General features: G+C 40.5%; 9 protein-coding genes, 1 long non-coding RNA gene and 1 pseudogene across 12 annotated transcripts in view; 4 read left to right on the top strand and 7 right to left on the bottom strand.

Moving 5' to 3' along the window:
* The window catches only part of LOC146623129 (metalloreductase STEAP4-like), an 8,030-nt gene extending 3,089 nt beyond the window's left edge, over nt 1-4,941 (bottom strand). Inside the window, exons 1-9 of the mRNA XM_085366594.1 lie at nt 4,474-4,941; nt 3,989-4,096; nt 3,825-3,895; nt 3,613-3,700; nt 2,616-2,894; nt 2,365-2,459; nt 2,154-2,264; nt 1,696-1,738; nt 1,449-1,613 (exon numbers count right to left, since the gene is read on the bottom strand). Of these exons, the coding sequence (XP_085222720.1) occupies nt 1,449-1,613; nt 1,696-1,738; nt 2,154-2,264; nt 2,365-2,459; nt 2,616-2,894; nt 3,613-3,700; nt 3,825-3,895; nt 3,989-4,096; nt 4,474-4,674 (1,161 nt within the window). The 5' untranslated portion in view covers nt 4,675-4,941. The remainder of the gene's footprint in view (nt 1-1,448; nt 1,614-1,695; nt 1,739-2,153; nt 2,265-2,364; nt 2,460-2,615; nt 2,895-3,612; nt 3,701-3,824; nt 3,896-3,988; nt 4,097-4,473) is intronic.
* A 6,450-nt stretch (nt 4,942-11,391) lies between these two features.
* On the top strand, nt 11,392-13,287 carry LOC146623128 (uncharacterized). Its single transcript, XR_014906572.1, has 4 exons — nt 11,392-11,478; nt 12,176-12,241; nt 12,586-12,741; nt 13,194-13,287. It is a non-coding gene; the product is annotated as an uncharacterized LOC146623128 (long non-coding RNA).
* Nucleotides 13,288-29,621: 16,334 nt separating this feature from the next.
* On the top strand, nt 29,622-34,448 carry glipr2l (GLI pathogenesis-related 2, like). Its single transcript, XM_085365701.1, has 5 exons — nt 29,622-29,950; nt 30,523-30,631; nt 32,309-32,412; nt 32,826-32,903; nt 33,541-34,448. Exons 1-5 carry the CDS (start codon nt 29,938-29,940, stop codon nt 33,705-33,707), a joined length of 471 nt encoding a protein of 156 aa, XP_085221827.1. The 5' UTR covers nt 29,622-29,937; the 3' UTR covers nt 33,708-34,448.
* Nucleotides 34,449-36,654: 2,206 nt separating this feature from the next.
* nacad (NAC alpha domain containing) lies at nt 36,655-48,578 on the bottom strand. The gene is made up of 11 exons (XM_085364925.1): nt 48,494-48,578; nt 45,128-45,414; nt 39,500-45,011; nt 39,124-39,357; nt 38,422-38,513; nt 37,929-37,997; nt 37,661-37,807; nt 37,445-37,579; nt 37,216-37,338; nt 36,964-37,030; nt 36,655-36,722 (listed from the first exon to the last, which is right to left on the bottom strand). The coding sequence occupies exons 1-11, from the start codon at nt 48,576-48,578 to the stop codon at nt 36,655-36,657; spliced, it is 6,819 nt and encodes a 2,272-aa protein (XP_085221051.1).
* Nucleotides 48,579-55,042: 6,464 nt separating this feature from the next.
* Nucleotides 55,043-62,371, bottom strand: tbrg4 (transforming growth factor beta regulator 4). Its single transcript, XM_085365700.1, has 11 exons — nt 62,315-62,371; nt 61,339-61,848; nt 60,904-61,224; nt 60,070-60,244; nt 59,751-59,908; nt 59,551-59,661; nt 59,313-59,457; nt 57,669-57,911; nt 57,471-57,582; nt 56,101-56,215; nt 55,043-55,513 (listed from the first exon to the last, which is right to left on the bottom strand). Exons 2-11 carry the CDS (start codon nt 61,759-61,761, stop codon nt 55,412-55,414), a joined length of 1,905 nt encoding a protein of 634 aa, XP_085221826.1. The 5' UTR covers nt 61,762-61,848; nt 62,315-62,371; the 3' UTR covers nt 55,043-55,411.
* Nucleotides 62,372-66,190: 3,819 nt separating this feature from the next.
* Nucleotides 66,191-73,794, top strand: LOC146623124 (potassium-transporting ATPase alpha chain 1-like). Its single transcript, XM_085366593.1, has 23 exons — nt 66,191-66,292; nt 66,521-66,580; nt 66,721-66,924; nt 67,117-67,230; nt 67,371-67,505; nt 67,817-67,934; nt 68,095-68,363; nt 68,555-68,633; nt 69,096-69,215; nt 69,305-69,414; nt 69,667-69,801; nt 69,922-70,114; nt 70,314-70,489; nt 70,595-70,731; nt 70,890-71,040; nt 71,311-71,479; nt 71,688-71,842; nt 72,076-72,199; nt 72,434-72,579; nt 72,698-72,831; nt 73,250-73,351; nt 73,584-73,675; nt 73,766-73,794. The coding sequence occupies exons 1-23, from the start codon at nt 66,200-66,202 to the stop codon at nt 73,792-73,794; spliced, it is 3,045 nt and encodes a 1,014-aa protein (XP_085222719.1). The 5' UTR covers nt 66,191-66,199.
* Nucleotides 73,795-75,506: 1,712 nt separating this feature from the next.
* Nucleotides 75,507-90,189, bottom strand: LOC146623123 (DENN domain-containing protein 3-like). 3 transcript variants are annotated; one of them, XM_085365697.1, is made up of 27 exons: nt 90,106-90,189; nt 89,715-89,904; nt 89,445-89,537; nt 87,991-88,106; nt 87,717-87,841; nt 87,420-87,531; nt 87,168-87,287; nt 86,963-87,061; nt 86,348-86,467; nt 86,080-86,195; nt 84,705-84,860; nt 84,512-84,608; nt 84,287-84,390; nt 83,779-83,966; nt 83,491-83,650; nt 83,112-83,307; nt 82,857-83,025; nt 81,598-81,884; nt 81,339-81,509; nt 80,590-80,719; nt 80,332-80,439; nt 79,886-80,025; nt 77,783-77,943; nt 77,506-77,642; nt 76,413-76,531; nt 75,909-76,046; nt 75,507-75,716 (listed from the first exon to the last, which is right to left on the bottom strand). In XM_085365697.1, exons 1-27 carry the CDS (start codon nt 90,187-90,189, stop codon nt 75,507-75,509), a joined length of 3,846 nt encoding a protein of 1,281 aa, XP_085221823.1. The 3 variants fall into 3 exon arrangements, with proteins under 3 accessions (XP_085221823.1, XP_085221824.1, XP_085221825.1); XM_085365698.1 differs by having other exon boundaries at nt 81,598-81,857; XM_085365699.1 differs by having other exon boundaries at nt 81,598-81,857; nt 83,779-83,959; nt 84,283-84,390; nt 89,445-89,522; nt 89,721-89,904.
* A 2,705-nt stretch (nt 90,190-92,894) lies between these two features.
* Nucleotides 92,895-94,199, top strand: LOC146623122 (E3 SUMO-protein ligase ZBED1-like; annotated as a pseudogene).
* Nucleotides 94,200-97,005: 2,806 nt separating this feature from the next.
* On the bottom strand, nt 97,006-104,012 carry LOC146623121 (polyamine-transporter SLC45A4-like). The gene is made up of 12 exons (XM_085365696.1): nt 103,757-104,012; nt 100,690-100,878; nt 100,412-100,591; nt 99,374-100,038; nt 99,142-99,255; nt 98,800-99,048; nt 98,580-98,699; nt 98,265-98,364; nt 98,106-98,186; nt 97,883-98,013; nt 97,453-97,521; nt 97,006-97,317 (listed from the first exon to the last, which is right to left on the bottom strand). Exons 1-12 carry the CDS (start codon nt 104,010-104,012, stop codon nt 97,006-97,008), a joined length of 2,466 nt encoding a protein of 821 aa, XP_085221822.1.
* A 13,196-nt stretch (nt 104,013-117,208) lies between these two features.
* LOC146623120 (G protein-coupled receptor 20-like) lies at nt 117,209-120,592 on the bottom strand. Its single transcript, XM_085365695.1, has 6 exons — nt 120,395-120,592; nt 120,016-120,282; nt 119,682-119,926; nt 119,043-119,127; nt 117,561-117,686; nt 117,209-117,394 (listed from the first exon to the last, which is right to left on the bottom strand). The coding sequence occupies exons 1-6, from the start codon at nt 120,590-120,592 to the stop codon at nt 117,209-117,211; spliced, it is 1,107 nt and encodes a 368-aa protein (XP_085221821.1).
* A 9,981-nt stretch (nt 120,593-130,573) lies between these two features.
* LOC146623119 (diacylglycerol O-acyltransferase 1-like) overlaps nt 130,574-141,957 on the bottom strand; it is a 19,357-nt gene continuing 7,973 nt past the window's right edge. The window contains exons 5-17 of the mRNA XM_085365694.1: nt 140,420-140,472; nt 139,813-139,918; nt 135,668-135,796; nt 135,345-135,413; nt 135,108-135,211; nt 134,744-134,782; nt 134,607-134,648; nt 134,062-134,106; nt 133,604-133,716; nt 133,147-133,212; nt 132,661-132,748; nt 131,787-131,849; nt 130,574-131,320 (exon numbers count right to left, since the gene is read on the bottom strand). Coding sequence (XP_085221820.1) covers nt 131,171-131,320; nt 131,787-131,849; nt 132,661-132,748; nt 133,147-133,212; nt 133,604-133,716; nt 134,062-134,106; nt 134,607-134,648; nt 134,744-134,782; nt 135,108-135,211; nt 135,345-135,413; nt 135,668-135,796; nt 139,813-139,918; nt 140,420-140,472 — 1,067 coding nt within the window. The 3' untranslated portion in view covers nt 130,574-131,170. The remainder of the gene's footprint in view (nt 131,321-131,786; nt 131,850-132,660; nt 132,749-133,146; nt 133,213-133,603; nt 133,717-134,061; nt 134,107-134,606; nt 134,649-134,743; nt 134,783-135,107; nt 135,212-135,344; nt 135,414-135,667; nt 135,797-139,812; nt 139,919-140,419; nt 140,473-141,957) is intronic.

Here is a 141,957-nt window from a genome sequence, read left to right as displayed (position 1 = left end):
TGCAATACTCAGAGACATGGCCAAGGTAAGAAAGGCTGAAAGACGACCACCACTGAACAAGACACACAAGCTGAAACGTCAAGACTGGGCCAAGAAATATCTCAAGACTGATTTTTCTAAGGTTTTATGGACTGATGTAATGAGAGTGAGTCTTGATGGGCCAGATGGATGGGCCCGTGGCTGGATTGGTAAAGGGCAGAGAGCTCCAGTCCGACTCAGACGCCAGCAAGGTGGAGGTGGAGTACTGGTTTGGGCTGGTATCATACAAAGATGAGCTTGTGGGGCCTTTTCGGGTTGAGGATGGAGTCAAGCTCAACTCCCAGTCCTACTGCCAGTTTCTGGAAGACACCTTCTTCAAGCAGTGGTACAGGAAGAAGTCTGCATCCTTCAAGAAAAACATGATTTTCATGCAGGACAATGCTCCATCACACGCGTCCAAGTACTCCACAGCGTGGCTGGCAAGAAAGGGTATAAAAGAAGAAAAACTAATGACATGGCCACCTTGTTCACCTGATCTGAACCCCATTGAGAACCTGTGGTTCATCATCAAATGTGAGATTTACAAGGAGGGAAAACAGTACACCTCTCTGAACAGTGTCTGACTGGGAGGCTGTGGTTGCTGCTGCACGCAATGTTGATGGTGAACAGATCAAAACACTGACAGAATCCATGGATGGCAGGCTTTTGAGTGTCCTTGCAAAGAAAGGTGGCTATATTGGTCGCTGATTTGTTTTTGTTTTGTTTTTGAATGTCAGAAATGTATATTTGTGAATGTGGAGATGTTATATTGGTGTCACTGGTAAAAATAAATAATTGAAATGGGTATATATTTGTTTTTTGTTAAGTTGCCTAATAATTATGCACAGTAATAGTCACCTGCACACACAGATATCCCCCTAAAATAGCTAAAACTAAAAACAAACTAAAAACTACTTCCAAAAACATTCAGCTTTGATATTAATGAGTTTTTTGGGTTCATTGAGAACATGGTTGTTGTTCAATAATAAAATTATTCCTCAAAAATACAACTCACCTAATAATTCTGCACTCCCTGTAGATGTCTTTGAATCACAACTTAAGTTAGCAGGGTACAGTATATAATTCTGGCCTCTTTTATTCAATAAGAACATTTTAAGTCAGCTATATTTTCTAAATAAGTGGATGAGCAGGTCAATTCTATTAACTTGTTAGGACAGGTTTACAAGGCAACGTTGGGTCTAAGCTTTCTCCAGTTAACGTTTTTATTACTTTCTTTTCTTTACTGTCTAGCAGGTCTTGCTAAAGTGCTCCATGCTTTCATCTCATGATGTTTGGGCTGCTATAAATCCCTCCTCTTCTGCTTCCAGCTCATTGAAAACTTGGCTGCCAGACTTCTAACAAATTCAAAGATCAATCCCCTTCTGCTAGAGATACATCACTTTAGATATTACATTTTATATCCGTCTTACCTGTATAAAGCTGAACTCTCTCCAGCTGAGCACATTGCTGACAGAAGGGAGGGAAGTTATTCCCAAAAGGAGATACAGGCCAAATCCCAGAATCCCAATAACGTAGTACGAGTCAGTACGCCAGGCCGTGGTGGTGTCAAACGGTGACGTTTTGTTCTCCTTGATCTTAAAATCACAGTAAACATTTTTACCAGCTGTTTACGGAGTGGTGGAACTAGGTATGATTAATAATGTTTCCAAGTCTTACCTGTGAGATAGTATGTGCTGCCAGTCTGTATCTCACATAATATCTGAGGGCAAAAATGATTATTTAGAGAAAAATCATGTGGACAATTCAGATGGGCATAACTCTTTAAGATCTGAAATAAAACCTAGATGAAGACTTCACAAGAATTGCTGAATTAACATTATTCACAAGTTTATTAAAGCATGATTTAGCCTTATCATTATAGCTGTATATATGTGAAAGGGTTACCTAGGCAACCAGACCCTGACATGTCATCTATGGGTAGTCTAAAACTAGTGCTTAAAGTTGAATCCACACATGAAGCATTTGTCAACGATGTGGCGACCAGAGACCAAAAGAAAGTCAATGATATTTGGGACCATGTACATCTTCCCAAACAATGTTATTCTAGTGAGCAGTTATAAATAGTCCCAGATATGTTTAATGAAGAGGCATGAAGATGCGCAGCTCTTACACACCTGATAGGGATGATAAGAGTGTAGAGCACATGCAGAGAAGCCAAAGCAAGAGCTACGAGTCCCAGCTGTTTCCTGCACAACATCCAACGATCCAACCAGTCGGGGAAACGCCTGAAACATGGGTTTGAGTAGTATGGCACAAAAATGATTAGAAAATTGCACACCTCTCTGCTGGGATTAAATATAATTGCATCCTATTTTGATTACTGACTTGTATTTAGTTCCTCTGTAGAGCTGAAGGAAGGCAGCTATGACTCCAGGCAAGTAACACAAAGACAGCATAATGAGCGACACGATGGGGAACACCTGAAAGAAGGAGACAGGAAGTTGTTTTGAGGATAAAAACCATGAGTTTTAAGTGAAAACTTTTTATTTGTTCAGTCATTTTTTATGGGATACATTTGGCGGTGACTTTTCAAAGTGTACCATGTGCTAATTTGTAAGGTAATAAACAGGATTTACCTTGTTGGCCAAGGATGCCATGATTCTAAAGGAGATGTCTTTATCATTCACCACATACGAATAGATGACATCTCTGATGAGTAGATAGAAGAAGAAGAAGGCAGTGAGGCCAGTGGCCAATTGCAAGGGCAGCCTCCACTCTGGGAAGAGCTGCAGAGGGAAATCCTCCAGCTCTCTGGCGGCAGTCAGAGACCCCCTGTCCAGAACAGTGAAGCCTAATTTGGTAGCCACCTCTATTACTGCCTGCTTTGCCTCAAGACTGTTCCCACACACGTACACCTGGAGAGGTAAGAAAAACAATCTATATTTTTTAACGCTCAAGAAGCGCCCCATGTGAGAAGTGCAGGTTTTCATCATTCTACATTTACACATTTATGTTTATGAATCTCACACACATGATGATCAACCAACAGAGACACACTGACAGTCAATGTGGTCATAGGAATGCTCAACACCTATGCAATGTTGCTGATGGTGCTCAAAATTAAACATAGTCCAGTGCATAAACATGTACTCCCCACAACACACGCGTTCTCCTGTGGTTTTTATTTTTTATTTAGTGTCCACTGGGACTCCGAAACTGGATCAAAATGAGCAGAAAAATACACACATGCTGCAGTGAGAGAGCAAAACACATGATGGGATGCTTAGATCTAAGAGAGAGTGTGGAGTTAATTGATTCAAGGATACCACAGAGACAGCATTCTCAGGAAAGACATGAGGCTGACTCCTCTCCTCTTTCGCTTGGCTTTGGTTTGATCAAAACTTCAAAATGAGTTAATAATATAATTTGGTTGGAAATATTTTCCTTTAGGAAAGAGATTATTATTTTTAACTTCTTGGTCAGCAGTTGCTGTGTGAACATATCAGAGACTGTCAAATGCATGTGGTTCTGCATGCAAATACGTAATAGTTTTTACTATAAGGCCTTTTACATGACCCCTAGTATTCATGCAAGCAAGGAGATTGTAACACAACAAGCAGATGTAGCTTTTACCTGTCTGTTGGCATCTGAAGGTCCATTCTGAAGGGCCCATGCAGACAAGGTGTTAAATCCCTTCACCACCTGAGCTCCAGGGATTAGCCTGGTTATTAAACAACAATCATTTGCCTCATGTTCTTACATTTTTTTAGGTGATTCAACCCACATGGTCCATGAGATATCCCAATATTTCATATTATTACATTACTGCCCTAGTTTCCTCTTACCTCTGCAGATATTCAGCATTGGCCTCGGGGTACATATTCTTCTTGAGGTTGTTGCTGACATCCACCAGAACCTTCCAATCAATTAAATAAATACAGTGGATGAAAAGTTAGAAATGATCCAAGTGCTTTGTCACACAAAGTCATCTCACTGTGCAACAAGGTACCTTCCCCTTGAGCTGAGGCGCAAGCGTCTCCAGGAAGTTGTAGTTTTCTCTGTGAATACAAACAAAAACCAGCCTGGCTGATTGGGCTGCAGCCACATGACTCATCGCCTGCACAAGACATAAACACAGGAGAACTGTCACGCACGGCCATGACACATAGTAACACGACCGCTGACAAATGGTTTCATTTACTTTGACATTCTAGTTCAGTCGGGACAAGAAACAAACCAATGCACAATGTAGGGCACAAACAAAAACAGCAACATCTGGAGAGATGCTTGCATGTCCACAAATTATCAGCAAACATGTTTAGCTAAACAAGGTCAAGTCTGATTAGAAGAGCTGCTTTTCTCACAGCATTAACTATGCACTTTGAATACGGGGTATTTGTTTTGGTTAAGGACTATCCTTCAGTTCACATGTTGTGATATCAGCTGTCAAATAAGAACAAGAACAACAAAAACAACAGACATCATGCTCTGTACCTGAGTTCCCGGAGGCAATGGGCCACAGCTGTGGGGTCTGCGGCTGCCGTACACCACCTTGTAGCCAGTCTGGAACAAACGTTGGCCCAGAGAGCGCCCTAAGTCCCCCGTCCCAAAGATACATAGCATCTCCTGCTCAGTGGCTGCTGGTGTGCTCAAAGGACACAGCGATACGCTCTCTGAATTCACCTCCTTTGACATGCTGCTCAGTCTGTCACACAATACGGCCACAGTCTGACACAAAAAGGGAGAATACCTCCTGTGGTTCTGAAAGAACAAAACGCTCTACCAGGTCTTCTGCAAGCCCAGTGACAGCTGGGTAATGTGTCCAAGTTCAAGACAGTTGTAACTAAATTACTGTTACTTCAAATAAGGAAATCTTCTGGAAAAAGTGCCAGTGGACCATCTGACTGCCTCTCAAGTTCATGTGTCTGTTCTGTCATTTTCTAGACTGACAGATTTTTCAGTCCTGAGTCAGTTTTTGTATTGGTCTATCCCCTCCCATTTTAGGATTGGCTCAGACTGAAGTCTGTTTAATCTGGGAAACTCCATGGCAAAAGGTTGGAGGCAGGTTTCAGAGAGCCCTAGTTTTCTATCTGAGCCTCTCTGTCTCTCTGTGCTTTGCTTTGCCAGGAAAACTGTGGCAAAGTAAAGAATTATGGCAGGCTTCTGGGAAACCACACATATTATGCAACACTGGAAAACAAGACTTCAATGTACTATAGCTGGAAAAAAATATTTTCCCCAATTTATCACATAAAGTCACAGCACAAGAAACCCAGATTATGCAGTAGATGAAAGTTGTTGATATGAGGACATGAAGGAAATGCGCAGTTAAGAATCAACGTGTGGAATGTTTCTGCTCAGACAAGCTCACCATAACAGGTTCATACATGTAGATGGAAACCTTGCCTCAAATTAAACACACACAAAAAACTTCATAGACAAAATCACAGTCACCTCATATTACATGTAAAATTCCCACGTCCTGTACCTACATAATTGCTTGGTCTTGAGTGCAAAACAAATAACACTTATTTTAATATCATAAGGATAATTGTGGTTCACTGGGAGTCAAAGAATACAATCCTCATAATCAGTCAGGGATACAGTGGTCAGAAGAGGTGCACCCTGATTCATGGAGTTTGTAGGCAAACCCACCAATTACAGTCTAAGCTGCACTCATGTGTTGTCCCAGTGAGTAATTAATGTTCTTAGCCTCATAACTTAAGCTGGCCTCTGAGTGCAGCCCTTCCTATTTTCCCAGAGGTCCAAAATAGCTCCACCGTTCAGGGCTGAGGTGAACCTCAGGCCTAGTGACCTGTCCTAATCTGTAATTACTCCCTCTGCTGTGCTGCATCACTAAGTGGTTGGCGTGTGGATGTATTGTGCACAAATATAACTATACTTTACTAATGCAAACAGACACACACACACACACACACACACACACACACACACACACACACACACACACACACACACACACACACACACACACGAGTATATATGCATATATGCACAAAGAAACAAAAAAAGTAATGAAATTTGTTGCTGATCTGGGTTCTTGGCCCATAATTAGCCAGAGACCTTAACTGCAATTAATCTCCTACTTGGTAAACAATTACTCACTTGCTCTTCCTCCCACAAGATACCAAGGTCAGAGGAAAAGCAGTGTTCAAGAGAAAGCATCTGGCTTGATCAGATCAGTAAATACAGTAAGAAGAAAAGTAAACAAATGAATGTCTGCTGGGTGAAAAAAATAGTTAAAGTTTATGTAAATCTAGCAGGTCAGTGTTATTTATATGATACAGTGTTTGTTTTTTCCCATATCAAGCGGTCAGTTATAACTAACCAGGAGTCCCTTAGCCTCTTAGACAAAAGTTCAGAGTTCAATCAGTAAAAGCCCAGGCACAAAAGCGCAGAGCTAGACCTCAGTGAGCACAAGAGCTGCACTTAAGTACTTCTGAGCTCTATGCACCAAACAATCTAGCTTAAAACAGTGTGGGTGGATTTCTGATGATCAAAACAAAACTGAATGGAAGCGGCAATCACATATCAAATGTCAAGTCTGAAAAAAGGCACTCTCAGGCTGATGATTGGGCCTTCCAGTATTCCCAGGCTAAAGCCATTACCATGATTGGCTTTACACTCTGCAATATATGAGTGTCTAAGCAAAAGCCAGACTGCATTACAGCCCCATAGTATGTCAATAGATTTTTCTGCGTGAAATGAGGCTTATAGAGAGAGTAACATCCAGCTTTCTTTGGTGTTATAGTGAAAAAGAGAGACTTTTAGTCACGCTGTTCAAGGTTTCGGTGCATACATACATGAAGAACGTTGATCGCAGAAGAACTTAGACCGTGATCATGTGTTACTGGATGAGATGGACACCAGGTTATAGATTATCTGAGTGTGATGGTCGGTTGTAGTGATAGTGACACACAGCAGAAAAATTTCCTGTAGATTGTGATTGGATGTCTAAAATCAAGGTCGATAATACAAAGAGGTGGTTGGTTTGTTAGAAGTCATTCTAGATAATGGTTCCACAATATTGTAGAGGTTTGACGGGTAGAGGTCATTGGATCTGAGGTGTGACCAAGCAAACAAGCTCCTGTGCCACTGGGCAAAAGAGAAGGGCAAAAAAACATCCTGGTCTGAGGCTAGAGTTTAGTACAGTGACTTTTCCCTCTTCTCGCTTCACCTCCTCTACATGACACATCTGCTGTTTGTGTTTACCTTAAGGTGCTGAATGTCCTCATGTGAACCTCCTTAGCTATCTTTTTGAAGTAATGTTTTGGATTGCAGGCTATGACCCAACACAGCCAGAGACCACATCTAAAAACACCCTAGGACCTGGCGTCCACATATGTGGACATCACATTTTGGGTTATTTAGACCAAAATACTCAATTTTGCTCTACACAAGGGCCTGATATCCACTTGAGGACATTATACTGCCACTGTTCTAATGAAATTTTAAACAAATATCCTCATATGTGGCTCTCGTTTTTCTTAGAAACAAAAATAAGGCTAAAAAAAAAAAATCGGGTAATTCTTTGTTTTTATAATTCATCGGGTGCCAATATGCCCAAATATCAAAGAGGAATTAAAAAAGCATGCTTTGGAAGAGTTCGGGTCTTAGGAGGTTAAGGCAGAAATATGAGAGACCCAGAAGGAAAAATAACCCAGGGCTAGTTGCAAGAAAATGTTTTTGAACATTCACCAGGATTTGTGCATTGATTGTACATAAAATCTGATTCAAAATTACAGACAAACAGAGTTTGAAAAAACTAATAAGACAAAGTTTGTGTTTGTGTGACAAACTTTGAAAAAATAATCACTGTGCTCTGTACTAATGACTTCATCAAAACTTTAAAAATAAGATTTGATTTGTGGGCTCCAGATCAGTACCGGCTTAAAACAATATGGTGTATTTAAGCTGATTAGGAACAAAATCAGCTCTCGTAAAAGGTTGGATCACAGTGATAGTAATAGTATAGTAATAAGCTACAAAACCTTTATGAAATTTTGGGGGTTCACCAGTCCTCAATAAGGGAAACTTTCAATACATGGAGAAAATTCAGAACTGCTGCTGCAGCGGGCTCCCTACAAAAATTCCATCTGCAGCACAATGTGGAGTGCCGAAAATAGGTGAAAATAACCTGTGTGCAGCAGAAAAACACCAGCAGCCAACACCTATCAAAGACCATCCAGAAACCATTTGTGGACAGATGGGACAAAAGTTGAAGTTTTTGGCAAAAAAAAGCAAAAAAAAAAAAAAAAGCACAATATGTGTGAAGGAAAAGCGCAACTCTGAAATATGATGAGGAATATGTCACTGGCTGAGGGATGTTTTTCTGCCTGACCCAGTATTTGTTTGTGAGAAAACCCAACTCAGAACCCAACCTTAACCCACCCATGATGATTTAATATGAACTGCAGAGAACTGTTGATCAAGATGTCCTGGAAATGTTGAGAACCAGACACAGTTACATAAGTGTCCAAAATCCCTCCTCCTCTTCCTCCTCAACATCCAAATCTCACAAACAAAAACATGTGAGGAATGTCGCTGCCGCAATAAGCTGTTTTTTTAGACACAACCCAACACAGTTTGCAGTTACTTGATTAAATGTGCTCAATAAACAGACGAGAAGTACAACTGTTTGTGCATTACTAGTTTAGTCTGATTAGGTTTGCCTAATCCTCATAATTCAGGAGGGTTTATGAACTCTTTTATTTTTTTGCCAAAGGTACTTTTTCACCATTTACACTGAAAATAGCAAAGCTGTCAAAACCTCCCTTTTGCAAATTGTTTACACGAGTAACAGAGGAAAATAAAGTCCAGCTGGCTGTTTTGGACGCAGATGACATCCATAGTGAAACTTATCTTGGCTTTGGACAGAGTCAGAAACACTGCTGCAAGCTGTGCTTGCTCGTTGCTCTGCTACTCTCCCTCTCTTTCTCCCTCCCTCCCTCTCGCTGTCCCTCAGCTCTCTGGTCTATCATTTTGATCGTTTTAGAGATTTACAGTGAAATCTCCCTCCTGACCCCTAGTGCTCTGGAGCTCAATGAGTGATCTGTAAAGTTAATGGGTCAGATCCAATCTTTCCTTGTAACACACTTCACTCCACACGCACATCCGCACACACACGTGCTCCCTCGCCTCCGCTCATATATCCGTCTCTCTATCTCTTACAATGCAGAACAACATCAGGCTATGGTCTCAGCTTTATGAGCCCTAATCACAGTGGTTATAAAACCTGACTAAAAGATTGAACGGTTGTCTTGGTAACACTGATGTATGCAATACTGGAGGGGACCTGAGACTCTGGATATTGGGTCTACTTAGTGTGTGCTGTTGACTCGGCCCATTCTGCCCCCTCAAAATAACACTAAAATTATGTGGAGACGTTGGGCCCCTAAAGCTTCTACAAACACTCACAGGTATCTGCTTGCCTGGTTAGACCTTTACTCGGGACTGCTTGTCCAAACTGGTTTGGGTTGGAGGCAGTGCAGTTCCTTCTGTTATCATTCATCATGTAGTATCCTGCATAAAACCACCAAAGTGAAGCTTACTATACCAAAAATCCAGAGTAATTGAAAACATGTTGGTGGGGAACATTTCCTCGTGGCCTGCCGTGAACAGTCAGCTTGATCAGTGATAACATAGCAAGCAAGAACGTGATGGACTGTCCCAGCGCAGTGTCTGCAAAACAAGGGTACATGTGCTTCAAACGTCTGCTGCTCTTTTACGGGTATTATGTAGATTAGTCATCCTATAATAAGGGAAAAGTGAAAGGTTTAAAAGTAAATACAACTATAGAACCGCAGATGGAGCCACCACAGATGTAGCTACAACCTACTTTGGTGTAACCTCTGTTTTATTTCAATTAATGTGTGTGCAAAGTTATTTAATAACTTTAATATCCTTGAATACAAAGGTTAGAGAGCCAAAGTTAGAGAGACACAAATATGGGGAGCAGCAGAGAGCTCACACAATCAATGAAGTATTTATGCCCCAAATTCTGACATTAAGCAATTTGACAACTTGTAAAACCTTTACATATGATCTATTTACATATAAAATGATAACCTTAATGGAATCTGGTCATTCTGGAACATTCTGTTTAAACCAAGCTCATTTTCCTTCATGATTAATTATCTGAATAAATAAACCTTTGATTTTGTATGTTTCAGTTGCATTTTACTCAAAATTATTACTCCATGTTTACTGGAGTAAACTATTTTTTGAGTGCACACTACCAAGTACACTTTAGTGCACACCATTTGACCTAACTAAATCTATTTCTTTCTGTTTAGGACTAATTGTATGTCTGTTGTGGTACTACACCTGTACGTTTGTATGTGCGGGGATTAGTGTATTACGTTTTTGCACTTTTGTAACTCAGTTTTCAGTCTTTTCCATTAGTTCCTTTTTGTGTGTTTTGTAATACGGACTTTCCCGGCAGAAGAACACAGTGACCAAATTAATTTGTAATCTGGTACTTTCTATATCAACACATATCCAGTGTGTGTTTTGTAATACGGACTTTCCCGGCAGAAGAACACAGTGACCAAATTAATTTGTAATCTGGTACTTTCTATATCAACACATAGCCAGTATTATCTCTCTGGTGCTTTGCACAAATAGGTGGACTTGCATGGAATCGGATTTTGGGATTGATTTATTATTTTGGTCCAGGCATGACAACACTAACCACATACTTAACTCACAAGTGAAAATGAAATATGAAATGTTTTAGCTTCTGTCTTTGCTCTTGTAAAGTAAATGACTTCTAAGAGGATTTGTTTGTTTGTTTTTTGCCAATTCTCTTAGCTGGCTCCTTCATCGCTCTGCTCAAAGATATTTTAGGCATTGAATTTCTATTTTTTTTTTATGAGCAATGGAGCCCAGTTAAATGATCTGATGTTTCAAATGTTTATGTACAGAATCTGACAACAGCCACTGGGTTTTAGTCAGCTGGATTAAATCACATTTTGGAGTTAAGATCTTAATAAATAATGCCTGCATTTGAAAGCCTCATATGTGATAATAAATATTACAATAGCAAGGTTTTTAGGCATGCAGTTTGAATGATGCGGTGTATAAATCCGGGAGCAACATCAGAGGCAGACACGTCTGTCATACACTCAAAAAAATGAATGAGGTGGATTGTTCAGTGTATATTAATTATTTATTTTCATTTTACTTAAAATATATGTTTTTGTTAAGTTAACATATGTTTTTCTAATCAAGTCTACGTAATTGTGTCTATTATTCAACGTACATAATACTAATGTGTTACTTGATCGCATAACATTTAAGTTAAGTCAATTAGGATCGATATACCTTGTATATCCACAAGGTGGCAGTAATGCAAAAACAGTTGTAATGAAACCGCGCAGAACAAGAAGGTTTCACGGCTTGTGCCTGCTCATGCACAAGACTTCAAATTTAACTGAAAAAGGCTGTTTTGGCGCCAAGCTGCTGTTTCTTTGAGAGGTAAGACCACTTTTTTCTTTGACTATGTTGTGTAGTATCTATATGTCCAGCATGGTTATATTTTGCGTTTGTCTTACAAGACATGTTATATCGTTTGCGTGTGCTTGTTTTACATTAGTTTTACTGGGTCCTGGACATGCTTATTTTGTGGACTGTGTAAGAAACATTTTTATTGTTTTTTGTTTTATTAAGGGATTAGCTACAGGGGTTCATGGGGTTATTCTTTCAAGGGGTTATTTTTCCATTTGCTTTCTTGGGATTCCTTTTCTGTAATCCGAGAGTCGGAAATATCGAATAGGATAGCAAGGATAGCATAAAGTGACATTTAAAATCCAAAAAGTCAAGGGCGAAAGCCACTGTGACACCATTGTTCTGCTCTATCAGTAATCTGTATTATGTAAAAATGGTCTGTAAATACAGCATGTTTCCTAGCGGAGTTATACATATCAATGTAGTTATAAATTACAGTTTGTGAAAGTACACACTTAATTTTTTTAATAAAATTATTCAAGACATATGAGTGGACAGACAATGGAGGTCGACAGACCTGGTGATAATTGCTTCTATAGAAAGTTAGCACATGGCAGTGTCAATCTCTTGCTTTTCTTCTGAGTAGTATTTTATTTAGTTGTAATTCAAACAATAATTTGCTTCTTGAAATTAAGGAATTAATTTTTTTTTTCTTTATAAATCTCAGATCCTGCCTTTACCTGCTCCCTCCTATACTGATGTGGTGTATGTGGTATTGCTGAGCTTGTATGTGGTATGTGAACTGTTATACTTTTAAAAACAAAACTGTTTTATAAGTTAAGTTTTCTTTTGTGACCCATCCCATGCCCCTGTTATTTCTTCTCCACATCTGAACCATGGTTGCAGTTCAAGGGCCTGAGGCATGAAATTCTTTTCAGATCAGCTGTGATCAATATTTTTTGGAACTTGATAAATAACAATAAAAGCTGTAATGGCTCCATTAGCATTTTGTGTAAATGTTTGTGTTAAAATTATAGCTTTAATGAGGTCTTACTACATTAGTTTTAGTTTGTATATGTGTACATATAGTATGTATATTTACAGTACAGTATGTTGTGTTTGTTGACATATTTTCAGGTGGAAGCAGAATATGTGAGGATTACTACTGCTGCACATGTTCCAAGGCTTTTTACACAACTTGACCAATACACTGACCAGCTCATAAAAGTCTTCAAGAAAAAAGGAGGCGTTGCAGGGAAGAAAATTAGACAAACTTTGGCCCCAGCCACACAGGTGCGTTATTCTGTTGGTAGCAAAATATTATGGCTAATAAGATCATTTTCAAATTTAAACAGCTAGTGTATGGTAGCTGCACAGTGCACTTACATTTATATTAAGCAAGACAAAGTTTGGTACTCAAAACGTTGGAAAATTTAAATTACCTAAAAATATGTAAAATCTGATCCCTTGATTTAGGTTAAACCAGAAGTGAATGTTTTTATGTTATGTTTTGAATGCAAAAAAGATGATGTATTAGTTTGTCTTTACCTCCATTATGGACATATATAATGTGGTGGAAACCCTGCCCAACAGGTTAACTATTCATGTCCATGTGATGATTAGTTGGTCTTGTGTACATGTCTATCTGTGCAGTGGATATGTCATTCATTTTGCGTATAATGTGAGTTTCTGTCATCCTAAAGTATATCTGTTTTCTCTTCCTGTATCTCTGCCACTCTCTACAGAAGGAAACCATTGAAAAGGGGAGGGAGTGTGTCCTCAGGGCACTACCTTTTTACCTGAATGAAGACCCAAGCATCCTCTTCAAAGAATAATTGGTTGGTAATTTTAGTTTAGTTTTTTATCTGTATTAAACCAAATTTTGAATAACTAATGTTGTTGCATGTTGTAATGTTGTTGTTGTTGTAATTTGCATGGAACCTGTTTAAATGTTTTGGGAAATCTTCTTGTATACCCAAACTATTTATATTTATCGTTGAATCTGTAGTCTAAAATAGTGGCGCACTGGGGTGCATGTTCCTAATATTGTGTTTACGTCATTAAAGGGTAGCTTTGGCCCTTTTTCTTTCTTTTTTTAAAACTGGATGCCATTTTTCTATGTTTTTGTGTCTAAGCTACAGCTGTTCAGAGGGAGCTGGAACAAATTACCCTTGCTATCTTTACCATCGAAAGAGCTGATGCCAGCACTCCTCCAGCCGATGTGGGTATAACCATCTAGTGTGTCCTGCATGACCTGGAAGACCTGGCCTCTGCATGTGCACTCTTAATGGGTGGGATATATGCACTGAATCTCAGTTAACCTCAAGACTGAAAGCTAAGAGACAATCAAAAGTATTGAGATTTAAAGGATTTAATTGAGAGATGATACTGCACCAGAAATGTTGAAGGGTGGTGTGTATATTAGCGTTCAAGGCATATTGTTATGAGGTAGAAATATGTTCATATTCAGTTTGTGTTACATTGTGTGCATTGTAAAGGTAATTGCAATACATACTAAAAATAAGGGTAAGTTAGGAGGTTGATCTGATATCCTCGTGTTGGTGTTGTTCCCAGATCATCATACTAAATGTTGTTCCAGGATCAACATTGCAAGTGACCAATCAGAATGTTGTGACGTCATACTTTTGCGACTTCGGGAAAAACCGGCGTAAAACAAAAAACTGTACTTAAGCTGCGTGAAACCGCCTCTGTCCGCCGATCAACTGACCCTAACCCTAACCGTAACCCTTTAATAAACAGTAAGCAGAATTGATATTGTCCTTGCAACATTGGAATTTCATAAATGCACGAATGGCTTGGAATAGAATAACGTCACAACAATGTGATTGGTCACTTGCAATGTTGAACCTGGAACAACATTTTCATGATGGTCTGGGAACAACACCAACACGAGGATATCAGATCATCCAAGTTGGGAATGCAGGATGAATGTATATTTTGTGGACTTTTAAAGACGAACAATTGTTTCCATGTTAAAATGTTTACATCTGAAGTTTTTTGCCCAAACACTGGTAAAATAAATGTTGACAGTGGCGAGTGTTAAATGGTTACTGCTGTGCTGTTGCAAAAAAACTGAACGCTGACAAGTTGTTTTATTGTTAGACCATAATGTTGGCATGTTTTGTTAAAGTTTTATTTGGGATGGTGATGTAATTTTCTTTGATTGCTAATATCAGTGGACTATTTATTATTATTATTATTATTATTATTATTATTGTTGTTGTTGTTGTTGTTGTTACATTTTTTTTTTTTAAATTGTGGCTGTTGAGGTGGACACTTCACTTTGCATTGTTAAAGGAAAGCACTTCATTGGCATTGTGTTACTGGACTGACCCTAAGCAATCATTGCAAATAGCAACTTTGCTATCCATTTTAGACACTAAAAGAAAAAAACACTCACAGACCTTACTAGCATCACATGTGCATAACTCAAGTGTCATCTTATCAATGTGTTATGTGATCTTCAATGCGTTTTTTTTCTCTTCTATTTCTGGTAGATACAGACATTTAATTTAAAGTCTTGATGTTGCATCTGTCTACATACTGTTAATTACTAACCCTAATGAGCTGTTGTGTTTTATTTTGGACTGGGTTTACACAAATGCTCACTGAATGTGTTGGCAATAAAATAAATTTTAAAAAATAAGTTGGATGTACTTAATTCATTTGTGTGGAACCTGTTGACAAAATAGATTTATGTAAAACTAATTAATAAAGCACAAGGTGGCTGAAAATATAATATTTGAATTAATCTAACTTAAATTTAACATTTTAATGCCACAAATAAGAAATGTGTTGAAGTAACTAATCTAAACTATCTAACCTGAAAATATATCATCTATGTTCATACAACATAACTTGATTTAGTTAGTCTTAAATATGTCTTGTTAATCTTAAGTAGTTTTTTTAAATTAGATGAACTAAAGATTTTTGCTTTAAACTAACATAATTCAATTTCGTGGAACCTGTTGACAAAATAATTTTAATTAAAGTCAACGTTTCATTTTTTTGAGTGTATGTGCTGTATTATGCGGGACTTTTTCCGTCATCTTTGACTATTTTACGACCTTGAGCAACCATCTCCCAAGATAAACTTCTATCTTATGAGCCCTGTGTGTGGGTCAGGTACCAGCTGTTGATGAAATTTAGCAGCAGCAGAAGCAGCGGTAACCGTGGCAGCACGAGTTGCAAAGTGAGCCATAAAAGCAGCTACACTGGCAGAGCAGGAGTGTAACCGGGGCTTTTGACAGCTTAAATACACCACCTTATTACAAAGACTCAGTTGGATGTTGCAGCAAATACTGTGTCACATGAGAGTCTGGAAGTGCTGTGCAAATTGTCTGCCTGAACTAGCTTTGTAGGCTTTGCTCCATTTATGCCATTTAGGATTTATTCTTTGTGTATTCTGACAAACATGCTATAGGGAGTGAAAAGCAACCTATTCTAAAATTTTACTGCTATTGCAATAAGTTTTATGATTTGCCAAAAACACCTCTTTCCCAACACACTAAAAACAAGAAGTGAAACGGTATAAAGTGGAAGCAGAATGAACCGCTCATCACTTTTGTAAATATGTATGTATTATGCTTCAGTGAATTATCTCTAACTACAAATGACCAGAAGGACGTTTACTCAGTGTTTAAACTGCAAGTTTGTGAACAGCATATGTTAGAGTGAAAACAACAATAAAAAAAAAAACTGTGTAAGGCTCTAAGTTGCTTGTGCCTGGCATACATGTTTCATGCACCTAGAGTATTGCAGAGATCTGCGAGCTGTTGAGTAAAACTTCACTTCCTCCACATCTGACCGAATGTGGCCACCCTTCATGTCTTTTAATCACACCGCTCACTCCGTTTCTGTGTTTTTCCCCTCCATTTGACTCCAGAAGCCATTCCTTCTCAGCACCTACAACATCAAATCCCACTCTGGAACAGAAGTCCTCACAGTAGTGAATATATAATTCATCCCCATGACCACACGCTGCTGAATATTTCACTCTGACAGTCATGTATAATTATGACTCTGTGTCAAGCTGTCACTCTACTGCCCCCTCTCTGGTAGTTTCTCCACACAGCCCTTCAGGCCTCAAAAAAAAAAAACCAAAAAACTGTTTCCTTGGCCGTGTGGGCTGCCTTCTCGTCTTTGGGAGGAAGTGGATTGCTCAATTACTGTCAATCGCAGGCTTACAAACCACCATTCATACCTGGTCCTACCGCCAATGAAACACATAAGGAGTCGCAGTTACTTGCAAAAATTATGTGGCACTGAGCAGAAATCCACAGAATGCATACTGTGGTGTTTAGGTAATGAGATAAAGGAAGCTGTAACGACCCTCACGAGGGAAGTAATGAGACTTAATGGGAGTTAATGGGGTTACACTGATCAGGAGAGCAGAGAGACCCCAGGTTAATACCGCTACTAACAGGACAGAGACTGAGTGAGGGGGGTATACACACACACACACACACACACACACCCACCCACCCACCCAATATAAAGGCCTATCTCAGCATTCGCACCTCAGCCTGAAATCATTAGATTGTTATAACACTTCTCAGTTTAAGAATTATACATGAGCCCTCTGGAAGGTTCCAGCTTTGATTTTCTTGTCCTATGCAACTGTTAGGGTTATACAAGCTGTGTGTGTGTGTGTGTCTGTGCACATGTATGTGTGTTTGTGTGCACGTGTGTGTGTTTGAAACAGTGTGCTCTTTCAAGTCTTGCGCGCTTAGCAGCAGTTAATGAGATCAGGGTGAGTGTTACCTGTGTGCAGGGCCTTTGATGAAATATGTTCAGCAAGAGAGAGAGAGGGGGGGTCTCAGAGAATGAGATGGGAAGAGAGAGCTACGAGGAGCAAGGAGGGAAGAAAGTGTCACTGTGTGTGTGCACGCATGTGTGCGCGGAGTGATATATAGAGATAGCTTGAAGAAAATAGAGAGGATATAGAGGGGATAATAGTGAAAAAGAGAGGGAGTGGGTGCAGAAGCAGGGAAAAGTGACAGAGAGCAGAAGGGGAGGCATTCATTTTTAATCGAGAAGAAAAGTCACCGCAAAAAAGAAGAAGAAAGGCAGACGGATGAGACCCATTCACTTATAGCCACTCACAAAGAGACACACTTTATCCACACACCTACAAACACTCAAACATTTTCATGCACACCCAGAGAAAACATGCACAAACCCGCTGACAGCTTTACTTAAAAGCAAATCATGTTTGGTCTGTTTAGCTCTGTTCACTTGAAAGGTGGTATTGCACTGAATTTTTTTTTCTTTTCAATAAGGGAGAGTTTGGATTATTTTTTCCTTCATCATAATCAGACTGAAATCCTCCTTTTTAACTCTAATACTTTAATTCTAATTACTAAACACACGCACAACGAGCTCTAGGCTGGGAGGGTCTTTATCCCTTGGGACAGAAAGAAGGAGAGACTGTAGGAAACAAAGCCAGACGGAGCCAGAAAATGAGAGCGAAAAAAGAAACAGACAGTTGAAAGTGAAAAAATGGGGAGAACTAAACAAGTGGGGATAAGAGTACTACTTTGCGCTCCACTATTTCATTGAAGGCTGGCTTAAAACCACTTCAATTTATAAATGGCAGGGCCAGCCCACAGCACTCCAACAACGACTTAAAGGTATATTTTATTTGATGAGGTAAATGGCAGCAAAAATACAAATGTGCCATTTAAGAACGAGTAGGTGAGCCCAAAGAAAGGTTCTGTAATATTGAAGAAGTTTTTAATCCGAACCTACCTGGAGACAGTATATATTCAAATGCATTAAAAAAATGATTTCTTGCTGATTTGCAAAGGAGCGCCTAAAGCCAGGTTTTGCCACTGCTTCTGCAGAATTTTTTCTCCTGCTTCACTGATAGTGTTTTTGGTGCGTATGTTCCCGAGAGGGCGTCGTTATATCTGCCAAAGAGCACTTATTTAATAACACAAAAGTCAGTCATGGTCCAAAATGTGGCAGAAAGATGAGAAAAAGCTTCATTTTGGTCAATTGCCTGATTAAAAATGTATTCACCAGCAACTTTATTTAGACTCCCTTTTGCCTTCAGAATTGCCTCAATTCTTCACGTCATAAACATTATCGTTCATGATAACATGAAACATTGTTGCGGATTTCTCGGCAGTGCATCATTGATGTGATTTACCTGTTCCACCACATCCCAAAGGTCCTCTATCAGATTGCAATCTGGTGACCATGGAGGCCATTTGATTACTGTCAATTCATTGTCATGGTCAAGAAACTAGTTTAAGATGATTTGACCTTTTTGACATGGCATATTATCCTACTGGAAACAGCAATCAGAAGATGGATACGCTGTACAGTGTGGTCATAAAGGTAGGCTGAGTGTCTTACTCTCCTTACCCCCAGCTGGTCACAGCAGATGGCTGCCTCTCCCTAAGCCTGGTTCTCCCAGAGGTTTCTTCCTGTTAAAACTCAGTTTTTCTGTCCCACTTTCGCCAACAGATTGCTCATTCTGTCTGGTTATTGAAGTTTCCTCTGTATTATTGTAGGGTCTTTACCTTACAGTATAAAGTGGCTTGAGGCAAATGTTGGCATCTGTTTATTGCCATAATAAAGAAATTTGAATGGAATTGAATTGATGTGTAAATGCCTAAATGCATTGTATTTCTGCCATTTGATTGGCTGATTAGATATTTGTGTTAATGAGACGTTTAGACATTATATCTACCAAATTAGTCAGTGATTGGTGAATTTAAATGCTGTGCATAATTAAGTCACTGTTCTTTTGGCACTGTTAAAAAACGAGCAGCAGAAGGTTAAAGTGTTCTTATCTGCCAGGCTAACCATTAGGATTGTTTTCTCGCTCTTTTATAAATACAAATGCCTTTCGATTGACCCAAACCTGTCCCAGAATGCACTAAATACCTACCACATTTACAACTATGTCCTTTGTACCTTAAAGCAACAACATTTAAAGGATTATCTGCTGTATTGCCAATCCAAAAGACAGATTCTCTGTGGGATCTAATAACACTTTACTGACCACTGGCCCGATGGGATTTCCGTTCAAACCAGATCTGAACATAAAAACGAAACAGTAAGGATGTTTCATCTTCCCCCAGGGGGCTATCTCCCTCTTTTAGCTCATTCCCTACTGTTATCTCTCCTCACATTGGCTGCTTTCATCCTGTTTCCAGAACTGAGATGATACACAACACAGGGAGACACACAAAATTAAAATAAATAAATAAAAAACCATACACACAGCAAGAGGAGGAAGCATATAGAAAAGAGAGATGCTCACACACAAACATACACAGACACACACGGTCACTTATATACAGACACAGCGGGCCCTATTTCAGGATGCTGTCAGCAGGGGGACAGAGGCTAGAGGAAACACAGGATGAATTCTCCTTTGCCTCATTCCATCACACTGCCATGACACCCCTATTTACCTCTTCCATCTATCTCCACACTGGCTGTCTACTACCTTGGCTTGTTTGTGTGTGTGTGTGTGTGTGTGTGTGTGTGTGTGTGTGTGTGTGTGTGTGTGTGTGTGGGTGCTTGTTGTGTGGGTATAGCTGTACATGTGCCACCCTAAGCACATTCACAGTGATAGAGTGAGTGAGTTGAGTTGAGCTGGATACTGTATATTGTGCACTGCGGTGTTAAAACATGCTGTACGGCCCATCAGCGTTTGTTTCTCAGGCTGAAACACTGACGCTCGCTCTCGCAGGAAGTTTCCTTATCAGCGTTTGCATTGGTACAATTCTGGATGTTTCCCAAGCAATTTCTCCAAATGATGAGCTCTTAATTCTGCTGCAGTACTTTTTTTTTCTTATCAAGTCTTCGAGATGCTTGGGAACCCGGTCGTGATCCAATGCCTTTGCTTCACACCTCATACGTCCTCCTGCGATATGAGAAAGCCCCTTTCATTGGAGGGGTGGAGGAGCGTTCTATCCAATTCCCCAATCTCATTTTTGCTCTGAGAGAAATGTTCCTTTTCTTGATGCCTCTCGCACATGCACGTATACAGACACATTCTCACAAATGGTCTCTACCCTGCTGTCCTTCTATTCCCCAAGGCTACGGTCATGCATTTTCACTTCATATTAATTTTTTTTATTTGTACTTCCTGGCCTTCTGTGATTCATGACCACAAGAAGAGAGAATGAGCAGTGAGGGCAAACAAAATGAATATTAGCGGTACAGACATGCAGGATTGAGCTGTCCAGTGGCCTTATCGCTCACTGAAATATTTGCTTGCACTTCTCAAGGCAAACAAAAATGCTTTCTGAACTTTTGAGTTTTCTCCGTATCGACAGTAACTTACATTTATACTCACATATTTGCACTATAAGATTAGCCGATTTTGAGCGGTAGAAGTAGATTCTTGCACTTGTCACAAGAATTTCTGACTTCAGCATCCTTAGGCTAAATTAGTTTCCGAAGATGCATGTAGTTGAAGTTGACTATTTATTGGTAAATCCCACAGATACAGATACCTGAGAAGAGGTATGCAAATAAATTAGAATTACACTAGTGAAAGCTGGACAGTGCGTGCAAAAGCTCCTGTTACAGGCTTCTTCTTCTTCTTTCAGCTGCTCCTTTCAGGGCACAGCCTCAGGTATCTCTATCTCACTCCATCTCTTGCATCCTTTGCTGTCACGCCAACTGTCTGCATGTCCTCCTTACATCCATGAATCTTTTCTGTGGCCTTCCTCTTTTCCTCCAGCTTTGGCAGCGCCATCTTCAACATCCGATTCGTAGTAAATCCACCATCTCAACCTTGCCTCTTTTATTTAGTCTCCAACTCGCTCAACCTGAGCGGTCACTGATGGGTTTGTCTGGCACAGACCCACCGCTGGAACGAGACAATTCTACTACAATGGCAAAAGCAAGACGCAAGTCACCAAAGTTCTTTGGTAATCACGTGCACGAGGGACAGAACTGTGACGAGTGCTGTTCCTGATGCTCGAACCCCAGTCACTCTCAGTCAGCCCCCCCGTAGCACTGTTGTTTATTGAGGTTACATGAATATGCATAGTCTCATTATGATATGACATCTTACATAGGTGTACATGTGAACAAAGAGTACCATCTGTGTGTATGTGTAAGTATGCGTGTGTGTGTATGTGGGGTGGGGGGGGTGACCCCATGACCCCATGACCGAGTCACCTGCTAAACAAAAGGCACTTATACCTAAACGGACATAGATGTGATTCCAGAGCACTCTGGAATGCATACAGTCTTTGCAGACCACTAAGGATCACACATCCTATCACTACACAATCGATTATACACCTCTAAGAATATATGGTTATATATTTCTAAGCATAAATGACAATCCACAATATAAACCTAACAGTCACTCTGATGTACTCTTTTCTAATCACAAAGCAAGCCATACTATTTGTCAGATAATTGTTCAGGTTTAGTGAGTGGAATTAGCAGAGGTGAAGACCAGCATACAGCTACTGGCCACATGTGTTACAAGTGTCAGTCCAGGCTGTCAGACTCTTAATTATACAGCCTTTAAGTAATATAATTTAAACATCTTATAAAAGCTGGGAAACTTGGACACATCATCTCTACCACATTATAACCATGTTTATTTCTGCTGTAAAGTTGCACATTTTAATATGGGAGTCTAATCAAATTCTCATTTGGAGCCAGCTTCAAGTGGCCACTCATGTTAGTGCGGTTTTTGCCACTTTGAGGCTGTTTTAATTTTCCAGACATGGAGGCTGTTGCTTGTACGCACTGCATCTCTATCGAACATGACCTTCGTAAAAGTTAATGAAATTAGACTGCAATGGGCTGGATGCATTAATTCCAATCATGACTTACAGCCATGTGTGACAGTCAGGAAGACTATGCTTATATTTGTATTTGAGAGGGGCACAATGGTGCCAAATATCTTATTCTATGTGTAGTAATGCAACAATGCTCATTCACATTCAACTCTTCAGTGCAGTGAGGAGGCAATCAGTTCACAGCACTGGAGGAGCAGCAGATTGAAGCACAGATACAGTTCTGCATGTACTGATTAATATCATAATTTCCTATCTGCTAACACACTGAGAAAGTTCCTTAAATCTGCTCTAAAGCATGTTTGAAAATCTAGTCCGCTCAGGAGTTACTATTTTTATCATGAAATATTCATTAACATGTGATAGTCAAATACCCCAAGGACGTATGTATGAATATTTGAAGAGTGCTTACTTGCTGTAATGTGGTTTAAGATGTAATTCCTGCTGGGTTTGCAGCAGTTGGTTTGATTAAATTCCATGCACGAACTCAGTTCATAATACTCACACTCTGTTCATTGTGTCAGCTTAAACACAGCAGGGTGACAAATTGTTGCTCATATGAAAAGGCCTGCATATCCATATGCATAAGCAGTTCTTGGATATGCATGCCTACTGGTGGATGCAACAGACTGCAGGTGACCACTGGCAAAAAATATCCTTCCTATCGTTCAAGAGTTGATGGCTGAATATTATTCATGTCTCTCTCCCTCTCTCTCTTTCTTTCTATGTTTTTCTATGTGTGTGTGTGTGTGTGTGTGGGGGGGGGGGGGGTGTGGTTGACAGTCTGCTGATGGACTAACACCTTTTTTCCCTCTCACTAGAGCTTTGGAGACCCATTCAGCATAATAAATGTCCCTCAGATCCATCTATCTCTATATTCACAAGCATGCAATTAAGTCTGTAAGTATTCGGACAATCCAAAAATTGTCCTAGTAGTTTTCGTCCTCTGTCCATCACAATGATCAACATGTGATTGAAGTGCAAATTTTCAGCTTAATTCAAGCGGTTTTAACAACATTTTGGGATTAACTGTTTGGGAATTACATACATTTTATACACAGGACCAAATTTTAAATATGAAGATAAATGATGAAAATCATTTTCCCTCGATGCCTGCATAGCCATGAGCCAGTGGACATCACTAAATGCCATGTCCCCTTTGCTGAAATGATTTGGTAGGCTTTTACTGCAGCCGGCTTAAGGTGTTATTTGTTTGTGGGTGTCTCATGCTTTTGTTTTGTCCTTCATAACTGAAAATCATTCTCTGTTGGGTTGACACAAGGTGACTGACTTTTTCATTAAAAATATGCCAATTCTTTGGTTTGACAAACTCTTTGGTTGCTTTTGTAGTATGCTTTGGGTCATTATCCACTTGTCAGTTTTTCAGCATTTGGCTGAATCTGAGCAGAGAGCATAGCCCTGTACGCTTCAGATCCTGCTACTTCCATCTCCACTCACATTATCAATAAAAGCTAGTGACCTGGTTCCACTGGCATCCATACATGCCCATGCGTAACACTGACAATCTTTCCTTCTTGTTCTTAAATGTAACCAGGGGTTTGCATCTTGTTGTAAACCAAAGATGTCAAACTCGTTTCACATCAGGGGGCACACACAGCCCTCTTTGATGGTAAGTGAGTCATTCCAGTGAAACTTTGCTTTCTACAAGTGTGAAGAAGTGTAATTACACATTTGATGTCTGTGATATTTAATATAAGAAGAAGAAAAACAAAGCACACAATTTCAACAGCAAATCTCAATTTTCTTTCAGTGTGATTAAAAAAAATGCTGTCAGTGTGACTCCTGGGGCTTAAAATGCAAGAAATAAAACATAAATGTGAAAAATTACAAAAAAGACTGTCCTTTAACTATAATGCAGGCTGTTAATTTTAATTCACAGGTATTATCATTAATTTTTATTATTATTTTAAATTGTGGGCTCATTGTAAAAACAAATGATATTTTTAGAGAAACGATGAAAGAATTTTAATTTCACTGTTTGTCTATTGCTTGTTTATTTTAGTGTAGCGTAATTGCTAATAGGGGAGGACTTTGTCAGCAGGAAAAGCTGTTAAAATGATCCAAATATAGCTCAAGGTCAACAAATTTTCCAACACTGTCCAGTGGACTAGATTGGAGTCTTTGTCGGGCCCCGGGGCCTCGTTTTTGACACCCCTGTTGTAAACGTTCTGTATTCCATTCAGCAAGAAATCACTTGACAAGCTCTAGACTTTGACAATAATACACTTACCTCCCCCAGATTTTGACAATGATACACCTACCTCCCCCAGAGTGTTCTTGAGTTGGCTAGACATTTAGAGGCTAGAACAGGGGTGGGCAATCTCAGTCCACAAGGGCCGGTGTCCCTGCAGGTTTTAGATCTCACCTTGGGTCAACACACCTGAATCACATGATTAGTTCATTACCAGGCCTCTGGAGAACTTCAGGACATGTTGAGGAGCTAATTTAGCCATTTAAATCAGCTGTGTTGGTTCGAGGACACATCTAAAACCTGCAGAGACACCAGCCCTCGTGGACTGAGATTGCCCACCCCTGGGCTAGAAGATTTTCTTCTTCTTCACCAAGGAAAGAATTTCACGATCATCCACTTTAGTCATATTCTGTGGACCTTAAGGGTTTTTTTTTTTGGTGTTGCTGACCTGGTAAGTGCATTCATTCTTTTTTAAAATGTACCGGATTTTCAATTTGGCCACTTCAAGTTTTTTGCTAGTTCTCTGATTGGTTCATACATGTATCCGTTCTCTTTGACTTATTCTTATCCGGGATGGGGCGTCTAGAGCCTGTCACAGCTACCATAGCGCAAAGGCAGGTTACACCACGGTCCAGGCCTTCATATTAAGAGTTCCAGTGACCAGCTACCAAATGAAAGTTTAATATGCATTTTTTTTATCTGCTTAATTTGTCATAAAATAGAGAAAAAGACTCATCTTTCTGCGAAACTGCTTGTCAGTCAATTGTCTAATTAACTTTGAGATTCTGAAAATGAGGGGATATGTATGAAAATGATTTTAACTCCTAAACAGCTGAGGTGATGCTTTTGTTTACCCCTTGTATTAAAGATGAAATCATGCACTGCAGTGCTGTACTGAGGCAAAACTACAACAATTGTGTCGCTGTGCAAATACGTGCAAACCTAATTGTGGCGTTTAAGGGAACTTTATTTAACGCTAACCTGAAGAAACACCTTAGCATTCCCAAAGCAAGGTCATGAAAAAGTACTTAATGATACAAGCACAGCCCAAAATAAACCAAAGAGGCACCATCTAGAAATACAAAATTAGCAAGCCGCCAAGCCCAGCCACAAAAGCTGTCCTAGATGCTGAGAAAAGCGCCTTCGGGAGCCCATGCAGAATGCTTAAGGCTGGGTTGTTATTTTCAGAGGCAATAATTAGGGTCTGTAGTGTCAAGAATTCTCCCTGGCTCTGCAAATATTATTTTGTATGACAACTATTAAATGGCATTAAATCAGCCCAAGAAGCGTATTAGCTATGTTACTTGGGCATAACTATTTAAACTTGAATATGCATAATGCCGGGTGAAAAGAAGCAGAGCAGAAGGAACGGGCAGCAGATCCAAATGCTAAAAAGAGTTAGAAAGCCTCTTTAAACACTAAGAGCTAGAAGGAAATTGAAATTATGTACAAACAGATGGACGAGTGGGAAAAAGTTGATTGAATTCACTTTCTTCCTTGATATCAATTAGTCATGACCCCCTTAGACTTAATACTAAATTATAAATACCTTTGCTGGAACCTGTCAATTATTACACACATCACTTTTAAATGGAACTAAAGGGCCCTTGAAATAAGTAATTACTGAAGATTATTATATGCTGTCGGAGACATCACCGACCCGTCGACTGACAATTGATGCGTGAGAGCCTGCAGTTTTCTGAGAGACTGGCAGTCTCCTTGTTTTAATCAAAACATGACACATCAATCAATGTCAAGGTCAAATAATACTTGTTAGTGCTGCTCCCATAGATCCACATCATAATCAGCCTGTTACTTTCTCCTCTTTTCACAGTTCAAGGTATCAGCTGACACACAGTTCTCCACAAACTTCCTGTGAACATGCATAAATGAATGCACGCTTGCTGAAGTGTGTGGTTTGAGTGCGTGCATGTGTGTCTGTATGAGAATGAGGATGTGAGGATAATTTAATTATGGTCCAGATAGAGTGGGTTACTGGGGTTAATATCCTGCATGCACTCTGTTCCTCTCCGGACACAGTAATTGCTTTAAGCACATTAGGAACTTTATTGACTGTGATGGCCTTTTAAGACATTACATTTCTGCTGCTTAGTGTCAGACAAGCGTCGTCCAGCTCTTACTGTCTCCCACTATCTCGTTTTCTTTCTTTCCCACTCCAAGCCTTCCCTCTCCTACCCCTGTCACTCTCTTCTTTATGCATGTGTCTCCTTGCCTGTATCGGCTTAATTGAGGCTCCATAAATATGATGAGATTTGTATAGCGCCTCATCCGTAGAGGCGGCTTGATGAGGTTTGACTGGCAGGTGATTAACTCCTCTTAACCCACAGAATCATTTGTCCTCCATGGAACAGTTGCACTAATGACACCATAAAAGACTTCTTCATGTGTCAAATTCTGGAGCGGAGCTCTGGAGAGAGAGAATCCAACAACTGCCTGGAAAAAAAAAGTGCAGCCCCCTCACTTTCTTTTTTTTTTTTTTCTCAGCCGAGATCAATCCTCTCAACACCCCCTCAGTAGATGTCTCCATTTTCACTCAACTAGACCCCTTAATAAGGATGGAGGTGAATGGAAGGAGTTATTAAAAAGTCCTCACCTTCCTCCTGGGACCGCTAAAGAGGAATTATATGAAACTAAGTGCACTTACAGCCCCAGTATGAGTTATTTCATATTTCTGTTCTCATAAATCCACATCCACTGCAGTCATGACAGGAGTGGAAAACCTGTTCTGTTCAAGAAAGAATTTGGTTTTCTCTTCTCTTTAGGACAAGACCTGCGGGAAGATTCCTCGGAGGTTTCAAGTGGAAAAAAAAAAATGAAAATTACAGGTTGACGGTGTGGTGGTCCGGGATACGAGACCTGGAGAAAGAGATAGGGATGGGGAGAGAAGTTAAGGAACGATGTCACAGCTGACAGGGAGGAGAGCCAAGCAATATCTACAGCAGATAAGGACAGTGTGCAGAGATAAATGATCTAATATCTGCATGGATCAATGTCTGTACTGTCCCTCTAAAAGGGGCTCTCCTTATAAATTGTGCTATCCCTGTTACCACATGCATACAAACACACACTTTCGCACTGCGTATACTCTTTGATATTACACACTCAACAACTATCTCAATTAGTACGAATTAAGATATATTGCTGTAAAGTTCCGGCGTGTCGAGAGCACTACGTAAATGTCTTCTTCCAGCTGTCCAGTCCCATCACTCTGCAGATGGTAGCAGGGAGGAAATCTATTTGTTAAGATAGCACTATCCAGCTAATAAGAAATCAAGTGGCTTGACTTTTCACATGAATCCCATCATGTCCACTCGTATTATGAAACCAGGATGCCATTAGTTGCACTTAGTGTGACTAATGGCCACACTGAGTACCTTTGCTAACAGACCCACCTTGTGGCAAATGAAATAATTACAATTCAAAGCATCACAGAGTTTGTCAGTAAAGTCTTATTTTCATTTATTAAAGATGAGTGGATGATTGCCTCAGTAGGATATATAACTAACTTTAGCTATGTCTCACACTTATTTAACCACCATTTCTGGATTTGTTCTTGAATTTTTGGCCCAGAGAACAGCACATACGTCGTCTGACAAAACAAGGACCCATTTTCCCCACTTTTCCAAATTTCACATTTTTAAATGCTGAATCATTTCGTTTTCATTGCATCTCATTAGAGACCAACACCTGAAGCCTATACTGCAAATTAACATTCAGCTGACTCATTTACGAAGTTGTCTTTGGGATTACCATGTATTGTATTCACGGCATGAACTGCTGCATCAGTTGCCAGAACAGCAAAAATTACAAACCGTTGCAGAGAGCATAGCCTCAGTACAGAGCTACTTTCATCTACCCCCTTATTCACAAGGGGTCGCCTCTGCAGGTAGTTCAACATATTTGATTTAGCAGATTTTTACACCAGATGTCCTTCCTGACACAACCCCAAAGGGATTTGTGTATCCGTCTGGGATCAAAACAGGGATCTTTCACTTGTTAGGCAAGTGTGTAAACCGCTGCCCTACGTAGTCAAATATAAATCCTTTTAAGTCTGAGAGGTTTTACAGCGGTCCTCTAAACTACACGATAACACTAGCACAGCAGTAGGCTCACGAAATATACAACTGTTTATTCTGTTCAGTTGTTGAGCATGTCAGCATTACTGCCAAATGCAAAATACAGCTGAAGACATGATTAGTTTTGTATTTATGTCATTATAAATAGACTGTCAAGATTTTATGGCGTGCATCCATCAGTCTTTAAAATATCTGCATATTTGCAAGACGTTTAAATATCTTGATCCTACGTGCATTCATATTCCGTGCTGCGTGTCCTCATTGGCCTTGATTTATTCAAGCCCAGCAAACTGTGGCTGAACAACTGGGAAATTAGCCAGTAAAGACTCTGCATCATCTGCTTTTAAACATTAAGCAGTTTCCTCAGAGCACTTTGGTGCTGACACAATGAAATCCTATTGATGGCAGTAAGAAAGCTGTAAGAGTGTTTTGTTTTCTAAAGTATTCTTTACACAAGCTGTAACATGAAGAAAATACTCCAGACACGATTTCCAAAGCAGAGTCAGACAGATGTGTGATAAAATATGAGGTCATTCTATGTGAGGTTTTGCTGCAAGCCAGCCCTGCTTTTATTATTTATTTTGAAATGACAAATATCTTTGGTAGAAGACATGGATAAAGTGTGGTGGGTAACATAGCAAAAGCTCTGCAGCTTTTCTGTAGCATGATGAATATTGAATCACTTTGTTTCAAGGGGAAATTTGTCAGTTACTAATTTCAATCCAGGGAGGGAATTAAGGAATCGCTCATTTTCATTTGGGTGCACTGGGAATAACAATGGAACATATTGATCCTCGGGGTATTAAACGAGTTCCCAGTAGTGAAAGTGAAAGACATTTATTGTCCTTAGTGCACACTATTTAGCTTAATTCTTCATCATGAACATGTAGATTGTGAGAAAAGAAGTACAGGGCTACCAGGGGCAATGTTTTCCTGAATATTAGGAGTTCAGAGCCATATATGGGCATGTGTCTCACAGAGATGATGTCACCAGTGACTGCAGGGGCTCCCCTGCTTGGGTGTGTGCTTCTCTAGGCCAGAAAGGAAGAAGTAGGGCATGCAGATAGTATGGTGTGTGGCCAAAGGAGGGACAAATGAAAAAGAGGAATAGTTGAGCAATAATTGTTACATCCCGATAGAGCTAAAGGGGAAGACTGCAAAAGTTTATGTGAGTTCACGGTAGAATGAGACAGGAAAAACCAAGAAATAAATGCATTAGAAGCACTGTCAGAGTGCCAGCATTACACTGCACTTAAGAAAGAGAAAGTAACAGTGAGAGAGTTGAGTCTGAAAACAGCACAGAGGAGAGGCTGCTTCTAGTTTGCTCTAAGCTTGTTCCTGATCTTACTTGAAGGCTTCCTGTGTCAGCAACATGGGAAAATCAGGTAAGCAGATATTACACCCTGAAGCTTTTGATGTTTATTGTTGGCTGAACTTTGTCCCCATGTAGCTGTACAAGAGCCATGTTTGTTTACTGTCTGCATTTGTGGGCAATGCTCTTTTAAAATTAGAACAGACCACATACAGAAGTCTAAATCTAATTTCTGTCCGATGTCCTTTTCCGTTATTAATTTACTGTCCTCTTTGATGGCACTAAATTGTAAGGTAAGATTAATAGTGGTGCTGCATGCTTTCTCTCAGCCTTGTTGTTTCTGCGGGGCTGTTTCAATGTGCCTATTGTGTGAGTGCTCAAGAGACTGTGAGACTCATGAAAAGCCCCATGAGTGATAGGCACCAGTGGTGGTGGTGGTGGTATGGGGGAGGGGGCTGATCCAGATGATGTTTTCTACTTCATCACCTGTCACCAAGTTGGTACTCGCTATCTGAGGTCACTCAGGCTGTAGGTTTCAGCTTGAGTTTGTATTCTACAACCTTCCCCGAGTCTTCATGTTGCATCATTACGTCTGTTTTGTCAGAGGCTGACTTAGTCTTCCTGTCTGTCCTGTTTGTCTCCCAGCCTCAAAGCAGTTTGCTGAGGAGGTGCTGCGGTGCCACAACGACTACAGGATGAAGCACCAGGCTCCTCCGCTAAAGTTGAGCAGCAAGTTGAGCAAAGAGGCTGCCCGGTGGGTTAATGCACAAACAGATCAAATTAGAAACCTAATTAGCAAGGACTGCACATACTAGTCACTGTCAAACTGCTCCAGATAACAGTGACAGTTCCAGCGTAGCCTGTCAGATGCAATAACCACAAATTATAAAAAATATATCTTGGGTGTTTGGTTTGTTTTCATTGTGATTACAGGTTTTGTTGACAATTTGTTGTCACTAATTGCAGCTGCATTAGCATTTTATTCAAATGAAGTTTGAATAAAGCTTCATTTCCACTAGACTCTTAGAGAAGCTCCACAAGAGAGTTAAATCTCTCGAGTATGTCAGCTTGTCCACCGCTGTCAGGAAGGACCGAGGCAGCTGTCATAAAAGTCTTTCTCCATTTTCTTGAACATGTGTGATGGTGCAAAGCAACAATAACATGGCGCTAAAAACCTCTTCAGTTGTGTGATCCCTCACAGGAACATTTGAAGCACAATTAAAATGACAGTATTATTTTAAAAGCCATGTATGAACTTAACTGTAATATCTATCAGTATTCCAATATCAGTATTGGAATTTTGAGATAATCTGATGCTTGCATGGAAAACTCAGTTCACTGGAACTCGACGAATGGGGTCTGTCTCACTCTTTGTGTAAACTGACTGGGCACACAGCTCTTACAACTGTGCTTTAAACTAAGTTTAAAGCACAGTTCAGCCAAAATGGATAACAGATCTCACTGCTTCCACAACATATGTTTTTCTTTTCATCCAAAAACCCCAAATGACCTCGACAAGGAAGAATTTAACATGTATTCTGGATCCACAGCACATTGTGTGGGTCAATCAGGCCACTGCACACCTATATGAACAGCTATGCTAACATGTGAAAACTGTAGAAACTACCTTGGAATTGATTATAAATTAGAATAATCTGGACACTACTCCTGAATTATATCACTACAAAGTTCATAGGACAGCAGTTACTCCTATATGTTTGTAGTGAGTTAACTTTATGACTTTACAACATCAAATTAGTCTATGAAAATTTATTTTGACCCCTTGAAATGATCCAAGGGTTGGGCTAACCCAGATTGTTTACAGAGGAAATGGTTTCTGTTTCTGCCCCACAGGTTTAAGGTTGTTGTTCTGTTTCTTGTAGAAGTGGAGAGCAGGATATTGCAGCAAGCTTTAAAAATGTGAAAGCTCTTGAAATTATTCTTGATGAAATATGTCTGTATAAGTTCCCAATCATCCAGGTAGTCCTTTGAGCTTTTCAAAAAGAAAGAAACTAGACTTATTTAAGAAGAAAACATCTCGTCTAAGACCTTTCATCCAACAGGCTCCTTCAGTTTTTAAAGCAAAAGCTGGAGTATTGCAGATATTTTGAGTGGGGGGGGGGTCGAAGCACCTAGGAAGAGACTGATAGTCCAGTCTTGAGATCCCTTACCAGGTGCTTCAACCCCCACTCACACCTTGCCTGACAACAGCCATCTCCAAAATATCTGGAGACTGTTCACTGTTTGTTTTTAGAACTGAAGAAGTCTCTGACATGACAAGCGAAATTTCTTTCCTTTTTTCCTAGCTCTTCAATTTACTGATGAAGACTTGGACTTTTTAAAGTGTGCATCCACACATGCATCACCCAAAGTATAAATGGGAATTAACTCAAGCAGTACACTGTACAATTTTCTTTGTCTCTCTTTACAGTTATGCTGAAAGTCTGGCCAGCACACGGATCCTAAAACACAGCGTGGAGTCCAGTAGAGGGAGCTGTGGCGAAAACCTGGCTTGGGCCTCGTATGATCAGACAGGTTATTTTCTGCATTTGAATTTGTCTAAACTTTACAGTAATTCAGATGTCCTGTACATGTAGGTTTCTGTGAGAATGTGGCAGGAAAATCTAATAAGACACCTTCTTCCACAGATGCATTATTTTAGCCTGTGAAGCCTAAATTAGATCCTCTGTGGTGTCTGCCAAACCCTGCAAGTGAACAGCTGGGATCCATTTCCCTTCCACTTCAGATACTATGACTCAGTGCAGAAATATGTCAGCACAGACCGGTGTATTTCACAAGATACACACACAGTGAGGCACAGCGTGACAAAAAGTGCAGCACTGTAAGCAGGAGCTTAAGGAGGATTTGTAGAGTGCTTTCTGCTTACTGTGTGACACAAGGCTAATTTGATTTTCCTTTAAGTTCAAGCCAGTTGTTTGCATGTGCAGGTAAGGATGTGGCAGACCGCTGGTATGATGAAGTGAAACAGTACAACTTCAACCGTCCCGGTTTCTCCTCTGGCACCGGTGAGATTCATGCACATCTATCTCTGTCTTTTTTCATCTTCTTTTTTTCCAGTTTGTTGTTTTCTCTGTTTCTTTGTCGTTTTTTTGTTTACTCGATGTCAGTTTCTCCCTCTCAGTGTCACATTTATTCAGGCATGGAGAAGGTTGTTGTTATTCTTGTGCTGATGTCACACCTCAGACAACGTGCAACTGCTTGACTGTGACCAGCCAAGGAGAAACTGAGGGGAAATTACAATCCTATGCATCACTTCTAACCCTGCATGTCACATCCACTGTGCCTTAATTCCTCCAGATGGTTTCCCATAGCCTCAGACACCAGTGTACATGAGCTGGTGTAACTTAATCACACATGAAGCAGATCACTAGTAGGCCATCGCAGTGATTCACACTGAGTCATGCAAAGTTCCCTTAAGAAAGGACTAAAGCGGTCGAGGCAAGAGGAGAGATTTCGAAGCGATGAATGAGAGAGGAATTAAAATTCCTGTGTCTGCAAATATTTGGATAAACTGAAGAGCGTGTGAACTTAGCCTCAACTGTTCACTACAGTAAAAGCACGTTTCTCTCTCTCTTACGTGGTCCAGATTTTGCCTTTCTAATTTCTTTCTATTCATCATTTCTCCTTTTATATGTCGCCTAGGCCATTTCACAGCAATGGTGTGGAAGAGCACTAAACAGCTGGGTGTCGGTAAAGCCATTGCATCAGATGGTTCTTCCTTTGTGGTGGCCAGATACTACCCAGCAGGGAACATCACCAACCAGGGACACTTTGAGAATAATGTCCTCCCAGCCAAAAGCAGCTCTTAAAGAGATATTGATCTCCTGGCCTGACTCGGGCCAGAAAAGGTATTTATTCAGTTTTCCAGAAGAGAAGTTGCTGCTCGAACTGCTGTGGAGCACATTGAGGTGATAACCACTTTTTGCTGTACTACAATTTTGGATGAATTTTGATGATACAAAGCAGGCTTTAAGTCCTATGTTTATATTTTGGAAGGAACTGTGTGTGTTCATAATGAAAGATTTACCACTGTTTGATGTTTGCTAACAGTACATTTCCACTGACCATGGTGACTAATCTTATTTTATAGTTGTTGGGGTTTTTCCCCCCCTATGGCATCATTTTCCTTTTAATACGATCACAGACTGAAACAGACATACTGTCCTTCACATCTGCGTTTGATGCTGCTTTTACATGTGGGAGTTAATTCAGTCAAAGGAACAGGCAATACTCATTAACAGTGGTCATTGCTTGTAATTTGATGATTCATCTGGATCAGTGTGCAGGCTTTTTTTTTTTTAACAAAGCACCCAGTAAATGTCAAATGTAGGTAGATCACCCACACTAGCAAGTAGATATTTGTACCAAAAATGTTATGCAACAGAACACTGCACTTTAGTGTCAGTGACACATATACATAGTACGTATTATTTTCCCTTATTTTTTTTATAGTTGTGTTTAAGTTTAAATGATTAACCAGTGATCAGTCATTGTGCTCTTGCCTCTACTTGTCAAAACAGACCCAGCATTTCCTCATCTATGCCTTGTATTTTAACCACTTTTGTACAATAAAAAAAATCATTTGGCATCTCTCTGTGATTGTTTGTTTTTTTTTTTTTTTTTTTCTTTTTTGTGGCATTGTTATATGTAAGTTGTGAGGGTGAATTTTCAGTTTAGGTCACATACACTTAAGATTGCCTTCCAAAAACATTAAAACAATTACTTGTAATGTTTGTTTAAGATACAACCTGCGGCCAGTTAAATAAAGGTCATCGATATACAATATATTGTGCCAAGCATATTTTATACAGTCTTCATTTATCTCACACATTTAGGCCACAAGACAAGACAGTTTTTTGCAGTTTTGCCTTTGTACATGACCACAGTGCATTGGAAATTGACTGATCATAAATATGTATGCGTGCAGACTTTCAGCTGTAATTCAAGGGGTTTTAGAAAAAAACTGCATTAACTATTTTGGAATTACTGACATTTTTATACATCCACCTCACTCATTTTCATAGGCTCAAATCAATTAACATTAACATGGTTTTTAATATTTGCACAGTTCATCCTGCTGCTTCTATCAGCAGTCACATCATCATTCTCTTCTGTTTTTTTTCTCCATACAGGTGATCCAGGTGTTTTGTTTGTTTTTCTTTTTTTTTTCTTTCTCCCGCCCCCCCCCCCCCCCCCCCCTTCTCACCATCTCTTCTCCCCTTTGGTTTTCTTTCTCTCCCTCTCTTTCTTTCATTCTTTCTCCCTGTCCTATCCCCCAGTCATGTCTGTCCCGTTTGTAGCAACTGAAAATAAAATAAATTCATAATTATAATAAAGGTCAATCAAATGGACCAATATGGCAAGGCCATGATGATCCACTTGGTAAAATAAATCGCTTGGCATCTTTCTTGGCCTCAAGACAACAATTCTGATGGCTAAAGATCCAAACGGGACACAAAAAGTAAAAAAAAAAAAAAAAAAAAGCAGTCACATCATCAATAAACAGGCATTATATCCATATTTGACAGATGATGTGGTATGCTTTGGATCATGAGCTGTTTCTTTCCTTCTTCATACTTATTTCTTCCACCATTCTAGTACTATATATTGGAGATAAAATATCTGAATTCCAGGAGCAGGACCACGACTCCAAACATGCCCCTTCTGGGTCTTATCTATATATGACACCCCCAGTTCTAAGGGCTGTTCGTTCTTATTTCCGTGCCCCACCCTCCTTGCCCTTTTTTCAATTCCTTCACTTCTTCACTTTTCATTAGTTCATGTGCCTTTATTCACCTTTATCTACTAAATAACGCTGCAAAACCTAAACTGAGGATGTGGGCCCAGCTAATGAATCCTCTTTCATCTGTTTTCTGGAAAAGTCTAATTTGGATTTCTTGTTCTTGCTTGTAACTGGTCTTTTGCACCTTGTTGTAAAATGTCTGTATTCATATTTTCTGCATTTGTGACGGCATCTCTTGATTATAGACTTTGGCAATAAACCTTTTCAATATAATTCTTGCCTTAGTTAAATTCTGTGAAGTGGTTTTTCTTAACCATGGAAATAATTCTGCAATCATTTACTTGTCGTCTGTGATCTGTCAGACTCTTTGCTGTTGCTTAGCTGGTCAGCGCATTCTTTCTTTTTAATAATCTAACAAATTGTTGATTTAGTCACTTGGTGGATTTGGTTTTTCAGCCAACTGACGACCTTCCTCACTTGCACTGATATCGTTTAACTTCATATTTTTAAATTACAGTAAAATGCTATAAAACACTGCTTCATTCCTGCTTCATTTGTAATGAAATTACAAGAGACTGAGCCTCAACTGGCTATGAAACTGTTTTCCACTCGATTTTTCTCATTATTTTTGAGCTTTTCAAACATGGGATTTAAAATTGTTTGATTTAAAATCCCCTGTGGTGGTGTACAGATGCAAAACTGCAAGAATGATGTTTTTGTCCAATAAATTAAGGACGTAACTCTAGCATGGAATCGAATAGCACAGATTTTGCTTCCGATAACCAATCAGAAACATTTCGCCTCTTCTTTCATTTAAATATTTTCAACTTCTCCTGAAGTGAAAGTTGGCGTAAAGGATCAATATAGCATGTTTGATTTAATGAATGTGAAAGACTAATCTTTTCAGTAAGATCAGTTTCAGGGTCCAGTCAGAGCCCACGTTGGAACAGACTTTATTTAGCAGATATTGGGGATGCAACATATAGTAGCAGCGATATAGAAGAGTCAGGTGTTTAGGCTTTATAGGCTGGAATAAAGGGGTCAGGAGTTGAATCGTCTTCACCGCTCACATGGTCAGCTCCTGTGGAAATGCAGGGGAGAAAAGTGAAGGTGAGAAAGAGAAAAGGTGGAAAATTGAATTCAAGATAAATGAAAACAACAAAAATACTATCTTCACTTCTACCCAATGAAAAAGATGTGCCACTGTGGAACATATCTCTCTTTGTATATAATTAAAAGGGATACTCATTATGTGAGGCTTCATTTCCCAGTTATCTTAATAGTATTTTATCCTGCATCAAGAAACAAAACATCTGCGTCACTTGAACAGCTCCAGTTCTTATGAGAGCACTTGCTGCCATCTAGTGGCCATGAGACTGTACTGATGACCTACAGAACAGTGGAGGTTATTCAGTTACTGGGGAGAAATTCTACTTGTCATTTGTCCTCTGCTCTTTCATCTCACCCCCTCCCTGCTCACTGGCTGTGACTCATTATTTTATTCACCATCTGCCCTCCCTCCACACTCTCTGTCTTCCCCTCTCTTTCCCGCCTTCAGCCTCATCGTTTCTCACCATGATAGCATTCACAATGTCATTCTTGTTGTGTTTCAGCGCACGGACGGCTTTGGCTCGTGACACATTGGCCTGAGCCATCACCAGCTCAATGTCTCTCTGCTCAAGGCCTCCCTCATCCACCTGATGTATAGAAAGAAAGAAAGAAGCAAGGATAAAGAGAGATTTCAGAACATACGTTTTAACGGTTGTTGAAATAGGTATTCAGAAACAATAGTTCAGAAAATACCTCTTCTTCTTCCTCTTCACTCTCCTCCTTGATGGTGAGGCTGGGTGGGACAGGTGGGGCTAAGGGAGAAGAGGTCACAGGCACCTTGAATTTCTCTGCGGCTGCTTTGTGAGCCTGCTGAGACAGGTCCTCAATCTGAGGAGAGAAAAGGACCGGATAAGTAAGCTAAAACTGAAAGCTGAAACTTGAGTAACCAAATAGACAAACAGTACTCACCTTTGCCTCTCCGAACACAATATAAATGTCTGATACGGGGCTTTTGAATACATCTGGTCTGCTGATGACAAACAAGATGCTCTTGGACTTCCTAATAGTGATTCTGGTCACACCGTGGACTGGCTTCAAACCCAGCTTAGACATGGCCTAAATGCACAATAGAGAAAACAAGAATTAGGGATTGAAATGAAAGAAAAAGAATCGTATCACTTTTAATATTATATTTGACCACTTATTAAGTTTATGTAGTAGCATATAGTAGTCCAACCTTGCGGGCCTTCTTTTCACTACGGCTCTGCTTTGGCCTGTTTAACCCTTCATCCGCAGAGGAGATAGACTAGAGAAAAAACAGTTAAGTTTATGAAATAATCCATTATGCTTTTAATATGCAAATGTTGCTAATATGTTTATGCTAATATACCTAAATATAACTCATGATGCTTCTGTTTTGTTTTGTTTTTTTGCTTTTTGCAATAGCAGCAACATTTTGATTAAAGTTTGCCTTAAAGAGTAGCTGGAAATCAGGGCTGCCACTGCTACTGGCTAAATAGCAAAAAGGCTAACATCTGATGAATATTAGATTTTATGAGTTTAAAATGCAATGCTAGTTGAACAACATGTTAAACAACATGCTTGGCAAGAAGTACATTGTGTAAAATATATATACTATATATATATGTATATATACTATATACTATATACTATACATATACATATATATGGAAAGATGGTCACCTTTAAAATCCCATAGACAAACTCACCTGTGGCTCTGATGGTCTCAGTGGTTCCAGTTCTTCCAGCTCAGGAACTGAACCCTCACTCTCAGACTCATTACATGAAGCCAGCACTGAACCTTCACAAAAACAAATTCAAAGCACACATATATAAAATAAGTCCATAGGAAAACTAGAGTAAAAATAATTTGTCTATCTATCGAATGATCTTCCTAATTAGTACATAATTAGCCTATTTTAATGATAGATAGATTAATTATGTACCAATTATGTACATGAATAATCTATATCTGATATCTAATCAGTACCAGAGACTTTAATTAGCTTATTTTGATTAAAAATATAATAAAAAATCACTATGTGATATTCACGTCTTTTGCAATGTGGCTTCACAATAGTATGTAACACAACGTAGCAGTGTGCTCAACTCCAGCCTGAATAAACATGAAAATGACAGAATGCTGGCACACATTGATAAGTGCACTTTCCTTGCTGGGTAATAACACTTCATCCATAATTTAGGTTACAAACTTTGAAACAGTTTAAAATATCCTCTCTGTCAGTAAACTTATAAATGTAAGATGGAGAGAGCGTTATCACGTTGCATAACCTCAAAGAGAGAATCAAAGAGAAAGAGAAAGAGAAAGAGAGAAGGGTGGGTTGTATAACACATAGCTAAAGAAATTTTGGGGGATTTCAGTGCCCCAGAGGAGGTATGAAACCACTTACAATTGCTCTGGAATGATAGGTCAGTCTCTTCACAAATGTTGTGGCTGTGTTTCATAGGACAGCTGGGCCGCCTGCCTGTAAGTTGGTGGGTAGAGAAGGGCTGAATTTCCCTTTGATTGGCTGAACCAGAGTTTTTCTGTAGTGATCCATTTCTGCTTCCTTGAACTCCTTTGGGCTGGGATGTTTTACCTCCATCGCCCTCACTGTCTGTCTCTTCCTCAGCCAAACTAGGACCTTACAAAACACACAATGATTATCACAGCTTTTATGATAACAGTGTTAGGAAGTGTTTACCTTTTCTTTGACAAACTCGCTAACTCAAATGTTTGGATTAGAGAGGGAATGTTTGGTTTGAGGTAATCATGACTTTACTCACCTTTGCACCTGTCTTGTGTGCTCCATGTGTGACCTTGACTGACTTGTTTGTGAGACTGTACTCTTGCGTTAGCATGAGACTGGGAGTATGACTGAGACTGGGGATGGGAACTAGAGTCTGGAATACAGACTGCATCTAAATTCCCCAGCTCGGGTAAAGATGACTCCTGGGCAGACTGAAACAGACTTAATGGCATGGCAGTGGAGAATAAGGGTGAAGAGACAGTTGTGGCAGACACAGTTGATGTACTGAGGACATCAGTAATCTCTTGGAGGTTAGTGGTAGGAAGGAACTGGGAATTAGGGGTGTTCTGTGTTGTAGGGGAGGTTGACAAACGGACAGGGGTGGTGTGGCACGTGAACAGTGAAGGTTCTTGCCGTTGTTGGGCTGAGAGGTCAGGTTGGGATTCCTGCACTGGTGTGGAAAGATCATGCTCTGGGTCTGTTGAGGCACAAGGTAGAGAGCAGGAGGAAGAGGAAGAGGAAACAGGAGATGCTGAGAAGCAAAGTGGATTCAGAGAGTATGGTATGGTATTGTGGGTAATATCTATGTTGTTATCATTAATGTCCACTGTAAGTCCTCTCTGATTATCAGGTAGCGGTCTATTATCAAGAACTTCCTGCTGTACGTCTTGGTTCATCGCCACAACAATATTTAGGTTGTCTGTTGTGTGTGTGGTAGAGACATCAGGACTCGGATTGTTTTCTACCTGGAGCTGTGAACCAGATTCAACCTTGTCTGTCCCAGGCGTCTTCTGTTGACAATCCAGTGATGAAAACTTGTTGCTTGCATTATGTCCTGTCTTAGATTTGGATGTTTCTGCATTCCCCTTTGACCGTACCCCTGGTGTGTTATTTAAAGGAACAGCAGGTTTCTCTGGATCAACAACAGATTCGGGGCTAGAGGCACCTTGACTGTCTGTCAGAGGTGCCCTCTGTTTCTGCCTTCCTCTCCTTCCTTTCTTTGCATCAAATGATGTATCTGTGCAATGTCCCTCCTTGGGGCTGTCACAGGGAAAGTGCTCTGAGTCATTTTGTGCAGAACGGGATTTCCTTTCCTGTTTCTTCTTCTTATCTTTTTTTGCACCTCTCTCTTTTGCTTTCTCTTCCACTTTGTCTTCTTCATTGTCTTCCCCTGAGTTATAAACAACATGCTGTTGTTCTCTAAAGGCATCTTTAGTCTTTGGTTCATCGACAACTTTGTCCATGAGGGGACTGCCATCACATTTTCTTTGGCTTTCTGTCTGAGACTCCATTATCTCTGTTTCTGACAAAGAACCAGTATTGACCTTTTCTTGACAAGCTTTACTTGGTTTGGAATCATCGGATTTGCATTTAGGAGTGAATGATCCAAAGGAGCCCTGTACCAAAGAAAATGATGTGTCACTCTCTGGAGTGATTGTCTGACACTCTGGGCCTGTATGACTTCTTAAGTTGGTTTCATTTTTTAAATCAAAGTGTTTGTTTGTTGCAGCTGCATCTGAGTGAGTTTCAGTTAATGGCACAGAGATGCTGGAGCCACCTTTCTCGGGGAATGGTGTCTGTGTTGTTTCTGGTGTCTGGTTTATCAAACTATCTGTTGATTTCCTGTCTCCATCAGGAATCATGTCCGAAACCTGAGGTGGCATCTCCTCAAGTGGAATATTAGAGACAGAGTCTCTAATACTGACACTCACACTCTGGTGTCTGACTTCCTCTGACAGAGCATTGAGACTCCCATGAGCAGAGCCAAATGCAGACTCACTGTTATTGTTACAATTCTTCCAAGTGTTTTGTATTTGTGTTTCTGTGTTATCGCCGTCATTGTGTGGATTTAGATTACTGATATCATCCTCCAGGAAGCTGGCGTTCCCGTCTTCTCCCCCTCCTTCTACTGAAATCTCCTCAGTGGACTTACAGCGTGCCAAGTTGGACTCAGAAACTCCCTCTCCAACCAGTTCTTCGGTATCTGTTTGGTGCTTCTCTCCATGCAAACTGTTGTTATCGTCTTCATCTAGCATAGACCCGAGAACATTATCATAATTTCTGCATTCTTCACTGTTCATGTTAGAAACCATGGCCGTCTGCTTGCTTTGGCCTTCTGCATCACACATGAGCAAACTTTCCGCCTCTAACTCATACCTCTTCCCCAGAGACAATGATAGAGATTCCCCTGCTCCCCAGACACCAAACTCAGCCTCTGCTCCTAATCCAAGACTGAACCCCATTCCCACCCTGGTGTCACACCATGCCCCTGCTACAGAACCCATCTCTCTGCTTGTGTCCATTTCTGAATTTTCCCTTTTCGGAGAGATGGCAAAAGGTGAGTGTGGGGAACCAACAGCTCCCAGTACTCCCTCATCAGTACTGAGGGTGTTTTCCCTTAGGTTCTCCTGGGAAGAGTCACCAGGGCAGTGTTCAGGTGTTAGGGCCAGATTGTCAGCTAGTTCTGAGATGACTTCTGGAGAGGCCGAAACAGGGATATTACTGGGATTGGGACTAGGGTCTTTAGGACAAGATAGAAGAGGAACACCTTTATTCAAGTCATTAGTAGCAATGACATTGTTCAGAGACGGACCAGAATCACTGATTCTACACTCCACACTCACTGACTCTGCTGAAGCATTCCCATTCTTCTGGTCAAGGTCAATATCAGACTCACTGTGAATACTGGTTCTGCACATGGCCTCTGCCCCTACAGGCACATCATATTTACTGCAGAAAGACTTTGACAACACACGTCTACTTGCTCCCACAGTCCTTTGGCTTTCAGAGTGATAGTGGCGAGGCTTGATGAGCAATTTGAAAGAATCTCTTTCTGGCCCATTTATGGGCTCAGTTACTGAGTTATCACTGTGTAATTTCAAAGAGTCTCTTTCTGGTTCTTTTTCCACTGTGCCACTATTACTGGGCAATTTGAAATCAACATCTTTGCCCTGGTGATCTTCTTCTGGAAAAACTGAAATGTTCTGGTCTGTTGTTTCCTGCACAGAAGTAGCAGAGGGAGGAATGTGGGACATGTGGGACTCTGTTGCAAAAGAAGGTGACACATGGCTGGTATCAGGAGTGGAGGAAGGGTTAAAAAAGGGACTGGGCTTAGGCCCCTCAAGAGGATTGGAGAAAAAATCAAGATAAGTCATTTCACTCTCATTTGCACTCTTATTCGGGTCGTCGGAGTCTGACAGAGAAGAATTCGCTTCTGCAGGACAGGATAGTTTCTGGTGATCCAGTGGTTTGTCTGTGCTTGCTTGTAGAGGGAAATGTTTTGCCTGACCTGTTTCGCTGGTAGATTCTAGTTCAGGGTCTGATTGGGTCTCAGGGATTTTACATGCATCCACAGGACTGGGATCTACATTGTTTCCTTTAGGGTGGGCAGTGGCTTCAGACAGACAGGTGGTTTTGCAGCGATCCGCTAGTTCATCCATGCTCTGCTGTGAGGGCAAAGGTTCATTTTGTACTGTGTCACTGACAGTTGCCCGTTCAGGTTCTGATTGTATTTGACCTGGATCAGGTCCATCTGCTGATGTGGGCTCTAATGATTGTGCATGCCTCTCAGTGCTGTACAGACGTTCGTCTTTCTCCCCGTTGTAGGAGGCAGAATCTGATGACTCCTCTGTATCGTCTTGGAAACAAAAAGACTCATCCAACCCCTCATTAAGAGAAGTTTCTGAAAGCGAATGAAGGAAGGATGCTGAGCTATCCTCATCTGTGGGATCCTCCACTGCTCTGCTATGACATTCATCATCGTCGTCCTCATCTTCTTCTTCTTCCTCCTCCTCCTCTTCGTCCTCTTCTACCACTTTCACTTCCACCTTAGCTTCCTCGCCTGACTCTTTACGGTCATCACTGCCATCATCTTTATTAGTTTTCTCATATTCATCACAGCTGACAGCACCATTAGCATTACCATCAAAATCATCATCATAATCATAATCGTCATCCTCTTCGTCTTCATCGTCATCTTCTACATCTGCCTCCTCTTCTCCCGCTGCATAGGCATCAACGTCCTTTTCTTCGTTTCTGTCATTAACTTCTATTTCATTCTCTTCTTCAGTGGGGAAGAGAGTGATTTCCATTGAATCAGCCTTAAAGATAAGGCTGGTGTGAAGGGGAAAGGAGATGAGGGAGGCAGGGATCATCCTCTCCTCCTCTGGTATATCATCAGCACAGGCTGCCTGGGATAGTATGAAGGAACTGGGACCAAGCCTATCAAACGCTCCAGGAAAGAAGGCATCCAGGGAGAGGACAGGTGAGTCAGGGCTAAGGCTTGATGAGGCCATGGTCATGTTCTCTGTGTCAGGAGTCAAGGCGGTTGAAGGAGGCTCTTGGTGGACATCCATCTGTCCATAATGTTCCTCTGATACGCATGCCTCAAGTTGCAGTCTCAGTCCCGACTGGATAGGTCTAGACGACTCAGCTCTTTCTATACTGTCCTCATCTAGAGGGCAGAGTGAACTTTCATAACCCCCTCCATCCTCCTGGGAGTCACTACTGCTACTGCTCCTCAGAGGGGATGTGTCCTCAGTTACCCAGCAGGGGCGACAGCTTTCTCTAGAAACACTGACCTCGTCCCCTTTTAAAATTTCTTCCTCCTCAACTATGACTGTGTCTGTTATACCTGTTGGGGAATTCAAAACAAAATCCCCCTCATGGTACAGACAGAAGTCCCCTGCCCTTTCTTCCTCGCGTTCTGGAACTATTCTTCCCTTTTCCTCCCCAACTTCATCTCCAATTTCAGACAAGGACCCCACAAAACAAGCAGGAGCCTCCTGTGTTTCTTCTGTGAGGAGTGGATTTGGAGATGTGGAGGGGGAGGTGGAAGATGTGTAAGAGGAGGTCCAGCTGCCTCCCTCTGCTGTGATGTAAGAGCCAGAAGGAGAAGTGAGAGGGGAACAGAGGTCCTCACTGTCAGAGGGAGAACCAGGGGACAGTGGAGAGACAGGGGAGCCAGGATATGAATGATGTTTCAGGTGTGAAGAGCGAGATGCCATTTTAATTGGGGTAGAAGGAGCAGTGTAGTAAAGGTCAGGGTCAAGACATGAGGGGACACCCACTCGTAGTGGGTCAACAGCACAGACTGGCTCAGAAAAGGACAAAGCAACTGGACAGGAAGGCTCAGAAAAAGAGTGGGAAGGCACTTCATCTTGAGAGAGGCTTTGACACTCTTCTTTTTTCTCCATCAAGCTGTCATCTGTCGTGAGTGACCCTGGGGAGGTAGAGGGAGGGAGCAGGGGGTTGTGAAAAGGCATAGGGAGAGTCGCTGAGGGGTCTGCACGGTCTTTTTGCTGAGCCTCCTGTTTTGGGGATTGATTTTCCTCTTTTCTTGTTTCCAACTGAGTCTCTTTTGCCTGTGCCTGAGGATCTGAAAAGCTTTGAATATCTGGTAAAGGTACAGCCTGATCACTTGGGGCAGTAAAGGGATTCCCTTTCTTGATCTCTGTTGTTTTCAGCAGTGTTTCTTCACCCATCACCACCCTTGTATCAATAGTTTGTGGCTCCTGGTAGTCACTCTCCACCTCAGAACCAGTTAAGACCTGGGAATAAAACATTTTACATACACAATTACAAATGTTCATAATGGTATCCTAAGTGCTATGAAGCTACAACATGATCAAACACACATACATGCACGCACACACAAGACACGCACCTTGATTCGCTCCATCTTAACAGGGACATGGCGGCCACATGGTCCATGGCCACCTAATTTTCCAGACAGTCTGGGTGTGCTGTTGTTGCGATGATCGGAGCCTTCAGGTTGAGGTCTTGGGGTACCAGAAGAGCTAGGGGACACATGAAATAGTCGTGGTCCAAATGGAGAAGTGCATGCTGGGAGCAGCTTTTGTGGAGTACTGGGAGAGGGACTAGAACCACTGTCACTCGGGGATGAACCACTGTCACTTGGTGTGGAGTCAGTAGATGGGTGTCTGGTCATGTCTGAAAAAGAGAAATGAAAATAAATCAACTTCATAAGTAAAAGAAAAAAAGATCAAAACAAATATTAACCTCCTATGACCCGAACTCTTCCACGACATGCATTTTTGATTTCTCTTTGATATTTGGGCTGACTGGGGCCAGATGAATGTAAAAACAAAGAATTATCAGATTTTTTTTTACCTGATTTTTGTTTCTAAAAAAAATGAGAGACGCATATACGGATATTTGTTTAAAATTTCAATAGCACAGTAGAAGTATAATGTCCTCATAAGTGGATATCAGACCCTTGTTGAGCAAAATTGAATATTTTGGTCTAAATAACCCAAAATGTGATGTCCACATATGTGGACACCAGGTCCTAGGAGGTTAAGAGTTCGGATATTAATACATTTGAACTCTGAGGAATTAACAAAAATATCATATAAGCAAGCTGACTAAATCACCTTAGTACCACGGCACTAGACGTGATGTGGAAAGTCATGCCTCTTTTATTGTATAATATTAGACTTTAGATTTCTGTGTTTGAGTTTCACTTATCTTAGCCCACACATTAGTTCAGAAAGAGCAAAAGAAAATTACACCAAAATGCCAGTCAGTAAACAAATACCCCTCAGCTCTCATGACACAGCAAATGGCTTTCAGTAGAAAAAAAAGAGTACTGAGACTTAAAACAAGACTGTTTTAATGTATTTATTATTATTATTTTTGTAATGCGTGCGGCAATCCTCCAAAAGCTTGGTCTCTATAGATGGAAGTCAGAAACAATGTTTCTTCACATACACAAGAATCTTTACCTCTGCACGTCTCTTTCACAATTAGCACAATTAGCCAGAGGCAAAATAAGCTGTTATTCTATTACAGCGTTCTCTGTCCTCTTGTCCTTCTGGACCTTGTTATCATTTTGTATCCTCACCTGTCATTGGGAATGGAGAAATCACTGAGATGAAATGTCAGGCTGAATGAAGGAAATGAATCAAGAGGGAGTAGAGGAAGTCTTGGGTATGAGTAAGAAAGTAAAAAGCAAGAAGATAAAAAAAATTTAAAATTCTATTTGTCATCTTAAATCAGTTCTTTGATGCTCTTTGATTACTACAATGCAAAATTGTACTTTTTTCAAAATATCCCTCAGAAGATATGCTCTAAGCTCTTTGTCATCCACACACCGAGAACAGAAACCTCATTTAACTGGGCCATTTGTAGGGTGACCTCAATTCACATGCTGATTGGTCATTACAACACACAAGTGGCTCAGCTCAGTGCCAGCCACATATACACCCTCACTGACACATGCACGTGTTTTGTTCTCCATGGAGCATAGATATCACATTCACTTACTGTTATGTAGCTCATTCTTTCTATCACTCCCTTATATTACCCCTTAGCCTTTTCCTAGCTGATCCTCGCTTTGGCTCTGCTTTGTACGCAGATGTATCTAGCAGGGCGTAGTAGTAACTAAGCACATGCTCTTTTCTTCTCCTCCCTCGCTACTGTCCTGCCCTCCCTGGGGAGGTGGCAGATGCAAGCATCAGCACTTAGAAGCTCTTCCCGATCACTGCTCCAATATTAAGATGAAGGTGTGTTTGTGTGTGTGCTGAGTCACGCCACATAGACTAAAAGCTGCTGTTAGGTCAGAGAGATGCACAATACATAATACACAAAAGACAACTCTTCTGCTACAGCACAGCCTAGTCTCAACGGAACATAAACAGGCTGATTCTGATTGTCTTCTCCTGCAGGAGCTCAACAAAACCTCACTATGCTACGGTGACAAAGGCTAATATAGCACTGGTTTTCAACAGCATATCTGAGTTCAAGAAAATCAAGCAATATATACCTTGAAAACACATCTAGAAATGCTCTATCGTGCTTTAGTGACAATCATAGGAAGTACATAAAAACTGTTTGGCTAGGCTGCTAAATAAGTCAGTGACATAATACGACTGCCTGGCCTTGGAGCCTGGTCTCAGGGAATGCAGTTAATCTGAGCACCTAGCTTGCTGTATGAAGAACAGGCCGCAGTTGAGCAGACTAAAGCTGCGTCACAGTGGATGCAGTGCTGGATTTGCCACCCCCAAGAGCGAGTCTCTGATCTATCTATCTATCTATCTATCTATCTATCTATCTATCTATCTATCTATCTATCTATCTATCTATCTATACTCTAATAAGATCAAAGTAATTTATAATTATAATATATAACAATATAATGTATAATATAATACAATAGAATGATTATAAAGTTTAAGGTAAAACTTTCACTATAACCTATAACCATATTTAATGATCTTATATAGTAAACAATAAACAACAAAAATAATGAAAGCTCTTGTACCTGTGAGGTTGTGTTTTTGTGTTAAACTGTGCTCTGCCATGCTGCTGTGTCATGTTCCTGTTGAAGCTGGGGGGTAGGGAGGAGCTACGCCACACTGCTCTGCACTTACAGCTTGCATAAAACTGATGTAGAGATGGGGATGCGGATGTGGCATGAACATGGGGCAGTGGGAGGAGTGATAGAGACTACGGGGGCCAGATTTAGGGTGGGGGTAAGAGCACTGGGAATCCGATGAGGACTGAGGCTGGATGCTGGGGGGGGGGCAGTTACACAATGAAATTAGTCGGTACATACAATACTGTGGTAGCTGAAAGGAACAGATTGCTAATTTGGATTCTGTAATGGGGAGTAAAAGGAGATGAGGTAAGAGTTGATGTCTAGGGGTGGAATCTCTTGGGAGGCTGCTAATAGCTGCAAGGGGGAAGGAGAGGCAACATGCAGTTTACCGAGGAAGCAAACATGCAACTGAATCACAGCTTACTCAGCCTGCACATGTCAGACACACAGAAATCACCCAGGTCTAAAGTGAGATCTCCCAGGTACTTTTGAGCAGTTAGTGCTTGTCAAATAATCCTTTACCTTTGCTTTTCTTCCTGCTAATACTTCAGTCCTTCCTATCCTATCTGTTAAATACTACTTGCTCAACACAGTCTTGAGCCTTTCTTCTCGATTACGCCCTGGTCTCTGTCTCAATTAGTATCAATGGAAACCCTCTCCTTTCCCAGTGCTCAAGCCCAGTGGTCCTACCTGGTCCAGGGAGCCCTGTTTCCTCAGGTTCCTGCCCTGGATGCTTGTCGCTGGGCACGGATCTGTGAGTGCTCTCCCCCGGCATGCTTCTCGCTGGCTGTCTTTGACTCTGACGCAACGATAAACCATACAGCCAGAACAGACAAGGTGAACGAGGAGAGAGAGTGAGAGTGAGAAAGAAGAAGAAGGGGAGGGGGATATGAATGCTCAGCGACCCAACACTCAGATCTTCCCTGCAGCACGTGTCTGCCTCTATGTGTGTGTGTGTGTGTGTTTGTGTGTGAAAGAGAATGAGGCAAACAGAGAATGAAAGAGGGAGAGTCAGAGATGGGAGTATAGGCTGGTCTCTCTCTGTGGTGCAGCACAGTGATGCTGCTGTTGTGGGCGTGTGCTTCAGAGCCTCATGATCCAGTTCATCGGTGTGTGCGTGGTGTGTGTGTGTGTGTGTGTGTGTAGAATCTGAGAGGGAGCTGCAGTATTCTCTCTTGATGCCCAGTTCCTGCTTTCCTCCCTCCTCCTCTTCCTCGCATCTTCCATCCTCCGTGTATCTCTCTCCCTCCTCTCCTCCCTGGTCCCCCACCCTTCCCTTCACGCCCATCCAAGCTATGACTGGATCTTTGGAGATGATGTCAGCACATTTCTGCTGATCTCTCAGTGCTGCCCCCAACCTTAAAGGAAAGAAGCGGTACTGCAAAAACAAGAGTGAAATGGATAAATCAAATGGAAAACAAAACAGACAGTGGAAAGAGAAACCTGGAACACAGAGAATCGAATGCGCAGAAATGAATCCTGAAAGTATACTGCTGATTACACCCTCTGCCTCCTGCTCTGATTTGATCCAACAGGAATCAGGAAGGAGATATTTGCCCCAAGGGCCACTAAAACATCTGCTTCTGCCCTCCATCTTCATCTCTCATTAAGACAGCATCATTTAAAAAGCCAATTCAAAGTGCCTTACAAAGACTAAGTGGGTAATAGATGGTGTTAATCTTTGAGCAAAGGATTTTGGGACCTCAAGCTATGCTTATAGCGGCTCACTCTGATAGTTAGATGAGGAACATGCACATGAGTATTCTGTTGGGGTCATTTTGTAGGGCTCTAGGAGCACTCCTCCTGTTCCTCCTCCTACAAAGGCGCAGATACAAGTCCTGCTGCCAGGCTGATTCCCTCCTAAGGCCCTATCCTTGTGTAACAGCCATTCTCCTGGTATCTCTCTTCAGACTCTGCTGGGAGATACAGAAAACCTTCTTGCAAGGAGTTGGTTTAGCTGTAACTTGAATGGGCTGCAGGTACAATATCATACGACATGCAGTGGACACTTGCAACAAGCAAAACTGGAGTAAAATCAGTCAGGGGGGATAAGGAGATAGCAATGACCCGTAGCCACCACCTGCAAAACCATCAATTTTCAGGAGGGTCGTCTTGTTCACCTGGCTTACAGTGGTTTATGCCTCCATTCTGAATGGACTGATATTGCTTAAGTTGAGGTGACTTTGTGTTATACTGTGATGATCAAGTATCACACTCTTTTGAGCTTTTGTACTTTATAATGCTCAAGTAATCTAGTTCTAAGATACCTGATAGACCAAAGTCTGTTGTTGATATGGTTGATGGGCTAATTCTTTTGTATATTTAAGTGATATGCCAAATATTTCTCATCTAAAGGGGAAAAATAAAATAACAGCAGGCCAGAAACTGTCATGGTCCTGGGCCATGTGGGCCCAGTATTCTTAGTTTTCATGTATTTTTGTATTTTGTTCTTTATTTAGGCCATGCTTCCTGGGTTGATCTGTTACGTTGTTCCTTATGTGTTTTCCCTTCGTGACTCTTACCCCCTGTGTGCCCCTCTGTGTATTTATGAGCCCTCGTCTCTCTTTGTGCTTTATTCTATGTTTTCCCCAGCCCGTTATGTCTGCGTTCTCCCCGTGCTCTCTCTCCTCCTGTTTGAACCTCTGTGTACTTCCTGCTTTACTTTGCCCATCTCCCATCAGTGTTACGTTCACTCCTGCCGTGTCTTGTTATGATTATCAGTGTCACCTGTGTTCCCCGTGTGCATCCACTTCCCCTGATCATCCCTCATGTGTATTTAGTCTCTGTGTTTCGTACAGTCTGTGTCGCGTCGTCTGTGTTCCCACCCTCCGTGTTTCCATGCCCGGTCTATTATATTCCAAGTCATAGCCTTACCTTAGTTTATTCCCAGTTTAGGTTTCTGTTTAGTTATTGCTCTTGTGCTGCCCTTATTCTGGTTTGCTTCTGTTGTATTCATCAGCCACAATAAAAGGCTCGCTTTTGTTTAAGTCCACTTCCTTATCACTCGTGTCTGCACCTGAGTCCTCCACGCACTTTCCACTCGGTCCGTCACAGCGGACCGTGACAGAAACAGAGTGGCAATACTGTTTCAGTGAAGCTATAATTGATAATAACAGCCTCAAATTGCAACAAGAAACAAAGTAACAGTAGAACAAAGAAACTCATCAATCAAAACCACAGAAGAAGAATAAAGATTTTCATTGGGACTGAAGCTGCTATAATTAGATCAGATGTGAATAATCATGGAGGTGATTTCATGTGTGTGCAGTTAAAAAAGCTTCTGTTTGTTTGCTTCAGACTCCATAATGACCTAAGAGCTCTCGATACTAGGTTTATTCTTCATGAGAAATGTGTTTAGAGCCAAGACTGCTTAAATGGTAAATGGACTGATTCTTATATAGCGCTTTTCTACTCTCCCAGAGTACTCAAAGCACTGTATACAACATGCCTCATTCACACCCAGTTCTAAACACAAGTGCAAACTAATCTACATTCACACTCTGATGAACACATCAGAGAGCAACTTGGGGTTAGTATCTCGCTCAAGGATACTTGACATGCAGACTGGGGAAGCAAAGGATCGAACCACCAACCTTCCAATCAGTAGCTGATCTACCACCTGAGCCACAGCCACCCCTGCTTATTAACATTACATTAATATACAGCAGCACTTTAGCATAAGCTAATGCTGTGTTACACTCTTGGGGTATTAAAGTATTAAAATAGTTACTCCTGAAAATGAAACCACGAATGAGCTCCTCTTGGCAGGATACGTGACCTTTAATGTCTTTCTTCGAGATAATAGAGCTTGAGCGTGTCATGCAAAGCTGTGATTAAAATTATTCTCAGATAAGATTTTTACCAATGAAAGCATTAAAACCTGGAAAACTCCAAAATGTTGTAGTAGTCTGCTTAGATTTCAGGACTGTGAAAGATAATATCTGTCAGTTTTCCAGTCTGCCCAGAAGTTTTTCTCACCTAAATGGTAGGGATTATACCCATCCCCAGCTCCATGGTCATGTTATCTCCCTTTACCCTGCCTTTAGGCCAACTTTGTTACTTGATTGGCTGCTCCTTACAAACAGCAGGACCAAAAAGAAGATAAGTTTATGGCTAGAACCTCTCACATATGCATCTGCACTTTCCTCATTTCATTCAACATGAATATGATCCAACGGTATGCGCAAAGACGATATTAGGACCAATCAGTACCATAAAAGATGTTTTATGTCAATATTTTTTTTAAACAGCCAAACAGCATTCTCAGTGTCATTTTCAATCACTCTGGCTGAAATGTGACCAAAAGGGCATTTGCATTTTCCTTTAGGAAAACATGTTGAGAAAGCTATTTTGAATAACTTGCCTCCAGAAATGCAAATGCCCTTTTGGTCACATTTCAGCCAGAGGATTTAATAATGGGTCTGTATTAAATTAATAATTCAAGAAACAATGGCGTCAAGGTCAGAACAGCAGGTGGATGAATTAAAATGCTCCATTATGTCCTCCAGAGTTTCGACTTTGTTGGCTGTACAGTGTAGCCAGTTCATTTTCTGCACACCTAGAGCAGGAACCCTTGTTCCATTGTTCAACATGGAGCAATTTATGGCCACTGTCATGTTTTCAATTAAAAAATGGTGCAAACTCATTACATTTACTGAGAGATAAGAAGTCAAGGGTAACTGTGTTGGGGATTAGTCAGAGCCCAAGCAGTGATAAACAATAATTTATTCCTGCTGACCGTGTCAAAAAAACTCTTGTTTTTCCTCATTTATGTCAAACTAATGTCTTCTTGTGTCATACTCAATCTGAATGCGTTTTCCTCTTCAGTGGAGCTGCTTCCTGATTTTCAAAAATGTTCTTTTACCTTTTCTCATAAAATTGCAAGAGTAAAAATTTGGTGTCTCATTGATGTAAATGCCACAGAAAGAACTCTAGCATAACCATTATAACAGCAGAAAACAGCAAACTACTGAAAACACTGAAGCTGTCAGAAAGGCGTTAACAACATTGCTTAAAATATCTTCTTTTTTCCCCAAAAAGAAAACCACCCTGTGGCCTTGAGTGCATGTGTGGGTTCCAACAGCTCGGCTTACCTCAGAAGTCCTCAGCAGTTTTCTCTTTATTGTTGTGAATAAATAAATAAATAAATAAAAATGTGAGACAAGAGATGAAAGCCTCTCAGTGATTTTTGTCAATCATTTGTCTCAGATTATGACTCTTTAAATAATCAACTGCCTATCAATCACTGGGTTTTTTCCCTCCTCTTTTATAGACAACTAGCGAAGGAAATCTAGCCAGAAATAGAAAGCACGAGAGGGGGTGGCAGCAGTGAGCAAAATAAACAGCAGTGGTAGTTTCCATGGCAACCCAAAACTTCCCATGATGGAGTGCCAGCTCAGCACAAGTAATTAATGCTTCACTGGTCCGATAAAGTCTGATAGACTCTGTGCAAAACAGTTTACCTCAACCTTCAAAGCTTAAAAAACTGAAAGAAAAATGTATTTCTGGGTTTTCAGCTCCCAGATTGTCCTCTCAGATTGTGAGTTTCATGTGAAAGTGCTGCTGTGCCCATTAAATCTGCACCTGAAGCCATGTGCTAGGAGCAAAGGGGATTTAAAAAACAAAAGCAAAAAACATATATAACAAATAATATGGCTTGCTTTGTGGTTCAATACACTAACAGCTGGAGCGGGAGAAGCTGACAACAGACAGAATATTTTGGATGAATTTTTCACCAAGCATGTAACGGTTTTTCTTGTCTCTGTGCTGTGCCTGATATCATACTATATAATACTAAATTAATGACTTCTCTTAATCTGCATTTGGACATTGCATCATATATTATGACGTGCTTTGAGGGATGGTGGAAACTCAGCTTTCCCTCATCAGTGACGTGAGGCCAACAGATCTAATCTCATTTTACGTCAGTGCTTGTGTGAAGCTCTGTTAACTTCCTGGTCTTGAAGGTTAAAGAGTGGAGCTGAGCAAAATAGAAATGTAGCAGATTTCCAGAGTACATGCTGTCAGCATAGCCATCACCAGTGTTCCCATTACACTTCTTCTGTTCTGTTATTACTCCTTGATTCAGGTACAGAGCTTGAAAATGCCTGCAGTCCTGCCCAAGTCACTGATTGACCATCAGAGAAAGTGTTCTTTAATATCAAGATGCCACACTTTTCCTTATTTGATTTCACTTACTTTAACATCAGCAATCCCACTAAGCAGTCACAGGAAGGTGTTATCAGCTAATTTTGTCAAATCTGCCAATATTTGTGATTAATAACATGCAGAAAGTGGGAGTCAAAAGCGTGGACCATAAACACACGTTTAATTTTGTGTATTGTCACAGTGCCACCATAGCTTGTTCATGTGAGACACGCAACACAAAAAGTTACACATTTCATGTTTTTGTTTTTTACCAGAAATACTGTTCAGGTCATGATTTAACTTTAACCCTATCTTACTTTTATCATGAAATTTAGCTTAACACCACTAAGCTGCAACTTTTAAACAGCAGGAAACAAAGGAGAGAAGAAGCAGCAATCTCAAATCGATTTCTTTGGAAAGTGCATTCGAGTTAAGTAATATTTTCTTTCTTGCTGCCTCATTCTTGGCTCTGGTTTTATCCACGCAGTGCTTTAACCATCGTTAAGTTCTCTCCTCCGCCCTGGTTTGCAGTTGTCAGTCTTCCTTTATACGCCACAACTGAGAGCTGCTGCAGCTGTCCATGATGATGTGTAAGCAGTTTCAAGTGAGCAACGTGTTTTATCAGTGAAGTTTACCCTAGCATGTTTCATCGTGGCAGTACTGCTGGGCTTCAGTAAACATGCACATTAATGCACATGCATATGAAGTTTGGAAAAATTACTTCAAATGCGGTGGAGTTATTTAAGAGATAACGCATTCACAAAATTCATGTTGCCGCTCAATACAGAAAATCTGGGCATCAAATGACTCGTCATTTTATCTGACATAGCAGTGAGAAGATCCACACACACACACACACACACACACACACACACACACACACACACACACACACACACACACACACACGATGTGCAAACCAGTTGCGAAACACAGAATTGAGCATCTTGTATCTGAGTGCCACTCAAAGCAAACGAATGCAACAGCATTAAAACACAAAGGGAGGTAAAAGAAAATTAAATAAAACAATTTATTCCATCACAAGATGACACACATTCAGAGATAAGTTATTTCAGTATATTCACACCCTGACGCTGAGCACATTAGGAACAAATTGAAACACAGCCGTGCTGCTTCGGTTTTGCCTTGTCACCACTGATGACTTAGTCCTCGATCATAAAATTTCTGCAGAAGCCTTGTGTTCATTTCAGCCTCTCTCTGGCTCCAAAACTCTATCACTGTCACCATGGAAACAGGGAAAGCCCCACACGTTTCCAAGGGAACCAGATGGAAATTATATGCTTTTTTTTTTTCCTTTTCTTTTTTTCGTGCCAGTATATGAGAGCTTCTCTGCAATGCTGCTCTGTTCTGAGTGTGTGAACGTGGGTGTGTGTATTCCCGGTGGTCCCACATTTGATTGGGAAAGCTCCGATTTAGCTGAGCCTGCAAATGTTGCCCAGTTCACTTGGCCATGTCCTCGGCCACAGCCTTCCCCATTTTATCTTTGAGGTAGGCTAATTTCTGCCACTCTGTCTTGAGCTCCAGCCACTCGTAATACGGCACCTGAAAGAAAATAAAACAGACAAAGCATGTGTTTACAGAGCTGATGACCATCTGTCACCATTAAAGATGTATATTTAAAATAAAATGTTGGTTTTCACTCTTAGATTCATATAGTTGGTCAGTTAATACAGTCTGAAACACTGCAACCCGACAAGCAAGTGAGTATACAGTTGGCTAAGGAGATTGTCCTAGATGAGAGAAGAGACAGAGCTTGGATTGGCCTAGATGAGGCAGAGCTGCGGCTGGAGCTCTATTTATACCACAGACTGCAGCGGGGCCCACCTGACTCTCAGCTCTACAAGTATTAGCTCCATTGTTTGCACACAATCAGCCTGACAGAAACAGCAGCAGCGGCGGTGCTGGTTCTCTGCTTCTTTTCTTTGAAATATTGCTCACGAGCAGAGAACAAAAACAGAAGATCTCTATTTCAGTTGGCTTTAGTGTGTGTTTGAGTTTGGGCAATAAAAAAAACTAATCTAAAGAACAAACAGAGCTGTTCAGCCTATATAGAGAAAATTATTCAGTCACTGTGGGGGGGGGGAAACACCACCATCTCAGGCACTGCTACAACGCTGGCTTCTACTCACCTCTACTGTGATGAAGCCAGCCAACTGAAGATGTCGCTTCATCATGACAAAACGTCCCAGAAGGTCTTTACTCTTTGAGCCAAAGTTGGGAAATTCCCAAGATAGGAAAGCTACCCTAAAAAAAAAAAAAAAAAACATATGTGGGGAAATTTATTGGAGGATATGACTAATGAAATAAGTAAAGTGAAGTTCTGGCTTGATAAAAACAAATTATCATTAAATTTGAATAAATCTAAACTGATGTTATTTGGAAATAGTAGTTTAAATACAAATGCAAAGATTCAAATAAATGGTGTTGATATTGAAAGAGTCAGTGAAAATAAATTTCTGGGGATAATAGATGAAAAACTTAACTGGAGAGCTCACGTAAGATATATTCATTCCAAAGTATCATGAAGCATTGCAGTACTAAACAAGGCAAAACAGGTATTCGACAGAACATCACTTCATATTCTCTACTGTTCACTGGTTTCACCATACTTAAGCTATTGTGCAGAGGTCTGGGGCAATAACTATAAAACCACATTACATTCACTTTTTACTCTTCAAAAGAAAGCAATTTGAATCATCCACAATGCAGGTTATAGGGAACATACAAACTCACTATTTTTGCAGTCTGAAATATTGAAAATTGACGATATAGTGAAATTCCAAACAGCACAAATTCTATTCAAAGCAAAAAATAAAGAACTGCCAGGTAATATTCAGAGTATGTTTTTTTTGAAAGAAGGAAGTTATAATTTAAGGGGTTTTTGTAACTTCAAAACAATGAAGGTACGTACTACAAGAAAAGGCTTTTGTGTTTCTGTTCAAGGAGTGAAACTATGGAACAAACTGAATATGGAATTAAAGCAATGTCCAAACATAAAACTGTTCAAAAAGAGTTATAAAAATATGATCTTCTCGATCTATAAAGAAAAGGAAAATATTTAAATTAAGTGAATGTCTCTATTTAAAAACAAACAAACAAACAAAAAATTCATGATGTGATATTATAGTATATAGTATATCAGAAATCTGTTCACTATTTTTATTACAAATTATATCAGTAAGGAAGCTGACTAAATATTCACTGATAATTTATGGGACAGGGGTGGGATTAAATAAGTGTATACTTCTTCCCACTCCCTTTCAACATGTAAATTAATCAGAATGTTTTTTTGTATGTAATTTGTATAGTATTTTTTTTTTCTCTCATTTCTTTTCTAAATGTACTTGTATATTGTTCACATGTTGAAATAAATTACCAATCAATCAAAACAGGAGGACAAATATATTTAGATTCCTGGAGCAAAAGATGCTGCAACATTAAAAAGCTCAAAATAAATCTTTAAGTACCCAAACCCACATGACTCTTCCCTATGACTCACCGTCGTGCTCCTGTGGGTAAAGCCTGATCTCCTCCTCCGCTTGGTAGATGAGGGGCTTTTATTGTTACCATGTCAACTGGTTTGTTGTCAGCATCCACGACGAGCTCACCATCTGAGAACATAAAAAACAAAACCGCTCTAGTAGTGATGAAGCATGTAATCTCATATTATATCTCCAGGCTTATTATATCTCCTTACCAATAGTCCATCCATACACTGTGTCAGCACCAATGCGAAGGGCTTCTGACCTCCCGCCCACAAACTTCAGTAATGTTTCTCTCAGGGTTCTCTGCAGAGGGGACAGGGGGGAGCTGCTGGCCGGGAAAGACGGGACACTCTGAGAGGACAGAGTATCCAAAGAACCAGGATGCTCCAAGCTGAGAGTAGCAGCGATATGCAAGAGCTTCAGTTTGTAGTTCTCTGCTCGAGCTGGACTTCCTTCTATAGTGAGGGAAAAAAAAAAAAAACAACACAAAGGAAAGAGAAGGAGTGACGACAACTCACTGGCAACAGGGCTTCCAAAACCCTTACAAGAAGGTTTGAGGAAACAAAGCAATTTTTTGTCTCTACAGGAAAATGGGACTGATGATCAATCTTGTCCAGTCAGAAGTATAGTGGTGTGGTACTGCCATCTGCTGAGCAGGAATGGTATTTAGGTAGTTAACCATAAATGCCCAGAAAGACACTACAACACAACGTTAAAAAAAGAGAAAAAAAGATGGGAATCAGAGAAATCTGAGGTCTTTTATATATATATTTTTTTTCTTTTTTTCCTTAAAAGTTTCCTTCCTGTCTTGCCTATATAGCCCAGACAGTTTCGTGGTTAGCATCCCTGCATTGCAGTTACATTGATTCAGTCACTCAGCTCTACTTCACCAGCTACTGTGAGTGGTAAGAGGTCTATACAATTGTCTTTGTTTGTGCACACCAACCACAGTTAGGGCTAAAACCTGTGATTAAGAAAACTACGGGGCCAATTTATTTTCATTTATCTATTCCCTTTATTTAACAAGGAAGTGCCACTGAGATCAAATCTGGTTTTACACGGGAGACCTTGCAAAGGTAGCAACCGAACAAACTCAAAATCTCTCAAAAACTGAACAAATACAACATAAAATGCAAGAGACACTCAGAGAACGCAGACCACCACCAAGGCAGCTCAGTATTTATTTTAAAGGGAACAGTATCATATTTTGTATCTAAATTCCATTTTCTTTTAAATATACTTTAAGAAGTTTGCACTAAAGGTAAAACAAGCATTAGATTATTGTAATGCACATAAAGTCAGAATAAAATGAATCAACTGCACTAAAAAAGTATCCCATGCCAACATGTTCCTGTCAGCTCTTTATTCTGGTATGACTATTTAGTTTACAATCTTTGAGCTGCTTTATGTATCGGTCTCCATGACAACTGTGGTGAACATTTCCTCCATGTTTCAGCTTGTAAAACTTTCAGCCTGTGGTATCACATAGGTGCTGTGTGGGGATTCAGCTCTGAATTGTGGGAGGGATGTTTTTCCAAGTCTTTTATTTTATTTGGCAAAACAATCTTTGTGCTGGTTTTCTGGGTCTGATTGGATGTCCTGCTGTTATCATCTGTTGTTTCTGCCTCAACGCATACCAGGAATTTTGGTAATGTGCTAGGGGCTTCCTTATCAGTTACCTGAAGCACATTCACCAGCCTCTCCTACTTTAAAGGAGCAGGCCGTGTATTTCACCCTGAACGTCTGACAATTTAGAGGAAACCTGATTTACTTGTGTGAGCCTGCTGTGTCACATAAAGCGCATATCTGCAGAACTGAGAATTGAGGATAAACGCACACACAGTACCGATTCTTACCTGAAAGTTTGGAAACATGATTTTGCTGTATGAGGGGAATGAGATAGTGGGGTTTGGCCTGCTGTAGCACACACAGAGACCAAACCACATCCGTTTTCAGAAAGGGTTCCAGGCCTGAGACAGCCTTCTCCAACACAGAGTGCACCTTTAATCAAAACAGCACAGAGAGCAATCGTTTCAGTTAGGAAGAAGAACGAAATGTGCACAATCAACAAAAAGCCTTTAATGACATTAGCACCTTGTTAAAGAACTCTTCTCCTTTGCTGGGCTGAAAGCCCAGTCTGGCAAAAGTCATGAGCAGATTACACAGCTGAGAAGTAGTATACTTGTCGCTGTTTGCTGTGTAGTGCTGATAAAACAAAATGTATAGAGAGAGAATTTGAAATCACAGATGCACAATGTTTTGAAAATGACTTTTATCAGGGGCTGATTACTCACCTCAGCAAAGGCTTCAAATAGAGGCATATGGAGCCATTTGAGAAAACCAAGTGACTTAGCACAGCGTGTGATGTCAGCAGAACTGAGCTCAGGGACTCTGGGTAATAACTCCGAGGCCATTCGCTGAAATACCTGAGAATGGTGGAAACTCAGCTTCCCTAAAAGCAATGATAAAGGTTCTGTTGTTAGCAGCGCAGAGCGTGTGAGCAGACAGTCATATACAAAACACAACAAAACCTCATTCATCAGGTTTATCAAACCTAATATAAAGACTTGTGATGATAACACATACATAGCCTATTATTTATGGTGTTATTACCGTATGCAAAGGCCATGTCCATTATCAAAGGTGTGGTGAACTCTGCCGAGGGTTTCTGGAGAAGGTGGTAGGACAGAGCCCTGAGAAGTGGGACGCTTCTGCGACTCTGAGCTGCCAAAGATACACAGACTTTGCGAATATCTTCTCCTGAAAAGCCCTCTGCAAGCTCCAAAGCCTAAAAGTGGAGAAAGAGGATCCTTCATATGATTTCAATATATGTCAAGTCAAATCAGTGTATTCATATAGCACATTAAACACAACTGATCTTGCCCAGCTGCATAAGCAATTAAAATTAACAAAGAAACAACACAAGTAATTAAAGAAGAATAAAAACAATAATAATAATAATAATTAGGGAATGGAGTAATAATATAAAAATGATAATAGTGAGTTACGGTAGATGAAAACAGTAAAATGATATTAGAATAAATGCACAGAGGAAAATGACAGTAAGCTTAGGTTATATTTATACTCCAAAAGAAGAAGATGACTGTATCGCTGCCTTAAATACTAGGTAAAATCTCTGTACAGAGTTTTATGTATATGGACACAGTGTCTAACTCTAAGTTACTTTCACTGTGCTGCCACTACAGACACAATCATTTTTATCATTTCTAATCAACACATTAGACACATAATATATATATAAAATTTCACACGTGCTTTCTCCATTTAGCAATCTCAAGGGATTGCATGTAAATGACTTTAACCCAGTGAGAAGGGCCAAACTTTTAAACACAGAAATCTGCCTAAAACACTGACATTAAAACTTTAAACTTCAAAACTGGAACTTTAACCGTGTTTTAAAGGTGACCGTTGTTTGAAGTCTGATACCTTGTCCTCCAGTCTGTCCATCAAGCTTGGCGACATGCGTTCTCCTTTGGATATCAGCGCACTGACAGTTTTCGTATCATCAATCTCAGTCCAGCGCAGTTCAAGTTGTTTAAGCGTAGCGTTCACTAGTTCCACATCCTGCTGAGCTTTCCTGCCTGCTCCCCAGTCTACCAAGTAGCCCAGCTGTCTGTACGTCAGCCTTCGAATTCTCCACAGGACTTCTGTCTGGACAGAACTGAGCACCGGATCACCGGGGGAAACACCCATAATCCAGAGAGTTCGCAAGACAGACACTAGACTGCTGTTCCACACAGAGGCCACCTTGAATACACAACGATAAATGAGATATTTATCTCAACAGACAAGCTTAAAATTCTTTTGAATGTTGATAACTTTAATAGATGAGGGCAGAGCTAGTGCACTTCACTCATGTACCTGCCGAGATAAAGTATTCATCATATCCAGGAGCCTTGAATCCATCATCAGTTCTGGTTGTTGTTCCTTAAACTTTCCCTTGGTTTTTAGTACCAGCTGGGCCCACTTCATGAGGGCGGTGGCAGCTTGATTACCATTACCTCCATACTTTTCCCAAGCAGACAGGATGTCCTCTGGCACTGTTGCCTTGTCCACCGATTCGTCCAGCTGTGTGCGAGTAGGGCTCACTGAATAGTGGTCTTCTTTGGTAACTGCTGTTCTTTCACACATTGACCTCTCTGTGAGCCATGGCCAGCCCTTGGCTCTTTGATACTCTGCAGGCCCAGCAGCAGATAGAGGTAGGCGAGCAGCAGCAGCAGCTGAGGCCTGAGAGGAGGACCTGCAGAGCAGACGGGCACATCTGCCCAGGAGGCGGCCAGCCATGGAGTCTGAGAGACAGAGAGTGGCTAAAGACAGGAAAGAAGGGCTTTCTCACGGCTCAGCAGCTGGTGTCACCATCCCACTTTAAACCTGAGGGGGCAGTAAAGAATTCAACATTAAGTGTGGCTATAAGAAAAGGGTCGCCTTTTAAATCTCACTACAAGTTAACACATTTTCAAGTCCGCCAAATGCTTTAGCCATGTTTCATCTTCTACTTGTGATACAGATTTCCTGAACAGCGTCGCTAATGGTGATAAAAGTGGTTGTGTAACCAGTGGTACGCAGTTTTTCTTCGTCAATAATGCATCTAAGCGTAGCTCTGCAGTACATGCCACTGTAACGCTGATTAAAACCCATCTTCTTTACACGGAACCCGGCAGCAAGAGAGAACACGCTGGTCTTGTCATGTAACGTTGAATCCTGACCTTGTAGAGAGGAAGAGGCGCAGTGAAACGCCGGTCTGCCATCTACCTCCCCTCATAATACTCGTGTCTGTGCGTCGGAAAGCAGACTCACTGCACGGTTTCACCGGCTACCCAAATAACCAAAGGCTTACCTTTAATTTACGATCATTTTGGCGAAAGTTGTTCACATGGAAAGTGTCTAGGAGAGGTGGTCGCAGAAAATTGACGTCGTCGGACGCTGTCACGTGATCAGCGGATGTCGCTGTCATTGGCTGGAGTCGCCCGACAAGAATCGAGAGTCCAGGTCGCGTTCAATAGTGTGTGTTTGAATCTATTTTATAATGTAATGCATTTCTATATAAACCAAATCCAAACGTTCGCCAGTTCATGAATGAAATGAAGCTCACATTCAGGGCAAATCTGTCTTATTTGCAAGCTACTTAGTTTACTGTCACAGTTGGTGTGAACGCTCTCATCACACTTGACAGGAGAAAGCACTGTGCAAAACTCTTGAACCACCCATTGCATTACTTTGTTATATTTTGCTTACATTTTTTTTTCTTCTTGAGCAATAGTTCTACAGATTTTCTGAGGGTCAGTCAATCTTTCGACATTGGCTGCTTTTTCATTCGTCAGCACTGTCCTTGTACCTGGCCATTTTCACAGGAATTGGGCTTTCTCTTTTTCTTCTTCTTCTTTTTTTTGTTTTTGATCAGCCACTTAACATTGACCAAAGAATCATTAAAAAGGGGCGAACCAGTGCTGTGTCTACACATAACAGACAACTTAGCAAAGAACTAATTTTAAATTCTATCTTTAGGCACAAAAACCCATCACTAGTTCCCATTTTATTTTCCATATTATTGTAGGTTACCATTTTGACAGGCAAAGTGATTTCCAAAGAGCTACAGCAAAAACAAAAACTTGGGGAAACCAGAGCGGTGGAGGCAGGGCTGGACTGTCTGAATGTGGCATACCTGGATTTAATGGGCCAATGGAAAGTCTAATGAAAGTGGTGAAAAGGTAGAGCTGAAAAGCTGAGAGAGAGAGAAAAACAAACAAACAAACACACACACACACACACACACACACACACACACACACACACACACACACACACACACACACACACACACACACACAGTACCAGCAAAATCAAACAAAATACAAACCTTTTATGGTGACTTTCTCACAGTCACAGGAGGCTGCTGTTGTTAGCATTAGTCATGGAGAAGTGCAGGAGGCGGGACAGCAGCCCCAACAACAGAGTGAGGAAGAGACAAAGGAGGGGTTAAATTAACTCGGTAAGAAAATAGATGGAGGGACATAATAAGGAAGGGAGAAGTTCAAGGGTTCAGGCAAAATGAATGGCTACTTGACCAGTGAATGGCCACTGCTTATAGTACCAACTGACTAAAACTTGTGTCAGTTTCAATAACAAATATATACTGAGTAATCATGGTGAGCCACCTCGACTAAGAGTTCAGCCCTGGATGGAGGACAAAAGAATAAGTAGCAGCCCAAAACACTATTTACAACAGATGAATAGTATCTGAAAGTCATGTTTTCATGAAATTGGAAACAATTAAGCAAAGTCCTGATACAGAACATGAGATATGCATCTGGACCTTTATTCTACCCATCTACTGTTTGCTTGAGCCTCATCAGAAATGGTCTCTGTGCAAGGTTGGCTGTAATGAAGACATGCTTAAGGAAGAGAAACGGGGAGAAAAGGCTGATATATGTCAAATTACATAAACTGAACAAAAATCAGTGGCGAGAGGTCTGATGGAGCAATATTTAAAAATTTGAAATTTTGCGTTCAAGCCATTGTCAGTATGTATAAATGAGGAAGGGAGAGTGGTTACAACAATGAGTGTCTGCAGACATCTGTAAAAACACGGCAGAGGCTCTGTCATGTTTGGGCCCTGCAGACGACAATCTGAGCAGAGAGTTTCCCCTCACCTATCCACCCTCCAGCACTGCGTTCTTAGAGCTGATAAAAGTACTTTGATTATCTAACCACTGTACAGACTATTATACAGTGTGGTATAATATTGACTCTCACAGCTTATCGTACCTGCTATTTATCTTTTTATTTACACAGCATGCAAAGAGTTCTACGTAGGAACAGGTAAGGGACAGTATGACCTTAACTCCGTTTGGTACATAACCACAGGCTATTATAGTTAAAGTATATGTTGATACATAAATCAACTCTGAACTGTCCATTTATTATTTTTAAATGTATTTCTAAAAATTACATATTTTTTCTTCTTTGCGTCTTTCCAATCTAATATCTGATAAGCAAAGTCCAAACTGAGTCAAAACTACTAAACGTTTTGTCCCTCAACACGACGGTCTCTATACAAGCTAAATCTTTTTTTGTACTTATTAACCAAATAGCCTATTCATCATTACAGTTTTTTGATTTGGATTAAATCGATTGATTTGCAATTGCTAATGTTTAAAAATCAAATAGCCAGTAAAGGTGGAGATTCAGAATAAGGTAGAAGGAACTGGTAAAATTAATTTGTAGTTTGGGGTTAATGCTGTAAACGGAGGAGGATATGGGCTTAGACCGAACGAGTATGAGCTGTCACAGTGCCAGTCTCTGCGACACTCAGCTTGCAGCGGGAGGCAAGCGACATCAGTGAACACGCTGACACCATTAACCTTCCTCTGTGGTCGAGGTAACCTGCTCCAGCACCGCGGATAAGCTGAGATTGGCAGCAGGTGTGACAGCTGATTAACACAAGCTGCAGGCAATTTCCCCTCTGATGTTTTTGTTTGTATTTTGCTTTGTGGAGCTGCAGGCCGTCATTGGCTGTCTGGTCCTGTGGCACAGCTGTTAGGGTGTGAATTTTAGTTATGTCTGTTTTTTCACATCTTTTCCATCAGAACTACATTTTATTATATACTTATATAATTAGTAATAATCAGTGAATTATTTTCAATAATTCAGTCAATTAGATGTCTGAATTTATCAGAATCTATCAATGTAAAGTAGATTGTTGTTCAATATTGAGAGGTAGTGGGTGCACTGCAATGTTAAGATTATGTGGTTGGAATGACATTGGTCTCTATTAACCTTCACTGTTCCTTGCTTTTAATTTCATTCAGTTTATCAGGAAAAACATGCTAAGGTTAGATAAGAGATACACAATACAGTTTCACTCGTATCATAAGCTTGTGTGTGTGTGTGTGTGTGTGTGTGTGTGTGTGTGTGTGTGTGTGTGTGTGTGTGTGTGTGTGTGTGTGTTCCGTGTAACCTGACTAGAGGTGACATTTTACGCAGGCTGCTTGATAAACACGAGTCTGTTTCCAGCAGTGGGAGTGCGCATGTGCAAATTAAAAGGACTTTTTGAGGTATAAAAACCTTTCCCAGAAAATTTGTTGTGTCTCAGACCATTGTGTGTGTGTGTGTAAGATCGCGTGTGTGTGAGAGAGAGAGTGAGAAACAGGGCGCGTGTTCGGGACTGTACCTTAAGTGACAAAATTTCGGGGGCAAAGAAGGACAGAGTGGTGTGGACCTCCATTGATTTGGGAGAACCTTCCCGTGTCACACCTGCAACCATGAAAGTAGGTGACACAGAATATTATGAATTAAGCGTGAAAAAGAGCAGCAGGTCGATCTAATATAAAAATAAAATGGACCTGTTTTGTAGTTTCTGGTATATTTGGGAATGGGTTCAAAAAAGCGTATATGTTTATAGATGTCTATAAATAACTGTGCAGTATACAGAAATGCCTCAGTTGAAATAGCAATACATAATTTCAGATATATACATAAATACATAAGTATTATTTATCTAACTGTACAGTTCATCTGTGGGTTTTGTAATGAAGTGGTAAAAAAATAATTTAACAAAAAACTCATTTAAGAAGCATTTAATGTTAGCAATACAAAGGTCACATTGAAGGGTGCTGTGTATACCAAATGTATGAAATTATTTTTGTTTTGGTCTCTTCACCATCAAAAATATATGGACTTAAGTATTGTTTCCATATCTACCTGCATTCAGGACTCATACGACATGTTCGAAATGAATGGCGACATGGACAAGAAGAAGAAGAAAAAGATGAAGAAGAAGGAAAAGCTGGAGGGCATGAAAAAAGAAATGGATATAGTGAGTGATTTTAAGAAAGCTCTGTTCTTTTATCACCTTTAATCATGTAGAAAGGATTGGGCATTAGTTGAATAAAGGCTCTATCACTTTCCACGTTACTTTTATGACTTATTCCAGCTGCTGTTGAGATCTGACCAAATGCATCAATTTAGATATGAGTACATAACCTTAGCTCACTCCCCTTTGGAAGATTTCTGAATCTGTAATTTTGTCTGTCTCCTTCTGCAGGATGACCATGAAATAACAATTGAAGAGCTTGAAATGAGGTACACCACCAGTGTCGATAAAGTAAGACATTTCTCATCTTTTATTTCAGTCTTGTTTATTTATTCTTTATTATGCAACATTAAACAAGACAAAGGCAGTGCCTCTGTCCTTTTTTAAAGTTCACTTTTTTTCATGTGTCTTGCTCTGTACTCCATCCACAGGGCTTGACCTCCTCATTCGCCCGAGAGGTCTTGGAGAGAGATGGTCTTAATGAGCTGAAGCCTCCTAAAGGAACTCCTGAGTATGTGAAGTTTGCCAGGCAGCTGGCTGGAGGCCTTCAGTGTCTCATGTGGGTTGCCGCTGTTATCTGCTTCATCGCCTTTGGAATTGAACTTGGAAGAGGGAACCTCACAAGCTTTGATGATGTGAGTCAGCACTCTTCCCTTTCTCTTGCTTCTCCTTTAGTGTACAACTGAACCGAATGCATTATGGCTCATGTAAATTGATTTGAGCAGGAAGTATCGGAGAGAACTGGGAGGCAAATGAAGAGAGACTGTGGGAAGGAGGGCAACGACGTCCTATTTTAACATCCTCTGTCTCTCTCTCTCTCACTCCAGCTGTACTTGGCCATTGTCCTTATTGCTGTTGTCGTGGTAACCGGTTGTTTTGGTTACTACCAAGAATTCAAGAGTACTAACATCATTGCCAGCTTCAAAAACCTAGTTCCACAAGTAAGTTGCACAAATGCAGGTGTCAAAATGTTACCAAATGTTGGCCTATATTATTAATGACGTCTGTTATATCTCTCTGGCCTTCATGTTTTAATCCTCTTTCATCTTGTCTAATCTGGCAACCCACTCTCCAACATTAGCAAGCCCTAGTAATCCGTGATGGTCAGAAGAACCAGATCAATGCTAACGAACTAGTGGTGGGGGATCTGGTGGAGATCAAAGGAGGAGACAGAGTCCCTGCTGATATTCGCATCATCACTAGTCAGGGCTGCAAGGTAAAATACACACATACTGCAGTGCACTGTGGACAGGATACTGTCCTATAGCATTGGATACTTTATTAGAAATGTTATAATGCTATGTTATAATGCAGGCCTATGGTCAAAGTTTAAAAAGTAAAATTTCTTTAAATAACACGAGTTGATGATTTGAATAATGGAGGGACACTAAAAGGTTCACATTTACTTGGCTAATGGAATTAAAAACATGAAAGAGCTCGGTCCATTATCGCACACCTCTGTTTCTTATCTCGATTTCAACATGCAGATATGTAGGAAATCTTTTGTAAATATACTTTGTGTGCCAGGTTGACAACTCGTCCTTGACTGGGGAGTCTGAACCACAAACCAGGAGCCCCGAATGTACTCACGAGAATCCCCTGGAGACCAGGAACATTGCTTTCTTCTCCACAACCTGTCTGGAAGGTACATTAGATAACAGGGTTGGCTTTTGTACTCTTTAACACATTATCTTTGCCTAAAATAGGTCTATGATGGCTTCTGCTAATATTTTTCAGTTTGTTGTGAAGCAGAAGCAGTAACTAAACACGGTAAACAAACATACAGTATCTCCTCTCCCCTCCAGGTGTGGCCACTGGCGTGATCATTAACACAGGCGATCGTACTATCATCGGTCGGATTGCCAGCTTAGCAAGTGGTGTAGGAAACGAGAAGACGCCTATCGCTATCGAGATTGAGCATTTTGTGGACATCATTGCTGGTCTTGCGATCTTTTTTGGGTTTACCTTCTTTGTGGTTGCCATGTTTATTGGATATGCCTTCCTGGAAGCCATGATCTTCTTCATGGCTATTGTGGTGGCTTATGTGCCAGAAGGGCTACTTGCTACAGTAACCGTAAGTTTCACATCTACTATAACATCTGTGTGTGTCAAATACCTGTCTGTCTTATAATAAGAGAACCCAGCTTTACAAGTGCTCATTTTGAAGAATCACGTGTTGTGTATTAGTACACAGTTACTCGTTTTCTCTGTGGTTCTTCTTTGTAGTAACACACCAGCCCATAACAAACTGTTTCTTTTGGACAGGTTTGTCTGTCTCTCACTGCTAAGCGACTTGCCAGGAAGAACTGTGTTGTGAAGAACCTGGAGGCCGTGGAGACATTAGGTCAGCATATCAGACTGTTACTCAGCGGAGACAGCTTATTATAAAATCACTTCATGATGAAAGGGATCATTTTATTTATAATTAGATTATTTAAAGTCTCACTGAGTTCAATTGTGGTGATAAAATCATTGCAAGTTTGGCAATATTTAGATATTAGTTAATAATAATGTGCTGAGTGGTTTTCCACAGGCTTGACAGTTTATATCTGTCTGTGTGTTAAATTGTTTTGGTTTTTTTTGGCTGTTTTATTGTCTCAAGTTATAATAAACCTACATTTTTTATGTTTTCTCTTTCATATGAAGCTTATGTAATGAAATGTCTTATGAATAAAAACTGTCATTGCCATTCATCAAAAAGTTTATCACGTATGCAATTCATAACATCGTAAAAATGTCCTCATAAAATCCAGTCTCTCGTACGTTTAGAAGACGCGTGTGTAACCTTTGACCCTTGTGTGCTTAGGCTCCACTTCAGTGATCTGTTCGGATAAGACGGGCACACTGACCCAGAACAGGATGACTGTAGCTCACCTTTGGTTTGACAACCACGTTCACGCTGCTGATACCACAGAAGATCAGTCTGGTAAATAAGCACATTTAAAGCAGTGCCTTTTGAAATCACCCAGTTGTATTGCTGTAAACAGTTCTATAACAATAATCAAATATGCATAGGTCAAAGTTTCGATCAGTCATCAGAGACATGGCGTTCCCTGGCGAGAGTTGCAGCCCTCTGCAACAGAGCTATATTCAAACCGGACCAGGAAGGAATACCCATTCCTAAGGTACAGGATGATCTCTGGTGTTACTGTCTCATATGTACGTAATTACGTGAACTCTGTGCTATTTAATTAAACTTGGTTTGACTTGATTTGGAGTCAGCTTGCATATAGTGCAACTCTGGCCCTGCAAAATGTTGCATTTAGTCTTGCTTTATTATAAACATTATATAAAGTTATAGTAGCTCGGTGGCCCATTATCTAACTCTTTCATGAAAAGATTTGTTCTCATCACATTGCTTTTACCGCCTCTCATAGCGGATTGTGGTTGGAGATGCATCTGAGACCGCTCTGCTCAAGTTCACTGAGCTCACTGTAGGAAACACCATGGACTACCGAAACCGCTTTAAGAAAATTGTGGAAGTGCCTTTCAACTCTACCAACAAGTTTCAGGTAGCAACAGAGATATTTTGTCATGCTTGATGAATCCCTGCATTCTTAATGATAAAAAAAAAGATCATTTTGTGGTCACCTGGAGCTTTACATTACTTAATTGTCTTGTCTGATCCTTAGCTGTCTATCCATGAACTAGAGGATCCGCTGGACCTGCGTTATCTGCTGGTGATGAAGGGAGCACCAGAACGTATTTTGGAACGCTGCTCCACCATTTTGGTAAAAGGCCAGGAGCTGCCGCTGGACGAGCAGTGGAGCGAATCCTTTCAGACGGCTTACATGGACCTGGGAGGGCTGGGAGAAAGAGTACTGGGTTAGAGTGCTTCTCATTAAAATGTTGCTAGAGTTGTTTGTTTTTCCCGCCACACACTGTTGGAGGTTTGAGCAAATCTTTCAAAACATTTTCACTGTAATCAGCTTTGTTTTATGGCCCGTAATAATTGATAGTACATAATTAATTTTGGTGGCGCTTTGGGTTTTGTGTTTTTAACCATCCTTCCCTGCGCTCCCAGGTTTCTGTCACCTTTATCTAAATGAGAAAGAGTTTCCTCGTGGCTATCAATTTGAAACGGATGACATGAATTTCCCCACATCTGGATTGTGCTTTGCTGGCCTCATCTCAATGATTGACCCACCAAGAGCCACTGTACCCGATGCAGTGATGAAATGCCGTACTGCTGGTATCAGGGTGCGTTACTATGGCCACACTTAAACGGCTTGTTTTTTTAGATGGTTTGAGTTCTAAAAAATAGTTTTTACTCACGTAATGCAATTTTTTTTCTCATAACTTTAGGTTATCATGGTAACTGGAGACCATCCAATTACTGCAAAGGCAATAGCAGCTAATGTTGGCATCATCTCAGAAGGCAGTGAAACAGTTGAGGATATTGCCCAGAGGAAGCGCATACCTGTGGAACAAGTCAACAAGAGGTGACTGCATCGCTTCAGACCACAGTTTAAACAATTCCCATTTCAGTGGCTTATACATTTGACTGTCTGTACATTTGAGTCTAATGTTTATTTCTCACAATCATTCAGCATATGTTGTGACAAATAAATAAACGATGTATATGTATGTGTCTGCACAGTGAAGCTCGTGCTTGTGTGATCAGCGGTGGCCAGCTGAAAGACATGAGCAGCGACGAATTGGACGAGGCGCTGCGCAACCATCCTGAGATGGTGTTTGCAAGAACATCCCCTCAGCAGAAACTGATTATTGTGGAGAGCTGTCAGCGTTTGGTAAATACAAATACACTGTGATCTCTCACTACCCTGCCTCCACCTCATAACTCGCGGCCTGACTTTTAAACTTGTTGTGCACATGTTTCATAAAAGCATATGCTAATATCTTACGGTCCCCTTACAGTAAGATATTAGATATTAGACCTTACTATGGCCCCCCTGTGAGGACAGTGAATGAAGAAGCAGCAGGGGAAGAGATTGGTTTGCTCATATCATTTTACCCAGTGTGTTCAGGTTAATGACTGTTTTCATCTTTCACCACCCCAGGGCTCCATTGTGGCTGTGACAGGTGATGGCGTGAACGACTCTCCCGCTCTTAAGAAGGCCGATATTGGCGTCGCCATGGGGATCGCTGGCTCAGATGCTGCGAAGAACGCAGCAGACATGATCTTACTGGACGACAACTTTGCTTCTATTGTCACCGGAGTGGAGCAGGGTGAGACTTGAGAAGAAACTCTGCTGTGTATTAAAAGTGGTCGTATGTAGAGTGAATTTATATTTTCCTACTTAAAGTACTATTGATTTTGAGGTAAAACCTGTGGTAATTATAAACATCCTGCAGTTGCTTGTACTAAGCAATGAACAGTTAAAGCTAAAGCACATTGAGTCCTTTTGTTGTCACACCTGTGTATGTGTGTCTGTAGGCCGTCTTATCTTTGACAACCTGAAGAAGTCTATTGCCTACACGCTAACAAAGAACATTCCTGAGCTGACTCCATATCTGGTCTACATCACCGTCAGCGTGCCTCTTCCTCTCGGCTGCATCACCATCCTGTTCATTGAACTGGCCACTGACATTGTGAGTAACTATGTCATTAGTACCAGTTCCTTAAGGAAGAAAATTGCTTAATTACAGTCATTACGCTGATAATTTGGTTTAACTAGTGATGATTGCTGTTATCCTATATTTGCTTGCACCACTCACACACAGTTTAGCCCTTAACAGTGGGTGATTTAGTGATATTAATATATTCTTCACTCTCATATGTGCTTTGGACTGATATCTCGTATGTTTATTTCTCTCTGGTGTAGTTCCCCTCGGTTTCTCTGGCATACGAGAAAGCAGAGAGTGACATCATGCACCTTAAACCTAGGAACCCCCGGCGTGATCGCCTAGTGAACGAAGCCCTGGCTGTGTATTCGTACTTCCAGATAGGTGTGGCTATAAGTGTTTGTGTCATTAAAATATACATGCAGTACAGTTTTACTATTGGAATTGCTTATCCCAGTTACCCTTAACTGAATGACAAACACAAAACTATCTCAGTCCATCCTGTAAAGTGCAGCAGATGAGATGGTACTGCTAATACTTAGAATATCTATTTTTGTCTCTCTGCATCTACATACTGTTTAGAAACTTCTGACCCTTTTTATTCTATGTATGTTTTAGGAGCCATTCAGTCTTACGCAGGTTTTACTGATTATTTCACCGCCATGGCTCAGGAGGGTTGGTTTCCACTCTTATGCGTTGGCCTGCGGGGTCAGTGGGAAGACGTCAAACTTCAAGACTTACAAGACAGCTATGGACAAGAATGGGTTAGCTTAGACCTTCTGTTTTACTTTCAGTGTTACTATAAGTGTTTTTGGTAATAGGGATATTTGTAATTTCTTTATGGAAGGACTTACTCGCTCATTTCCTCTTCTCTGTGTGCAGACCTACAGTCAGAGGCTGTATCAAGAATATACGTGCTACACCGTGTTTTTCGTCAGTATAGAGATTTGCCAGATCTCAGATGTGCTCATCAGGAAAACACGACGTCTCTCTGCATTCCAGCAAGGCTTCTTCAGGTCAGCAAAGACCCGTCTATACCATGACTTGCTACTAGCTAAATGTGAAGCGGAAACATTTCTAGTTTGTCAATAACTGTGAAACCAGGATAAAGTAGAAAACCAGCATAATTCCTGTCTGAGTGTTTAACTGTTATCCAAGATGGCTAACCCTGCTGATTGTCTTGAAATTAAGCAAAAAGAGCTTAAAGTGCAACACATGAAACTAGAGTCAGTAAAGTGGCAACATTAGATGCTTGTATAGCCACTTTTCTTAAGAGCTACAGCTGACTACAGAGTCTTTGTTAAACACTAATTTTGCAATTCCTAAACACAAAACACAAGTTTGATACATTTATCTGGGAAATTTCCCATGTGTTTGGTCTAATAAGTGACTGTAACAAGATCCAACTGGGAGATTTTATGTTTTCGTGTGCAGGAACCGAGTCCTGGTGTCCGCCATAGTCTTCCAGCTCTGCCTGGGTAATCTGCTTTGCTACTGCCCTGGAATGCCCAACATCTTCAATTTTATGCCCATCAGGTAAAAACACAGGTCCTCATTTACATGGTCACCATCTTAAAATCATAGTTCAGACTGGATTGGAAAACAAATTGTCAGTAATCTACAGAACACATTTTTTATTAAAACATAATATTGAGACAATAGGTAGAAAATGTTTAATATTATACTTACTAACTTACACAATCATTTTTGCTTGTTAAAAACCAAAAGGTTCTTTAAATGTTAACACATTGGGTAATTTTCTCTTCAGGGTTCAGTGGTGGTTTGTTCCAGTTCCATTTGGTATTTTAATCTTTGTCTATGATGAGATCAGGAAGTTGGGAGTGAGAAGACACCCAGGAAGTAAGTTTAAAAATCTTCTTCTTCTTCAATCATCATTAAATTAACCATTCTCATTCCATGACGATGAATCTATCTCTTGCTATTTCACAGGTTGGTGGGATCAGGAATTATACTACTGAGATCATAGAAGAAATTTCAGCCTTTTGTCCAGTGACATGCATGAAAGCATCCTTTATTCACAGAACATGACAAACCAGGAGAATGTCACCCAATTCAACAATTATCTACATTTCACTGAGATTTATGTATTTAATTTAATTTCAGAAATTTATGAATTTTCAAAACTTCCTAAATGCTTTTGACAAAATAAAAAAGGGTTAATCGCTATTTCAAAACTTCACAGATGTGTGTTTTTGCAAATCTTTGACTGATTGCATTGTATTTATATTAATAATGAATTTTATGACTGTCAAATCAATTACGTGTCTTTTTAATAAAATATGCTTCATGTGTGCTGACCTTTTCCAACCTACAATGTGTTTCACAAATGTTAACACTGCACATGTGATTCAGATTTTGGGTTATCAGTTTTAATGGTTAAGGATAACCTTTTTAAATTAATTTGGCAGAGGTCTTTATAGCTAATATGCAGTGCAACTGTCATAAATACAAACACACACAGATATTTTAGAAATTTGTCAAAAAATTATTTAAACTAAAATTATATCGTTTATTAAACAAATAATAAACAATTTGGATTTTTACACCCAAATTTGAGCTGGCACATTGGACTTCTATTCAAATTAAAATAATTTTTTGATTTAGGATCTTAATCAAAAAACAAAATTAATGATTTTTTGCAAAACAGTACATTTGCAAATTTTTGACTAACAATGATATTTTGGCATTACAAATATAACTTTGATTAAAGACCTTGCACACATTGGTGTATTGACGATTAAAAACATAAAAAAATGATTTTGATAACTACGAATACTGTTAATTTGCAGCAGCTGTGACATAAACCTTACACTGGGAGGTGGTCTAATACATTTGTTAAGCACTGTGTGCAAAAGAATTTCTCCAAGAGAAATTTGATTTCAGTTGTTTTTGAAAAACACCAATAAACTGACAACAATTCCATGTAGAACTGATATTTAAAGGATGGGAAGCATATGAATTAAAGTTTAAAATCACACAATCATGTGGCAGATTGAATCTTTTTACATGTTGTGAATATGCAAAAATTAAAATCTCAAAATGCCATGTTTAAGGGCTTTTTGAGATTAGGGGTTTTTTGTTCTTAGATATCATTTACATTTGAAATATTGGTACAAATGTTTTCCCCTTTTTTAGTCTTCAGCCTTTTCAACTTTGTTGTATTACTATCACAAATGATCTGTGTACAGTAACAGATAATGTGTCTTCAAACATGAGATATGAATTCATTTCCTGTGATATTTTGCTGTTTCATTAAAAAAGAAAAGTGTTGCAGCTCTTTTGAGGACTCCTTTTAGGAGTTTCCACTTTTTCCTTTCACAGAGGTAAACTTTGCATTAAAGTCTATTTTGCCATTATTTAGTGAACGTCACGCTTAAATACGACTTGAGTAACGACTTAAACCATAAATATTTTAGACAAGTGTTTACTGATGGTGTGAATAAATGAGACGTAGGGTCATTTTTCTTCCACACATTCTTTTTTCAGCCAGATGAGTTGCACCCTGCTTTTTCGTTTTCTTTTTTTTTTTACAAAAACAAATGTAATAATAATGCTGGTTTAAGACATGCATTGGCTTTCAGACTAACAAAACTGTTCAAAAATAGTAATTCTAGTAGTTCTTTTTTCTCTTCTTCTTCCATCTCTTTGGATCCTTCTTCTTTTTTGGACTCTATTCGACCTTCCAGATGGCGATCTTGCCGTCACGACACGCAGAGCCACTGAGGACATATCGATCCTCGGCAGAGCAGAGCGTCTGAATGCTGTCTGAATGGGCCTGCAGCTCCTTTGCTACCGTGTGGCTCTCTATGTCCACTACCAACACTTGGCTACTCAGCTGACCATTACACTGACCCCCAGCATCACTCCTTCCAACCCAGATCTAAGAATACAAAAGGACATCAATGAAAGGTTTCATTGGATAAATGAAAATGTTTTGAATGATTAAAACAACTGAATGGTTGACATGTTTGTGTAAACCTCACAAGACATGCTGACAACAATAGTAAAAATATCAATACAAAGCAGCAAACATGAGATCATTTCGTGACCTGACATGCTAATCACAGCTCACCTGGTCTTTGACACGAATCATACATGTGACCCCTGAACTTCCAGGCAGGGAGATTATTTTAAACGGATGCCTGTGATTGTTTGTGTGCCAGAGACACAACTCTACTGAGTCTGCACAGCCTGTCCACAGCTGTCCTCGCTGAAACAAACACACAAAACACATGAACAATCCTGTAACTGTAGGAGTTCAGAGTTAAGAGGTCAAGAGTTAATGTTTCCATTGTAACCCCTCCAGATTTGACAGAGAAACACTCATTTTTAACACTCGGTTTTAACTACTATCATTTTACACCTCAGAGTTACATTAAAAGAATGTGACTCTGCTTAGAGTAAAATTAACTCTACTTTTGCAAGAAGACTATTAACACCAAAACATTTAACACTTTTGAATTTGCTGTGTACACTGTGACTGCATGCCACCTACTGACTGAGACATGGATTGACACAATGAATCACCACTAGCGTTCTTAATTAACAGACATATAAGCAAGGATTGTAAAGTCACCTCTGGTATATAAATGAAGCTGCTGAAACTACTGGGCATGCTCTGTAGGTCCTTATGAAGTGTTATCTTTCTTTGTGGTGTCCCACTCTTTTTCACTTCCACAATGCCGTCACCACAACCTGCACGAACACACATCCTCAAATCATCATCCAAACACATTTGGCTTAAGGTGGCTTAATGTGTAGACATAATTGATCTACTTAGACCACCAAGAAAAAAATGTTAGGCATTGTCCCAGATACCTCTGGGCAATGTATGTAAGCAATGAGAACAAGTGGACTGTCATGCTCCTGGGCCTCCAGCCCAGTGTTTTGTTTTGTTTTTTCTGCACTTATTATAAACTTCCTTGGATTTAAGAAATATGCAAATTCAAGCTCTGTATTACTGAGTCTGGAGTTCAGTATTCCCTAGTACCACTGCACTTTTGTTATTTATATAGTTAATTCTTGGTTCTTGTTTATGTTAGTTCCCTTTTGTGTCCACTTCACCCTAGTCTCGTCTCCGTGTCTTGTCTCTGTGTTTTGTTACCCTTTTTTCTCCCCGGTCTGGTCTCCCTGTGTCCTGTCTCTGTGGCTGTATGGTTTCCCTGTCTTGCCAAGTTGTTACATCTTAAGCCCTGATCCCCGTGTTTGTCCCATCCTGTCCCTGTAGTCATCTCTCTGTGTTTCATCCTGTGTTCATCCTTTTTGTGTCCCCTTAAAGTCTGTTAAGTCTCTGTTTTTATAAGCCTTTCGTCTTGATCAAGCAGGTATGTCTTAGTCTCTGCCTCAGTGCTTATGCTTCCTGTTTTATTTTGACACTCCGTCGTCTCTTGTGCAATATGTTTGGTTTAACTTGCCATGTCTTTGATTGGCAGCTGTGCTCCCACCTGTTTCCTCTTCACCTGTATGTATTGTCAGCATCGCCCTCATTGTGTGTAAGCTTTTCTCAGTCTGCTTTTGCGTTTGTAAATTACCATCAACTCTGCTCTGTTATTGCCTGTCTCACGCCCGCTCTGTGACATGAAGCTCTTGAGAGAGAACTCATTACTCCGAAACACATAATCAGAAACATTGATTAAATGAGGGAGAAAGAGGAGAGAGCGTGTACTCACAGCACCACAGAGCACTGTTGTGGATCTGTATGGAGGAGAGATAATCACAGCTGAGTAAAAACTGCCGCTTCACTTTAAGACTGGATGAGTCCCATTGCAGGATCATCCCATCGCGGCTGCAGGAGTATGTCAGCAGGCTGGGAAAGAAGGCTCATTTAATACAGCATCACAACATGTTCATTAACACATTGAGACTCACTGTAATAAGACTGCTCTCATTTTTGCGCGTGTGTTGGTTTTTGTGCTTTGTACGAACTACAGATTAACACGTCTCTACCTGTTGGCTTGGTTGCTGGAGTCCACTGTGAGGCCAGTCACTTCATGTCTGTGTTCGGTCAGCTGTTTGTTGCTGGACATGCTGTGAGTGTCGATAATGTAGATTACAGAGTCCTGAGAACCAATCCACACCTGCTCCTGGACCAGTCCTATCATACAGTTCTACACAAAGGATAAGATAAGATGTATTTTATTCATCACAAAGCTGCCAAATTTCTATTTTTTACAACAGTTAAGCAGAACAAACAAATAACAAATAGTTTAAATAAGAAGATGAGTATGTAGCTCAATCAAATACACTACATATGTCTAAAGGTAAAAACTAATAAGAAATTAGAGAAGAAACAAATGTTCAAATTAAGTATGAATTTAAATTAGAATCTTAAATAATAATAGATAAAAGTAAAAATGTGATGGGAACTTGATGTATGTAGCTTAATGAAAATCACTATATCTTAGAACACAAAGGCAATACAATGTTGAAATATTGGTATCTGTTTTACTTCTATTACTATAAACTAGGGCTGCCACAAACGATTATTTTGATAGTCGACTAGTCACCGATTATTTATGCGATTAGTCGACTAATCAGATCATCATCCACTGGACGTAAAACTACAGCTTATTGCACCAGCAGCATATGCTCTTATATAACTATCATTAGCTTACAGCTTTAAGCTTTTAAGGTGCTAACTAAAAATAAAGACAAGATGATAGTTTATTCAATTTTAATGAAATTTGCAGATTGTTTCGGTAAAGTTTAATAAACTCCTTGCTATCTAAAATATAACAGGACACCGGAGTATATTCTCCAGCATCTCACACTTCTGATAATCAGCTGTCTGCTTGACGTTTATTCAGCTGTGTAAAAACTATAACTTTAATCTCAGCCAAACCGATTTACTCAGGAACAAATAAAATACTAAAAAAAAGCCAAACAATAACATTTTTAATTTATCTAAGTGACTCATATATATTTAACCTGAGTCGCGAAAGACAGCGGTGGGTTTGAAAACAATTTGCCGGGAGTCCGGTGTTCTCACGGCGCTAGTTAGCCTTGCCCCCGGCTAGCTATCGAGCTAGTGGGTAACAGACGTCTCCGAAAACGTCAGAGCGCTTTTGAAAATATGTGGTGTCCTGATAAACTGAGCAGATATTTGAGGTTTACACAGCTACATTCTCGCCTGAAAATATGTTAAACGTTTATTTTGTGACCCAGAAAGAATAATAAGAGTAATATTAAAACTAACTAGCTACCGCCATTGTTGGAAACTAAGCTGGGCCGCGCTATGAATTCTGGGACACAGCTGCTTCTTCTTCTTCGGGGTTTAACGGCAGCTGGCATCCTTGTACATGCTGTGCTGCCATCTTCTGTTTCAGTCCGTTATTACACTCTTAAATCCTGCTATTATTCCTGCGTCTTTTGCGATCTTACAAAGCTTCAAACGACACGTCGACTATTAAATCAGTCGTCGACGATTTTGATAGTCGACGTAATCGTGACTAGTCGACAAATCGTGGCAGCCCTACTATAAACCTGCTCTTTTTGAATAATAAATACAGAGAACAACACAGAGAACAACAATACTGAAAACAACTGAATGTTGCACGAAAGCCCTCGACCAAAACAAATGTGTCCATCGACCACGCTTCCTGTGTCCCTTCACATCCTCTGCATGGTGTGGTAAACATAGACTGTGGATAAACAATTGGATGTAGCCTCTGGGTCTGAAAAGTGAAACTAATGTGGAAATGTCCCAGACCCCCTCTCAGCAGAAGGGACAGACATGACCCAGCTTTACACTTGCCATGTATTTGTAACTCAGCATGATATTTCTGGCTACACCTGTGGTCTAAAAACTGGCAGCTTGTGCGATAATATTGCAAGATGGTCTAAAGTTTGAATCACTGAGTACTGTAACAATCTAGCAATGCAAAAACTTATTGCATTTTCAGTATACGAATAACTAAGTCAAACAGCCATGACACTTTATACACATGTTGTTTGAGATCTATAAGCATGTTTCATTTTCATGGACAAAATCAGTGGAGAGATACATTAAATAGCTCATAGCTCAAATAGTAAAAGCACGCTTCCTCTCACCAGCTGCGACTGTCCAAGCTGGATACAGTCCTGCAGCATTGACCAACTCGCCGCATCAAATACAACCACCTTACCCCCACTGAGAGCCACCCACAGCTTTGGGTTCATATCACCCACTTTGCCAGTACCAGTCAGCTGACCTGAAATGAGAAAGAAACGTGCAAAAAATAAGAAAAAGTGTTCTAAATACATAAAAAAAAGGATAACAGCAGTCAGTTAACACTGATTTTAAATTCATTAATTAACGCTTATTTCACATTTTCCATACATAGTTTTTTTACATAACTATATCACGTGGTAATAGCTGTTTTATATAGTTGTACAAATATCAGATCCTCTTCAAAATAGTGTGTATGGATAACCAATGTTGATATTGACAAAATATAAATAGGTTTAGTGATATTCTGTTGTAAAGGTAAGTAGCCTCCCCCTCATTTCAATGATACCTGGAGTGTAAAGCAGCACATGTACGGTCTGTGGCTCAGCCAGGTCCAATGATGGGTTGATCTTGTGTTTGAGAGTCTCTGAGGTAGTTTTAGGCACTATCATAGGCACTGGCCAGAAACAAGAACACGATAAACAAATATAAACAGCATATACTGAACATACTCTTCTATATTTATTTATTTTTTCTTTTATCAAAATTACACGATTTGACAGAAACAGTCAAAAACAAAACAAAACAACAAACTCTGAGCCCAGACCTTCTTGTCTGATTTTATCAAAGTAAGCCAGCTTTGAAGCAGCAGTGATGGATCTCTGATTCTGCAGGCAGCCTGTGACAGCATCTATTAGCAGAACGTTGGTCAGAGCCTGAGTCATGTACTGAGGGTCCTAGAGACACAAAGTGAGATTAAAAACCTAAAATAATAACAAAAGGATTAAAAGAAGGGGTAAGGCAGGTTGTACTTAAGAACAGAAAAGTTATGGCAAACCAACAGAGTAGCTAAATCAGTAACACTGCAGCAAAAGCTATAAAAATACTGGTGACCAGTGGTACCCATCAGCCTCCTAGTAGATACACCTATGGTATAAATTTTAAAATGTTAGGCGACCTATTTCTTGAGTTGTTACAAGATTTTTAGAAAAGTTTGAGGTCAGCGTCACTGAGATTCAAACTCATGAGAGATTTTTAGTAGATACAGGTGTGGAATCAAATTCAAAGTCCTACCCCACTTTGTTCTTGAGTTATCAAACTAACAAACTTGGGTGTCCACATCGCCTGCCCACTCGCCAGGCATGGTGATGACAATACCCCATCAGCCTTTTATGGCTGACAGGTAAAAAGTATAATTTAGACGCAGCATGCAAGCAGCAGCCAAACGTCTACGGCTGACAACTTGAAGGACAGTAAATCCTCGATCCTCAGCATTACATAGATGTGGACTGGGAAGGTACGTCTAATAAAATCACATCTGTTAAACTGTTTTAAGATCATTTGAGTTTTCTGCACCTTGTGTTGATCTGCCATCTTGCGTCCAGCCCACATCTCTTTGATCACGAGGTTCCAAAGCTCAGTCTCTGTTTTTAGGTTGGCCTCAAACACTTCAGGCCTGCGGGATGTCTGGATACGAAGGGATGGAATACGAACGAGCAGAAAGGGAACTGAGGTAATTTTTACCTCCTGTAAGAGATTGTTTATTTATTAACAGACGAGAATGAGAACACACAAGGCACAATTATCAAAAATAGTCTTAAAGATGCTACTTGACCTGTATATCTCTGAACTTTGTGATTTCCAAGAAACCGGGCCGTCCTTCAGTGAGCAAAAACAGCCGTTTCTGCGTCATGGCGATTTTACCAACGCCGTGGGAAGTCTTGACACAGGAGGACAACTTGTAGACACACTCATTATTGTCAAGTCGGTCAATGACATCAGAGGGCAGGTTGACATCTTGTGCTTCAGCTTCCATCTCTTTCCAGAATGTGTAGAAGACTCTGAAAAGTTCAGGGTCCACCTGCTTTGGCTGACCTCGGACAGAGGGGTGTGCATACGCAACTAGATGCAAACAGACAGAGATATAGAAGACAAAGACACCCAATCTTACAATCTTAAAGTGATCCAAACCAAAATGTCAGTGGTTTTTCCTTTGTCCATTTATCCACAGCTTTACCAAGAGCTGTGGATAAATGAGGCAGACCAAAAACATACCCATGCTAAGGTCCACTGCTTTGGTGCACAGCTGAAAACAGCTGTTCTAAAGACGACCGGCATAATACTACACCATGAGCAATAAATTTTCACACTCAGCACTGAAACAGTTAGCATTTGGAGTCATGTTCTTCCACCACAGAGTGAATTAAAGGCCAATATTTACTGCCCTTTTAGCTATTTTGTTGTTTTTGTTGTTGTTGTTTGCTAGCCCCCTGGGTTTTGCTAGCATTGCTTCTTGCCCAGCATCCAGCTGCCCACAACCCTGAAATCACTAAGCAGTTAAAAAACTGATAAATGGGAAGCTTTGGTTTGTTCACAGAGTTTCTTTTTATATGCATTAGCGTACAGTTTTTAATTTCAGCAGTTGATAAGAGTAAAGAGAATGATCTTAAACTATTAGTCTTGGTTGTACAAACCCAAACTATGGCCTGAAAGACTCAATCTGAGACAGATATGCAAATCAGAAATTATAATTTCTTCGTTAAGCTGTAATCTATAGATAAAGGATTATACTAGATCATCTGATAGCTGCTTAAGTTAATCATAATGGCAACTCTGGAGCGTTAATGGAGAAAATAATTAGTGTAAGTAACTTCTGTGTCCATCTTATCAGGTCATCTAATAAAATGACTTGAAAAATGTCTTGGACATTCACAAGCCAATTGTGCACCGCAGCATTTTAGTGAGTTCCCTTGGCTTGCACTCCTGATTACAAATACACACGTAACAGTTTTAATTCTGAGGGATCTTGAGGTTACACACAGCTCATAAGAGAAAGCTTCAAAAAGCAGAAGACAGCTTTTCTGTTTGACTTACTGTCAGTGAGAGCATCAAATAAACGCTGTATGGTCGCCACATCTCTAACAATCCTACACTCTTGAACGCATCGCATAAACTCCTCCTGATACAGAGGCTTACAGGGAAGCTGAAACTTCTTTACATGGTCATCAGGCTCCACCAGCGGCTTCTCATTGTCTGTCTTAACCTAAGGCAGAAAAAAAAGACAACATCACTGCTTCATCACCAGCAGGTGCAGAACTTCAACCACGATGAAAACGTGCGTGAACCAACCTTGAGGATGAGTCTCTTGAGATCAGGCCGCCTTTGAGCTTGTTGTCTCTCATCTCTTTGCAGCGAGTCTACGAGCCATGTGACCAAGCTAGTGGGAAAAATTGCAGTGTCGGTCTTATTGAGGTTTTGGAAGTCGCTCAGTGCGTCCAGTCGCCGCGAACACAGTGTGTTGATTAAACCACGCAAGTAGTAGTATCTGCAGGAGAAAACTTATTTTATTCATGTCTCAGGTCACTGGTGTCAGCAACAGCACTGAAAAGCTTTATAAAAGAATAAAGCGCAGGGAAAGCTGATTCTAAGCAGCGGGAAGCACATAAATATAGATATAGGTGTATATAATATAATATATAGGTGCGTATAAAGAATAACAAGAGAATACCTGGCCAGCATGGCAGGGTTCTCACTTTGGACAGAGAAAATGGCTTTTCCGAGCTGCTGGATGAGCTCAATGTAATAACTTTGGACAGAGTGGAAGGACAGAGATGCTGGGAAGTCTGGAAGCTTGAACACCTTTATAGGTTTTGGAGTTGTGCTTGGTGCTGGTAGAGACAAAAAACACAAAGGGGAGGAAGGCAGATTAGACAGATTTTCTTTGTCTTGACAGTGTTTCCTTCATTAAATCAGTCAAGTATTATATCTAACTGGGTATTAACCCCTGGGGTCTCACCGGGGTCAGATAGGAGGATCTTGGAGAGCGGTGTGTTTCTTTGGAAGCCGATAATCTTATCTTCTCTCAAGTTAGGGAGACTCATGCCCAGTCTCTTACTCAGCCTCGTCTCTGTGATGGAGCCCTTTCTCCTGGCTTGAATCTGCTGCATGGTGGGTCTGTGTGGGGCTTCAACCATGGCCTTCATCCTAAAGGATGGAGGATAGAGACAAAAGAGTGCTGCAGAAAAAGTGTTCACCTGAACATTTACCAGCAGCGTAGTTGTCATATACCAACATAAGCATATCCATCATAACTTTATATCTGAATATATTTTTACTTTCCGGCTTAACAGGTACATGTAAGTAAAGCTGATACAGCCAAACGCGACATCCCTGTAACAGATCCTAACTTGATGAAGGTTGTGGTGCTTCTGAGTTTTTCCAAGAGCGGTTTGACCACCAGATTTGTGCCTCTTTTAATATTATCAGTTACCTCGAGCTCATTAGGTTAAAAAAAATGGACATACTTTTGCATCTCAGAACGAGTGCTGAGCTCCATTCGTGCAAAGCTATCCATTTTCCTGTTGAGACGATCCTTGAGAAATGAATGGAAGATATGCGTCTCCAGCACCTGCAACACAGTCCTGTCAGTTCTTTTAATTATGCGTAACCTCTCCAGCATCAGTGTCTGTTGAAAGATGCCGGCTGATCTGTCGCCCTTCTAAGCAAAGCCGCACCGAGTCAGCCTTTACCTTCTTATAAAAAAGTTGCTCAGCTGGCTCTCTGGTTTTCAGGAACTCTTCACTGTGAAACACTCGATGTTCATAATTCAGATGACTGCTCACATCCCTGTTACACACACACACACACACACATCAGCAAAATATTAACACATATCTAAAAGAAGCATCCCGCCAATAGTGGACTGATTAGTAAATTCAGAACCTGAAAATGTTGACAATTAATTCCAGTGCAATCCTCTGGATGTCGTTGTTAAGGCTGCGTTGCCATGTTCGCCTCTGTGCCCGCTGTTCACTGATGTCAGTGCAACTTGCATGGTGGCACTGATCCAAGTCTAAATGTATTCGTAATAACTTACACCTGCAAAATAAATTCAAGTTAAGTGAAAGTACGCCCTCAAACCCTCATCAGGTTCTTATCAAGGTCTACACCATGTTGCTACTTATTTACCTAATCCAGAATGCAGAAGCAGTGTGTGAAAAACTAAGTACACCCTTACTTCTTAAGTAGCAGCCAGTTGCTGCTAATCTAATGCACTTCCAAGATCATCAACAAATATGAGCATCTCTATAAAAGCAGATGTTTTGGCAGTTTGCAGGTCTGGAGTACTCAGCTGTATGTTATTAAAATGCTAAAGGAAAGGCTACAGCAATGATCTTAAAGAAGCGCCTGCTACTACCCATCAGTCACAGAAGGGTTTAAAGCAATTTCCAAACAATTTAAAGTCCATCATCCTACAGGAAGAAAGATTATTTATAAGTGAAAAACTTTCAAGACAGTTGCCAATCTTCTCAGGAGTTGACATCCCAGCAAATTCACCCCATTGTCACATGAGCAGTGCTCAAAGAAAGTGCCAATAACTCAAGCGCTGCATCTCAAACTCAGGTTAGATGTTAAAGTTCATGACAGCAAAATTAGAAAAAGACTGAACAGAGGTTTCAATATAAAGACTCTTTTTCTATTTAGAAAAATAAGGCAGCACAGTCTCCACAAGGTTTCTGGCACAGTGTCCTTTGGACAAATTACCAAAGAGGAAATGTTTGACCATAATGCAGATTAATATTTGATGAAAACCAAATTGAGCATATTAGCACAAACACCCTAAAACAACGATCAAGCACGGTGGTGGAGGGGTGATGCTTTGGGCTTATTTTGCACCCACAGGAACTGAGCATCTTGCAGTCACTGAGCTGAACTCCTCTGTATACCGAAGCATTCGAGCGTCAAATGTGAGGCCAACCTTTAGCTGCCCAATAGCTAAAGATGGTTCTACAAGTTTTTGAATCATAAGGTGTACTTAGCTTTTACTCACTGCTTCTGGATCTTGGCTTAGTTTGTAATAAACGATGACACAGTGTAATATGTTCTTGTTCATCTGAGGTTGTAACTAAATAACTGTAAGACCTACTTAGGATGAGATGATTTGTTTTTTAATGATGTATTTAAATTTAAAGTGTTACAATAAAAAGAGGGTGTACTTTGGTTTTCACATGACTGTAAGACTCTGACTTTTTAATCATTACCTGGTATTACAGCATAGTATTTACTTTAACAGTTTTTTGGCAGTAAAATAAAGTACCTCTGTGTGAAGCAGTGTGCAGCAACTGGAGGAATGTCCGGCAGGTTAACAGTATCAAAAGTAGAAGTGCTGAGACTTCCATTATCAATGTTAATTAAGATCAGATCATCTGTTTCCTGTAGAACACAGTAACATGAACCAGGTTCAAACAATTATAGAACTACTAACTTATATTTGAGCTTGGGGGGTAACTCCATTTCTTAACCTTATCCTTTACAAGAGGTGGGCGAATTAATGGGAAATTTAAAGTAGAAGGTTATGTACTTACAGCTGATACGTCTGCAAAATGACTGAGATGGCAGCCCATAAGAAAGGCTGTAGGAGCCATTAGAAAGTCCAGCATGCCTTTAGCCAGGACAGGAACATATGGGTGCTGCCACAGCAGAGGCTGGAAGAGTTATTAGACAGGCAAGGAAGAAATGAATGGACCAAAGATTAAGGAGCGGATGGCTTTATTGTGGACTGAGGGGGTCCATCGCCCACTAGTGTTGGCACTTTTTAGACATAATAATTTAGGTTTTCTATACAGAAGCTCTAAAGTTTAATATATGTGACTTTTTTAATGCTTAAAGGGAAATTAATAATTGAGTTATCCATTTTTATATCCCTTACTGTAATTTGGTGTAACATTAATACCAATTAACATCCATCATCCAGACACACTCATTTACATAAGAGGAATTTCATTTTGGCAAATTTTATGAAATACCCATATTCCCAAGGTTTCCAGCTGCACCCTTCCTTTTAACTGTGGCACTGACCCTTTAAGACTTTGATTGTAACTCTCAATACTTTTTTTTTTTTTAAAGGATGGAATTAATAAGTATTGCATGCTTATACTAACTCTAGACCCTTGAAGATATGCTGTGGATTTTGATCTAACCTGCAGAAACAACAACAAGCTCTCTGCCATCAGCGTGAGTCTTGCCCAGTCAGCAGAAAATAACACCACCCGCTGCTCCTGCAAGAGACAAGACAGCACCTACAGGGCGGGAGACAGAAGAACAGAAACAGAGGGAGGGAAGTGGAAATGAATGTGAGTCTCCACTCGTTCGATTAACACAAACACAAAACAATGTGTGTGTTACCTGCAGCAGCTGCTGTGGCCTGAAGCAAAGGAAGGGCAGGTGGAGGTCTAAATCTATAACCGGGTGGTCCTTGTCTTCTCTGGAGGGCAGTATGATGGTCAGAGGACGTATTGTGAACATCTGTAAAACATGTGGATATGAATGTAGTGCACTGTGCTGGATACACTGGCCTACTCTGAGCTCCAGATTTTGAAGTCTCTTAAAGACAAATTTCAAAGTCTTTATTTAAGCCGATTACAAACACACACAAACCAAGTGCAGCTGTCCAGGAGGTGGAATTGGCACAAGTGTCAGTTTGGCCGCAAACTCCTTCACTCTCTCTTCCATGTCTGACAATCGACAGGTTCTCAGCTGGATTAAAAGACTAGCAAATCAACAGAAAGAGTCAGACGAGAAGAAGGCTCTCTAACCTGCCATAACCACACTTCTGAAAGTCAGATTTCTTACAGCTATTTTTAAACTCAAGAGTCAAAAATGTCACAAAAACCCCTTTTTGATCTTAGCAATTTAATTTGCTGAGTAATTAGGTTCAGTTCTCGGGTTTCTTACCATGAAAGACAGTCTTTGAGTGCAGTGAAGTAAGGATGCTTGGATATGACACAGATGCTGTAGGCACAGAAGAGTTTAGGACACTTTGAAGACCCTCTACCATTTCGATAGAGAGACATCCCTTCCTGTGGAAACACAGATAATCCAACAGGGACTTATTTTCTTTTAAGGGTTTTGTTAGTTTCATGAAACATTACAGTACACTGCACACATGCTGACTGCTTATCTTATTATTATACTATCATATGCAGTATTATGTGTAAGTAATTCGTACCAGTATTGGACGGTAGCACTGCATTACTACTCCATGGGTCTTGTTGCCAAGGATGTCTGTGAAAACCAGGAAGTGGAATTGTTCCTCTTTCTGTTCACTGGTTACTTGGAGGCCACCTGGTTAAAAAATGAAAATGCACATGTGCATTGTGTTTTATGAACACAATGTGTCATTATAGTACCGCTACAGCACACACAGCCAGAAGGCACATGTACAAAATCTCTGAAAAACTCTATAATTAAAATATATTTAAGAGAAGACTGTTGGTGTTTTTTGATGGTATTTAGGTGCAGTATATACAGTACAGTGCAAAAGTCTTGAGCCACCCATATTTCTTCATTCCTTATATTTTGCTAGAAAAACAGGGAACAGGTGCAGAAATATATTGAAACATGCAAACATGAATGGACATACAGTATATAAGGCAAAAACAGAGTTTGCACTATTCTAATGATCTGGTGTTGCATGGTGGCTCAAAATAACATGCAGTTAGAAACAACGAAAGCACCTCCACCATTTTTACCGATGCCTGTAGACACTCACTGTTGTACTTCTCTCCTGTTCTCCTCTGTAGATTCACTCTATCAGGGCGGTTGCCACTGATTTTCGCTCCAGTTCTTGAGTAATTTGACATACCTGAGGCTTTTCTCCCTGTTTCCTTTCCTGAAGAAAGGCTTCATAACAGCCACCCTTCCACAGAGACCATTTCTGATGAGGCTTCAGTGAACAGTAGATGGACCAGCTGAAAGGTCAGATGCATCTCTGAGTCCGTGTGTCAGGTCTTTGGTGGATTTTTTCTTATTTCATAAGGATGTGACTTTCATATGCTGTAGATTGTTTTTAGGTCTACCGCTTCTTTTGTACTCCACTTGTCCATCCATCCAGCCATTCATTCATTCACTTCCACTTATCCTTTTCAGGGTCGCGGGGGGCACTGGAGCCTATCCCAGCTGTCATAGGGCGAGAGGCAGGGTACACCCTGGGTAGGTTCGGTGAGATAGATACCACGGTGGCCTTGTCAGAGGGGTAGGTAAACCCAGAGTTTGCTCCCCCAAAGTCAACGGGGCTCTGTCTGGCAAACACGGTTTCTCAAACCCTCACCACGGTCCATATTTGCATCCAGAAAGCCTCACCCTGGTCAACAGGACTCAGTAGCCCCGAGCGAGCACTCTCGCACGCACGCAGCGGTACCGCCGCCGCCCGAGGGGCTACCTGGTTGATCCTGCCAGTAGCATATGCTCAACACCATATACAAATGTTTGTTGTAAGTTTGCCAATGTCCGCCATCTGAATGTTTCATCCCCATTAAAAGAACCATTACCATGTTCCAGTGGACGTCAGTAACATGAGCTTTCATCGTGCATTGTGCATGTGTACATGTACTATACGTGTGAGTGAGTTGTCTTAGTGTGTCTTTGTGTCTGACGTTGTGTGTGCTATGGAAAACCTTTTACCGGGGAAGCAGAGCTGAGGTAAAGCCATGAGATCGATGTTTTTAGGTACACTGACATCTTCTATTCCTCCTCTTCGACCTGCCTCATCTCCACCTGCAAAAAGGCAGCTGGTTGGAGAGACATAAAAACTCCAAGACACAAAAAATCTATGGTAAGATAGGTAAAATGAAGAAATACGATATTAAAGATCAATAACTGTTTTGTATTTAATAATAAAGTGTTTTTTTCTCATGTTCCAACTGGTGTATTTATGGGTCAAATGTACCAGACCTTGACTGGGTGTTGGTGCAGCTGAAGGAGGCAGTTCTCTCTTTTTCCTGATAAAAGAGCGCCGCAGCTTCCCATGTGATCTCAGCATTTCACTTTCAGCCTGTGTTCTGCTAACAAAAGGTGGCGCCAAGACTGAAAGAACCTCCGGCTCCAACAGGAGGTGTTTGAGAGTTTCATCATCGTTAATGGTCTGAGTGGGGCAGAAGATGGGAAAGATTTAAGAGGGTGGGAAGGGGGAGGAGAGTCCTTTCTCATACTGTACCTAAACTGGAACTTTGCTGATATAACCAGTAAAGGTTTCTGTTTATCATTACCATCACCCTTTTATCAGTTTATAGTAAATTACTTATGTCAAACATTTGTGTATCGGAGTGTATTTTAAGGCAAAAACCTGGCAGATTTCCTGGAGTTTGTCACTGGATGCTCCAACCACCACGCAGGCTTCCAGCAGAGCAGGCAGCAAAGAGTCTGCCATCTCTGAAACCAATCCACGACCTGGGTGAATACACCTGACCAAGGGTCTACTCAGATGTGCTGGATCTAGAGAAATAGAGAGGCAGGCTAGAGTAAAATGAGCCAGAAATTAGATACACATTAGGAGGTAAAGATAGAAGACAAAAAATACACTTAAACTTGTTTGTGTAGTAATAAATCAGACAGTTGTCTAAGCTCTCTGATCGTCATCCTTCTCTTTAAAAACAACACTTCTCAGCTAAATAAAGCTATAACACATGACCGAGCGGCTGTTCCAGCTCATTATTAGAGTCGCTGTTTTTGTTAGCATCATAAGAAAAATGGCTCAGATGAAAACTTCTCAGAAACCAGTGAGACAACACCACGCATTTTATTTGCATAAAACATGCTGAATGATTCTGTTGTGCACTTGTTTTTGCACTTCCCTCCATAGTCGGTTGAAATTAATTCAAAGAGAAAAGTATCGATACAGAGCAAAGCATCTCTTGTTACTCTTGTTAAATGCACAGGGCTTTAACTTCATATAAAATTATATCACAACATTTCTCCCTTTCATACTTTAACATGTGAAACCATCACTGTCTGACTGATTTTACATATTGATACCACTAAAGAATGGTAGGATTTGCCAAATAAAAGCATAATTTTTCCATTTTCGTGACAAAAAACAAAACTCCTGAGACATGGTGTTGACATCATAAGTTTAAAGCTGCTGACTGAGTGCTCAAAGAGCTCTGTGAGAATATAAAATGAACCTCGCCATGATGACTAACAGCCCTCTGGTTGTCACAGCACCGTACATCACTTTGTAAGTGCGTTATAAACACAGTTGATGTGGACAGTCCAAATTTTTCACTACAATTTATTCATCAGCTAAACCTTTAATGTTTGTTGTTTAACTCTCAGACTTGTTAATGAAACAAGCATATTAATATGTTGTGGCCTGTAAAATGAACAACAATAAATGGCCAATAATATTGAGAAAATGTTGCCTTGCAGCTTTAATCTGAAGGCAACCATAAAGCAAATCCAAAGTGAGGCCATACTTTACACGATTACATGTGGAAAGTATGGACAGTATATGTCATTGCACCGCATATATTTCCTGTAGCACAGTTTCCACAATTCTGTCTACGTTGTATTATTATCTTTGGCTGTACAGAGCATTATTATTATTAGTAGTATTAGTAGTAGTAGTATTAGTATTGTAAATCCTATCAATAGGCATCCTATTCCCTTTATCATCTGCTTCTTTTTCCTTAGAGCTTAATCACCACATCACATTTCCCTGATGGTCCAGACAGTCTAGTCTTTTCCTGGAAAATTGGGATCATGTGTGCAGAGGAAGATGGAAACATGCACAGAAAGCAGAGATTACTTAGAAGTAGGCCACAAGTTCTACATGAGGGCTACATGAGTTGATATACTACCAGCTGGCTTTGATATAGTTAAAAGACTAAAAGGACTTTCTTAGAATCTGAGCGGCACGAAAGTACTTTAAATGCTCTCACAGGGACATGAGCACTTCAATCAACTCATTCTAACAATATCTTAACCTTGACCAAGTAACCATGGGAACAGGGTGAGACTCCCCTTGTTTAGTCTAAATTAACAGCTACTGGACAACACCAAGAATGTTAAGAATAAATAAAGTATTATTGCAAAAGCATGCTGCATACACATGCAGACGGCTTCTTTCAGTGATGTGATTATCATTTTATGCAGTACAGTCACATGACCCCTGGAGAAAAAAGGGTAAATTCCATACAAAACCACCACAGCACATATCAAGGCAAGTGTAACATGTTCTGATACCGCCACAACACAATCGTTTACATGAACACTTGTATCTTTGATACCCGTTTAGCATGTGATTCCGAGTCACACTCTAAACGGGTGAGACGCTTCTGTTTGCACAGCACACACACACACACACACACACACACACACACACACACACACACACACACACACACACACACACACACACACACAAATGTGTTTTAAAGTTTCTTTGACTTGTCACTAACCTCCTCACTCACAGGCTTCGCAGCTCCTTCTTATTTTTCCGCTCTCACATTAATAACGCCGATGCGGAGCTGAGCAGTGCGCGGCACGGACTGCGCAACCATGTCCTGAGCTGCTGAATGAAACAAACTCATCCCAGATAGTTCCCTTTAACGCGGTCTGTTTCCCGTTTCGCTATTGTAGCGGTTCAAACATGCGCACTGAATATTTGAGGAAGCGCAAAAAGCTTTTATGGACTTCAACACACGTTAGGTTTAAAGAGTGCATAAAGCGTAACTGGGCTCTGTATGAATGACTGGAACAATCTTTAACAATTAACGAAACACGTGTTTATTCTAATGTATTATATTTACAAAACGCTCATATTAAACACAAATACAATCTTGGGACTTACTGTGGTGATTTTTTATTACATGAATTCAATGTAAAAGGTTACACCCATTACAAAGAGCCCTATCTGAGTGGATTAACCGCTCAGGAGATATCTACGTGTCTGACTTTTCACGGAAAATTTATGATTTTCGATAAATAGTAAGTTTCCTTTTTTCAGCATCCTGTCCGCATCTGTCAACGGAATGAGGTCCCCCCCCCAAAAAAAGAAAAAAAATTACTCTCGCAAAGATAAAAAAAAAAAAAATACATATCTCTATATAACAAAATGGAGCCCGAAAGGAAAGAAAAAGAAACGTTTCTGCTGTGTGGGATCATTTCGATATTTTAACTGTTTGTCTGTCTTTGTTTCAGTGTAATCTATCAGAATAGGAAAAACAACAGTGTGACCTGCAGTGTAAATTATGTTTTTCATTTTATGCAGGTTAAATGTCGCATCTGTTCTGCGGAGCTTTCTTACACAAACAAAAGCACCTCCTCAATGTTTAGGCATTACAGAGCCAAACATGAAAAGGAAGAGACAAACACAGGTAGGCTTATATAGACATTGAGCAGCTTTATCATAATTTTTTTTATTAATTAATATGTTTTATTATTTTGAAATCAAGCATCTAGGAAGACTGTTCTGGGCCAGGCAGTCCTGAATTTTATTATAAAGGCCTGCCAACCCCTTAGTATTGTGGAGAGTGAGGGGTTCAGGGGGCTGGTTCAGGTGATCCATCATACGTTTTGCCAACCAGAAAGGTTTGTATAGACAACGTCTCATCAGGTAGCTGATGTTAAGTACTGCATACTGATTTAATTTTGTTTCATCTTCAGACCATCAAGGAATTGATAGCCAAAAAACATGCGGAGAAACTCGAACGAGTGAAAATGGAAGTAAAGCAAGCTGTGGCAGTGAGTATAACAGCTGACATGTGGACCTCTTTGAACATGGAGGCTTACTTGGCTCTTACCTGTCACTACATTAATGAGAATATGCAGTTGTGTACATCTGTGTTGGGTGTGAAACACTTTCCACAAAGTCACACTGCAGACAATTTGGCCCAATTCAAAACAGGCATGATGGATGACTGGGCCATCACAAATAAGGTAAGATGTCCACTGACCGACAGCACCAAACATGATTGCAGCAACAAGAACTCTCCAAAGTCGACATTCAGTTTGCATTGCACACAAAATAAATTTATTAGTCAAGAAATCATGTGATCAAATCCCTGAACTTTCATCCATAAGAGACAAATCTAGACAAATCGTATCATTCTTCAGATCCAGCACTACAGCCAAAGAAAAGCTTGCCAAAGTGCAGCAGCAGATGGGACGGCCCATCTTGAAACTTATCAACGAGGTACCAACACATTGGAACAGCACATATCAGATGCTGTCACGGCTACATGATGAGAAAGAACCAGTCTGGGTATCTGTTGCTTCTCTTCAACAGATTTAACTCCACTTACGGCTGATGAGTGTAAGGGAATAAGGGAAGCACTTCTTGTGCTGGCCCCTTTCCATCAGGCCACAGTGGAGTTGTCTGAGGAGAGTTTCAGGATCAAAGATCATCCCGATGATGAAAATGCTTTATTGTGCACTTGACCGGAACTCTTTACATACGCACACAAACAGCCACCCATCTCCATGACCAACTTAGGCGTCATGTCACAGACACTGCTTCTAACCTGGAGTCATTAAGTGTGTTGACCCTATCAACCCTTTTAGACCCCAGATTTAAAACACTCGGATTTCGTAGTTCCTCCAAGTGTAGTGAGGCAGTCAGTCGCCTGAAAATGGAGTGTGCTGCAGTCCCGCACAGCATCTGAGCCACAGCCTGGACCTTCATCAGAGCAGTCACCTGTTCCAGACAAGTTCAGTATTATCAGCTTATTCTTACATTTATTTTGATGCTAATGTGTACTAATTTGGGGTAGATGACAAAAACGAAAATGGCCATGCATTTTTTATTATTTCAGAAAACCTGCAGCTCGATGAAGAAGTTGGCAGACAAACCAACAATGCAACAGCGGACTCCATCACTGAGGTCCAGCTACTTGACAGAGAGAAACATTCCAAGATCAGAGGATCCTTTAACGTACTGGGGGAATAGGAAGACGTCTTATCCGAACCTTTTCCACCTGGCTTTACAGTTTTTGTGTACCCCAGTTTCATCTGTGCCCCGTGAGCGTGTGTTTTCCAAAGCTGGGGAAATGGTGTCAAAAAAACGCAATAGACTGAATGGAAAAACATTGGATAAACGTATTTTTCTGAATAGAAATTTATAATAAACGCTGAGTCAATTACATTTAAATGGGTAATATTACATTCACAATACTTTCATTTTAATTTTCACTTAATGTCATTCACAATATATTTTAAAGATGCCTACAATATTTGAAATGTAAAAGATATAAAATGATTCCATGGAAAGTACAATACCTTACAGAGTATACAAGTATGAGTAGGTCATTGAATCAGTGTCTGTTGTGAGTCTCAAGTAAGTTGCCTGCAATGATATTTAAGGTCCAGCAGGTGTCAGTATGGAGCAAAACAACAACACTGTGTCGACATAGTATCGATACAGTTTGGGGAATGTGCTGAAACGCTTCACGAGGCCTCGTCTACCCATCACTAGTAGGATGTTCTCAGATGAGGAGTTTATCAAAGAGTATTTGGTGGACTCTGCCTGGCTAATTAGCCCTGAGATAAAAGAAGTATTTGAAAATATGCAAATAGTAACAAGACAGATCAAGGACACTGTGAAAAATGTGAGGCTTTAGCCAGACAATTTTAACTTTTCACTTCAGTTCGGGATGAGCGCTGTTAGGTCCGCAACACAGCCCAGTTTCTCATCTTTGTACGTGGGATAACAAAAGAGTGTGAGATTACAAAGGAGCTGGCAGAAATGCACTCTATGAAAGGGACTGTGACAGGGAGTTACTTGTTCACGGAGGTAACTGCATGAATTGATAAGCTGGGGGCTAAATTGGGACAAACTGGCAGGTGTTAAAAGCGATGGCTGTCCAAATCTGAAAGGAAAAAACATCTGACTTTTGAATCAGATACAGTATAAAGTGAGAGAAATGAACCTAGAACTGAAATTGGCATTTTTTGCACTATTAAATACACCAGAAGGTGTTGTGTAAGTCACTGCTAAAAATTAACTATGCTGTTGATGTTTCGGCTAAAATAGCTAACTTCATCAGGGTAAGAGCGCTGACTCACTTTGTTACACTTTCACTTGAAGTCAGTGTGACTGCTGGATTTTTATTCTTTTATTCTTCAAAGAGGATAGCCTTCCACACATAAAGAGATGTTTTTTACAAACATTCTCAGTCCTGACATTTAACAAATAAAGATAAACAACCTCTTTCAGCAATGATCACTTGTCTGCTTTCCTTCACATTTTTAACTCTGCCACAGAACCTGATTTTCATGAACTTACTCAAGTTCAAAACAGCCTAGATTTCGTTTGCAGAATTGAAAAACTGAGGATAAAATCTCAATGGTGCGACTAAAAAAAATGCTTTCGTTCAAGTAAACACAAAAAAGTCTCCACAACTCTGAAAGTCTCTGTGTGGTCAACAACAGACACACATTATGCATTATGGAACCTCTCAGATGCCCAAAGAGAATTCCAATTATCTGCCAGAGACAATACTGACAACAACAGTTTTCACAAATGCAACAAACCTTATGCACACATGACAAAATACTGAGTGAGCTAAAGTGACCTATGTCTAAATGACAGAATCCCATTGCATTAAAGCCAGCAACATTAATATCTCAAGGCACTTCAGCAAGAAATTGGAAAATGTTTTCTGCATCTGTATTTAGCCTGCAGGTAATGCAGGAATACACATAATTTTTACAGCATCGTGATTGTCTATTAAGCAGTTATAGAACAGCTTCTATGATGTAAAGTGTCAGACATTACTTTACTCTGCAGCATCAGCATTCAGAAGAGAGACAGAAAGTGCCCTGTGTGCTTCTTAAATCCATTTTTCAATAAAGTTTGTTTCAGTAGTACCATCTAATTTACTTTCAACAGTCACAACAGATAGCTGTCATTTGTCTTTTGGTATTCTAATGGCTTCTTTAAATCTAAGCAGCTGGAAATTTATTTGCATTAGAGCTGAGGTAGTACGACAAATGAAACATATCAAAACTGAAATACTTATTTCTGTTAGTACACAAAGCAAATAATTGTTCCAGCTCAGCTCCACCTTGATATCTTAATATGGACCTAACTTTCCGCCATGTCTTTTTTTTCTTTTTCTGATCTTTCCTTCAGAAAGGTCCAGAATGTAAAATCTGTAAATCAGGTAGATGCATTTGGTAAAAACCTCACATCCTGTGATTTCTGCTTGATGAGCATAATCCTAAGCAAGTCTTTGTATGGTCATGCTCAGGTAGAAGAGTGGTTTTCCATCTTATTCAAACTCTCCGTTTCTGTATCTGTGTTTGTGAGTTTCAGCAGAGCCTGTGTCTGCTCACTGGTATTTTCTGCATTCTGGTCTTCTACTCCAGGAAAACCCACCGAATCCTCGTCCTGCTCTGAGCTGCTGGGCTCCAAATCAGGATAAATGAGAAGGAAACAAGCTGCAAGAAAGCCAAGGAAAGAACCTCCAGAGGCCACAATGGGAATGACACGCACACTGCCAACTGCCTCTACCACAGATCCAAGTGCTGATGCAACCAAAATCTGGCTGATGTAAACCTGAAAGAGGAAATACTGTAACCAGACTATTTACAAAAACCTAAACATGCCATTTCACTTTTGAACGTTTCTCATTTTGCTCAGTGTAACCTGAATTTATGCATCAGGGTCAGCTTAATTTGGTACAGTACTTACCTGGCAGGTTAAAATAGCGCAATCAATCCCAAAACCTCTTCGAGTGTTTTCTGGGCTGTGGTTAATGTACTGAGAAAAGAAGCATGACAGGAAAGACTGTAACTATACTGAAACGACCGATGTTTCTAATTGAATAAATGGGGAAGAGGCTCAAAACAAATAGTAATTAATTAAAGTGGTTTAATTGAATTATTGCATTAACTGTTTAGAAACTATAAAAACTGGAGCCATTTATAGACACATCAATCATTTTCAAAAGTAATTGGGGATATTAACATAATTTTAAATATAAGGATTGTTTTTAATTTTTGTGATTTGACACTATATAAATAAAACTGAATTGAACTGAATTACAGCACATTTGGTCAAACAACCTCAGACTTGACCATAATGGTTTTAGTATGCACCAGGAACATAAGTGTGATCATACCTCTTTTATTTCATGGTACTGGCCAAGTAATGCATAGGGACAGTAGGAGATACTCATGGAGATGATGCCCATGGTACTGATCATCACCATCGCAACATAAACATTAGGGATGATTGCCATGACTGCAGTACCTAAGATGAGAGGGAATCCAATCCGTAAGTAACTTTACAGAGGCTAACAACATTTATACTCATATTTCAACTATTCTAATAAGTCAGCTCACCTACTGAGAATCCCAGAGTCCCAAGAATGTAGATGACCCTAATGCTGAGATCAAAATGATCCAGATACTTCTGAAGGATGGCTGGGTGGAGAAAAACTGTCATTCACTGAGTAGTTAGCTGAATAGTTCTATAAAAAAATGAAGCTGTTTGAGTTTTACCAGAGCAGACAGCAGCAGTAGCAGCATAAACCACCAGTCCCCAGCAGCCCATCTGTACTCCTTTGTGATAATTTTGTAGCTCTGTGGAATTGGCTGGTGCCTTAAAGAAAAAAGAAAAAAAGTAGAAACACTGACGATTTGACTTCCACTGACATTTTAGTGCCTCATACTCATAAATTGTAAAATGTGCTAAGTCCACTGCACTACTGTGTGGTTTCCAAGGAATACAAAATACCAAATGATGTCAGGTAGTGCTTCAACAACAATACAGATGGGATTTGGAAGGTATCTGTATGTGTGTGCTTGTGTGTATACCTTGGGGTCTCCTTGGAAAATAACCTGCCCCATGAAATCTGTATAAAACACAGCTTCAGCTATAATGGAGAACCATGTGAGCAGGTGACACACACATAATCTCCAGAGCTGACTGGGCATCTAGAGTGAAAGTAATACAGGCAGTATTTATTACTGGAACATCAATCATCTCTGTTGACATAATCCAGTGCTGTAGTAGGAGAATGAAGAAGAAATTCACCTTCAACATGGACAACCACAGCAGCCGTACACTCCCACCCTTGTCTGTTCCTCCCTCACTGCTTGAGCCCTCAGATGACACACTGCTGGCTGAAAGCTGCAACCGTCGTCTGTCTGTATGCCGCTGGATGATGCTTAAATCATTCAAACTTTGGGACGTGGTGATTGGCCGAGGGGTGAAATGTCCTGTGTGTCGCATTCGATGCCGTTGTGCTCCAACTCGACCATAATATGAAAAGGTAAATGAGGGCTGAAGAGAAAAAACCCACCAAAATCAGTTTTTATACATCTGCAAAATAACCTATGTTGTCAATTAAAGATTAAACAATAAATTAAACCATACTTGTCTGTAGTAGGTGGGTCTGCCTGGCCGTGTACTGGATGTATGGTTTCCCGGCTTGGTGCCATGGGTTTTCATAACACTGGGGAACTCAGAACCATTGGCAGGTTTGGCCTGCTAGGACAGAAGAGAGAGGCAGTGTGGTACAAATTACTGAAGGAACACTGTTTGTCTCAAAGTTACCATAAGCTAAAAAACAAACAAAAACCATATTTGATCACAGCAGCCATTTTACCAGTTTCAACTGGGAATCCTCTGAGCCCCAGTTGGTCTGCTGGAAGGACGGATGACCATTTGCTGAATCTTTAAGTTCAGATAAAACTGAACTTATAGGCGTCACGTCGGCCATCCCATCAGGAGGGGGTTGTGGTCCGAAAGAAGGTGGGGCTTCAGCACTGGAATCTGATAGTTTGAAAACATCTTCAAGCTCTTCTTGCATTTCAGGTTGAAAGTGTGTCTCTGGCAAGAAATTTTGTGTGTCTGGGTCAAGGTCTGCATCTAACTCAATTGTAGCATCTGGCATGGCTAAGACTGAATCACTTTTACTCCTTACTCGCTCCACAGCAAGAAAGTCAATTTCCACTTCCTTAGGATCTGATTCAGGGTCGTCTCTGGATCGAGCTCGAGCAGAAGCATCCTCTTCTGTAATTACATCCAGTGTGCGGCCAGCTGGCTTCAAAGATACCTGGCCAGTAGAATCCCCATTTTCTGTGTCTTTAACCTGGTTTGATGGACTGAAGGGCTGCTCAGGGATACTGAACATGTGCAGTGTGACAGAGATAATAAAGACGATGGCTGCAAACATGAAGAGAACCTGCTCCTGTGATTGAAATGCTTGGCCCAGAGCTGTGCCAGTCCAGTCTAGACCTCCAAGCATGTATCCTATTGCTCCACCAAGCCCTAAAGAGACAGGTATAAGGGGATTAGTGTAGCATTATTATTTGTAAATATGTATGGAGGGTTGTGCAACTGTAATCCTAACATTATGCATGTATTCAGATTTGATAATGTTCAGAACATTCGCTTTCTGCATCCATGTGAACATTCAAATTACACGGTCCATGTCTTTCCTCCACTGTGTCAAAGAGGTGAGCCTTCAACTTAAATTTCATTCTGGGAAAGAGGACGAAGTAGCTGTAGTATGCGTGGTGAACTGTGTGTTGGTGTCCAGATATCTAAGAATGTTGACAGTCTGATCCCCGCTGAATGAATTCCTGGTTCACAGTCTTGTGAATGTTGAGAACGAAACCTCCAAAAATCTACATAGACTTACCAGCAGAGAATGCATGAATGTTCAGCGCAATATCTTGCTCATCTGTGTCTGCAACATCCAGCAGATAAGCTCTGATTGGTCCCTCTGAGGCATCAGCGCAGAAGTCCAGCACCACCACGCCCAGCACAGTAAGAACGATGCCGATAGTATGCTTATTGGGAGTGTCGCCGACGGAAAGGCCTGAAGAGAATACCACAAAATATACACAGACCGGATTTGCTGAACTGCATTTTTTATGATTTGTTAGCAGATTATCTCCCTTGAAGCCTTGCACTCACCTATTAATGAACCATTTAAAAACAGTGCCACTCCCAGCAGTACACCTACACAAAGACCCAGAATGAACGGTCTTCTCCTGCCCCATCGCAGGCTACAGCGGTCACTGGCTGTGCCAATCAGAGGTGTGAAGAGGAGACCCAGGATAGGACTGAGAAACCAGGTTAAACTGTAATACTTTTCAGGAAGACCTGGAAAATAAACACAATTGATTCATTCAAGTATTTTCAATTACACTAAAGCTAATATAAGAATTAAAAAACAACCACAGCATAGTGAAGTGTGTGTATATATATATATATATATATATATATATATATATATATATATATATATATATATATATATATATATATACACACACACACACTAACACACACACACGCATACATCATCAAATAACATAAAAAAACAAAATAAATGAGACGGAATAGACTGTGTGTTTCCAAGTGATCTAAAAGCCTGTGAAAATAGGTAGGTCTTCAAGTTGAGTTGAAGATTTCCAATGAGAAGGAGAACTATATAAAAGAGGGAAGACTTGCAGAGTCTTGGAGCAGCAACAGAGAAAGCCCTGTCACCTTTAGATTTTAAATGGGAGCATGGGACCCACATAAGTATTTGACTGGAGGACGCAGAGTTGGAGTGGTTAGGTGCAGGCTAAGGAGATCTGAAATGTAACCTGGAGCAAAGCCACAGAGAGCTTTAAAGACAAATTGCAAAACAGCAATCTGATCTGATCTGATCTAAGAGCAAGTGTTTTTGTTTTCTGACAGGCCACAAAACTTAATACTTAATGTATTACAACCAAATGTAAGTAAATGTCTCATATTTGTCATTTTATTTAGGCGGTGGTGGGAATAAAACATACTCTGCAGAATTTAATACCTTTATCTGTTATTTTTATTTTGATGCAAGGCAGTATTTGTCCATTGTCTATTCTTTTAAATATTGAGATCTATCAGGCTTTGGCATTAGATATTTGTATTTTGACTCTTTTGCATTAGATATTTGTATTTTGACTCTTTTGCATTAGATATTTGTATTTTGACTCTTTTGCATTAGATATTTGTATTTTGACTCATTTGCAAACCAGTTTTTAGCTTTCACTAAAATAAAATAAAAATGCTGACAAAAAGCTGATGATTGTTTTGTAATAAGTTACTTATCTACCAGGCTCTGTTTTGAATAAGTTAAGTCAAAGTTAAGCCAAATTTAGATGCAGGAACAGGCACAGAACGTTTTCATTATGATTTCAATACACAAAGGGCAAGTTTTCCCATGTTTTAATAATATCACATGACTTGCATTCCACAGCTGAAGAACCACTAGTGCTTTTCCATTATCAGTGGTTTTTAACTTAGCAGAAGCATTTTTGGTAATATGGCGGCCAGTTACATCAACACAGTCAAAAATATGCTACAAACAGGAAAGTGGTGAAACCTGTAGTTGTGCATGTCGAAGACAAAACTATGTTACAGCACGTCTGCAAATCTCAAAACACTACTCTTCAGTTGTTTTTACCCATTTCCAAACCGGAGAGGCATTTCCATTTTTAGTGTACATCAACTCTAAAAGAAGTGGACTTTTAGGTTTAAAATCTGATGAATTATGTCAGCAGGCTGACTGAGCTGGATAATTCTCAAGGGAACATTATGCTCTGTTCCTGCCTTCCTTCTCCCTTAAGTCAACAAAAGCGAATATAACTTTCTCACAGCATGAAAAATATCTCTCTCTCCATCTGTCTTTTCCATTACTGCTTATTTCCTCTTCAACAGACTTATGCAGCAAAGCTCAGAGATGCTTTATACACTTTTCACTAATGAAGTAGTTATACATGAGTGTGTCTCTGTGTGTCCAATACAAGTACATGGGGAAGAAAACTCTAAATGTTTGTCTGAGCTAAAGAATACACATACGGTAAGTAAAAGCATGATAAACCCATGAGACAAGAAAAATCGTGTCTATACTTCACTTGAGTTTTAGGTTACAAACATACCTTGTGCACTGTGAACAAAGAAACATGAACAAAGTTGTGTATTTGCAACAAGTTAATAAAACACATTTACTGTGCTTAAAGGCAATGTCAAACAGTTTTCTAAACACATGTTCAGTCAAGAACCCTGGGATTTCAACAAGCTATGGATGCATTTATTTGGCAATAATCAAAGGTAAGTTCAAAATTACAACCTGTCCCAGCATAAAATGAACTGCACTGCACTTGCTGAATGTTTGTTTTAAAGGTGTTGGCTATGGCAAAGTAAGCAAGAGTATGAGTGGTAAGACAAAACAAATCCTGATGTTTCACCAGCTCAGCAGTGTCTTTCAGTCTTAACACAATCGTTTGCAAGTCCTGAAGCTTTAAAAAGCAAAGAAAAAGCATAAAGATTTCTCCTTTTCTAATGTAATTAGCTTAAAACGTATCCATTCCAAAAAATAAGTGAGGCTGATTCAGTTCAATAACTTTAAAAAAAATCCTATGTCAATAATCCGTTGTCATCTATAACCAATATTACTTGGTAGATCAACAGGTTTAGCAATAAACTTTATTGGCATATGAAAAAATAACTACCCAATCAGACACGTTAATTAGAATCAGTCAGTCTTATCATGTTGTTAATGGAGCAGAAAAGTGAAATGTGCTGTGTTAAACATTCTTCTCATACCTAACCAGTAAAAAATGCTTTTGTTCCAGGTCTGTTATGGTTGCTAACTTGACATCAAACCACAAAGCTCCCCGCTTGAGTAGAGACACGGGCTACATGATACAGAAGAGCAGCCCTGAAACCAATGAATTGTGACAACAATCAAATTCCACAAAGTCACCACTGTTACCTGACTACTACCACAACCACAGACTGATGTGCATCTGGTTTGGATAACAGTGGTTAGCTTCACTGCAAATCAAATCCAGCTATTGTTATATAGATAGTGAACCAAACACAGCATAATCGCTGCTACACTGCAACCAATCTTCAAGTTTTTTGACAGTGATTAGGAGAATGCTGCCACAAATGTGTCACTAAGATAACTAACTAGTGGATAAGGAAAAAACTGTGTTGTGTCTCCTACCTATTTGCAGCAGAACTGGTGTTACCAGAGCGGTTTCCATGGCATAGCAAAACTCACGTCCAAACATCACTGTCCCGTGCATTACCCAGCGATGCAGAGGGATTCGTACTCCTCTGCCTTCCTCGTCCATGTCTGTCTCACTCTCACTGTCATATGCTTCTTCTTCTTTGGGTCTTCTGATCTCTGGAAGACGAGAAGCATCTCCACCCTCAGCTGCCATCTCCATTTCAGTCTGGTTTGACTTCAGGGGAACCATTTGTTGTGGCTGTTATAGATCAGTATATATGTCTTTGTGCCACAGTTTTTCCTATAAATGCAAGCACAATCTTACCATCTTATCACTGTCAAAAAGTGTAATAGGCATAGTTTTCACCTTGATTTTTTTATAGCTCATGAGAAGATAAAGCTATTTCAGAAGACTAACAAGTCACTACTAAGGTCAAAGCAAAAGAAACACAGAGGCGAGAACAATCACAGTTTTAGCACATCTCCAAAAGTATTTAATGGTGATGGGTAGGGAAGAGTGTAAGAGAGGCGAGGTGGGGTGATAAGTGTTTTATGGTCTCCAGCAGATGTTTGTGGTGGTGACCTGCAGTGAACTCCTGAATAGAAGTGGCTGTGTGCATGAAGTTTAGGCAAGTCCAACTAAGAAAGTTAGTGCTAGTCAGGCAAGTCCGGGTTAAAATATCTTGAGATTTCTCAGTAAACTCCTACTAATAATGTTACAAATTAACCTGCAAAAACAAAACAAACAAGAAAAACAGATACCAGCTGTGCAAAAAGCTAAAGCTATGACAACACAGGATGTAGCTTTGCCTTGATTTAAACAGGGAAACCTGTTAGTGCATTTTCCAGAAAATCTGTTCAGTCTCCAAATGCTGATACAGAAGTCTTATTATTATTAAGTAGATTTTTTAATGAACTGTTATTTCTGCAAGTAAATTCTAGTGTGAATGAAAAAACAAAACAAAATACACCACTGTCCTAGAAGGGTGCTGTAGCAACATCTTCCCCCAGAATTGCTTTATTCCCTCCTTATAAGATAAGATAACCTTTATTAGTCCCACACGTGGGAAATTTGTTTTGTCACAGCAGGAAGTGGACAAAACAAAAGTTATGTAGCAAAAATTAGAATACAATACATTATATTAATTGTATAACTCCCAGAGCCACTACTCAAAGAGATAATACCTCCCTTAATGATAAGATGATGTTGATGGAGAGAGTGGTCAATCAGATCAACCCATACCAATGCACAGGTATCCAGTTTGGTTCAGATCTGGTGACAGTGAAGGTCATAGACTCCTAGCACTCTCATATCTATCATCATCCTGGAAGAGATCAGTGCCCTTAGGATTTAATTTTCTTATCTTACAACTCTCTTTTCAAGGGGATTAGTGGAACCAGACACTGCCAACAAAAGGCCTAAGAGTTCGAACAGAGACACCTGATTCCCTTAGTCTAGGGTTTGAGAGGTTCACCCCATAATGGGTTTGTATAAATTAAGCCGTAAGACATAACAAATAATTTACAATAAGTATAAGCATCATAGACTCAAATAAAGGGCCAAACGATCAAAAAAATTAGACTGAATTAACCCAAGATTGCTCTGTTAAATCCAGTGACATCGCCACTATCTAGAACCTTGAAGTCATAATAGCAAAATCAGACTCATAGACAAGAGCCACATTAAAAAATAAACCATTATTACACCACTATTGCTGTTGCGTAAGTGGAGCAGAAAGCAAGCAGATCCTATTGACACATACCTTACAAGAGAGCATGGCAAAGACCATTCTTCTATTCTTTACTTATTCATTTTCTGCCTGGCTCTTCTGAGTTGAGCAATATGAAAAAAAAGCTTAGATCATGTATAAGTTGATGTTTAATGAGAGCTTTGTGCAGTTTTCTGTCATTTTCACAAAGAGACAGATCAAAGTGTTTTTGTGTTTAGTTAGTAATCCGAACAAATTAATGTAGAAAGGTAACTTTTTTTTAAACTTCATCGAGGTGTGTGAGCTGAATTCTCACAGGACTGTGTGTACACGTGAAGGTCCGAGGGGCTCGTTGGACCAGTTATGACATGTTTTGCCTCACCTGAACTACCTGCCAGTCTATAAATAATAAATTAATATATTAAAAATTATTTGCCGTTTTATGCGAATAAGGCGCACAGCGATAAAAGTGTATTCTCGTCTGGACTGAGAGGAAAAACACCAGAATTCAGGCGCATTACCGTTAACCTGACTTTGACTGACGCAAAAAGTTACCTTAGCAAGCTAGGCTTGGCTGATATTAAGCAGCTTACGTTAGCGAGTTAATAGCGGAGAAACCCACTTTCATGACAGACAGGAACGTGTAACGTACCTGAGATTTTACAGCGCTGTGGTAAAGCTCAGCCAGTTCCGCGTTGTGGAAAACTTCTATGACGTGTTAGCACAAAAAAAATAATAATAAGAAGAAAAAAAAACCTCTCACTTCTTTAGGTTTGCAAAACCTTTGCAAGCTAACTGGGTGACCATAGGGTTTACTACACTCACCAATTTCAATGGTTTCCACATTAACACAGCGGGGCGTGGCCATCAGAAAACCTTCGTGACGTCAGCGAACGCCTCACCTATGGACGACGGTGAAAGGGCAACTAGCTAGCATGATATAAGTGGAACCAACTGCATGGAAAATTGCATGGATTGATAACATAAAGAAATGAAAATATGTCAACAATAATGGACCTCAAGAACTGGAAAAAAAAGACAATTCACAAAGTCATAATGGAGGATATTTATTTATTTATTCATAATTCATTAATTCATTTACTCTTTTGTTTATTAGCTAGCACGCTTTCGACTCTTCCTAGTGTAACAGAGTCATAAATAACATTGTTATAATTACACAAAATGTGTTCTAAACCCCCAAACTTCTCCTTTTATACCTGACTTTTAGGACCTCCAAGCCTGTAGTTGTGTTCATTATCAGTTAGAGCCCCTCCTCATTCTTTTCTTCTTCTTTGGTGCAATACTATAAATACAGTGTACCCCTTTTGCCTCTCCCCTTTTTCTACAATTCCCCTGTGGGAGAGGAGCTGGAGTGGGCAAATTATTTACTTGGAGGTCTTTCTTTCTTTTACTTTTTTTATCAGGTATGTCAGATTTCATGTTGTTTTTGTTTTATCTTATGTCAAATATGTTACGTGTAAATGCATATTTTATGTTTAATGTAAAAATAAATGCCAGCCCTTTTTCTACAATTCCCCTGTGGGAGAGGAGCTGGAGTGGGCAAATTATTTACTTGGAGGTCTTTCTTTCTTTTACTTTTTTTATCAGACACAACGCAGAATCACACCGGTTACACTTGGTGCCGCTGACCCGTCACATCGCCAATCCGCGATCCACCCCTCCTCCTTCTGCTGCCGCTGTTTTCCCGCCTCCTCTCTGCAGCTGTGTGCCAGAATCCTGTGCCCTGCGCTTTGACTCACAGGTTTTTATATCGCGTGTGTGATCGATGCCCCGTAATTTGGCTTGCAGGCATCTCTGTCACGTGTGAACTTAAAGGGCAAATACGTAGGTGATCATTTCTGTCACTGTTTCATATTGTTGCCTCAAATTATACAGGCACGGATTGTAATTTTTTTTTCTCTATTGATATTGGCTTTTACAGCCTGTTTTAATTGAGAGGAGAAAACAACATTTTATTTTCTATGGTGTTTTGATTCTTTGATGTTTTTTTTCTTCTCCCCACATTTCATTGTTTTGTGAAGTTTTGCATAATTGTGTGTGGGGGTTAGGCTCGTTTTTTTTTGCTGTTGAACAGTGATATCTCACTTGGGCCAACATGTTAAGTGAGGAAACTGTGGATAGCGCTTTGCCTGATCTGTTCTCTGCGGGGAGTAATATGACCTTTGGTTTGGGGAGGGGTCATCAGATTGCTCCAAAGTTTTTTGGGAGGGGTAGGCCAGTAGTCCCGGGTATTGGTGCCCACACTGTAGACCAGCCAGTGATGCACTCACCATTAATGCCAGCAGCTAGCTCCACACCAGCTGCTTGCGAACGCCAAACACACACCCAGGCTGTCACTAGTGACATGTTGAGCAGCTTGATCACTGACTTAGCAAAGCAAATTGGGGAAAATATCACATCCTCTCTTAACTCTATGCACCAGCCAGCCCCCACCCAGCCACAGTCTCCCCAGAATGTGCCCTCGAGCTGCAATGACCAGTCCCAGCTGAAGGTTGTTGTTCAGTCAGACACCAAAGCTCCACCATACTTCAAGGGTGACAACACAGATCTATTTCCCATCGGTGAATGGGAGGACATGATGAGATGTTATCTGCACAGAATCAGCTGTGACACAGATGAAGAAATGTTTGCCATATTAATGTCTAGACTAACTGGCAAAGCCAGAGATGTGGTCAAGGTGTCACTTCGTTGCCGCCCTGAGTTGAATCGGAATGATCCTATTACTGCTGTGTTTGACATACTGAGGTCTAACTTCAGCGACTTGACATATTCCAGCCTGCCCATGAAAGATTTCTACAGTACTGTGCCACGTCCAGGTGAGAACGCCATGGATTACTGGATCCGGTTGAACAAGTCTATTGATGCTGCTGATGAGTGTCTCCGCAGGCGCGGCAAGATGGTAGAGGACCCCAGTAGTGAGGTTGTTTCGATGTTCATTAATCACTGTCCTGACCACAGTCTTACGTTGTCTTTTCAACTGAAGGCCCCTGAGGAGTGGACTGCAGCTGAGGTTCAGAGCCGTCTGGACAACTATGTGAGGAAAATGAGACAGTCTAGTGTTTTGTCTCATAATACAGCAAGTCTGTCCATCCCGCATCAGAGCCCTGTCGCTGTTAACAGCCAGCCCCACTCCAGCGGTGCTCAAGCAGTCCCAGTAACACATGAGCCAGCCTCGTATCCTATGCCCTCTGTTCCCTCTGCAGCCACATGTCAGCCTCTCTCTTCTGATGGCATGGTAAGTGTGCAGCAGCCCTCTGCTTGTCCTCCTTTGACTCTACATGTCATGCCCCCATCTTTGCCAGTTTCTGGCCCTCCTCCAGCTGAGCCAGGTGTTCAACAGATGGTAGCACTGTTTGACAAGGTTCTGTCCATGTGCACTGCATCACTAGCCACTGGTCCTAGGTGCCCACAACCCACAGGTCATTCCCATGGGCACCGCAATGCTCATCGTGCTTCGTGCAGAGTGTGTGGCTCACATGAACACACAACCCATGTGCATTGTAGGCTGTACAAGCTATGCCACAGCTGCTTTGACCCTGGACACATGAGGCGTGAATGCCCACAGTTGCACCTGAAACCAAGCGTTTCAGTCCCTCCTCCCACCGATGCTGCTTTAAACTAGCCAGCCCATGTAACGAGAGGGGTAGCATGGGCAGTGTTGATGAAACCCTCAGAAATGCAACAGACCCAGAAGCCATATATGTTAACTGCTGTAGTAGCCTCTCTGATGAGAAGACTGTTATTATGGGTTCACAAAGAGTTGGCAGGGCTAGTGAGTTGTTTTACACTCCAGTGTCGGTCAGTGGCCGGTGTTCCCTGACAAGCATGCTTGATTCAGGAAGTATGTCATGCACACTAAGTGAAGAGGCTGATAGCAAGCTAAGAGCCGCTGGTGTTGCTCTGATTCCGCAGCATATCCCTGAAAATGTGGTGCTGGTTGGTTGCGGTGGCCTTCTCACACAACCGAAATGCATCTATGATTTGGACATTGAAGTATATGGGACTAGGTTTCTTGTACCAACATTTGTGGTTCCTGGGCAAAAAGATGAGCTCATCGTGGGGAGCAATGTGATCCGGCCCATCATTCAGAAGATGAAGGCTGATACAAAGTACTGGGAGCTTATTAACTCCAATTACACTGGCACTGATTGTGAAGACTTCCTGCAGTTGCTGAGCTGTATCTCACGGTGGTCTGCTCCTGTGTTGCCAGATAAAGTAGGTACAGTCAGGTTGCGGAAGAGTGTCACTCTTCTGCCACAAAAAGAATATGTAGTTTGGGGAAAGCTGCCACCTTCTGCCCTCGTGTCTCCAGGATGTACTGTCGTTGTGGAACCCACGTCAGCCCGTTCCACTCCAAAGAACATAATGGTGGGGCGCATTATAACACCCATGTGGGGAGATCGTTGGGTCCCTATGAAAGTCCTTAACCCAACAGAGAGCCCTGTGACACTTCGTCGCAATGCTAAGATTGCGGATGTCTTTCCTTGTATTGCTGTGGAGGACCTGCCCATCACTCAAGGTCTCTGCGAGACTCTGACTGACCAGCATACCAGTTTTCCCCCCTCATCAGACTCTGTGCCTGACTCTGCACAGCTACTCAAAGATGCTGGGTTGGCTGACATTGATATTGAGGGCTGTGAAGTGTCAGATGGGTGGAAGAGGAAATTGGTGGAGCTTGTGTTGACTTACCAAGATGTGTTCTCTAGAGACAAACTGGACTGTGGTGAGGTGAAAGACTTTGTCCATCGTATCCACCTCACTGACGACCGCCCTTTCAGGCTTCCCTATCGCAGAGTACCCCCGGCTCACTATCACAAGTTGCGAGAGGTGCTGTCAGACATGGAGATGAAAGGCATCATCAGTAAGTCCACCAGCGAATACGCCTCGCCACTGGTAATGGTTTGGAAGAAGTCAGGTGACTTGAGGATATGCACTGACTTCCGCTGGCTCAATGCCAAAACCATTAAGGATGCTCACCCACTGCCCCATCAGGCTGACTGTCTTGCTGCCCTTGGTGGGAATGCTTTCTTCAGCACCATGGACCTCACATCTGGGTTCTACAACGTTCCCCTCCATGAGTCTGACAGACGGTACACTGCTTTCACTACACCTCTTGGCCTGTATGAGTACAACAGACTTCCCCAGGGTCTATGCAACAGCCCAGCATCTTTCATGCGGATGATGCTCAGCATCTTTGGTGATTTGAACTTTTCCAGCCTCCTGTGTTATCTTGATGACCTGCTGGTGTTTGCGCCTTCAGAAGAGGAGGCCCTAAGACGTCTTGAGATTGTTTTCTCTCGCCTGAGGACCAGCAATCTGAAGCTGGCGCAGAAAAAATGTCACTTTCTCAGACGCTCTGTGAGGTTTTTGGGTCATGTCGTGGATGCTGGTGGTGTCTCGGTTGATCAGGATAAAGTGAGGGTTATCGCCAATTTTCAGAAGACTGACCTTATGGATGGTGACGGTTGCACCCCTTCTCAGAGGAAAGTGAGATCCTTCCTTGGCATGGTGATGTTTTACCAGCATTTTATTCCAGGGTGCTCTCGTATTGCGAAGCCACTCTTTGCTCTAACTGCCGGTCAGAAGAGGACTAAAGGCTGCCATGGGAGTCGGAAACCTGGAACTTTTCGCAAGCTCACCCCTCAAGATTGGACTCCTGCTTGTGAGAAAGCATTTGAGGGACTCAAAGGTGCACTCCTCAGCTGTGCGGTGCTGGCACATCCTGATTTTGAGAGGCCATTCATCCTTTCAACTGACGCTTCCATGGATGGGCTGGGTGCTGTCTTATCCCAGGTGCCAGCTGGTGAGGAGAGAGCAAGACCTATAGCCTTTGCTAGTAAGTCTCTCAGCCGCAGTCAGGCCAAATACCCAGCACACCGGCTCGAATTTTTGGCTCTGAAGTGGGCTGTGTGCGATAAGTTCAGCCACTGGCTCAAGGGTCATCGGTTCACTGTCTGGACTGATAACAATCCTCTCACATACATTCTGACTAAGCCAAAGCTGGATGCCTGTGAACAGCGTTGGGTCTCTAAGCTTGCACCATACTGCTTTGAGATCAAATATGTTCCTGGAAAGCTGAACATTGTGGCAGACACCCTGAGCAGGGAACCGTTTGTGAGGCCGTTGGCCCAGCGGCTCCTGTCGGAGCCCTACTTTGAGCTGCTAGGGCAAGTCAGTGGTGTGAAAGATGCCAGTGTCCAGGATGCCTTCCGTTTGACCTGTCAACCTCAATCGATACGCAGTGCTCCACCCTCTGCTGTGCTTGATGTGTCTCTGTCAACTGATGACGTGTCTTCTCTCATGTCTTCGCTCTGTGAGTGGGAGTCTGCTTCTCGCCAGCGTGCAACATCCCTCGCTGGTCACCTAACCTCCATCAGTCCACCTGACTGTGATGTTACTCATGCGCTGTCCCGTGCTGATCTCCTGTCTCATCAAACAGGGGATCCTGTGATCTCCAGAGTAGCCCGCTATGTTGAGCGTAAGCGCAGACCCTCCAGACGTGAGCGCTGTCATGAGAACCAACATACGTTGCGGCTCCTGAAACAATGGGATAAGCTCACATTCCTCAATGGTGTCCTCTACAGAGTCGTGAGGGACCCACTGACCAAACACAAGAGATTCCAGTTTGTGGTACCTGACTCCCTAAAACAAGTGGTGCTGTCTGGCATACACGACAATGCTGGTCATCAAGGTCAACCTCGCACACTCTCCTTGGCTCGTCAGCGTTTTTTCTGGTATGATATGGAGAAGGATGTGCGCGGTCATGTGAGAAATTGCCGCAGGTGTGTTCTCAGCAAGACCCCAGAGCCAGCAGCTAGGGCCCCGTTGGAAAGCATTAAGACCTGTGCTCCACTGGAACTTGTGTGCATTGACTTCTGGTCAGCTGAGGACAGCAACAACAAGTCTGTGGATGTCCTTGTGATTACTGACCACTTCACAAAATTAGCACATGCATTCCAATGCCAGGATCAGACAGCTAAGAGAGTCGCTAAAAAGCTCTGGGATGGATTCTTCTGTGTGTATGGCTTCCCTCAGCGCATTCACTCTGACCAGGGAGCTAGTTTTGAGAGTGAGCTGCTTGCAGAGCTTCTGGTTTTGGGTGGCGTTGCCAAATCCCACACTTCACCATACCACCCCATGGGTAATGGTACCACAGAGAGATTTAATCGCACCCTTGGAAACATGTTACGGTCCCTCCCCCCCAGATGTAAGCAGAAATGGCCGCAGATGATACAGTCCATGACGTTTGTGTATAACTGTACGGCACACGAGACCACCGGCTTTGCGCCATTCTACCTGATGTTTGGGAGGGTGCCAAGGTTGCCAGTTGACCTCATGTTTCGGGATGTCCTTCATGATGACACCATTTGTGACTATGATACCTATGTCAAGTCACTGATGGATGACCTGCGCTCTGCCATGCTCCGAGCCCAGGAACACAGCACAATGGAGCAGAGACACCAGTCTGACCAGTACAACAGAAAAGTGAAGGGTCTGCCTCTTTCACTAGGGGACCAGGTGTTGTTGGCAAACAAGGGAGTCAGAGGAAAAAGGAAGCTCTCTGACAAATGGGAACCTGTTGTGTACACGGTAGTTGACTTGGATCCTGCTCTTCACATCTGCCGTATCAGAGACAAAGAAGGTCATGAGCGTGTGGTGCATCGCAACCTGCTCCTTCAAGTTAACTTTTTGCCCTTGGACACAACACTGAATGACGATGCTGCACATCCTGCTGTGAGCGTTGTCAGTGGCCCCGCTGAGTCTGACCTGGATGGGTCTGTGACATCTTTTGGGGGCACAGGAGCTGTACCTCCTGCCACCTGGACTGTGGATTCCGTCTCCAGCATTGGCGAGTGTGATGACCGCACACTATCATGGATCCATCAGCAATCTGCCGCTGACCCGGTCGAAGATGGCGTTCATGGGACCCCTCCCATAATGGGTGTTTCTGATCTTGGTGGGCTGGCTGGTGATGGAGCCTCCCCAGGCTCCCCTGCTGCTTTCCCGTCCCACACTTTTCATTCTCTTGAACCCAAAAATGTGGACGTGGATCAAGGACTTACCACACGTATTGGTAGAATCATTAAACCAGTTCGTCGCTTGATTGAATCAATGGCTCAACTTGAAACACTCCTTGGTGTTGAACCTGTTCAAGCAGCGGTTATTGATGTGTGAATTTGCTTATTTCTGTATGTTTTTCATTGCTATTGTTTTTGGAAAAGAATAATACAGGCACAGAGTTCATTGTATTTTGTCAGTCTGTGCAGTCTGATAGTGACGCCCATAGATATTATGGCCTGTTTTGTGTGGTGTAAATGGCACCTCATTTTGTCTATAGAAAGTCCTGGGATCTTGCTAGGCGCCGAGCAGGTCTCAGGTCTCTTATCCTCCTTGGAGGAAGCTATGTTGCTGATCTAATTCATTGTATATGCGATGTGAATTTGTTTGAGGCCACTGTATCTGTTATTGTGGGTTTATATTTTTTTTTGGTGTACCCTTTAGGATTTTGTGTAATTCTTGGGGGGTGAATGTAACAGAGTCATAAATAACATTGTTATAATTACACAAAATGTGTTCTAAACCCCCAAACTTCTCCTTTTATACCTGACTTTTAGGACCTCCAAGCCTGTAGTTGTGTTCATTATCAGTTAGAGCCCCTCCTCATTCTTTTCTTCTTCTTTGGTGCAATACTATAAATACAGTGTACCCCTTTTGCCTCTCCCCTTTTTCTACAATTCCCCTGTGGGAGAGGAGCTGGAGTGGGCAAATTATTTACTTGGAGGTCTTTCTTTCTTTTACTTTTTTTATCAGGTATGTCAGATTTCATGTTGTTTTTGTTTTATCTTATGTCAAATATGTTACGTGTAAATGCATATTTTATGTTTAATGTAAAAATAAATGCCAGCCCTTTTTCTACAATTCCCCTGTGGGAGAGGAGCTGGAGTGGGCAAATTATTTACTTGGAGGTCTTTCTTTCTTTTACTTTTTTTATCAGACACAACGCAGAATCACACCGGTTACACTAGAACTTGGTCCTATAGCTCTATATATGTTCCTATATGTTGTTCCTAAATCATTGACTTTGACTAACTTGACCATTAATTCGGTTAATTTCCTCCCTGCTCCAATATACATTTATTGCGATCTAGAGCTTCAAAAACAGGCTCTGAAGATTGATTAATTAGAAGCCATCAGTTCTTCAGGCTATTTAAAAATCGCATAATATTATACTCTGTTGTAAAAAATAAATAAATACATAAACAAACAAACAACCCTGTGCTTACATTCACAGAATCATTCGTCCAAGCGGTTTCCAATGCGCTGAAGTTTCCTTCGGGCTCGTTCTCCATTGGTTTTTTCAAAGAATAGGCAATGCTGCTCCCTGGTGTACATCAGTAGTTATTATTCTCTAATATGTTCTGATTATATTACTTGTTTGGGGATTGAGGAGGAAAATGCCCTCACTATTAAAGAAAGACAAGAAGAGAAAACGTATTTAATATACTTTTTAAATTCACATCTCAGTTTCTGAGCTGGTTAAAGATTGCATGGGATTAGAAATTAGTATGTATCAGAGGAACAGCACAAGTTGAGCTGTTTGGGGACAAAGTTAGAGAGGCAAGGCTGAGATGATTTGGACACATGGCGGGCAAAAATGATGGATATACTGGACAAACAATGCTGAAAATGGAGCTGCCAGCAGGAGGAAAAGAGGAAGACATCAGAAGAGTTTCGTGGATGTAGTGAAGGAGGAAATGCAGACAGAAGAGGATGTTAGATATAGGGTGAGATGGAGGCAGATGATCCACTTTGTCAACCTATAAAGTGAACAGTCAAGAGAACAAGTGTTTAAAATGAGCTCCACCTTAAATATCAGGAGCAGCAATACTGATCCATATATCACTGATGGGGAATTTTTTTGGTGTAGGATGAGTACTTTTACTTTTGACACACCTAATGTACAGTTTTCCATTGATACAGTTTAATGGGCAGTCAGGTATTTTCTAAGTGTTTTATTGCTTCATTTGCTAAACTAATAGTTCTATAAATGGTAACGACACTGCTCAAAAGTTTGCCTGTACTGATGTGGACTGGATAATGTGTTAGGAAAGAAAGGATCCCACATTGTTTGACAGAAATGAAAACGATCAACCAACAGAGAACTGAATTTAAAGACGCCCTGAAAACCAAATTGAAAAAATGATATAGCAGCCTAGTCCGTTTTTCAGAAATTTCATTGCAACAATTTCAAATGTTACTCAGTATGTTGTATGGCTTTATGTATGGCCTGTTTGCATGCATGCCTAACAAGGATGAGGAAACTTATGGTGCCTTGGAGGATCTCCTCCCAGATCTGGACGAAGGCATCACTGAGCTACTCGACAGGACAGGACAACTTGGATGGACATAATATCCCAGAGGCGTTCCATTGAATTTAAGTCAGGTGAGCGTAAGATTTCATTTTGATACCAAATATCAGTCAGGGTGGGTAACCTAGCCTGTAGAGGTCTGTGCATCCCTCCATAAGCCTTTTCATCCCTGACCCATCCCCAAACCAGTCGTGCTGAACAATGTTAAAGCCAGTATAACGTTCTCCATGGCTTTTCGAGAACCTTTCATGCCTCAGGGTTAATCCTCAAGGTGACCCTGCACGAAAAGTTCAGGGCCGCAGTGGCAAATTTTGATATTATACAGTAAACATCAATTAGGCTCCAATGTCCTGACAGTAAGCACAGGGCCCACTGAGTAAAGCTACCCTCATTAAGTTTGTCTGTGAATGATTGGTCAGAGACATTCATACTGGACGCCTGCTAGTGGTCATTTTGTAGGGCTCTGGCAGTCTTCTTCCTGATATCTGCTTTTTGCACAAAGGAGCAGATACCAGTTCTGCTGATGGGTTAAATACTTTTTAAAACACTTTCCAGCTCTTCTAATGTAACTGTCTGTCTCCTAGAATCTACTCCATGCTCTTGAGTCTCTGCTGGAAGACACAGCAAACCTTCTGGCATCCTGGAGGATTGGACTACCCGTGCAACCTCTGTAGGGTCCAGGTATTGTCGTATGCTACCAGCAATGACACTGAGTCTAGTCACATGCAAAACTGATGAAAAAAAAAAAACAGCCAGAAAAGATAAGGAGGGAAAAATGTCAGAGGCCAAACACATTTTGTTTAGCAGTGTATTTAAATGAAAACTATAGAAAGAATAACATTTTACAATTTTTCAGCCAGGAAGAGTCCAGCAAGAGGCTGCGAGCACACTGTTTTAATCTGGTCCAGTTCGTCTTGTTAAAGAGTCTCACCTTTCTGTAAGAGTGACACCGCGCCACTGATGAATATGCATCTTATTTCTGCCAAATTGAATGGCAGAAATAAAAGGAAAACAGACAACACTGGAATATTTACCATTTTATTGAGACATTTTCTTGTGTAGTTTCTAATAATATCCAGAGGGCAGTTGGCTAAATTGACCAAGTGTCTATAGACATTGACAAATGAAAAGTCAGTCCAGAGTGATGGCAATGTTTCTTGGTGTGAATATCATATCATATACATGTGAATATCTGCATGTTATTGTGTTGGCGCTCATCATTGAAAAAAACAATGGCAGCACTGAGTGTCTGTGTTGAGTTCTGCTGGTCAGCAAGTTGCAGAACTCAGAACTTTAACTGTGCCATCCCTATAACTTATAGTTTTATGCACCCTTTGTAAAATATTTTACAGTGTGCGGTCCTTTCCTGTGTTGCTGCTCTGCAGTGATCTGAGAATCTTGGTCATCAATATAACATTATTAGTCATGGCGTTGTCCGTCCCTGCTGAGGCTTTAGAGCTGTGCTGCATACTGACAATGTCACCACTGGTCTGCTTGGGCTCTGCGCGGCGGAAAAGATGTCTCATAGTGGCCTGGAGACAGCAGGAGAAGTAAATTATTTGGAGAATCAATGAGTAAAAAAATGATGATGGGCATATCACACCTGAAGGGACAGGTGGATGTGGAGAAAAGAAGAAAAATGTCAAGTTAAGTTAAAGAACGTGGAGGAAGAGAATAGGAAAAGTGCTTCAGTCTTACCTGGAAATTATTTGTAACAAAACAGTAGACAACAGGATCCATACAGCTATTCAAACTGCTGAGGGTGACAGTTAGATGGTACACTATCACATGGTGAGGCATGTCAGGGTAGAAGTATACCACCACCTGCAGCACAAACAGGCAATGCCAAATGTTCCCATAAAAGCAAATACATTTTTCTCATTAAGTCAAACAAAAACGTTCATTTCATTAATATGTTTATTGTGTTTCACTGTTTACTGTTTTTATCTTTGTTGTATTTTATTAAAATTATAACTTTGAGATCCTTACTATTTTCCCTACTTTTGTATTCAGCTTTTTTAAAATAACATTCTATTGTATTTTAGTTTAGTATTTTATGTTAACTTTGCAGTCAATGACTGCCTGAAATCTAGAAGCCATTTATATCCAAATGCTCAGTTTTCTCCTCTGCCAGGACTTTACTGCAGTCATCTTCAGTAGCTGTCTGTTTGTGGATCTTTCTGAATTCAGTTTTGTCTTTGGTAACTGAAAAGCCTGCTCTACTGGGTTGACTGACTTGGGCATTGAACATTGTCCGATTTCTTTGTCTTGGGAAACGCTCTGGTTGCTTCTGCAGTAAGGTTTTTGTCACCATGAAGTGTTTGGTGCTGCTTCTGTTAGCAGTTGCATCATCAATAAATACTAATGACCCTGTTATACTGGCAGCCATACATGCCCATGCGATATCACTGGCTCCAACCATGTTTGACGTATAACGTGGTATGCTTTGGATCATGAGCTTTTTCTTTGCTTCTCCATACTTTTCTCTTCCCACAATTCAGGTACAAGTTAATCTTTGTGTCATCTGTCCAAATAATCTTTTCCTGCACTGTTCAGGCTCTTTTAGATGGTTTCTGACAAAGTCTAATCTGCCCTTCTTGTCCTTAAGTTTAACCAGTGGATTTGCACCTTGCTGTAAACCCTTTGTGTTTACATTGATTGCAGACTCTGACAATGATACATGAACCTCCTGGAGAGTGTTAGTGAGGAAACAGGCTTCATCTGACCATAAAATTATTTATCAGGAAGTTGTCCAATTATATTTGAGCTGCTGAAAATGGAGGACTGTGTACTGTGTGTATACTGTATGTGTGTGTATACATAAACTTTCTGTCTTTTTAATACATGTCAATATTGGTTTGAAATATTGTACATGTATTTTTGTCTATATATTTATGTTATATATAGAGAGAGATTTTTCTTTTGTTGCTTTATCACCTGGTAATATTGTCTAATCAAAATTGTCCTGAACCTACCGGTGACCCACAATGCAGGGTCAAGGTTCACCCAAGCATGGACATAATTTATGAGCAGTTCAAGCAAAGGCTGGTTTTCTGCCTCACATTTGTTCATTTGTAATCCTTTTAGAGGATAAAGTTGAAAGCATCCACAGTTTCATAAGGGAGAATACAATCATTAATACTACTTGGCCTTTTACTTGTTCAAATACTTGTTGCTCACCTGTCTAACATGAAAGGGTGTGAAACAGACTGTGAAGATGATCAGCACAGTTGTCAACAGCTGGACAGCTTTCCTTCTCCTATCCCTGAGAAAATAAAGTTAAAGATACCATTATCTGCATATTTTTATGGGATATAAACTATCCTATGTGTCAGTGAGTCAAAGACAGACAGACGGCTCACATACACACATGGAACAAAGAGGCTCACATTCAAACCCAATTTCAGTTCAGAATCAACATTTAACAAACCCCCTGCACATCTTAGGACTGTACGGTGAAGCTGGAATAACTGGAGAGAATCCATGTAAACAGTTAATGCAGTGCATCCTAAAAGTATTCAGAGCGCTTCACTTGTTCCACATTTTGTCATGTTACAACCTTATTCCAAAATCGATTTATTTACATTTCACTCGAGATTCTGCACACAATGCCCCATAATGACAATGTGAAAAAGGTTTGCTTGAAATTCTTGCAAATTTAAAACAAAAAACAAAAACATAACATGTATATAAGTATTCAGAGCCAGTGTGTGATTTCCTCTGAATATTTTGTGGATGCACTTTATTTTCTTCAATACAAGAAAAACAACTTTAGTTTTCTTTCCCGCCATCTGTCAGTGTAATATTAGTTCTACCTACCTGCTCTGTTGCATCAGACGACGGTCTGTTAAGGCCCACATAATGCGCAAAGTGAAGACCACAATGATGACAAGTGGTAGAAAGAACTCAGTGATGGTGAGAAAGAGGAGCTTTGAGAGACAGCAGCCTGTGTGCTGAAAAGCGGTGGAAAGAAAGGAGTAGGTAACCACAATGGCAAACAGCCATACAGAAATGCAAACACATTTGGCCACACTGGAGTTCCTCCAGCGACGAGAGGCTTCAGCCTACAAAGACAGAGCAGAATGTGCAGCCTTGTAAGTGTCTAGCATTTTCAAAAGCACGACTGTGTAACCAAGCTACAGACGACACTCACCTGCACAATGGCAAGGTACCGGTCGACGCATATGCAGGTTAGAAACAGGATACTGCAGTACATGTTGACAAAGTAGCTGAAGATGTGCAGATATGAGCAGGTGATACAAGCTCCTCCACTGTAGTAGAGCAGGATGCGAGTCGGTAGAGAGAGATTCACCAAGAGGTCACTCACGGCCAGGTTGATGGTGTAGATGACTGAGGTGGTCTTTTGCTTGGTGCGGAAACAGAAAACATAAAGTGCAACTATGTTGAGCACCATGCCCACCTGAAAAACCAAAAGAGTTAAAAGATAGATGCGAGGAAAATTAGTAAGAGGTACTAAATTTCAACATAGAAATTATGTGCAACATTAAAAAGCCTTCGTCAAAACACCTTACCAGGAAAATAAGGGAGTTTATGACCACCAGTGCAATCCAAAGGCCATAGAAGTCATTGTAGAGCCCCTCATCTAAATGTGCCAGTCTTTGAAGATATCTTTCCATACCACTTGTGTTTGCTGGACCCGATATTTGAGGTGTATTAAAGGAAGTGTTGATGAAAAGCCAGGACTCTGTACCATTAATGTTCATCATCATGATGATGTGCGATGAGGTGATAAGCCGCCTTAATGATGCTGATGAGGATTGTGAGGATGACACGGATGATAAAGTGGAAACTGTCAGAGAGAATAATACAAGTTTTATAGAGAGATATATACACCACATTTACTGACAGATCCACGCATTAGTTGCATTAGTTTTCATGTTTAAACAGAAACCTGCAGTTTTACAGTTACATCATCTCTAAAGGCCTGCCTTGCTGTACTATGTTACTTCCTCTTTTCTATGTTTGACTTCAGCATCTACAGAGAAACATAGGGACACACACTGTCCTCCTTTTCTCTGATGCTCACTCTCTCTGTCTCTGACCTCATACTGGCTGTTGCTGTTGTCACAGATACACTGGCATGGCTATTTTAAACCAATATCTGGCTTGTTGAACCCATATATTTATAATGTAACTATATTTATTTATCACTATAGCAATACTCCCTGAGGGGCTAGGATTAATTCTCATTCCAGCTATTATTACAAATAAAAAATAAATACTTTTGCTCTTATTGGCCAAGATATAACCCTCTCACAAAGTACAGAAACAACATGTCATTACTCTGGACATCCAGGGACCTTTTCATTTAATCATAATAAAAAAGAGATAGATCATTTGTTTTCTTTTCCATTTAAATAGCTCACAAAAGCTTAGATCTATAGTAAGAGAGTCATTTCATGGCTACATTAATTAGCCCATGTTTGAGCTGGTGTGTGTATGTTTATTTACTTTAATTATTTTACTTTAAGTGACTTTTACTAAAAGTGATCTGAGGATTTTACACCTAAAGCCAACAGGACAGCAGTAGCGTGTTGAGATGAAGACTGTGAAGGAGAAGAAAAAGGTTACAGAATCAATCTCATGGAGAATCTACTGGCATTTAAAGCACTAAAAAAGGCCAAAGTCGCGTGATGTTTCGCATAAATGAGCTGGATTTCACTCCTGCATCCTTTGTCTTCCATGACAAATGCAGTTTAATTGCTCCTGTGAGTGCCACACTGGGAAGGTTTAAGAAGCCCAGTGTATGTGATGCCCGGAGTTTGTGTTTTGTGCTCCTTGCTTACAACAAATCTCTTAGCAAAATAATCATCCGGCTGATGAAAAATGTAGTCTATTCATGCTAATGGGAATAACATGCTCAACTGAGGGTGAGGCATGAATAATGTGATTCATCTACATGAACCGGAGCAGTCTAGCCACACAACATTAAGAGCACTGAAGGAAATAAATGAGTGTTTTCACAGTGACACCCTCTGATATTAGTCAGCTTATTTGACCTAGTTCATCATTATTAACAGTGCTTACAAGCGTTATAGTGGAGCACTCTGAGGAAAGTTTTTATTTAGGCACTTGCTTCTTTCTCTCTCTTTTATGATATATGCACAAATATGAATGTTATTCATCCTAAGCAACCCATGAACTATGTGTAAGTTTCAGCAGAATGGCAAAAAAGTTAGCCCTGTTGTCATTTCTTCTTTATTTCTAATAACTTGTGCATTTAAGAGTTACTTAAAAACTGTTCCCAAACATTCTTTGAGAATTTTTCTTTTCAGTTTGTTAAAGTTTTTCCACTTAGATTTCACTCTTAGAAATGTAGTCAGACATTTTCCTGTGACACCCGTAACTACAGCCAGTTGCATTTAGTTTGCCCTTACACACTGTTCATAAACCGTGTCTTCACAGGATCCAAATGAAATGCTTTAAACTTTATAAATAGCCTATGAGACAATATTAAATTAAATAATATTTCACAGAGCATGAGAAAGTGTATATTTTTGGGTTTTGTAAAAAAAACCTCTACTATCACACAACATCATGCCCTGTTTAATCTAAATAATAAAAACATTGCAGCTATAATTGTTTAAATATATTTTATTGAAAGTAAAAATGGCGAGATCACGCTGGAACTGTTGGGATTTATTATACATTATAACCATTAAACATCATGTCTACTGCTTATTGTATAACTGCAAACTAGTCTGTGTATCCAAAACAGCAATAAGATATCACCTAGCACTGATCTACCCACTCCCTATTCCTCTTCTGAGTTCTATTTTAATCTAATTTAGCTGTCACCTAATTTAATCTCAGAAGTTCAGAATACAGGGATTCTACTGTCTTCATTTTTAGATTATTTAGTTACATTGTTGCTTCTCGCTCTTGCACATCTTGTGTCTGTATCAAGGCACCATCTGACCTCTGTTCTTTATGTGCATCATACATATGATCACTTCTATGTTTGTTTGTTTTTACTATTTCCAGACCAGCAAGTGCCTACCTCTGTGGGAACCTGGGCAGCTGTGGTGGGAACACAGTGTCAAGGTCACCCTCGAACTCTGTCACCACTATCCCATAGAAAATACACACATAGTTTCAAGATTCCCTAAATCCACAATTTTCTGTGATTTGACTCACACGAGTGGATCTAGAATGCATCTCAACAGACGCGGCTCAAAATTAACCTGAAACAGCCTCAATGTACAAAATCTAGTAGCACCTGCAATCGTATAAATTGACTGACCCTCTCAAGTCATCACTTTTCAGGCTAAACGAATGACATTTAGGATATTTTTACTGATGTCAAATGTCAAATAAAGCATGTAAGAGTTAATACATGTGATACAGCTATAACATGATTGGAATCCTTAGGCAACCCTAACAGCACGACGAGCTCATGTTTGTTCTTCTATTGCCATCATGGGCCATCAAGTAAAGATTTATGATAGGAAAATTAAAATGCTATTAATTTAAAATAAAATTTACAGTAGGGCTCGCACTCTCTATCTGCTATAAACTGTAAATACTGCCTAGTGTAACTGTACTGTAATACCGCAACATTTGGCAACCCAGATGTAATCTAATGCATCGCTGTTTCCATTTTATTGTTGCTCCTCTTCTTCCGAAATCAAAGACAGTCATGATGCAATAACTGTAAAATGATACTGGGAGGAAAAGAGAGGGCTCAGAGGAAGATCCAAAATAACACTGTGCAAATAAATCCTAGCAGCGTGGGAGTCTGGCTTTATGTGTGTGTGTTTGTGTGTGTGTGTGCTACTGATCATCTAAAAGACAGCATTCAAGAAAACAAATAAGGCAAAATTATGGAGTGTGACAGTGATATATTATGTTTTTTCCTAGTTTTACTTAAACCCTTCAAGACAACTCTGATTTTAGAGACATATGTACTCGCGATTGGACTAAAAGCTTGCCGTTGGTGTTTCAGCACACCCTGATTAAGAAACAGTTCACAAAAATCTAACTTGGTGAAACACTTCATTAAGTTTTCAATTTTTTAATAAAATAGAAATTTTATATGACATACCTGCTGAGAAAAAGGAGATCAGTCAAATGAGTAACTCTGAAGTCAACTATGATGAAACTGGGGTGTCTTTAAATCCTAATCCAAAATTCCTTCATCGTTGTCCAAGGATACTTCAGCTTTCAGTGACCTTTGCAACTTTGTATCTTCATCCCCGTTTCTGGAAGTCGTCTTTCTGCGTTAAGCAGTTTATCATCAGGTAGAATTCCATTTCTGTTTTGTGCGTAAATCTGTGAACGAGATGTACTTGCCCATTCTGAATATCTCCAAATTTTTCAAACACCCTCCTGTCTATTGGCCTCTCCATCTGTGTTTGTAAATCTCACCTGTGTCAGTGTGTTCTTATTTTTCTCTTTTCCTATTTCTCCTTCTTTTTCCATCATTTTTAGTCTCTCTCTTCATTCAGCGGCTCGGGCTTAATACCTTCCTCCCTCACTCTCTAAAGCTCTCTTCAGTTTCATCCCCGGACAGGAAGTCTTAAAATGTGTTTACATTCCCGGGAACATGCATGTGCCCATATACACTATGCACACACACACCAGTGTAAAGCACAAGCATGCACACATAAAACATATTCTGTAACAAATGTTGTGCATTTTCTAGGGGTTTTTCTTTCTGATTTTGTGACTTTCTTTCATATAAACAGAGTGCGCAGTGATGGATTCTTATATCAAACATGGCCAAAGTTTCAAAAGCTTAGTCAGTGTTTGAAGTCATTCCTGTGAACCAAAAGCTCAGGCTTCAGACTTGGCTCTCCATGATGTCAAACAGAAGGAGTATCTTTAACATAGTCCTCTCAAGCACAAGAGTTACATACATCTGCTGTTCAAACCCTTTGTTTGAGCTGAGTGGCCAATCAGGAAAGGCAGATGTTTCAGAAAAATGAACTAAGGGCATGCAAAGAGACATAGTGTAAGATACATATAAATTTGGCTCATCTGCACTTTACTACAATCGAAATAAAAAAATATTGGTGAACTTGTATGAAGGAAAATTAGAGGCTAAATATTGTTTGCTGTTTTTCTTCACTGGATTTTTTAAAAATGTGTGAAAATTTGTGTGGATATGCACACGCACATGTGTGTGTTAGACACATCTACTGTATTTTGTAGACATTTCTTAAATGTGTTGATAAATGTATAAAGACATGATTAGATTGCTTTAAATGTATTTACAAGCAACAATTACATTACAAACTTTGAAAAACTCATGTAATGTAATGTACTCAAATTGATGGATGCTTAATTATTGTCATCATGTCTCCTGTAATGTGCAGCATTTAGCATATCTTGTATTTTTTATCCATAACCTAAATACAGGAAGTAAATACACTGGTCTGACTAAAAATCACATTCAAATGTAAAACTCGGGCTGTCTCTTGATAACTAGTCCTGGTTCAAGCATCCATCAGTCTTGTAGAATGGGACAGGTTTAGGTCTCCTGGTTTCCTGGCAGGAGAATCATCATCACTCATAACTTGTCAGGCTAGCTAGAAAAGATCCGGAATAACGGATGCCAAGAGAAGCGCCATGGATCAACCTGTTAGAACGAGCAGGGTAAGAACAGAATGGAAAGAAGTGCATGGAGCAAGGGCACGGGAACATTTTAGAGAAATACTCAGAGAAAAACATGGAGTAAATATATATGTCTGCACATGTGGGTAAACAGAAGACAGACCGTTACAGTATATAATGTCTTTGTGAATGAAGGCTGTTATAGAGATGGTGCATCAATCTGTGGGTAAGAGGATCTGGAAGGTGTGGTTTATATCATTCTGAACACCGATGATTCGTAACAGATGTTGACATTTTTTGCATTTCTTACATTGGTGCAGCCATCTGCAGCAAAAAAGTAAAGTCTCCTGCCTTCCTTGTTTAACGGGAATGAGGAGATTTTTTAAATTATTCTGTAAACAACTACATGTATCCCTCATGACAACAAGCACAAGAGGAAAACGTGAACTTACTTGTGGAGTCTCTACAGAAACAATAATATCCTTAAAGACAGGAACCAAACTAGCCTTGTACAATTTCCTACCAAGTCCTTAAAGAAAAAATTATACCTGTTTATTTTTGTTTTGAAGGGATTGCCTCACATATCCAAAGTCCCCTGTCTTATCTACAGTCTAATCACCCGTGATGATTGTTTAACCAAATGTCACACTTGAGAAACTTTATGATTTGTCCCAGACTTCATGTTTAACTCTCTGTCAACCTGACAAAATGCAGGTTCACAGCCCTGTCCTCACACCTATGGATGACTAATCTACTAGCACATGGAGAGAAAGTGAGAATGTGATCTGGTTTTGTGCCCTTGGATAAAATAAAAAACTAAAATAAACTCTCACTGTCTTACACTGAATATTTAGCCAGGTAGGCAGTGAGCCTGATCATCATGACTATCAGTCCTTAAACCCTGGTTTGGTAAATGTCTGTGACTAAAGATTGAAGTGTATGAGTATTAATGACTGTGTCTGGATGTATTATTATATCTTTGCAGTTTCTGCTTTTACCTTGCTATCATCCAAACACACATTAAATAGTAACCATTAAAAATAAACTGGTAAAAGAAATAGGAGAGTAAGATTTGAGGTTATTTTGGAAAATACATGATGTATATGACTCTCACTGTAATTTGGGATGCAGGTGAAGTGAAGCATTAACCCATCATCCAAGGATGGAAGTAAATTTGCTTTTCTGAATGCATCACACGATCGTTCTAATCTTGATAAAGGAGCTGAAAGAAGAGCTAAGTGGTGAGTGTCACAGACATCATCATCATCATCTTGATTACAGATTTATACCACTGCCTGGAGGTATTAATATTTGATTACTTCAGAGCCTCAGACAACAGGGTCTTGAATTTAATGACAGGAGCCACTGGCGGTACATACAGGTGTAAAATTACTATGCACTGCTGTACATCGAACACTGTTAAGGGGTGAAAGGAGTGCTTAGGAGAAAGCTGGAAGGAAACTGCAGTAGTTGTCTTTTTCCTCAATGTTCTTTGAGGTATGATTCTCTGAATGGTGAAGTCTCGGTAGGGTGGTAGTTTGAGAAAAAAGTAATCCTTTAATAGAGTAACTTTTATCAGCAGTGTGATCTTATACAGTGGCAATTATGGGAAATGGCCTGTATTTGTATAGTCCCTAAGGACCCCAAAAGCCATTCACACACTGGTGATGGCAAGCTACATTGTAGCCACAGCCTGGGCGAGGCGAGGCTGCTGGACACTGGCGCCACCGGGCCCTCTGACCACCACCAGTAGGCAACGGGTGAAGTGTCTTACCCAAGGACACAATGACCAAGACTGTCCAAGCCGGGGCTCGAACCGGCAACCTTCCGATTACAAGACGAACTCCCAACTCGTGAGCCATGTGAGCCATTAGATACAGTGGGGCAAAAAAGTATTTAGTGAGCCACCGATTGTGCAAGTTCCCCCACCTAAAATGATGACAGAGGTCAGTAATTTGCACCAGAGGTACACTTCAACTGTGAGAGACAGAATGTGAAAAAAAAATCCATGAATTCACATGGTAGGATTTGTAAAGAATTTATTCGTAAATTAGGGTGGAAAATAAGTATTTGGTCACCTCAAACAAGGAAAATCTCTGGCTCTCACAGACCTGTAACGTCTTTTGTAAGAAGCTTTTCTGTCCCCCACTTGTTACCTGTATGAATGGCACCTGTTTGAACTCATCATCTGTATAAAAGACACCTGTCCACAGCCTCAAACAGTCAGACTCCAAACTCCGCCATGGCCAAGACCAAAGAGCTTTCGAAGGACACCAGGAAAAGTATTGTAGACCTGCACCAGACTGGGAAGAGTGAATCTACAATAGGCAAGCAGCTTGGTGTGAAAAAATCAACTGTGGGAGCAATCATCAGAAAATGGAAGACATACAAGACCACTGATAATCTCCCTCGATCTGGGGCTCCACGCAAGATCTCATCCCGTGGGGTCAAAATGATCATGAGAACGGTGAGCAAAGATCCCAGAACCACACGGGGGGACCTGGTGAATGACCTGCAGAGAGCTGGGACCAAAGTAACAAAGGTCACCATCAGTAACACACTACAACGGCAGGGAATCAAATCCCGCAGTGCCAGACGTGTTCCGCTGCTGAAGCCAGTGCATGTCCAGGCCCGTCTGAAGTTTGCCAGAGAGCACATGGATGATACAGCAGAGGATTGGGAGAATGTCATGTGGTCAGATGAAACCAAAGTAGAACTTTTTGGTATAAACTCAACTCGTCGTGTTTGGAGGAAGAAGAATACTGAGTTGCATCCCAAGAACACCATACCTACTGTGAAGCATGGGGGTGGAAACATCATGCTATGGGGCTGTTTTTCTGCCAAGGGGACAGGACGACTGATCCGTGTTAAGGACAGAATGAATGGGGCCATGTATCGTGAGATTTTGAGCCAAAACCTCCTTCCATCAGTGAGAACTTTGAAGATGAAACGAGGCTGGGTCTTCCAACATGACAATGATCCAAAACACACCGCCCGGGTAACAAAGGAGTGGCTCCGTAAGAAGCATTTGAAAGTCCTGGAGTGGCCTAGCCAGTCTCCAGACCTCAACCCCATAGAAAATCTGTGGCGGGAGTTGAAAGTCCGTGTTGCTCGGCGACAGCCCCAAAACATCACTGCTCTCGAGAAGATCTGCATGGAGGAGTGGGCCAAAATACCAGCTACTGTGTGTGCAAACCTGGTAAAGACCTATAGTAAACGTTTGACCTCTGTTATTGCCAACAAAGGTTATGTTACAAAGTATTGAGTTGTATTTTTGTTATTGACCAAATACTTATTTTCCACCCTGATTTACGAATAAATTCTTTACAAATCCTACCATGTGGATTCATGGATTTTTTTTTTTCACATTCTGTCTCTCACAGTTGAAGTGTACCTCTGGTGCAAATTACTGACCTCTGTCATCATTTTAGGTGGGGGAACTTGCACAATCGGTGGCTGACTGAATACTTTTTTGCCCCACTGTATGCCTTCTAATTTGGTAAATGTTAAATTACTGTCTCCTAATCTAATTATTACAAACCTTCAAATTATACACTAACAGGTGAAAGAGAAATTAGTCACCAACTCGGAGATTGTCTTTTCTCATAGACTTAAATATCTGCCTAGTCTACAGAAATCTAAGGAGATAAGGCAATATAGTTCCACAGTAAATTAGTACAGCTCTGAAACATCGTCTTCCAAAAGCTGCTTCAAGTTCAGATATTTGCAAAAATTTCCACCATTGTGGAAAGTTTAACAGCGAGAAGCTGAGTGAAAGTTATAATTGATCTTAAATGATCTACTTTGAGTTGGGCCTCTAAAATATACACTCACTTTGTTACATACAACCATTCAACTGAAGATGAATGCAAGTATGTATGAGTCAACACACAGCAGCACATTTAGGCTTGACATAGTTAAAACAACCTTAACAAAACTGAAAGCAGATGGGCTACAGCAGCAGCAGATCACACTAGGTATCACTCCAGTCACCTAAAAATAGGAAACTGAGGCTGTAATTCAAGTCTGGATTTCCGATTTCCATGTGGATGACAGTCAGAATTTGGGCTTTAACAATATGAAAGCATGGATCCCTCATATTTTGTATTAAAGGTTCAGGCTGCTGGTGGTGTAATGACATGGGATAAATTTTCTCTGCACACTTTGGACGCCTTAGTACAAGGCAAGCACCATTTAAATACCACAGCCTACCTAAGCATTGTTGACTATACAACCAAATTATGAGAACAGTGCACACAGATACCGAAGGCTGCTTTTAGCAGGTAACGCACCCTTGACACAAAGCTCCTGTCACCTCAGACTGTTTTTTAAAAATTACAATCAGTTCACTCATTTGGCCTCCAGTTAGCAACAGAGCACCTCTGGATTGTGGAGGAACAGGAGATTCACATCATTGATGTGCAGCTGACAAATCTGTGTCAAAAATCTCTGAGCACCTTGTTGAGTATTTGCCACAAAGAATGAAAGCAGCTCTGAGTGCAAAAAGGAGTCCAAACCAATGCTATCAAGGCTTTTCGAGTGTAAACAGGATGTGCAAAAGAAATTTTTTACAAAGTTAAAATCTCAACTTCCCTTTCTAGCAATATATTTACATATGGCCGCACAGAGGAAAGAAAATACATGAAGGCTATGAGAACGCTGCACTTGTCTTCTTGTTTTCTGTATATTTCACTTTCAATACCAAATATTGTCTATTTACTTTTAATCTTTTTTTTTTACTTTTAAACTAAAATGAGAAAGACCATGTTCATGCCAAAATGGGAAAAAAATCTAAATAACACACACTTCATAAGATTTAAATTAAAACTTTATTTTCAGACACAAAATGTAGTTTGAATTATCATTAGACGTTACTTGGCACTAGTCTGGTGTTTAATACAGCACATTCTGTAATTGTTTTTACCACATTAGTCGTTTTTGTTGTCATACAAAATTTTAAAAAAGTCAGTACAAAAAAAAGTGGTGCCGCAATTGATACATGGCAGCTTCTCAGTTAAAAAACACCCCAAACATACACACACAGACTTTATAACCAATAACCACAATTTGAAAGAGAAAGTTACATTAATAAAATCCTAGAAGTATACATTCTTCTTATGATCCTCCCCTCACAGTAAAACCAAACAGTTTAAGGCCCCTTCGGTCACAAAGTGAAAAATGATTGGATCATAGATCTCTTTCCTAACCAACAACAACCCTTTGAATCATGGTGTCATATTAGCATTTCATAGTGTTCAAGCACAGTGTCTCCACTGTGATTCACATGCTAAAGATAAGTAAACCCTTTATGGAAATAGAGTAAAGAAGACCCTGTGTCTGCTGTTCTCACAGTACCAATAACGACAAACTCACCATAAACATGAATCCCCAAACTAACCATCAGGTTTTTACAAGGCACTGAAATAAAAAAATCCCCTGAGTATGATGCTGTATGCCACATCACCTTTCTCCTTATGTTACAGTAGTGTTTCAAGATGGACATTTAACTATTTCTGCTTTTCCCCCCACTGTATTCTCAGCTTTTCCAAAAGGAAGACACAAAAGTCAGTGTGTCTAATGTAAACACACTACAACCACAACACAGTCGATGTGACCCGCTCATCCTGACATGTAGGAGTAGCGGACAATATGTGTTACCAGTGCTTTAGTTTAGTGGTATTTACACTTGAGTAAGAAAGATGTGTTGCAAGTTGTGTGAATATACATGTGTATTAGTCTCCCTCCTGTCTGTAGTGAATGACATAGTAGTCGTGGACGTACATGAGGACAGCAAACGGCTGACCGATAATGATGGAAATCCAAACTGCAGCGTTGCCGTAGTTACCACGCAGGAACCAGCCAACGAACCAGGCTAACGGAAGCTGGTGAGCGAATAAAACATCATTAAAAAAAGCCCACAAGGAGTAATCATGACATATCACTAATGACAGCCCTAATCAACCTAACTTTAATTTATTTAACTTCTTATTTCTTTTTGTTTGTAAATATTAAACCCAGAGAGACAGCCCATGATAGCCGATTATCATTGGTACATCAAACATCCCCCGCTACATTAATAAGGCTATTTATTAAGTTAATTATTTCGGGGTCAAACACTGACAACACCGCAAGATGTCCATCAACAGTTCAAAGAAATATCATAAAAACGTCTGTATTTTGACCCTCTGTATGACTTAGTTATATACAATGATGACATCTGGTCTCCATATAGCTTTGTTTTTCTTTTAGCATTTTTAAACACTGAGCAGGAATTCGCACCCATGTTACATTAAAAATTTCAGTACACGGCAGTTTGTGTCAACTGTAGCTGTATATTTATTGTCTTACCTGTGCCATCATGCCCATAAAAGCCCATAACCTGAACATCCTGAGGGGAACACTCACTAAGTACTGGCAGATAGGGAAACACACAGGGAAAGAAATCAGATCAGAATCATCAATATTCAGCTATAATTTCTAGAAATATGCTTGACAACTTGCACCACACTGATAAAGAGGTACAACACTGTGTACATTGTATTTTTTCCAGGTCAACGTGCGGCCATGTAAGAAAGAATGTTTTTCACAGCACTGTATGCAATCCTGTGAAAAACAAAACACACCCAATGATTCATAACTTGAAGCAGATAATTTCTGTATGACTTTATCAGTCATGGAGGCATTTTGAGCCACACTTATTTACAACATTGTTTCAGTTCATTGAGGTCTGGACTTTGACACCTTCATTCATTTCTTTTTCAGCCATTCTGTTGTAGATTTGCTGCTGTGCTTGGGACCATTGTCCTGTTGCATGACCCAGACACTGGTCACGGTCAGGTCACTGAATGCAAGCGCTCATGTCCTGTGGCTGCAAAACAAGCCCAAATCATCACCCCTCCACCACTGTGCTTTATATTTAGTATGAAGAGTTTGTGCTGATATGCTGTGTTCTTGTTCTGGTCACTTTGGTCTCATCTGTCTAAACAACATTGTTCCAAAAGTTTTGTGGTCTGAACCACAAAACTTCTGTAATGTCCTGAACATCAGTAAATGCTCCGGATGAGCGAAGAGGAAAAATTTCTGCTCTCATAGAGGTGCTAACACTTCTTTACTAGTTAACCAATCAGTGCATTTGATTAGCAGCACCTGGTTGCTACTTTTTTCCCTTTTTGAATGACAGTGAAAGCTCAGCAGAAAAAGCAGTTCTGGTCTCTATTCTTACCTCATGGAAAAAGGCTGACAAGAAGAAGACAGCTGATTGGCTGAACATTTTGCTGAATCCTCTCCTCAGAAGCGGCTTGTAAAAGTGGCTGCAAGACACAGAAGAACAGATATAAAAATGTGTGAATACCTACATTCAAATCAGAGAGATTATTCTGAGAACAAATTATATTTTTTCAGTAAACTAGAATTTGTTTACCGTGTGTACTACAGTAGACCTGCTGTAATTCTGTCTCTCTAAGAGAAAATACACTTTAGAAAGCACCGCGTTCACTTCATCTTGTTTAATAGAAATGTATTTGCTCCTGTTGCTGTATTTACCACCGCTGCTTATTCAATTATAGCCAGATGAATCCACTTCCTAAATACATCAGTGTGCCTTGTTAAGCGCATCCCGCTGCATCAAATTCACCGCCGTCTCCTGTGCCGAGTCCTATAATTTAATTCCTCCCTTCTAATGTCCTACTGTGTGAATAATTCACTTTACCGTAGACACCACTTGTGCACTGGGATGTTCCAGTTCTGCCAGAAATATGTCACCGACTCCGAATTCCTATAAAAAAAATAAAATAATAATAAAAAGCCATCAAACAGTGTGCTGGATTACAGCCTCTAAATAATGAATTTAAAGCAGCTTGATTAATATTGATAGACATAAGGAAATCTGTTTTCATGAGAAAGGAGGAAATAAAAGCAATTATTCCACAGTCCACTGACTGACACCTATTTACAAATATTAGAAATACACAAACTGATTCATAAGTTTACTGCTTTGATTATACAAATGGCATTGATATAAACCAAATACATTCATGAGAATGCACATAAATCCGCTCTCTTATGCACACATGCAGTTATTAGCGCATGGAGCTACTCTGAAAAAGTGTTTGAGCACAGTCCACCACACCTCATAAAAATCACAAACAACACAGACAAAAACTTACCACCAGTCTTTGTAAAACTGTCTGTCACCAAAGCGCAGCAGCTCAGCTGTGAAGTTCAAAGATGAGTGGAAGAACCAATAGAAAAACATCAGCCAAAGCAAGTGATTAGGAACCTGGAAAGACAAGTTCAAGTCTCGTGAACAAGAACAACACATGACCCTCACCCAACATGCTGCTGCATGCTCAGTATACGCAGTAACTGTTTACAGCTTAAATATAAATTGGCATATGCGCGCACACTACATGCATGTATTTGCTTTAATGATGACTGAGAAGTTGCACTACAGTTGTAGCATGATCTCTGGTCATAAATAAACTGTAGCTTTATACTGCAAGTCCAAAACACTGACAAGTACAAGAACTGGAAATTAACAGTTCTGATCTCTTGCTTCACATTTTTATCAAAACTGGAGCTCTGTTTTGATGTCACGGTGCTTAATGTTATAGTGTTTACGCACAGCCAGTCGCAGGAGTCTCTCAGTCATCCTGGACAGATCCATGTCCTACAGGAGAGAAAACACGAGGCGTGAATTGACAAACACACAGTAAAGGTCGTTACACACCAAGCACATTCCTAAAAAGTGAGAAGAAATTCATGCATTTTTAAATCCGAACTTGTTGCATAACTTCAATTTCATGCAATTATCACGAGAATGCAGCAGCAAGGAGGATTTCCTCCACTGAGCCGACTGATCTGGAACGTTGTCTGAGGTAAAAATAATAATATATTATAGTTTACTATTTACATGTTTTTGTAAATTCAACACTTGTGGGAGCTTTGAGCCTAGAGCGCACTTGTTGCCAAATGCTGTGGTCTGATTGGTCAGATCTGAGCGGAAAATTGAGCTTGGTTGCAAATAAGGTTGAAAATTTGCAAAATTATGCAGCTGGTGTGAACGTTACAGAATTTATTTTTAAGGCACAAAATACTTAAACAGATTTTACACATCTGGTTTAAAACCACTTCACCCTTGTAGCGTCTGTCTCATTTTGCCTGACTTACCTCTAGTGGTTTCATTGAGCTCTGAATGATGGGAATCATCCACTGACAGAAAGAGAAAAAAATACTCAAGCTACTTTAAGACATGAGCTGCAATGTACACATTTTAAACGGTGATGTTTAGGTTTATCCGACTGTACCTGCTGAGTGAGTCCAACTAACAGCTGGGTGAAAAAAAGCTGAGGAGAAAGGCACAAATTGATAGAGTGACATTATTTCAGTGATATAAATGGCCTTTTTTCAGTTCCACTCTTAAAGGATGCACCTGTTTGTGTGACATGTTGGGATTGTGCCCTGTGTTGTTGATCAAACTTGTACATACACTGCATCGTATCCATAACCCAATATTTCTGCAGAAATATGCCACCTTTATACTGTGATCTAGCACTTAAGCACTTTTAGGTGATACTTCTAATCGTCTGAGTGTGTGTCTGTGCTTACTTTGAACACACAGCTACACTAAAGGTGTTTAATGGGTGATGCTGACATGAGATATTTCCTCACCATCTCAAAGAGTCTCCTTAGCAGGAAGCTCATGCGAATGTTTGGAGAGCGGGGGAAGTTGAGCTCATAGCACAGAGTTGGCGCAAAGATGAAGTAGTACATGTCTACAGAGGTGGAGAGAAAGTCAGTGTGTTAACCAGAACATGTGACACAGTAAAACAGAAACAGTGGTGCATCACAGAAACACGATCAACTCACATCCCAGCAAACAGTAATGATAATAAAAGCTCTGAGTACCTCGGAGGGTGAGGTTGCCAGGATAGCACACTTTGCGTTCACCTTCATAGAAACGCTGTTCTGACGGGCCTGTACCAGACATAAATAAAATTTACACCATTCATGTAAGTTTCATCAGAAAGCTGTGATGTCAACTATCTGCCAGTAGATGTCACCATAACAGCACGAGCGATATACTGAAACCTCTTTCTGGGTAGAAACTAAATCACATTAAAAGCCATTTCGAGTATAAAAACAAAATGATAATGTATATTGCTTACTTTCTTATGATGTCAGTGAGTGTAAAATATAAATCTAAATAAGCATGCGTATGTGTGACTTACAAGACAGTGACCTGGACAGTTTCTTTGCCTTCATAGTGCTCAGCTCTCTGCACCACAAGTTGACATCCTTATAGGAGTACAGTTTAAGTAAGATAATGGTGTAAGTACCAAGTACGAATAAACCACCAACTGTCATGGGGAGAGGGAGAAAAAGAGGTAAGGATTAGCACTGTGGATAAACTAATGCAGAAACATGTAATTAGCTCATATGTGATCTAAGAAGAAGATGAGGAGGAAGATATGAGGGGATGCTAACAGTAAGGAAAAATTAGCGAAGAAGAATGGATGAGGACATAAAAACTAAAAGAACAATGCGAGGAAAAAAAAATTATGGGATGTACGTTAGAAGCAGAGCCAGGGACAGGATGGAAAACAGAGCAGAGAGGTAGGAGAGTGAAAAAGGAAAGGAGACAGACAATGAGAGGCTGTCATTTGATCTGGAACAAACAGCTGAATAAATCATCTCAACACAAAGTATAAAAGCAGTCTAACTATGCCAAGGACATTATTACATAGTCACCATGTTGTTGTTGTTTTTTTGAGAGAATGTGCACTCAGAAACCCGTGCCAAAGTTTGTGCTAATTGGCCAATGAGGAAAAGCTGATTTGAAAGGAGATCAATAAACATATTTAGTAAATTGCAAGCGCACGCTTACACCAGCTTGCCTACCAGGGCTTTATCAATAGTCACCATATGCTTGATAGAAAGGGATCAAGCCGGACAGAGAACAAACACGCACACGTATATGTGCACAAACACTCAGAAACGCACAAACAAAAACTGCCTGTTGTGCCAGCAGGGTGAGGAGGAGGTCAGCACACCTGGCAGCAAACCATACCAGATCTTATCCATTAACCATCTGTCTCTCTGGCTCAGTGTGGCTCCTAAACTGCTAGATTTTCTTCAAGACAGTGACTCAAGAGATAGGAATCGTAAAAAAAAATAATAATAATAAGCACACAGAGGCGAGCCTGAGTGGGGAAAAACATGCCAAAACCAGCCCCCTCTCAGATGTGGTGTCGCCTAACGCTGTACTACACTATGCAAAGAAAGCTTTGACAGCTTTATGCATGCAGTTTCTGAGTCGTCGTTTGATAAGCTGAGTAAGAGCGTGCTTTAGAATATTAGAGGGTGGTTTACACCTGCTTATAAAAATACACAATGTATGTGGCACTGCACTTTACACCATCTATGTGGACTAGAGATGGACCGATCCGATATTACGTATCGGTATCGGTCTGATACTGACCTAAATTACTGGATCGGATATCGGAGAAAAATAAAAAATGTAATCCGATCCATTAAATATCACGAAAGCACCTCGCAAAACTTGCAACACGCCGTAACTCGCCTCAGAACGTCGGAGCAGTATGCATCACGTGATAGAGCAGCTGTGGCATGCGGGACCTGTCGGTGGTCTGGATAGCATTTGGAGCTTCGCTAGCAACCTGGCATTTCATCTCCGACAAAGTTACCCCGAGAGAAGTAAAGCAAGTGTGTAAGTCCATCTCTGAATGTTTGTAAAGCATTCCTGCGTTAAGCTTAACGAGCGACTGCCTCTCGCTCTCCGGCTGCTACTTCAATCATGAAACTGCTTAAATGATCAGCTGATCGGCTTTTCTGTCGTGAGTCCGTCTTTGTTTTTGGCCCACTTTGCACCAGAAAGAGCAAACCAGCGGCTGAACAACAGCAGCACGTTTAAGCTTGATAAGCTGTTGTTACAATTTATTTAATATTACTTTCTACTCGAGGATCTTTTTCTACAGCTGACGGCTGGTAACTGTGCAGGGGCGGATCTAGCAAAGTTTAGCCAGGGGGGCCGATAGGGCATTAACTGGGAAAAGGGGGCACAAAGACATACTTTTCTTTCTTATTCTCATTTAAAATGTCTAGCTTTTAATAAATAATTATCTGACACCCAAAGTTTTAATTTGATGTAAAATGAATAGAAGTCAATTACTGTATATAGTGACTATTAAGTCTAATATATATACCCTAGTAAGCTATAGTACATTTTCCTTTGGGAAGGTACCATCTGTGCAGTCTGCAATTTTGTTGAAGAAAGATGTTGAATCTATTTAATATTTCTTGAAAAATAATTGATTTCTGTGCATTTTTTTTCACACTGCATCAAATTAAGGTTGATTACGTTGATTAAGCATCATGAGGTGGAGCGTGAGGGGTGGTTCCCTATTTTTTATTTATTTATTTTTGTTGTTGCTGGGAGTTGGAACCCTATTAGTTAGGTTGCTTAATATTTACGCTAAGTACTCTTTAAAATACCAGAATAGGGAGGATGGTGTAGGTCTAAGTTTATTAGATTGATCAGTATTGCTGAACTATGAAATATTTTTTTTGTATACAGGTATAACAGAATAGCTTTAGTGTAGTTGTTGTTTTAAACTTGAGTATGAACTTGCAGACTTGCAAAATGCAGCAAGATATTTTAAAAAACAGTTTTGTTGATTAAAAAACACTATATTGGATTCATATCGGTATCGGCAGATATCCAAATTTATGATATCGGTATCGGTATTGGACATAAAAAAGTGGTATCGTGCCATCTCTAATGTGGACGTCTGAATATCTGTGTGATTTTTATTTTTCAGTTTTTCAAATTCGCACTGTTATCAGAAACACTGCTGTAAGGACACTCAAACCCAGGTGCACACACTTAAAGCCATGATGCATTAAAGGACCAATCCAAAGCTTTGGAAATAATGAAATGATGTCAGCAGATAACAGTAAAGTTTAGTAGTATGTTACCAAATTTGATTGAATATCTATAAATGTGTTCTTTTTCTCCGTCTGTCACACAGACACACAAAATTAGCTGTGTTTTGTAACAGGACGTTGCATTTACATGATAATTGACAATGTGACTATGAAAACATCCCTAATATATGCCCCCAAAACCTAATATCAGTACGCACACATATTCGTACATACACACACCTGCCCTCTGTCAATTGTCCTTCCTGTGCGAACAGCAGTGCAGAGAAAACAGACAGACAGATGGACCGACTCCTTTACTTCTACACCTCCCAGTGAGAGAACAGATGAGATGAGGGAGGAGAAGAGGAGAGAAAAAAATAACCCAAAAGGGGAAACAATGACTTTCTGGGATAAAATAAACCAGCCTTACATAGGAAACTCCCAACATGGATGTCCTTTGATTGATTTAAAGTCAGAGGTGTGCTTACTAAAGCTTGAAGAGTAAAGGACTGGTGCTGTGCCAAAACAACTGAACTAAATACATTTATCAAGTCCATGACATAAAACACTCCTACCGTGGAACATTTGTGGATTAAGTGACAAATGTGACCTTGTCGGTGAAATATTTGTCAAGTTCGTTACGTGTTCCAGCTAAAACTCTACACCCCGGTACAGGCTAAGATTTTACCGTAGTATAAGCCAGTCAGTCGGCGGAAACAGTGAAATTTGGATAACCACCACCACCATCAAGAAATTTGCGATGACACAGCAAATTATTGTCATCAAGCAATAACATTTCAGTAGATGCAATAATCTATTGTTTTTATACAGAGTAATGCACATTAATGTGATTGTTTCATGGTAAAAGAAAAAAAAAAAAAAAAGGTGCTTAAAGAGTATTTCTCATTAAATTTATGAGGACTTCTGTCTACTTGTCTTTCCTGTAAAAATACGGCGTGCTGTATTCCCAGTTCATCATGGGTCAATCATGTTGCGTGTATGATGAAGACAGAAGGTAGTGAACCTTGAATAACCCTGCACAGCAAGCCACACCCCTTTCCATTCCTTTCCTATCCTTTCTTCTCCTTTCCTCCCCTCTCCTCTCCTCAGAGCCAGCTGGAAACAATCCAGTCATGACCAACTGGTCCATTACCACTAACCGACTCCAATTATGACTCTGTATCAGAGATGCCTTTTACTGCACTGCCGAACTGGCTGCGTGTTTCTGTGAAGGGCAAGGAAGTGGATGTTCTCTTAATCTTTATTACCCTTAAATTATTTTCTACATTGTAAACTACGAGTGAACGGATAATGTTTTGGCTGCATAAGAGATGAGACCATTTTAGTAAATTATTTGTCGCAGTAATGTACAGTTGTTAGGAACAAGATTGCAGGGAGGACAGTTGAATAATAGGGAAACACATTTTACCTGAGGTCATGGAGGGAACCAATAGGACCACTGCTGCAGGGAACGTTAGCAGAACGGCCATGTTAATGAAATGGACCAGAAATCCCACAAGTTCACTGAATGAACCCTGTGTCCAAAAAACAAACAAACATAGGAACAGCAGGAGTTTTTTATCTTAACAATGTATCCATTTCTACAAAACTGCCTCCGTTTTGGTCGCATGCTTTTAGCCTTGGGTATTTACTGGTGACCTAATTCTAAAACACTGCCAATTATTACAGAAACTAAATGTTTTAACCATTTTTTACTTCTCACCCCACCACAGATCACATTTTAAGTTATTCTGGCCTAGTTAAGTTAAAAAACAACAAAAAACTGTTCCAATTCGTGCCAAACAGGCAGAGCATAACTGAATGTGGCCCAAATGTAGATGGTGAAACTAATTTCTCATTTTACCATTTCACATTTGCAGATGCAACTGGGGAGGGTCAGCTCCACAGTCAGCTTTAGAGAACAGTTTTAGGAAAATAATCCCACCCGAGACTTGGGAAAGTGCTCTGAATTCAGCAGTCCGGTTAAAATTCACACTGCTCTCACGTTTTAGTGCAAGCAGGGTTTCTCTCCTCACCTTCGACAGCTGCCTTTCGGTATAGAGAGCCACCAGAATGAACACATTGGACACTGTCGGACAAAATGAACCATGTCAGTGCTGATGCTCAGTGATCATTTTTTCAGCCTGTATTTACACTAGGGAGCTCATGAACTGAAGACATTTTGGCTCCGAAAACACTGGTATTCAGCAGAACTCCATCATTTTAGTCAGTGACTTCTACGTTTTAAAAGCAGTGCTGAGAGAATATACCAATTTCATGTTTTGACTGAAAATTTCCTGAAACCTGAGCAGCATGGTGTCTCTCACACACAGACACACACAGACTTTCACATGATTAAATAGCAACACCTGATGAAAGAAATGAACCGGCAATAACAGAGCATATGTGTTTCACAGCATATACCAACTGCTAGACAGCTGAGTGACTAGACCAGTCGATGTGTGTGGAAAAGCTCTCTCACACACACACACACACACACACACACACACACACACACACACACACACACACACACACAAAGAATCACATCATTTTTTATTCTTTATCTTTTGTTTCCTGCACAGTATATCCATCTCCATATTCAGTGTCTGCTGCTCTTTTGACAACTTGTATGATGTGGAGGTTATCAAATAAATGAGTGTACTTTAAACTGTTTACTTGAATATGTAAGATCAAAAAGGCCATGGAGCAAATGACTGTGACAGAAAAATCCCAAGTGAATCAATCAAGTAACATAATCAAGAAGATTCTTTAGTGAAGCTTTAGAAAATAAAATAAAATAAAAAAGAAGATATTCTACAGTATGATTTCATATCAACACTTCAGAAAGACAGGTCTAATTTTGGGATGTATGGTACTGTGCAAAAGTCTTGAGCAACACCTCATTTCTTTTTTACTTTGCTTCCAAGGAACTAGACTTCTTGTAATTTTTAAAGTGGTGTTGAGCAATAGTTCTCAAGGCTTTCTGAGAGTCTTTGAAAGTTTTCCTTTGGATACTGTCTGCTTTTTCACTCCTTTTCAGTCCATCAGAGGAAGGTTATTCTTTTTTTGTTTATACTGTAAAAAAGCACCTAACTCAAGGGCTAAACCAGTGTTGTTTCAACATAGAAAAATTAGAAAAATTATATCTTTAGGCCTTTTATTACTTGCAGCCTCTCACAAAAATCACACCATTTGTTCCAATTTTATTAGGTGAAACTATGCAAAATTACAAGGATAACATGGTTTAACAGGCATAACATAATATTTTTGCAGCAACGAGGTGATTCCCAAAGAGCTACCAACCAAAACCTTGGATGATATACAGTGTTTCATATCACTTACATCAGATGAAAATCTACTTCTGTCTCTGCATCTACCTGTATCAATATCTGTTTCAGTATCTAAAAGTTATGTTAAGAAATGGGGAAAAAAAAACATCCAGCAAAGACTTGACAGAGGACCTGCGAGGTACATCTGGACCTTCAGATAATCCATCTGTTTGTTGAAGCCTCAGAAATGGTTTCAGTGGGAGGGTGACCATCAAGAAGACATTTTTAAGGAGGGAAATGGG

This window comes from Diplotaxodon limnothrissa, linkage group LG11 (assembly GCF_057381915.1).
Source record: "Diplotaxodon limnothrissa isolate DT_005_m linkage group LG11, D_limnothrissa_male_GT1.1, whole genome shotgun sequence".
NCBI classification, from domain to species: Eukaryota; Metazoa; Chordata; class Actinopteri; order Cichliformes; family Cichlidae; genus Diplotaxodon; species Diplotaxodon limnothrissa.
This window is presented reverse-complemented; position numbering and strand designations above follow the sequence as displayed.

Bases quoted from the DNA above. Each gene is read 5' to 3' on its own strand.
- glipr2l (XM_085365701.1), top strand. The intron at 30,632-32,308 runs GTGGGTTAATGC...CTCTCTTTACAG, and splicing joins TTGAGCAAAGAGGCTGCCCG to TTATGCTGAAAGTCTGGCCA. The intron at 32,413-32,825 runs GTTATTTTCTGC...TTGCATGTGCAG, and splicing joins GGCCTCGTATGATCAGACAG to GTAAGGATGTGGCAGACCGC.
- nacad (XM_085364925.1), bottom strand. From the start codon at position 48,578: ATGCCGGGGGAGAGCACTCACAGATCCGTGCCCAGCGACAAGCATCCA. The intron at 39,358-39,499 runs GTGAGTAAAGTC...GTGTTTTGTAAG, and splicing joins CACACAAGACAGGTGCAAAG to GTCCTAGTTTGGCTGAGGAA. The intron at 38,514-39,123 runs GTAAGTGGTTTC...GTTTTTGTGAAG, and splicing joins CCTATCATTCCAGAGCAATT to GTTCAGTGCTGGCTTCATGT.
- tbrg4 (XM_085365700.1), bottom strand. From the start codon at position 61,761: ATGGCTGGCCGCCTCCTGGGCAGATGTGCCCGTCTGCTCTGCAGGTCC. The intron at 59,909-60,069 runs GTAATAACACCA...CATTGCTTTTAG, and splicing joins GGACATGGCCTTTGCATACG to GGAAGCTGAGTTTCCACCAT. The intron at 56,216-57,470 runs GTGAGTCATAGG...TTTTTTTTTTAG, and splicing joins TTACCCACAGGAGCACGACG to GGTAGCTTTCCTATCTTGGG.
- LOC146623124 (XM_085366593.1), top strand. From the start codon at position 66,200: ATGTTCGAAATGAATGGCGACATGGACAAGAAGAAGAAGAAAAAGATG. The intron at 67,506-67,816 runs GTAAAATACACA...TTTGTGTGCCAG, and splicing joins TCACTAGTCAGGGCTGCAAG to GTTGACAACTCGTCCTTGAC. The intron at 69,216-69,304 runs GTAAATAAGCAC...AAATATGCATAG, and splicing joins TACCACAGAAGATCAGTCTG to GTCAAAGTTTCGATCAGTCA.
- LOC146623123 (XM_085365697.1), bottom strand. From the start codon at position 90,189: ATGGCAGACTCTTTGCTGCCTGCTCTGCTGGAAGCCTGCGTGGTGGTT. The intron at 89,538-89,714 runs GTCTGGTACATT...GCCTTTTTGCAG, and splicing joins TGCACCAACACCCAGTCAAG to GTGGAGATGAGGCAGGTCGA. The intron at 83,308-83,490 runs GTATTCTCTTGT...TTTCTCCTGCAG, and splicing joins AACCCTGCCATGCTGGCCAG to ATACTACTACTTGCGTGGTT.
- LOC146623121 (XM_085365696.1), bottom strand. From the start codon at position 104,012: ATGGTTCCCCTGAAGTCAAACCAGACTGAAATGGAGATGGCAGCTGAG. The intron at 98,365-98,579 runs GTATACACACAA...TTTTTCTTTAAG, and splicing joins TTTTCCAAGGAGACCCCAAG to GCACCAGCCAATTCCACAGA. The intron at 98,187-98,264 runs GTAAAACTCAAA...TTCTCCACCCAG, and splicing joins TACTGCTGCTGTCTGCTCTG to CCATCCTTCAGAAGTATCTG.
- LOC146623120 (XM_085365695.1), bottom strand. From the start codon at position 120,592: ATGATGATGAACATTAATGGTACAGAGTCCTGGCTTTTCATCAACACT. The intron at 120,283-120,394 runs GTAAGGTGTTTT...TTGGTTTTTCAG, and splicing joins TAAACTCCCTTATTTTCCTG to GTGGGCATGGTGCTCAACAT. The intron at 117,395-117,560 runs GTAAGACTGAAG...TGCTGTCTCCAG, and splicing joins TTGTTACAAATAATTTCCAG to GCCACTATGAGACATCTTTT.